The 121,997-nt window shown below is 46.7% G+C and overlaps 14 protein-coding genes across 14 annotated transcripts; 5 read left to right on the top strand and 9 right to left on the bottom strand.

The window, feature by feature from the left end:
- Positions 1-6,876: 6,876 nt before the first annotated feature.
- On the top strand, positions 6,877-9,933 carry LOC6596704 (ATP-dependent DNA helicase DDX11). Its single transcript, XM_002021937.2, has 3 exons — positions 6,877-8,684; positions 8,747-8,944; positions 8,999-9,933. The coding sequence occupies exons 1-3, from the start codon at positions 6,921-6,923 to the stop codon at positions 9,620-9,622; spliced, it is 2,586 nt and encodes an 861-aa protein (XP_002021973.1). The 5' UTR covers positions 6,877-6,920; the 3' UTR covers positions 9,623-9,933.
- A 2,280-nt stretch (positions 9,934-12,213) lies between these two features.
- On the top strand, positions 12,214-34,170 carry LOC6596671 (AF4/FMR2 family member 4). Its single transcript, XM_026990093.1, is given in 12 exon segments — positions 12,214-12,341; positions 12,971-13,274; positions 22,297-22,474; positions 24,478-24,572; positions 26,087-26,314; positions 26,380-26,631; positions 26,695-26,813; positions 26,874-27,146; positions 27,239-27,772; positions 27,821-27,880; positions 29,800-31,445; positions 31,491-34,170. Coding segments are annotated over 11 exon segments (4,758 nt in total). The 5' UTR covers positions 12,214-12,341; positions 12,971-13,163; the 3' UTR covers positions 32,753-34,170.
- Positions 34,171-36,638: 2,468 nt separating this feature from the next.
- On the top strand, positions 36,639-37,877 carry LOC6596672 (gastrula zinc finger protein XlCGF8.2DB). The gene has a single exon (XM_002021939.2). The coding sequence runs from the start codon at positions 36,657-36,659 to the stop codon at positions 37,650-37,652; it is 996 nt and encodes a 331-aa protein (XP_002021975.1). The 5' UTR covers positions 36,639-36,656; the 3' UTR covers positions 37,653-37,877.
- Positions 37,878-48,736: 10,859 nt separating this feature from the next.
- LOC6596673 (hornerin) lies at positions 48,737-50,389 on the bottom strand. The gene has a single exon (XM_002021940.2). The coding sequence runs from the start codon at positions 50,335-50,337 to the stop codon at positions 48,766-48,768; it is 1,572 nt and encodes a 523-aa protein (XP_002021976.1). The 5' UTR covers positions 50,338-50,389; the 3' UTR covers positions 48,737-48,765.
- A 2,452-nt stretch (positions 50,390-52,841) lies between these two features.
- On the bottom strand, positions 52,842-53,324 carry LOC113566102. Its single transcript, XM_026990155.1, has one exon. The coding sequence runs from the start codon at positions 53,322-53,324 to the stop codon at positions 52,842-52,844; it is 483 nt and encodes a 160-aa protein (XP_026845956.1).
- Positions 53,325-54,991: 1,667 nt separating this feature from the next.
- Positions 54,992-56,601, bottom strand: LOC6596674 (sex-determining region Y protein). The gene is made up of 2 exons (XM_002021941.2): positions 56,575-56,601; positions 54,992-56,505 (listed from the first exon to the last, which is right to left on the bottom strand). The coding sequence occupies exons 1-2, from the start codon at positions 56,587-56,589 to the stop codon at positions 55,186-55,188; spliced, it is 1,335 nt and encodes a 444-aa protein (XP_002021977.2). The 5' UTR covers positions 56,590-56,601; the 3' UTR covers positions 54,992-55,185.
- Positions 56,602-58,561: 1,960 nt separating this feature from the next.
- LOC6596675 (bromodomain-containing protein 4B) lies at positions 58,562-61,289 on the bottom strand. Its single transcript, XM_026990123.1, has 2 exons — positions 61,079-61,289; positions 58,562-60,982 (listed from the first exon to the last, which is right to left on the bottom strand). Exons 1-2 carry the CDS (start codon positions 61,287-61,289, stop codon positions 58,761-58,763), a joined length of 2,433 nt encoding a protein of 810 aa, XP_026845924.1. The 3' UTR covers positions 58,562-58,760.
- A 4,714-nt stretch (positions 61,290-66,003) lies between these two features.
- On the bottom strand, positions 66,004-71,345 carry LOC6596676 (putative uncharacterized protein DDB_G0271606). Its single transcript, XM_026990098.1, has 3 exons — positions 71,078-71,345; positions 68,013-68,455; positions 66,004-67,946 (listed from the first exon to the last, which is right to left on the bottom strand). Exons 1-3 carry the CDS (start codon positions 71,096-71,098, stop codon positions 66,509-66,511), a joined length of 1,902 nt encoding a protein of 633 aa, XP_026845899.1. The 5' UTR covers positions 71,099-71,345; the 3' UTR covers positions 66,004-66,508.
- A 4,166-nt stretch (positions 71,346-75,511) lies between these two features.
- Positions 75,512-78,494, bottom strand: LOC6596677. The gene is made up of 3 exons (XM_026990154.1): positions 78,438-78,494; positions 76,762-77,144; positions 75,512-76,169 (listed from the first exon to the last, which is right to left on the bottom strand). The coding sequence occupies exons 1-3, from the start codon at positions 78,492-78,494 to the stop codon at positions 75,512-75,514; spliced, it is 1,098 nt and encodes a 365-aa protein (XP_026845955.1).
- Positions 78,495-81,461: 2,967 nt separating this feature from the next.
- LOC6596678 (putative uncharacterized protein DDB_G0271606) lies at positions 81,462-82,328 on the bottom strand. The gene has a single exon (XM_002021945.1). The coding sequence runs from the start codon at positions 82,326-82,328 to the stop codon at positions 81,462-81,464; it is 867 nt and encodes a 288-aa protein (XP_002021981.1).
- Positions 82,329-83,082: 754 nt separating this feature from the next.
- LOC6596679 lies at positions 83,083-83,913 on the bottom strand. Its single transcript, XM_002021946.2, has one exon. It carries the CDS (start codon positions 83,841-83,843, stop codon positions 83,292-83,294), a length of 552 nt encoding a protein of 183 aa, XP_002021982.1. The 5' UTR covers positions 83,844-83,913; the 3' UTR covers positions 83,083-83,291.
- Positions 83,914-88,311: 4,398 nt separating this feature from the next.
- LOC113566107 lies at positions 88,312-90,242 on the top strand. Its single transcript, XM_026990177.1, has one exon. The coding sequence runs from the start codon at positions 88,343-88,345 to the stop codon at positions 90,101-90,103; it is 1,761 nt and encodes a 586-aa protein (XP_026845978.1). The 5' UTR covers positions 88,312-88,342; the 3' UTR covers positions 90,104-90,242.
- A 2,312-nt stretch (positions 90,243-92,554) lies between these two features.
- LOC6596681 (27 kDa hemolymph protein) lies at positions 92,555-93,698 on the bottom strand. Its single transcript, XM_026990153.1, has 2 exons — positions 93,402-93,698; positions 92,555-93,336 (listed from the first exon to the last, which is right to left on the bottom strand). The coding sequence occupies exons 1-2, from the start codon at positions 93,577-93,579 to the stop codon at positions 92,555-92,557; spliced, it is 960 nt and encodes a 319-aa protein (XP_026845954.1). The 5' UTR covers positions 93,580-93,698.
- A 10,753-nt stretch (positions 93,699-104,451) lies between these two features.
- On the top strand, positions 104,452-106,259 carry LOC6596680. Its single transcript, XM_026990152.1, has 2 exons — positions 104,452-104,644; positions 104,698-106,259. The coding sequence occupies exons 1-2, from the start codon at positions 104,452-104,454 to the stop codon at positions 106,257-106,259; spliced, it is 1,755 nt and encodes a 584-aa protein (XP_026845953.1).
- Positions 106,260-121,997: the final 15,738 nt, after the last annotated feature.

Raw genomic sequence — 121,997 nt, 5'->3', positions numbered from 1 at the left:
CACTCTAGCCTTAGTCAGTGATAAAAAACAACCCCTATATATACAGTCGATATATATATATACATGTACGATATATACATTTTTGTTTTTTTTTTGTGTCCATATTTTGTAAGCTAACTTTAATGATAAAACAAAAAAAAAAAAACAAAAAAAACAAGAAAACAAAAACAAAATGTTGCCTTAATCAAAAAAAAAAGAACAAAATTTTAAATAAAAAAACAAAACTTTCTATTTGACAAAAAACTAAATTACTAATCCAACACTTTGTTAATTCTTTTGCAACAAAAACAACTAATCTACAAACAAAAATGATTATTAAAAACTATATATACATGCAATGAGCGGAAGCGGAAGAGAGAGAGAGAGAGAGAGAGAGAGAGAGAGGAAGATGAAGAGGTATACTTGTAGTCTATAGAACGATCGAATACTTCGATGACCACTAAGTGTTGCTAAATACTGCAAAAATCCTTCAAAACTTGCGCCTTATTACAGTTTAATGAAAGAAAGAAAGAAAAAACAAATGTGAAACTTTTTGTAAATGATATATTATTATATATACTATATATAGGATATACATATAGGAGACCATATGATGCCTGTACCATTTATATATGCATATACCTATGTATATTTGTGTGTGTCTATTGCCTGATCAAAAAAACGTTATACCTTTATACAGATTTAATACATATGCAAGGTTCTACATGTGTATAAAACAAAACAGCTGTGAACACCAAAAAGTGGCCTAAAGGAGCAAGATCATATACCCACACAGATAGAAAAAAGAACGGAACAGAAAAGAAAAGAAAAAGTGCTTTGTTTGTAATTTGTAATTGTAATTGCCTCGATTTGTACTAAAGAATAACCGATAAACAAAAAAGAAACAACTATATCTAATATTTATATATTACTATATATGAAAAAAAAATACCAATATCTATGTCTACAACCATATGTAAATGTTTAACAGAGCTCTGCACACGCCTTTCTCTAGTTGTACCTATACCATAAATGTTATACATACATACATATATCACCATTGAACCTTGAACCTTGAGCCTTGAACCATTAACAATGAACCTTTGTACACCCACACCACCCCTGTGCCCAGCCTATTTGCCTTGAATAGGTTTGATTGTTAGAGCATCCAAAGGAGTCATGACTTTCCCCCAGTTCCCGAAGCGAAGGAGTGTTCGAAAATGGGAAGAGAGTTACCTGAGAACATTTGAAATTAAGCAAAAACTTTACCTCACACACGACACACAAAACCCTATATAGAGGATCAGTGCAGAGACTCCGACCGCTCCACTCGCCCACATACGATATTATGCTTTGATCCAAGCTTCCAACCAAAACAGAAACAGACTCTCAGGTGTAGCGAGTGGAAGGAGCTGCCTACCTCGGCAATGTTAAATTTAACTGTAAAACCACACTGTAAACTTAAACTGTAAACTGTAAATGTAATGCAAAGCTGTAAAATCGTAACTATAAATGGCTATTATGCAATCAAAAACTCCATGATCAGCCCATGATAAACACCCCTCCCAGAAGATGGATGTGGAGGAAAGAGTTCTTCGCTTGTAAATTGTTTTCTTTTTTTTTTGTACCCATTTGTTTATTTTGTTTTTCGATTATTAATCGATATCTAATACATAGAATACATATAATACATATAATATGACATACATATATGGCCTAAAAATATGCTGAGTTTTGTATGCGTTTTGGGGTCTGCCTACAGCTGCGAAATGAGGGGGAGAGGAAGAATAGACATATAGCATCATCAGAAATAGAATCAGAATCATCACCTCATTTCACCTCAACGACTTACCCACAGACCTTTGGATACTGACCTCTGACCTGGAACTGGACCTTGACTTCATTCTCTAACTTTTAGTTTGTAGGCTACACACAAGAACGATTTTGTTTGCTGTTTGTTGTAACAAAAGAAAGCGCTACAAAAGTACCTGGACATAACAAATTTAACGATCCACGATAAATATCGATATGCGATAGCGATCAGTGTTGGTTAAGTGTTTAAACATAGAGCCCCTCCCCCATAGAGTACCAGCTGCAGGCAGAACCGCAGAACACCGAACACCCAAAAGAACTTCCCATTGATTGTATAGATTATAGAGCCATATGTATATTGCTTAAAGATATTTAAAAGATATATAAAGTTAAAGATCCAATGTAATATATGTGTCTGTCTTTCCACCACCAGCCCCACAAGAGAAAAAACAAGCAAAAAAAAACAAAAAGAAAACTCCCACAAACTGTGCTAAAAAAAAGAGAACCCCTAAGAAAGAAAGAAAGAAAGGACGATAAAGAGAGAGTGTTGTTATTTGAAAAGAGAGTCCCAGATGTTATTTGTGTGGTTTTGACCAGAGCAAAACCGTACGGGAAATAGATCTAGCCGACTACTACTACATATAAGAAGAGAGCAAAAAGAGGAACAATCCAATCCAAACCAATCAAGCAAAAAACAGAAACCCATGTGTAACTGATAAACTATAATGCAAACCCTGACAAAACGCAGCTCCAATGTGTATCCTGTATCCGTATCTCTAACTGTCGCTGTAACTGTAACTGTAACTCTTACTTAACTGTAACTGTAACTGTATCTTGTATATCTCTAACTGTCTCTGTAATCCATCTCCGAACCGATCCGATCCGATCCGACCAGAACCGAAATCACACACAGAAACCACATAAAAGAACTACAATAAAAACTCAAATTTAATATCCAAAAAACTCAGTCTTTCCTCTGGGATGAAACTCTATGGTTTCCATCGGACGATCGATCTGTCGGCTACTGTCCGAACAACGTCATCTGGCCCCTGGGGGCCTGCACCAGGCGGGGGACCCAACCTCCAACCTGACCTGCCTCTGCCTCTGCCTCTGATTATTTACCCGAGATTATTTTCGTTCTTGGCGCGTGGCTCGGCGTGGGCGTGGGACAATCGTTTGGTTCTGCCACGAACCACGATCCGCTCCGCTCCGATCGCCCGATCACCGATCGTACCTGATCTGCATCGCTGACGCGGCTGACTTATAAACAGACGATGACATCATGTCTCTTTTTCTCTCTCTCTCTCTCTCTCTCTCTCTCTCTCTCTCGGCTACGCTGTGTCTCTCTTGCAAGCCTGGGATCTCTCTTTCTGTCTACCCGAGGGTGTGCGATCAGTGACTGTTCAGTTGGAGGCAGCAGGCCCCACCATCCCTCTGGCTGCTGGCTTTCTGTTCTGCTGCTCTGCTGCTCATATGCATAAGTTGAAGGCTCGATCGTTTCTGCGGCGCTTGAGATTGAGGCTGGGACTGGAGGCTGCTGCTGCTTGGGTGATTAATGCTCCCCCCGGCCATGATTAATGCCTAATTGCTTATTGAATGTCATAACAGTAATAACAAAAAGAACAAAACAACAGAACATGCCTCCAAATCCTTCTCAATGCAAAATGTGTCATAGATTGGGTCACCAATTCGATGGGCGATGATTCGATGGGAGCCTCTTGCTAGCCCTTACTATACAGCATCCGGCTCTGCAGTTAGTCATCCTACTAAAAATACTTCAGCCCCTTAACGGTTGCAGGCTCAGTCTTTGTAGGCTTAAGGGTTCGATAAGGCTTAGGGTTCCATTAATCCTGAGTTCCGATGCCCTCAAGCGAAGACAGAAACTCTAATCAACCGCGGGGGTCTGCCGGCAGCACCTGCAGGACCTACACGTAAGAAACAGATTGTAGACTTTCTTTAAGTAGAATATGATTGAAGAACCAATGGAGGAGATATCGCGCTAAGCGTCATCAGGGTGAACCGTTTCAATGTCCAAGAAATCTGTGATATACGAAAACTGAAATACGAGCCAAAGAACCGATCCGAGCGAGCACTGCTCTGATAAATTATGGCATTTAATCGCATAAAATATCGGCAATAAATAAAAACAAAAACGCATTATCATTGAGTTAACTATTAGCAATCACAGTACAGAAACACACCGTACAGTCACAGGTACTGGTACGTTCACAGGCACAGGCACAGGCACAGGCACAATCGTGTTTGTATTTGAATTTAGATAGAGTCTTACATGTGTTGCAGCATGGGGTATTTATAGTCGTGCGTTAAGTGAAAAATTATGCCACCAAAGCCACAAAAACAACGACAAGTGCGATTGTGATAAATGGGAAAAGTCTTTCGGGGGCCGAAAGGCTCAAGATTAGCGACAGTCAGTGCCCCACACCACAGCGCGGCACACCGCCTCTGACCATCAACGTCGACCTGCTGTCTGCCAAGGTTCTCCTGCTCCGAGGCTCTTGGTGCTCTTGGTCGGTCGGTCGGTCGGTCAGTCGGTCGGTGACTCAGTCAATAAGACAGTCGCTGACTGAAGGTCGTGTCGAGATTGAAAGGCATGGCCAGGTCGGGCACTGGACAGCAGGATGGAAATTTCACCATCATTAGGTGGAGTGCAGTATCTGCAAAATATTTGAAATTGAATCAGGAAAGCGTTTCGGAAAACTTCTAAATTAATGGACCTGGTGCATATTATCAAACACACATAAGGAATCTTTATTAAAACTAAGGCAAAAAATTATACATAAAATAAACCTTTTCTATTCGAGAAAGCAATCGAGTTTTGAAAAATGCACAATGCAGAAGTTTGCATGATACAGGCATGATTTCTTTTGTCATTAAACATCAACTATTTTCATTGGAGATCATTCAATTAACGTCTTCCAAACTTGGTTTCTCCCCTTTTTAGCGTGTTTAAACATAAATTCTTTTCATTGGAGATCATTAAAGGAACTTCTCATCAACGTTGTGTCTGCCGCTTCTTCGGGCATTAAAAATAAACCATTTATTTATTCAAAAAACCTTTTGCAACTTCTTAAAACTATTTTCTTTGAAAAAACATAGATTCGCAAATATTTTCCAAATTCACAAGGGAAACTCCTATAAAAATCTTTTAGGGACTCTCAGGTCATTTAAATAATCACTTAAACTTCTTATATACTATTTGTGCGCCTAATCTTTGGACTGGCGAAATGTCCCGATGCTCGACTCAAGTCTGTCCCACTCATGCATGGAGATTTGGCCCGGATTGGCAACTTTAAATTGACATGGAAAAATTCAATGGAAACTGCTATGCATCTGCGGCAGTGTTCCTGTGGGGTCTTCCAATATGTGTGTATGAGCAGCGAAAGGAAACGTAATCTGAAGGCCGAATCCAAAAAAACCTATACGAATCTTGGGATTATTGCAATTCTAAAGAGTATTCTATCCTGAAATGATGATCTTTATATTTTCCTAGAAATTCTCTAGTTTTCAACAGATAACCACGAAAATAATTTCAGACATTATTTCAGGGTCACAAAATATATCAGAATGGGCGCGCGCATGGGCAGCAGCTGTCTGCTGTCCCCCCCCTATCTCCCTCCTGCGTGTGCAACCGTTGCACGCGTGTGATTAATGTGTCTGCACTTGACGCACATTCTTGACGCACACATGTACAATTTACATACTTACAACATGCCTCACGTTGATGGCAGAGCGTTTTGTCTCACCAAATGGTCCGTAACAAACACCAGCGGGAGGCGTGGGGCAGGACGCACAGGTAACACGTTGTACGTTGAGGAGAGAGATGAGTTGTAGTGGCACGATCGCGGGCATTATGCAGGCCCGTCAATCAGAGTTTGCCTCAGTTAATCTGTCAGTCAGTCACTGGGTCAATGGAGGTGCAGCAGAAGGTCAGGCTGCTGGTGGCGGCCCGTGAGCAAAGCTCGACCTTTTGTTTGTGCAACGCCCACGTGAACGGGAGAACGGGACAACACGAGGGTAATATATTAATTCCAATGGATATGGATCCACGTAACACCTGAAATTTCTCGAAACTCGCGCATACCCTTTCGCAGCCGTGGCCGCCATCTTGAAATGGCGTTTAATGTGCCTCTGCGGCGGCGTCGGCTGAGATTTTAGGCATCTACAAAAAACCAATTAACGCCAATTAATAAATTAATGCACATTAATTCGCAATCAATAAATTTGTTTATGTTCTTTTTTTGAATATTACCAAGCCCAACAGATTAACATAACAATTACTCATACGGATAATCTCCGGTTTTTTTACTTTTATTCGATACTTTTAACCAGAAAAATAGTTGGCGCCAAAAAAAAGAGTGCTCGAACTGGAGAAAAATAAACTTTATTATGAATCGCCTGTGTATGTCGTTTTTTTAATTTACTTGTTGTTTCACTACCAAAATGAAAATCAAGTGAGAATAATAAATAAATAATAAATATAATTAATAATATATTAGTTAATTTAAATTTATAGACAATTTTCCATAGCTTCTGAATAGAGATTAAAAAAATACTATAACTTTCGATTTGATGTTTTGAAAAAAAGCCCTAAGGCATTGCTATGGATGAACGCCGCATCCTATGGCTGTTCGATTTTTAAAAAAAACTATAAATTTATTCATATATCAATATATGAATATATATATATTGAACAACCGCCTGGGTGACCGCTCACGGTATTTTTTTGTTTTTAGTGTTTAAGCCAAAATAAAATACATGCAAGAACTTAAAAGTAGTTAACCTTGTAAAAATGTATTTGTCAATGGGATAACTTTAAGTGGGCAAAGCTGAGATATCTATATAGCTTGTAATATTCGACGGAAGATCTCAATGGCTAGTAATTTTCTACGGAATATCAAAATCGATGAATACGTATAATAGAACTTGAATTCGTCAGTATATTTACGGTATATTTTTAAAATCAAACGGAATTTTTCTGAGGGTTGGACGATATATTTTAACGATAAATCCGTGGTCACACTGCCTACCGCACCCGCATCCGCATTGTTGCTGTTTTGGTCTTGGCGCGACATTTTGTTTTTCACCTTAGGGAAAATGTAAGTCCGGACATGGCCCAATACTCGCCGCGCCAGTGCCTGGCCACGCCCGGAGCCTCCGACTTTGGCTTCCCATTCGCCCCGTACGCCATCCAGGAGCAGCTGATGCAGGAGCTCTTCTCGGTGCTGGAGCGCCGACAGGTGGGCATCTTCGAGAGCCCCACGGGCACTGGTAAATCCCTGACCCTAACATGCGGGGCCCTCACCTGGCTGCGCCAGCATGAGGAGTTGGTTCGCTCTGAGCTGCTACAGCGCATCGTCGAAGTGGAAAAGAAGCTGGACCGCCTGCAGGCAGCCAGTGCCCAGGAGGAGGACTGGATCAGTGCCCAGAGTGAGTCCCGTGAGCAGCAGGTGGAACTTCAGCAACTGAATCACCTCTGCTCGTTGCTGGACAAGCGAGAACAACAGCTGGTGGTGATCAGGGAGAGAACCAAGGAAAGGAAAAAGCATCAGAAGTTCAGGACAAGACCTAAGCCCGAAGAGGAACAGCAGGTAGACAACGAGCATCCCTCCGATGCGGATACGGACTCCGACTCGGACCACGAGCTGGGCGACGGCCCCGAGGAGCAGTCCGAGGATCGCTACCGCCCCGTGCAGATCTTCTTCTGCAGCCGCACCCACTCGCAGCTTGCGCAGATCGTGGCTGAGCTGCGGAAGACCCCACACGGGGCGTGGGTGCGTTGCGTCTCACTGGGCTCCCGACAGCAGCTGTGCATCAATCCGCAGGTGCGAAAGCTCCGAAACGTGGGCCTGATTAACGAGCGCTGCCTGGACATGGCCCGGAGCAAGGCACCGGCCAATCCCAGCAAGAAATCCCGTCTCGCTGCTGGATCCGCCGCCTCGCTCAGTCGTTGCCCCTTCAAGGCGCCCGCGAAGGTGGAGAGCCTCCGGGATGTGGCTCTGTGCGAGCCCCTGGACATCGAGGAACTGGCTGTCGAAGGCACCGCATGCGGTGGCTGCTCCTACTACGCCTCCCGATCAGCCCAGGACGACGCCCAGCTGGTGCTGCTGCCCTACCAGCTTCTCCTCCAGCGCTCAGCCCGTCAGCAGCTGGGCATCGACCTGCGCGGCTCCGTTGTGATCGTGGACGAAGCTCATAACCTTCTCGACTCGATTGCCCAGCTGCACGGCTCGGAGCTGACCCGCTCCCAGCTGGAACTGGCCCGCGACCAGGTCTCCGGCTACAAGTTGCAGTATGCGCGCCGCCTTAGCACCCGCAATCTCCTGAGCATCAACCAGCTGCTGTTTGTGCTGCGCCGTCTGCTGAAGCTGCTCGAGCCCAAGGCCGGAGCCACGTCCGTGCGGATGCTGCGCACCTACGAGCTCTCGTCCGAGGGCGACTTCGACAACATCGATCTGCGCGCTCTGCTGGAGTTCTGCGGCCGAACGCGCTTTGCCCAGAAGGTGCAGGGCCATGCGACCCGGGCCCAGAGGGAGCCGCGTCCCAGCGAGAACCAGCCGCCCGGCTCCAGTCGCCAGACACTACTGCAGCACCTGGTCACGCAGCATAAGACGCTAGGAAAGCAGCCCCATGGAAAGCGCAAGCTGGCCGAGACCCATGCAGAGGCAGAAGAGGAGCTGCAGATGGAGAAAAAGAGCAGCAGCTCCGATCAGGTTGCACCTTCCCCCATTCGGCCTTTGTTGGCCTTCATCGAAACGCTCACCAGCAATGCGGCAGATGGAAGGGTACTGCTCAATCCCCAGGCGGGAATGGTCAAGTATCTGCTGCTTGATCCAGCCGAGCACTTTGCCGACATCCTCTCGGAGGCCAGAGCGGTGAGTAGTCTTCGTTTGCGTTTATTTTATCAACTAAATAACCTTCTTACTGTCTTGTGCAGATTGTCATTGCTGGCGGAACGATGCAGCCCACGCAGGAGCTGAAGGAGCAGCTGTTCGCCCGCTGCCCAGAGCGGCTGGTGGAGCGCTTCTATAGCCATGTGGTGCCGCCGGATGCTGTGCTGCCGTTTGTCGTGGCAAAGGGACCGACTGGGGCCAGCCTCTGCTTCAGCTATGCTCAGCGTGGGACTCCCGCCATGGTGGGTGGCAACTCTTATTCCTCACTCCAGACCCACTATAATCCACTCTTACAGCTCAAGGAACTGTCGATGGTGCTGCAGAACCTTTGCAATGTCTTGCCCGGGGGCGTTGTCTGCTTCCTACCCTCGTACGAGTACCTGGACACGGTCCACACCCACCTGGAGCAGAGCGGTGGCCTGCAGAACATTGCCCGAAAGAAGCGCATCTTCCGGGAATCCTCTGGTGCTGCAGATCAGCTACTGCAGCAGTATGCAGAGGCTATTGCTGTCCCCAAAGGAGGGGCACTTCTGCTGGCCGTCGTTGGTGGAAAACTGTCCGAGGGACTGAACTTTGCCGACGACCTGGGACGGGCCGTGCTCGTTGTGGGCCTGCCCTATCCGAATCGAAATGCGCCAGAGCTGCAGCAGCGGATGCGTTATCTGGATGAGCGTCTGGGCTCCGGCGCCGGCAACGAGTATTACGAGAACATCTGCATGAAAGCGGTCAACCAGTGCATCGGCCGCTCTGTTCGCCACATCCGGGACTACGCATGTGTCTTTCTACTCGACGAGCGCTATGCCAGCGCCCGGATCCGGGAGAAGCTACCGGAATGGATAGCCCGACACATTTTCGAGCCCAACGGCGTTGCATTTGGTGCTGTCCAAGCACGCACCGCCCGCTTCTTCAAAAACAGATGAAGCGCATTTTTATTTATTTCTTAAATCGGAGATCTAATTTAAGAATTTAATTTATTTAAATATATACACATCGATTAATGGCGGAAAGTGTTTCTACCAATCGAATGCGATTAGTTCTTAGAGATGTGCAGATGTGACTCCATGTTTCCAAAAGAGGGAGCCCAGAGTTGTCCCTACCTAACATCGAATGTACCGTGTATTTACAAGACTTTTCGCTCTAGTGGTGGGTTCCCATAATTTTCGTGATGATATCCGCAAATTATATTTTTACTCTTTAGACTTATATTTTGTTACTTTATTGAATAAAGGAAACGGTTTGAATTTACTTCTGTGTTTTCAGACAAAACGTTCCATTTTTAGGTGCTCCCGTTTTCGCAAAATTATTTCACATATTATCATGTCTTGTTAAACGCACAATTAGTGTATTGCGAGCGCAAAATCCTCTTTTATGTGTAACATCTGAATCATTGATAGCTAAATCGGGCTGCGTCAGCTGTTTGCCCGAAAACTCAAAGTATTGTTGCATTAACCAATTATTTCAAAAAACAAATTTCAGGTTTGGTAAAACAAAAACTTTTTATAAAATAGGCAACAGCTAAATTGCGCTGACACTGGTGTCCATTATATGAGGATGCAACGCTTAGTTATCAATTTTTTTCTAATGCACTTACATATGTAGAAATCATGTAGAGCTTCCAATTCAAGCGATGTCTTAGGCCACATCGAATACCAATTCCTGATCAGCATCAATCCTGCCATCAATATCTCAATTGTTTGAAAAATGTCGGAAAAAAGCATGCCAAAAAGTAAACAACGGAGGTTTTTCAAACTGGCACTTCCATGGGGCTGATATGAAAAAAACACCTTCAGGTGTCGCTTTTGGTAATTACACCAAAATGTAGTTAATATGTGGAAAATGTGTAGCTTACATGTCGTTACCGTGTCAAGAAATAAATTTAGTGGAAATTGTTTTTGCTTAAATCTTATTTTATAAGCAGTGCAATAAAGATGAAAACTTAAATTAAACCAGTCTTGTAGGAAATCGATTTGAGAATCGGATAAAATTATAAGTTCCGACATGAGGGTCTTAACTAGCTAGTAATATTCCACAGAATATCCAAAACGAGGAATATGTACAATTGAACTTGAATTCGTCCGTATAATTACGGTATATTTTTAAATGAGACAGACGGTATATTTTGGTAGATTTCTGAGTGCCGGACAGTATATTTTATCGATAGATCCGATAAACTTACAACGTAAACCCGTCGTGAAAATAAATAAAATAAAAAGATACAAATGATTCAATGAAGATGAATATGTAAAACATCAAGGTGCTGTGCTGTGCAAATCAAATACAGATTGAACTGATCTGCAGGTGTGTGGAGTGCTCTAAAAGTTACATTTCCTCTTGATTTCGGCCGCCTAGCCTCCGCGTGTACGTGCCTTTTTATTGTGTAGTGTGTGTGTGTGTGTGTCACTCCTTGTTTGCCTTTTATCATCATCGATTACCGTCGCCTCGAATATGGTCGTCGTGGGGTCGGGTCCCGCCACTGCACAAATATTTATGAACAATAATCATATTTCCTCGACTTCTACCGGCCGATAAAAGAGTCGCCCCATGAGTTTTAGTGGGGGGAAGACAGAGCGAGAAAGAGAGAATGACGCCAGTCAAAGAATTTCGTTGTGTGTTGGTCGGTGGGGAGCAAGTTCCTAAGGGTTCTTCGAATTACATGGATCTGGCAGGGGGACAGCGGCAGCGTTGCAGCAATAAGTGTCATTGGAGCTGCTCGCCTTCACATTCCGTCTCGCTCTTTCTTTCGTACTTAGTCAGCGAAACTAACTTAGTAGAGTATTTAAAGCGGTTATTCTTGTTATTTGCTTCGAACAAACCCGTTTTTGGCTGACTTTTGATAAAGAAAGAAGAAGATGAAGTGGCACACATAAAGCGGAGAACTCTTTAGTCAGCATATCAGAGTGGGTGAGCGAGAGTAGTGATCGCGTCTTAGATAGAGAGGGGAACGGGACGGGACATCACATTTAGTTGCATTTTGATTTCCGCCCTGCAGGAATAATTTTTGTTGAGCATTATGCCTTCTTGTTTACTTCTCGTTCTACACGCTGGCCAGGCCCTCTACACCGTCCTCAACCCCGTCCCCGCCCCCGCTCCATTGAATGGACCAGTCAGTCCAGTCCCCGTGCGATGGCTCTCCGAGTCAAAAGAAGCCGAAAAGAGAGAAATGAGGGATAGAGAGCCAGAACACATAAAAACTGAACCAGCCACAGCGACAGATAAATGCCCTTCGATTTGCATGTGCTGTGCATGTGAGAGGTGATTTTAATTATCTGAGACAGACAAATTCCAATAGCGGTGTATTTACATCGCCCTCGATATATTATATGAATATCATGTAAATCCTTGTCGGATATCTGCTCTCTTGGTAGGGCAATCATAGGTCGGCTCTCACGAGTGTGTTTACGCTCTCTTTTTTTTCTCTCTCTCTCTCTCTCTCTCTATGTTTGGCTCGGTGGCTTTGCAGCGCGTTCTTGGGTCTCTGCTCATTCGCAAACGGACCTCGGCAGCAATAGTAACAGTAAACGGTAAACGGAGTGATAGTAGGAAAAGAAGAAGAAGACTACTTGCGAAACGGAATAAAACGGTACGCGAAACGGGTCGGTGTTTGAGGCGTTTGAGTACGAATCGGGACGGTACGAGACGGTAAATGAAACAACGCCCCTGGGAAGCCGAGAACAAAAAAAAATCATCCTTTAAAACGTGGCGGCGATAACCCTGGGAATAATTGCATAATTTAATCAGTGTATAAATTATATAGCATATATATTTTGATATTTGTCTACAGTTGTATGGAACATGTGCCGGTCCGGATTTCGCTTATCATTATTATATTTTTTTGCGAAGCGGATGCTGCGGTGCAATCAAAACAAAACGTAGATAAAGGGGCGAAAGCAGGGACCCCTGTGTGAATCGGTCCGGCTATAAACGCCGCTATCTATCTGTATCTGTGTTTGAGTGTGTTCAATGAGAGAGATCCATGTGTGTGTGTGGTCAATTCTTTTCGTACGAATTTTTTTGTTGTGGGTGTGTGTGGAAAAGTGAAAGTGAAAACAGGACGCGTGCCACAGCGAGAGACAAAGAGAAAGAGAGAGAGAGGGAGAACGGCTTGGTGCGGAGAGAGCATGCGTTGTTGTTGCTGTTTCCATTCCTTGGATTCCTAAAACGCACGCCAGTCAGCCAGCACTCCCTCTCTCTCCCACACTCCTCCCTGGCTGCTGTTCCTCCCGAGAGAGAGAGGGAGACTTCGTTCTTAACGGTTCTTTTGCTTGCAGCCGCCGTTTTTTGGAATGCGCTAAAAAACACTCTAAATTTGCGCAGCAGCAGAGGCCGTCGCTTGTGACGTCAAAAGGAGTCGCGTCGCCCCCCCGTATTGTGACAGAGAGAGAGAGAGAGAGAGAGTATTAGCGTTAACAGTTATTCCTTTTGGACCTCCCTCTCTCTGTGTGTGCCGCCACCGCCGCGAAAATGGAACAGCCGAGCATACTCGTAAAAATCCTTCACTCGGTGCCGCACGTGAACTACACGTTTCGGCGGGTGAACGACACCTTCAATCCGGACAGCGATATATATCTCGAGGTGAGTAGATACCCTGTAATACCCTTTAAATATTAGATCTGACGATGCCTTGGGGAGGGGAGCGGCACGGCACTTATTCTCACACCCTCATCCTCTTTGATTCTCAAGTGGCCCTCTCTCTCCTCCTTTCTCTCTGTGTTTCTTGAGTGGAACTCTTGAGTATCCAATCCGTGTACTTGTGGAATAGAAGGAGGAGGGGAAATATGGCATATATTTCCTCAAAATGTTGTTTTCTATTTCTTTTATCCATTTTCCCACCCTCGTCTGCTGCTGCTTCCTCTTTCCGCTCCCGCTCTCTCTTTCACTAGCTCTTTACCTGCGAGTGAGAGAGCGGTCCCGTTTTGCAATTGCAAGGAAAAAGAAGAAAACGTGTGGGAAAAACTAGCATGAAGTTCCATTTTGTTGACGGCCTGCTCTTCGACTCTCTCCCTCTCCTTCGCTCGCGCTCTCGCTGTCGCTCTCTTCTGTCTGCTAGCCCGCCCGTCCATTGCCATTCCGTTTCAGCCATGTGCCATGTGCCTGCCTGCTCCCTGTACGATGATTTTGTCCGTTCCATTTCCCAAATTGTTTCAGGCCTCCTCTGCCATGTGCTCTACATGTGCGTCCGCGTCCTCTCTTTCGAACGAGCGAGAGGAGATGTTTAAGGGGGGAGTCGGATGGATGGTTGGGGGCGCTGCAGCAGCTGCAAACTTCCGGCTTCCTTTTATGGATTCTCCACTTCTAATTCTTATTCCTTTTTCTCTTTCCGTCCTTTGCTAAACGATCTTCCACATTTTCTCTCTCTCTATCTCTGTGCAGGGGTTTCTCCCACATATGATATGCAGATTTTGCCTATTAAGAAATCCCCGAGGGAAAATTTGATTAAAATTATCAGAGCTCTTCCTTCCTCCTCCCTCTGGGAATGACGGTTTCCAGCGACTCTCGAATCCAAATCCAAAAATCCAGGTCATCGCTTGGCATGGCCTCGGCTCTCCCTCTCCTCTGCCTCTCTCTCTCTTTGTCGCTTGGCGTGGATGTAGGTCATGCTGCTGCTGCTGCTGCTGCACTGGAGAGCCATGCACCGGTGGCCGGGTACGAGTACGGGTACGGATTTGGGGCTCGGGTTGGGGCGTAGTTTTTACGCGCGTCAGCAAAATGTTGAACCGCTCTATGGAAGGGAACGAGGCGGACACCACGATGGCTAATTGGTGGGGTTTTTTCCGGCAACCTAAATGGAAGGGAGCACGAGAAGGATGAGATGTCATCTCCAAGGGTATTCCTCCCTTTATTTCATATCTACGCATGGGAATCTCTACTGACACCCACCACAGCCACTCATCCATTGATTGTGTGATGCGATGCGATGCGGTGGCGGATGATGATCATCAATTCAACCTTCAATGGCTTCAACGGACGGACGGACGGACGGACGTGCCGCCAATGAACGGGAGAGGAAGCGCTAGCCTTCTCCCTTGCTGTCTCTGTCTCTGGAGGTGCGGGTAGGGGTTCCCTGTAAAAGAGGAACCCGCATTCATGGGACAGATTGGACCAGACACGAGCTAGAATTAAACGCGAAAAAGGGGATGCTTGGTTGAGGAAGTGGCATCTGCCGCTTCTGAGCCCGAGAATTGAGAGATGGCTTCCACACTGATTGGAGGTCTCTCTATATATAGAAAACTCTGCACAATCCATGATTCATGGATATTACGAGTCGCTCTCTTCTGCGTATCTGTTGACACTTTCCACAGTCGTCGGAGATATCTCTGGGGTGTACTTTCATTTCTGGTTTCGGTCTTTGTTTCTGTTGCTGCAACTGCTGCTGCTATTGCTTGCAGCACAAAGGCAGGCAGCAGCAGAACAAATGGGGCAGGACGACCGACCAGGCAGCAGGCGTAAAAGACGGAGGGCACACAGCTGCTATCACATTGTGGCAGAACAAACAGATGCCCCTGCCACATGCCCCTGGCTCTGTGGCGTGCCCCGCCTCTCGACCACTCGACAGATTGCTTTGTATCTGTGACTGTCCGTCCCGTCCGACCCGTCCGCCTGTCCATCACTCCGTTTTGTTGTTGCCTTCTGTGATTCGTCGTCCAAAAAGGAAACACCACAATGGAAACGGAAAGCAGGAAGGAACAAAAGGAAGCGAAACGAAACGAAACAGAATGGAATGGAATGAAACTTTGGATCCCTCGCCATTGTTTACAAACTCTTCTAAAGCGCTTTTTTCTGACCCAAAGATCTCGACCACCCCAGAGATCAGAAATTTATAAACAAAAATGAGATGAAAGCACAGCCAGACCCTGTCCCAGCCCCAGCCCCAGCCCCAGCCCCACGCTCTCTTCTCATCCGCTGTTCGGTTGATCTTCTGATCAAAACCCCCCAGCAGCGGGGGCTCTCTGCATTCCCATAAATAAAGCAGCGGCTCCCAATGAAGATCAGGGGCATCATCGAACAACTGCAGATACCCTGTAAATGATATTATTCAAAACAGAATCCCCCAGACCGTCCATTTCGGGTTTCTTTGGAGAATAGAATAAATAATTACGAAAAGAAATATGATACGAGATCTCAGGGCTTTCATCTAAAGAGAGCTCCCCGAAGATTACTTTTATTGAACATTTTCAAATAAAATCGCCAGGGATAGTGATCGCAATGGCGTTAATGGTATTCCATTCAACATATGTATTGAAACTAAGGATTCAGATCCCACTCGAATGATACTTTTCACAAAAACTTTTAGCTTATCCACCCACTGGATTCCATTGAACTTCCACTCCTTCCCTTTGGGTGAAGCAGGGTATCCAAAGCTCAAGTTCAAACGGAATATGTCTTGTGGTTTTTGTTTCAGCTCTTTCCCCATGTTCCCCCTTGCTCTGTCCCTCTCTTTTCCACCAGGTGGTTCTCTCTCGACTGCAGGAAAACATTCAGAGATCCCTCTGTTCCGTCTGGTTTCCTTTGTTTCTTCTTTCGTTTTGTGGCCACAGTTCTTCCTTTGCTTTCCTCTCCGATCCTCACTCTATTTTTCCTTCGCTAGATCTCTCTTTCTCGCTCTCTCTGACGCTCCCTTGCTGTGTGAGAGTTTTGCGGGGGCCCTGCCTGCCGGCGCACCAGTTTTTTCGTTTCCATAATCTCTGAATGAATCACAGAGCCCGAAGCGCAGAAAGAACCACCGCACCAGTGCCCCACAGTGCCAGCGAAGTGCCACAAATCGAAATATCAACACAGAATGGCTTTTGTTTATACGAAAATTCGATTAGGAACGATTGCTGGTGATGTTGATGTTGCTGTTTGCTTGCTTTCAGAGACCCTTTCGAATGGCTGCGGATCGTCAGAGGGGAGGTGTCTGCGGGCTCTCCTTCTCTTCAGTTCTCGCTCTTGATCGGCTAACCTCTCTGTCGGACGATGGAAAAGCTCTCCGCTTGATTAGCATATAGAATTATGCCACGTCCAAGAGCCACAGACGGACGGACAGGCAGACGAATGACGCACCACACCCACCTTCCAAGAGCCCCACCTTTTTTGCTTCTGCTCTTTGCACTCGTCGTCGTTCTATGGCGCACTTCCTTTTTTCTCCTCCCCTTTCTCTCTCTCTCTCTCTCTCTCTCTCTGCTCTTTGCCTTCGTTCTGTTCGGTCTGCGACACTTACTTCCTGGCTTTATTCCATATTTATTCAATTCTTTTTTGCATATGTATTTATTGTTGTATTTATTTGTTTCTTTCCCTTTTGTTGCTGACTCCGTTTCCTGTTGCTCCAACGAGAAGGAGGGCGGAGGGTTCTGTCTGTCTCTCGGACTTTGGAGTAACCTTGACTCCCACTCTCTTCTGTTGCTCCTCCTTAGAATTCTCCTTCTTCCTTCTAAGGTTCCCGTTCGCTGGCTTGGCTTATCTTCGTTTCGCTTCAAGTGGGGAAAGAGTGGGCGATAATGAAGCCAGAAAGAGAGGAAGCCACAAAGAATGCCGCCTACAGAGACACTGATATAAGCACCGGGAAAGAGAGACAAAGATAAAAGGAAGGGAAGAGAAGAGAAGGGAAGGGAAGAGAAGGAAGAGACGGGGAAAGATAGAGAGCAAAGAGCAAGCCCCGGAAGCGCGCTGCCCCGCCGAACCTTTTTCTCGATGCTTAATCGGGAGTCCATTTCCATATTCCATACTTGTTCCATGCATTCCGTTCTAATAACCGTTGTGTCTGCGAACCAGAAGGAGAAAGAGACAGCGGAAAATGAAGAGTGGGGAAAAGAAAACTGGTTTTCCCATGTACATATGTGTGTGTGTGTGTATGGCTGTGTCTGTGGGGATCCGATCATTGAGGTTGCAGCAAAGGAGAGCACAGAGGGGAAATCTGATCAGGGAAAACGCGTCCACCCACGCAGTAGAAGGAAAAACACGATCCCAAGGGGGCGCCCAGCGGGGACGCAGAGAAAAGAAAGGGAGGAGGGGGATAATAACCTCAAAAATGATGACTGAATAAATTTAAAAAGAAAAACAAGGGAAATCAATCGATATTTCATAGTCGTTTATTGAATTCTTTTGCTATTACTATTCGAAAGATCTCTCACAGGAAATTTTACATTTCTAGAGTTCAAGATTCGTTGAAGGTAGAAGATGATCTTTTCTCTATCAGTAAGAGATTATTCTCTTAGGGGTTCTTCCATAGATTGCATAGGAAAAATACTCCATTCGAGGGTTTTCTCAAAGAAAGTTTTTTCTAAAGACTTCCGATACAGACTCTCCATAGATCTTTAAGCGGAACTTTCCAAAATGAGGCACATTTCACAAAGGAAGCATTCACCCAGAGACCATAACAAAAAGCATGCTTCTAAAGAGATTTCTTAACAAATTTCTTTTGGAATAGGCTTTCCCAAAAGAAAAAAAAGAAAAATTCTCCACAGATATACTCATACTTCTATAGAAGTTGATTTAAAAAAAGAAGGAGTCCGCCAGAACCAATCGAATGGAAGGATATTCGATTGGAACGGATTTTGGAAGAATGATGTAAACATACAACAGTTGGTTCTTCATTTAATTTCTTTTAGCATTTCTGATTCTTGTTCCCCCAAATTGTTCCATATCCTCGCCTTTGCGGACACATGCTTGAGCTTGGGAAATTCTTCCTTTCTCATTTTTTGCATTGAAAAGCAAACGAAAAGATATAAGATGTCAGATATAGTGCTTCTTTTGCAAGGGTCTGTCCATCTTGAGGGTGTACAGTCCCATACCGTCCCAAAACCCATTGAGAGTAAAAACATTTCCATATAGTAAATGAGTCGCCATTATATTTCCTAAATTTATTGAATACTCGACATATGTATAATTACAATAACTTTGAAGTGAAAACCTATTAAAAGCAGAACAAGTTTTTTTTTTTATTTTTACTATTTACTATTTTGAAAGTCACGGTTTCCTTGATTATCATATCTTATGCTTGTTGAAAGGTATCTACATAGAATCTCTTACATATTGAACTATCAAATAAACAGAATCCCAGGAAATTAGTCCAAGCTCGGGCAACGAGCCGGATTTACCCCGGAATTTCGTAACGTAACGCCGGCAACGTACGCCAGATGGACGGACGTACGGACTTTGAACAATAAAACAGGAAATATTTGTATATTTAGTAGCCTAGATAACGGCGAATTAATATCTTATATATTAGTAAAAAAAAAAAGAGGTTATTCAGATCGTCCCAATCCAATTCGCAGAGCTTTGCCCTTCGGTTTTTGGTACCGTAACGTCAGGACATGTTCTGGCTTAGAGTTTTCGTAGGTAATACTACGATTATCTGCCTCGGATATTCTTTGATCTTTTCTGATATCATATGTCAGAGAATCTCTTGAGGAATCGCCTGGGAGAATAAATATGGATCCTGGATATAGATTTATTATTTACTTAACGCAAATCTTAAAGCTCGAATCTCGAAATCTTTACTTCTAATCGCCTTCTTTTTTTTTTGCTGGTGTTAATTGTTGGCGAGATGGTGTTTTTTGCAAGGGGGTTGGGGGTTGGGGCTGATTGCATAAATATACAAAAAGATATATATCTTGTGATTTAGTTTCCAATTAGCTGCCGCCACTTTTCACACTTCCCACAGAGAGAAACAGAGAGAGAGAGAGAGAGAGAGAAATATATTCTCAATTGAGGAAAAGAGGCATAGAAGAGCATACGGTGATGGGAGGTGTGAAGAGGGAGGGCGTCAAGGTTATTTGTTTTTGCTGCTGATGTTGCTGGCAATTTGCTTTGATTTAATTCAATTGGAACACACGGAACATCGTTCCATCGTGCAACGCTCATCGGGGGGCATCCATTCTCATCGCCAGCGTCATCGTCATCCAAAACCATCCTCCCCTACCCTCAACCTCCTCTAAATATCCTCATCGACTGTTGGCTGTGGAAGGGCGTAATTTTTCTCACGTTTTAAAGCGCCTTACGGACGGAAGGAGGCGCCCCAAGGACCACCTCATCTGTTGGGAGGATGAGGGCTACGACAGCTTTTCCCCCGATGCATCGCGATGGCTAAAGCTTTTCTACAGAAAAAATCTCATGGAAGAATCACAAGGCACGACTCGAAAAGGATCTCACTCTCTCTCTCTAGTATTCTGTATTTTTCTGTATTCTACATGCATTACGAATATCGCTGATTTGCCCTAAGCGAACAGCATACACCATTCGGTGGCAAGACCGCGAGAGAAAGAGAGAGGGAGAGAGGGAGAGAGACCACGAGCTGGATGTCGATGGAAAGCGAGCGTAGCGCATAGCAGGAGGACTAGGCCCAAGGAGCTTTTGGGCACGAAACATTTTCGCTTCATTTTGCAGATTGCATATGAAAGAGCGAGTGGGGGCGAGTGGGGGGGGCATCAGTCTCGTGGCTCAAGTGTCATTCAACTGCAAGGCGGAGGACACACGACGCGCGCGACACACCGACACACACACACACACACACACACACACACACACGGTGGGGAGACGGACATGGGAGACGACACGCAAAGTGGCGAGGCACAAACAGAGAAAAACACACAGAAACACAGCGATGGGGCAAGGGGAAAGGAGCTTGGTGGAGGGAGAGGGGAAGGGGGGGGGGGGGGAGAACTGTAACTAGTTTTAATGATTATTTACAGTGGAAAAAAGAGTGCAATAAATAATAAATAGAGCTGGGCCCGCCACACCCCACCCGTAGATTCGTTGGGGAAATGGGATCCAATGGATGTGTGGATTGGGGGGAACACCCAATCGTACCCATCCACACATCAGGCAATCGGAGGACTACGGACTACCACTGGGTGGTATCGCTTTCAATTCTGATTGACAGACTGGAAATTGGCTAGAAATCCACTTAAAAACGAAATCCGTTGTGATTTTTTTCCGATAGAAGCTATTGTTCGAATGGATGGGATGTTCTTCAATCTATTGCTTGGAGAAAGAACCATGGAAGAACGAATAGGCGACCAGTAGAAACGTGTTTGTCGAGGCACACGACCGTTTTCACGGGCTCTAGAGGATACTAAAAATATGTCTTTGAATGGAACTTTCCTTCAAGAGCCTAGGGATAGCCCTGCAGAAACCCCAGATACTCATGGCAGAGTTTAGTTCGAATCTTATGAGTCTCCTTTGACCGAAAGCCGAAGCGATGGCGGTAGATCGGGAGTCGATTGAGCCATGTTTTGTGTGTGTGAAGATTGGAAGGAATAGAGAGGTGTTCCTCTAAAGGAACTGCCAGGACTAACTAGTGCCATGTGCTCCGTCAATAAAGTAAAACTTCAGCTACGAATTTTACAAAGAGAACAGAGTAGATCTTTCAATTTAAGACCGACTTAAAGAGTATAACTCTAGCGATTGTCACTGGATTTATGAGGGATATGCCCCTACGAACGGAGGAAGGATCCAGCAGGCTGCCTTTCAGTTTTATTTCTGACTCATTTGCGATTCATTGGAATCAACGTGCGATGTCACAATGCGGCACAGGGTGTTATCTGCCTCCCTGGGAGGGAGGTATCCAATATCCTCGACGACTCTTGTAATTTGACACTCACAACGAAACGCTGGGTGCGGGCGTGGTGTGGAGTGCAGGCGCATCTACAGGACATCTACTGGAGGGGTGTTTCTTTTTTTAATGACAGGCAATGAAATTACCGTTAAGTGAAGAACATTTTTCGGTTGCAGACAGAAAAGCGAGGGGTCCTCCTGTGTGCTATTTTGTGTCCTGCGCCCCCCCACCCCCAAAATTCAATTCAATTTCAGACATGGACTCTGCAAAAAAAAGAGTCAAGAAAAAAAGAAAGAATTAACTTTTCTGCAGACGACATTTCTATACACCCTACAAAAAGCATAAACACGGGGTAGACAACACACGAATGAAGGTGCTTGCCACTGGGAGTGTTTATGTACGGTCACGTTTATGTGTGACTGGGCATTTGACATTCACCAGAAATCGGAGGAAATTATTTGCTTCTTATATTGTACTTTTAATGTTCGATATTTGATCTTTTGTGCCGTGTGTGTCTGCTTGCTTAGGGGAACATTTGTACTGAAAATCAAGGGAAACCTTATTTGCATCATTCCACCTGTCTGTTCGCTTAGGGAAACATTTTCAGCTGGAACTTGATAAGAGATGAATGCTAAAAGATACTCCAGATACAATCCCTTTTGATCTGTCATCTCCAGGGAAGCCAACCGCTTTTCGGGTCATTTTCCAAACTCCTTTCCACTGGCAGAACAGGGTATCCGAACAGGCGCTTCAAAGCACTCGCACTGTCCGCCCTTTCGAGTCCTTGCTGCTCCTGGTCCTGTTCTCGTTCCACTTTTCCATTACCGAAGCCAACTAACAACAAATTGCCACACCAGCAGCAAAAGCAGCAACAGAATGTGGCAAGTTATTCAATTAAAAGTTTTTTCCAATGTCCAGCACAAAAGAGAAACCAAACCAGGAACCAGGAACCAGAAACCAGAAACCCATGGGGAAGGAAATGTCGCCTCCACAGAGATTATAATGCACTTAAAGCCCCCCAAAAACTAATCCTGTATGTGTTTTTTTTTTGTTGTTTTGCAGAGTTTGGGCATCCTTGCCTCGATACCCGCCGGCCTGCTCATCGTCTCATTGGTGGGACTGCTGCTGTATTTACTCACCCGCTGCTGTGATCGACGCCAGCGGAAGCCGAGCGCCCAGCGATGCCAGAGCTGCACTTTGGTGATCATCACCCTGATGACATGTGCGGCGATTGGATTAGGTGAGTGTCCCTCCATCCCTCCATCCCTTTTACCCTCTGTTCTTGTGGTCCTCTGGAATATACCTAAATTGGATGCCCAGAGCACGTACGGAGCAGCCACCGCCGCCGAACCGCATGGTTTGACTTCTGGCAATCGGCCAGAACTGCTGGACTGCTCTGCTGATGGAACGTGGCTTGCACTCGAAATAAAAGCGGTCGCCCTGCAGTCCAGAGATTTTGGTTTAGGATTATGAAACATTTGAGGGACTTTGGAAGGAGTCTGAACGGAGAACATTGAACATTTCTTGGAAAAATAGTGATGTACTGGCACTCGTGTATGAGTGGTTTTCCACGAGAACCGAGAGGCGCTCGTGCATGTCGCGCAATAAGAAACCCTGTACTTGGCCAGCAATAGCTGAGTCGCCTAAACTATTGTCTTATTTAGGCTAAAAAACGCCTTTTGCAATGTTTAATTTTCAATTAACTTTCTATTAAACATTCCCTTAGCGGGAATTTCGGTTCCAACTTTCAGCGTTTGGCAGCTTTTGAAAAGACATGGACAAATGAATCCGGATATCGGATATGGTTCACAAAACCATAACAGATAACCAGCAGATATTGATCTCAATTGCTTTCTTATTAGCTTAAGAGTTTACCCAGCTTTTCGCATACAACCAATGGTTTTCTAATCATATTCTGATCTGTGGCTAACTCTGCAGCAGGAACAGCTCCATGTCGCTGTCAGTTTGAACATTTATGATGTATCCCTCCTACTATGTGGGATATTTCAAGTCTTCTAGTTACCTTGAACCTTCAGAGAGCTACATTGCATACTTCCTAATTCCTAATTTCCTTGAAAATGCAAATTCCGAACAAAGCCCAGTTGTGCTTTCATCGCTTAAATGCTTTCAATATCGACGGATCGATGTGTGAATTACGTGATCGTGGGAATGTGAATTCGAAACGGCTGCAAGTTTGACAAATTTTGGATTTTGTACAGGATCGCTTTAAGGAAATGCGACAGCTATTGGGGGCCACCCTGTAGTCTTAGGTTTACACTGGAATATAAACATGTTGTAGACATGCATTAAAAGAAAATATTTGGCAGGAAAAAATGAAAAACGATGGAATCTTTTGCATGACGCGTGTGGCAGAGTTTTGCTATTTTAGGATATGGACAAGCAGAGATCAAAACAGAGAACGGAGCCCAGTCCAGACAACAGTACCTAAACGAGAGAGATATCCTTGGATGACACTAAAAACTAACCTTATGCGGAGACTGGAAAGAGTAGAAGAAGAAGAAAAGGTACAAAAGAGAAAGAAACGATGGAATCTGTTGCATGACCGGAGGTGCTGCAATTGGTGGCCCAAGGGAAGATTCAAGGAGGAGCGAGCCGAGGAGCGCTGCTGCATGACACGTCCACCATAACCTACCAGAGTAGGAAGAGTAGGAAGGAATGAAAATAAGATTAAAGACAGAAGGAAAGAATGGAGAAAGTATGCGTCTCCAGATACTAGTGTATACTCTATTCTAGAGGAATTGGAAAAGACAGCCAGAAAAGACTTTCGTTGAGTGTAGCAGCTGGGTGACCGCTTGCTCTGTGGTCACGTAAGGCCCTCCAAGCGTAGGGCTACCTAACCCTAACCCTGCCACTGCCGTCTGCCCGTCTGAGCTCTGTGATGCCGCCGTGCGGCAAATGCGTCATCGGTTAACCGGCGATAGCGTAGAGACGGGAAATGAGAGCAGAGAAGAGGCCTGGAGTGGAGTGGAGTGGGCCATGTGGATGGGAATATGATGGAATAATAATTTAATTATCGCTCTTAATTGAATCATTCATAAATGTGATGAGTGTGTGTGAGTGTGTGTGTTTGTGGCACGGGTCTCTTACATCACTGACCTTTCCCCTGTTCATGTGGAATGTGGAATTGCGAATGCTGCTGCTGGTGCTCCGATGATCCCTGATCTTTGACTCCGATCTAAACCGAAGTGCGTGTGTGGATTAATTTTGTTCTTTCTCTTGCAGGATTATATGGCAACGATGACTTCCACAATGGACTGCTGCAGGCATTTAGCTCTGGGAAGAATGTTGAGGGTCTCGTTCTCACCCTGAAACGACAGGTGAGTCTCCACGAGGAGGGAGGGGAAACTAGCGGAACGCCCCGCCATGCTGCTCTTCGAGAGCTCTAACATTCCACCAACCCAATCCCCTCTTTACGGGGCGTTCTACGCCTAATGCCTCTTGCTGCTGTGCTTCTCCTACTCCTTCCTTCTTCAATCCGGCTTCATTATAATCAACCTAAAAGCTGCTCCTGCTGCTGCTCCAGTGTTGACAGTTAGGTCGTAACGACAGCGAGGGGACTCCAAAAGCTTTTGCTATTCATAAACTTTGTCAGGAGCCAAAGGACAGGAGACAGCAGTCAGGAACAGGACAAAGGCAGGGAAAGAGATTCTGCAAAAAGAGAGAGGCAAACGAGCGGGGCCCGATATGGCAAAAAGGTTAAGGGGGTAAGGGGGTTAAGGAGAAAAGAAGGAGGAGTGGGAGCACGAAGGAGGACTCTTAGGAGTGGGAGTGGGGGTGCCGCCGTCAGCATCAAAGGTAGGGATGCAGCCAGCCCGCGGTCGGCAGGGGGGGGAAGGTACGAGCAATGGGGGCCAGGAGTCTGAGAGGCCGGGAGTCATCGCCGTCGCGCCCAAACAGATGGCTGGCATTGCCCGACTCTTGAGTAAAACGCTATTAATTATCCCAGAGGTAGAGAACCAGAGCCAGGCCCAGACCCAGAGCGAGAGCGAGAGCCCGAAAAGTAAGGAGGGAGGAGTGAAAGGGCTAGGGACCAAGAAGCAAGGAGAAATGGGGAGTGGAAGTCGTGCTTCAGACGTTTGCGTGTGTGCAAAGCGATTCCTTCTAAGCCGAAACCCCAACACCCGCCCGTCCCCCATCAGTGCGGAAGCAAAAGTATTACGATGGAAACTAGTTTTCCTTTTTGTTTCTGTGTGGCACACAGTCCTTTGTTTCCCCATCGTGTGCGTGTGTGTGTGTGGAAGAAAGTAAGGAACTCTCTAAGGGATGCAAATGTTGGGATAGGTTCCGGAGGTTACCCTTACCTTACCCCCTTCTCTTCTCAAACGATAGAGAGCTTTTACAGAGGATGTACTTATGTATTCCTTCATTTTAAAGATATATCCGAAGATATATACATAAATATATGTCCATTTAAACATATATATCGAAGAACCGGTCTTGATATGACAAAAAGAATACACGAACAGGAAAAACTACCTTGGGGCGTTGCTAGAACGTGGAATTATGGGTATTTCCACAGTGAATCTGTGGGAAACCCTTCCATAAACAATGAACGTTCTAGTCGAGGGACAACTACCCCTTACAGGTGTTTGCTCTGGCTTGAGGCCCCCTACCGTGCAGAATATATCCTGCAATAATTATTAAGGGTATTCAGAACTTGCAGTTTTTACGACTTTCCGTCCCGACCCTCCTTTCGTTTTGGTCGTTAACTTTTGAACTCGGGTCTCGTCCCCTTTTTGGGGGTTGCTAAACACTTTTTGGTTCTTTTCGACTCCGTTTTCACTGAATTTAGCTCCTTTTCTCACAATATATATTCGCTATTTCCTTGCAGACTGAAAGCATCAAGCATGACCTGGAGTCAAAGATGGCCGGCCACAAGGTGGAGCAAATGGTGGAGAAGCCGCAATACAATCAGACGGTGGTGATGCTGCTCATTGAGACGTCGCGCCTGGTGCGAGAGAACACGTCGCGAGCGGTGGCCTCCCTGGACAGCATGGTACACTACTTCATGAAGGCCAAGGGCGGCGAGAATGACACCTCGTTGATGGGGCTGCTGCACGTGAGTGTCCAGAAGGGAGCGGGGACTCGGCTGCATTCACATTCGGTCTGTCTGTCTTTTTGCAGATGGGGGAACTCTACGAGTCGATACGATGGCCCGCCACCTTGGCCTTTCTCACCGTCCTGCTGCTGCTGTGCACGGTTCTGGTGATTGGAGTTGCACGCAGGTCGCGTTGCACCCTGATCTTCTTCAGTGTTTCGGGCTTGTTCTGCATCATCATCTGTTGGCTGCTGGCGGGCATCTACCTAGCCTCCAGTGTGGCTGCTGGCGACTTTTGTATGCGACCCCATGACTATATGTGCCGGCAGGTTGGAATGGTGAGTGTTTGCTGGTCATGGAAAATCCCACTCCAACTAATGATTCCTTTGTTCTTGCTGCAGAGGAGTCCGTATGTGGATTTCTTGAATTGTGGAACGCCCAGGAATCGTTTCATTTTGCGCCTGAACGAAAGCAGGGATCTGGTGGATCGGGCCAGAGAGAGTGTGGAAACCATGCAGCGGTAAGACTCCCCTTCCCTCCTCCTCTATCGAAGCACTTTTTAACGAATGACTCCCCTTAGAATGAGCCAAGAGACCTATCCGCGCATCGATGTCCAGCGCACTTTGACGGCCATGGACAATGATCTGGAGGAGACGCGTCGCAATCTGACGACTCTTTCCGCTACACTGGACCGCAGGGCCATCGATCGTCATTATGCGGAGGCGCTGCGAGGGCTCTGCGGAGGCGGATTGCTGGGCCTTAGTCTCATGATGGTGGCAGGCCTGCTCACCTCCTTCCTGCTGACGATTCTCGTGTATGCGGATTCGCATGCCTGGATATACTTGAGCAAGCGGTATGGGATCCACACCCTTCCCCCCGCCCCCAATCAATCGTCAGAGCTTAGAAGTAATCCCTTTTCTCTCTCTCTCTCTCTCTTTTTGGCAGACCCACGCTGGATGCAGACAAATCGGAGACGGCTCCCTTGTTCCCTGCCTCGAATGCGCCCAGTGCCAGCATCTCGCCAACGGCACCTCTGGGCACCGGAACGATCAATCGCACACTGCTGCATCATCAGCAGACGCAGGGAGGCAGTGCAGGCGTCGGCGGCGGTGTGGCAAGCGGCGGAACACTACCAGGATCAGGAGGCGGAGGCGGAATGAACGGGAACAATGGCGTTGGACCGTACAGGAACGGAACGGCGGGACTGAGACAAGGGTTGGCATCACCATCATCTCAATCTCAATCAAGCCACAGCTCATCCACGGCCATTTATGGCCACCACCACCACAACAACAGCAATCAGAACCACTACAACAACAACCTCCACAACAATCACTACAGCAACCACTACAGCAACAACTATAACAACACCACCACACAACAGCAACAACAACAACAACAACTGCAACTGCAACAACAGCATAATAGAACTAACCAGACGACAGCGGCGGCGATGGCCACGATGGTAGCTCCAATGACGTTGGCCAACCCCCACCACACACGCACCTCGGTGTCGGGGGCCGCCAGAGGAGGGGGTCGTGGATCGCCGTCGCCGCCGCCCGGCTATGATATGGTGCATGGCACAAGGCATGAACTTTGATTTCATTTTTTGATTTGTGATCCCCATTCCCCTCCCCATTCCCCCTAGATTCCTTCTTCTTCTTCTTTTCATTCTTTTACGTTTTTCCCTTTCCCTTCCTTTATTTTCATTTCTGTTTTTTCGTTTTTTGAGTTTTATTTTTGTATTTGCTAGAGTGATCCTTAAAGTTCTTTGTTCTCCATTTTTTGTTGTTTATTTTCTTGTGCTGCTTGCACCCTCTGCACCCCTTTGCATGTGAGAACCACCGAACAATAGATCATCCACCACAACGGGGGGCTTACTCCATACCCTAACGTTACGCCACGCCCCCTACACATACATAAACACATACAACTGAAACCGGAACTGAAACAAACACTAATGATGCCCCACCCCACTAATACCCCCTAATCAGTAAAGTCTATTTCTCGTCCATTTTCCATGTTTCCTGCGAACGAGGCAGGTTTCTTATCTAGCGTAACACTCACGAAAGACAGATGGGACCTAATCCAAGTCTCTAGGCGTATTTTAGATGATGCATAGCAGTACCTATGTATATGGCTTCATATTTGCAGGGTATAAATGCCTAGTAAATGTCCTAAAAGAGTGCCAAAACCTTGAATAAGGACACACCACCATCTACGTGGGGATCACATGCACATGAGCATCCTAAAAGTGAGAGAGAGAACTGAGTAGAAGATTATCAAGGACTGCCATAAGGAGCTACGTTTTAGCACTCACAAAACAGGAAAAGGATACAATAGATCTACACTCTCTTAAATATTAGTAATAGTGTTCCTATCCGATAGATATGATTATATGATAGGACGAAATAGAGCACTGCATGACATGCACACAGTAGCATTGTGCGACTTTTTACTATTTTTGTTTGCCAAACACACATTTTAATATGGATCATGGATCATGTATCCATCTTTGCGCATCCATGTCCATTCCTCTGTGGCAAATTAGGCTCTCATTTGATTGAAACTGATTGATCGAGCCTGTGTACTGCTTGTACAAGTGTGCTCTCTCCCGAAATTCCGTGTCATTTGGAATTTGGAAGTTAAGCGAAAAGCGCAAAGAACTTTCTGTGGAAGATTTCTTGAAAGATGCTTGAAAGTTATCACCTCTTTTAGTAATCCAAAACTAAAAAAAAAAACGCAAGTATACTGTGAGTGTGAATGTGGTTTCATGTAGGGCTCTTGATGGAAATGGTTTCATAGTTATGCCATAGATATGCATATGTGCCATGGATTCCATAGGTAGAAACATGGTCGTTTGATAAAACGTTCGGTTTTGAGGGAGTATCGGCGAATCAAAATCTGAAGTATCCAATATTTCAGGCTATTCCAAATGCTTTGAGGACGTTAAAAATACCTACTTTAGGGCTTCTCGTTCCCCTACTATCTTCTCTATCTGCTTATTCCCATCTCTAGATCCTCGAAACCGAATAGCTTTTAATTTTAGGTTATATTATACTCTTAATTTCGGGTTTAGCTCTAGTTTCTATGGCTATACTCTTTTTTTTTTTTTTAAATAAACAATAATCCAATCCCACATTGGTTTCAATACATTAAATGGAAGAGGAAGAAGCTTCGTATGGGGAAGGGTTATCAAATGCAAATAAAGATTAAAGATAGGTCAGAGACTATGTAGAATATGTGAGAGTGTACTGTACACTGTGTATACTGTTATTCCGTGCATCTTGCTCCAGAAGTGTCGAGTTAGTTCCCAATTGTAGAATAGTTCCAATAGATAATCCGTAGGATCATACATAGTCCTGGGCCACCCATGCAATATAATTAGAGATGGCGGCCATAGCCGGGGAAAGGGGGAATCGATGGAAGAGAAATGAGGAATATTTTAAGAAGAGTTCCCTTAGCCCAATACTTACATGGATTCTCCCTCCCTCCCTTTGTTGCAGGTCCGGCCATCACACATTGGGACGCCTGCCGTCGCATCATCAGCAGAGCGCCTCGTATATGCAGGGGCCGAACAATGGAAAGTACGCGACGCTCAGCAAGCAGTGTAAGACGCTCGAATCGAACGACTTTTACTGAGATTCGCTTGCCTGCAGCACCTATGCAGGCAATAGCAACAACACAGCCCAGCAGCAACAGCAGCAGCTCCAACTGCAGCTCCAGCAGCTTCAGCAGGCGCCGTCGCAGCCTCCACTCCAGCAGCAGCAGCATCCCCATCAGCAGCAGAGCAGCAACATCATCAATCAGCAGCACCAGCACCAACATCAGCATCAGAACAGCAGCAGCACCTTGAAGAACATATTCGCTTCGGCGACCCTGCCCCGCTCCACGGGCAGCTCCATCCGCTCCGTGCTCTCCGCACAGACGGCCAACGCCATGTGCAGGTCCACAGGCAATGGCCTGGATGTCGGCAGCGAGGGGGGGCTGGTCGACGACCGGGATCCCCGCGATGTCACAAACAACAGCTTCAATCGCTTCGATCCCAAGTACATAAGCATCGGTCCCAAGGCGGTGCGTGGCAACAATAATCTGAATATTGTGGCTGCGGCGACGGCCAACAAATGTGCCACATTGCGGCACGTGGGTCGCTATGGGGGCTCGCTCAAGGGTGTCTCCTCATCGATGGCCATGGGCGCCTCACCGTCGCCGAATTTGCGCAGCGCCAAGACGCCATCGATAGCCACCGTTTCGAAGGACTATTGCCAGCAGCCGGACTGCATACCGCAGGTCTGTGGCTCCACGGAGTTCCTTGTCCAACAGCAGCAGCAGCAGCAACAACAGCAACAACAGCAGCAACAACAACAACAGCAACAGTTGCAGCAACAGCAGCAGCTGCAAATGCAGATCCAGCTGCAAATACAGCAAAAGCAACAGCAGCAGCAACAGCAGCAGCAGCAACAACAGCAACAGATGGTGCCACCACCAGCACCGCCTCCGCAACAGCAACAGCAACAGCCACAGCCACAGCCGCCGCCACAGATGCAGATCCAACCCGCACCACCGCCGCCGCCACCAAAGCCAAAGAATACCTTCACAGAGATACCCGGCACCACGGGCGTTGGGAGCTCCTATGCCAAGGAGCAGCAACAGCAACAGCAGCTCCTGGCCCTCCAGCAGCAGCAACAGCAGCAGCTTTTGGCACTCCAGCAGCAGCAACAGCAACAGCAGCAGCTGATTCATCCACCGACGACCCACATACTGCCGCCCTCGGCCGTCTACAGCATCGAGAGCAGCGAAGTGCCGACGGCAGCGCCTCGGGTGGTACAGCGTAGCCTCAATCCGGCCTCGATTGTGAACCAGCCGCTGCCGGAGATACCAACGCAGTCGCCCACCCAGTCGAAGATATCCGCCCAGCCGCTGTGCGCCGCCAGTCTGGGCCAGTACCGCTCGTTGCAGCGGCCCCAGAACCACAAGATATCGGCCGCTGCCTCCCAGCCACAACAGCAACAGCAGCAGCCGCCTTCCCTGCCGCCGAAGAACAGGCACAAGACGTCAAGGGCCGGAGGCGGTGGAGACTCCAGCAATGCCAACCACATGCAGACCCTGCCACCAAAGTCCGCCAGCCTACGGCAGCAGCAGCAACAGACAGGCGGCTACGAGAGGGAGCGAGAGAGGGACCGCGACCGCGACAGAGAGCGTGAGCGTGAGCGGGAGAAAGAGCGTGAGCGTGACAGAGAGCGGCCGCGTCGTGCAGAGACGCTGGACAATGCCCGCAGCTATGTGGAGCAGCAGCAATACGGAGGCCAGGTGCTCGTCGGAATGAAGAAGCAGCATTCGTACGACAGCAGCAGTACGTACCATCACCACCAGCAGCAGCAGCAGCTTCAACAGCAGGCTCAGCAGCAGGCGGCCTTCTACCAGCGCCAGCACAACAACAACTATCAGGGAGGAGGGGGACCTGGTGGAGGAAGCTCCTCTAAACAGCAGCAACAGCAGCAGCAGCAGCTGCTCATCGAACAGCAGCAGGCGCTCTTCTATCGCTCTCTGAAACGCGGCGAACGAGGAGTAGGTGGAGGAGGGGCAGGAGCCGGCGGCGGCACTGGTCCGGCCACCCATGGGACACACTCCAGCCATGCACACGCGCACGCCCATGCCGCGCATGCCGCCCATGCCAGCAGCGACCTCTACTCCGTGACGGAGTTGTAGGAGTGCGCCTGCTGCGGCGGCGGCGTTGATGTTGTGCGACGGGGCACATCATCAACGTCGCTGCACGCAGCGGCGGCGGTAGCCAGCACTCAGACCCAGACGCAGCAGTCGGCGCAGGCGCCCATTCCCCTGCCCCCCAAGAAGCACCGCTCGAGCCATGCCCAACAGCAGCAGCAGCCACCCTCCCAAACCGCCTGTAATGCAAACCTATGCGAGGAGCACGAGTACGACGAGTACTTCCCGCAGCCATATGAACAACAGGCGCCTCCAGGCCCCGTCCCTGCAGCAGCCACCACCTCCTCCTCGTCAAAGCACTCGAAGCAGCAGCAGAGGGCGGCCACCTTCGACGTGGCCGATGCCCGGGACTACGAGCTGAAGCGTCTGGGCAACCGGCGCTCCCAGCAGCAGGCGGCGCCCAGCAAGCGCAACGGTGGAGCAGGCCTTGCCGCTGCAGCAGTGGCAGCGGCGGCGGCTGCAGCGGAGCACCATCACAGCCATCGCAGCCATGACAGGGAGCGATCGCGCAGCGATCATCGTATAGCCAGCTATGCCTGCGAGGAGGCGGCGGCAGCAGCGGCGGTGGCCATGTGTGGCGCTGGCTCCATGAGTGTGCTCCCCGCCAATGGTTCCCAGCACCAGCACCAACAGCAGCAGCCAACATCCCATCGTGGCCACCACCACCAGCAGCAGCAGCAACAACAACAGCAGCAGCAACAGCAGCAGCGGCGGGAGAAAACCTTTAAAGTATGATTTTTAGAGACGTCATAAAAATTGTCCACTCCGCGCCCGCCAGACGGTGGCAGGGGCGGCTCCAGGCGACGAACGCGTTGAGGCGGAGGGCGGTCCAGGAAGCGTTGCGGATTCTTTCGATTAGAGAGCCCCCAAGGAGGAACGCCTGAAATCAGTGGAAAAACGATTCCGATTCTGCTGCTCCCAATAGCCATTCCAAAGCAAAAATTTGTTTAACTTAAGTCTGTCTCTGTCTAACACCCCCTGTCATTCCCACTACGACTCTATCTCTGTCTCTCTCTTTCTCTCTCTCTCTCTCTGTGTGTGTCTCTGAACACCTGAGAGACAGATGCATGCATCCATGTAGGAACACCTGAGAGACATACAGTGGCGTCCACAAAATACAGACCTATGCATACAGACTCATCCCATTGATGCAACACTGTAGCTGTAACTGTAACTGTAAAACACAAACACATACACACCCAAGACACAAAAAACACACATACATACATCAGTTCTCTGCTCTGTGTTGTTGCCTATTGTTATTATTATTATTAACCGTACTGTACTATAATTAACCGACTATGTAATGTCCCCTAATTTTTTTATAACACCCCTCCCCCCTATTATGTACGATATACGTAGTATGTATGCCTATGTTTAGCGCGAGTCCTTAGTGTGTAAGAGCCAAATTATTTATTTACGAGGATATTGTAGTGACCCTTGACCCCTGACATACCCTCTAGAAGAAGAGCTGTGGAGGAGAGGTGGGGAAGAGGCTTGACATTTAGGAACTGTCTCTGGTATTTTGAGACTTTGCAGCAGAGGTAGGCAGCGTCCTATGTACAAATATCGTGTGGCCTCGGGCTATCCATTGCTCGGCTTCATTTTTCTGATTTGTTCTGCGCAAATTTAAATCTGTACAAAAAAAAGTGCTCAACAGACTGAGAAGATGTTTATTTCTTTTTTCTTTTTTTTTTAATAAGGAAGGTGCAATGCTAGATTGTTTTTTTTTTATTGAGAGGCATCATGAAAATTCTGCGTGTGACCTCTGCTGTATAATCTGATGAACTAATTTTTCAAATGTAATTTTAAACTAAATTATATGGAAGAGCCCCAGTGTTCTTTCCAACAACCACAGCCGAGGCTCGGCCCATTGGGAAGCCCTCAAAGAAAATAAGAAGAACTCCAATGATCGAGCCTCTCAGCTCCTCCTCCCCCCCTCTCAGCTCGTTCCCTTCCGACTATTCCTTCCCAACCGACGACAGAACTTTTAATTTTTGGTTTGTTTTGTGGATTATCACTTATATTATTTGAGAATCCGTTGCGAGAACCACCACCACCAACAACAACAACACCAACAGCGACACGTACGTAGAAATTTTTGTGACGTCAGAAATCTAAAGCAAAAAAAAAAAAAACAAAAGGAAACCAAATGCAAAAACAAAAAAACAAGCGAACACCAAACAAAAAACGAAAAACAAAAAACCGTGAATAAGGAAAGTCAAAACCAGAAAACATTTCACAAAATAAAATTATAATACATATTAATATTTAAAACTTGATAAAACTCAACGCAACATAGGAAAAGTTTTAAATTTTAACAAAAGAAAATAACAGTAACAGTTAACTTCTGAAAAAACGGAGCAATACGAATACGAATATACGACAGAAATAGCAGGAGGAAAAAGAATGTTCAACTATTTTAACGAGAATTCCAAAATGAAATAATAATAAACAAAAAGAATACATAGAAATATATACATACATACTACATACATAAAACTCATGCATACACACAGAAATACTTACATACAGATACGTATATACATACATACATATGTATACACACATATAGTATAGTACTATATAAAAAAATCATTAACTAATTAATCAATCAACAAAGAAAACCATACACAAAAGATAAACCAATTGTTCAGGTCAATAACTGCATTTAAGCCGGAAAGAGAAGGATAAGGGAGAAGAAGAAGGAGCACGAACGAAACGAAATGAAATCAAACGAATAGAAGCGAGAGAGAGGAAATTAAATGAAATGGAAAATCCCTGCTAGGCGTTAAACTAAATGAAAAATGCTCTTTTTTATATACGAAAAATATATGTATTGAATGTATGGAATATTAAAAATATACACATTTTACAGAAATTGCAATTAAAGAACAAAACACACAAATGCATACACACTCGCACAAAATCCATATACATACACACAAGTACATACATATATAGCGAATTGAAGAGCAAAAGTGAAGAAAAGGGAAAGAAAAATGTGCACACACATGCCAGCCAGCGAGCGGGCTAGCGTCCAACTGTTATCCTCTCTCACTATCTTATGTCTCATGCGCCATCCAACCAACGGCCATTCTCTCCTCCCTTCTCCTCCACCTAATCACTATCTCTCTGTCGCTCCCTCGCCCTGCGGATCCATCCTCCCACGAACCATGCGTGTGTGTGAGCGTTTTTCGCTTCCCGTTTTTCCATTGCAAAATGTTTCAGAAAGTATGTAGTGTAGTGTAGTATAGTCTAGTGTAGTGTACGAGTAGTGTATTGACTCCTAGCGGATAAGGCCAAAGTATGTAGATTTAAAATGGAGGAACAGACGGAGGAAATACCAAATAATTTGCAGGCAGGCAGGCATTTACTTGTAGCATTTAAAAACTTACATTCTACACACACAAAATAATCGAAAGCGCGGAATGTGGGATTAATTCTTAAATACAAACTAAATAAAATGCAATTATACACGGATCGTATATAATACAGGACGGGATGGATATATATTATAGGATATAAGCAGTGTGTAAACAAAAAACGGGTGCTTTGACGATGTTTAAGCCATACCAAAACGGGAAACTAGTGCACTTTTTTTTTCTTACTTTAACGAAAGAAGAGGAGAATCTTAATAAATGATATTGCAATGATGTGTGGGATAAGGATAGCATAGTCCCAAATCGTATCTAAAGTAAACGAGAAAGTAAGACAAATTTTAGAGAAATCGGTTTTTACACACCCCCAACTCACACACAGAAGTGTTATCCTATCATTATTATCCCTTCACGTCCCATCCATCATCCACCATTCCTCCCCCCTACAGAGCGATTTGTGAAAAAGAACAACCCAGCAGATCCTGTTGAATCATTTCAGTGCATATTATATAATGCATCTATACATATATAAATAATATATAGTATATATATATACACATATAAATACATGATTACGGTAATCCAAATATAAGTCTGTAAATTTGTTAACATTTCTAAAAGCAAAAAAAGACCTTGACGCAACAAGATACACGAATGGATAGATCTCGTGTATATGTCTGTTTTCGAGGCATCTCTGTAGTTGTAGTTAACGGAATTACAATTTTACACACACACACATACGAATACAAGCCTCTCTCGAATCATCTAAGAAGAAAAACCAAGAAACCAAAATGTGTGAATTATACAGTAATGATGTATTCATTGATTGATTTATTGAAAACGAATCGAAAAAAAAACAAAACCAAACAATTGTTGAAAGCAGCCGCTTTAAAATCAAAAAAAGAAAAAACCAACAAATGAAAGTAATTATATAACAGTTGTGAACAAATTATATTTACATAGCGTATGAATAAATTGCATAACAATTGATTAAAATACAAAACGTTTAACGTCTTCTGTTCTTTCTAGCACACATTGGGGCACTTTTTAGCATAACAATCAATTTAAATAAAGCAGTAACGTTTTTTGTAGTTTTGCGCATTTTTGAGCAAAGCGCTAGTGCGTTTTACTCCACTAACGCTATCTGGCAGCCCTTTTGCGTGAAGCGTTAGTGCATTGGCCAAATCCTTATGTGGCAACGCTTTTGGCGACGCGAAAAAACTATTTTTATATTTGTTGGATCTCATTACTAAACAAAAATGGCTATGGAAACGCTGGAGGATGTCAGTTTTGACTGGGACTCAGTGATAGAAGAGTGTGAGGAGTCCAAAGACTCTGAGCAGGAGTGGGTCAACTCAATAATAATAGAAGAACCCGAAGAAGAGTTGGCAGATATGACGGTGCATCAGGACGAAGCAGAGCAGGCTGTGGATGACCCTGAAGACTGGATGATAGAGCAAGAAGTGGAAGAATTAGAGCCTGGAGAGTGTAGACCAGAACCTTCCGTTACACCATGCCACCTGCCCTGGGTATGCACACGTTGTCCTCTGCGGTTCACCAGTCACGAGAAGCTCATCGCTCACCGACGCATTCATCAGCGAACGCGAAGGGATATTCGTCCGCCGCAGTCCATTTTCCCGTGCGAGGAGTGTGGCAAAGAGTTCAAGCGACGCCGCTGGCTCGATGATCATCTGCACACCCACACCGGCGACCGGCCGTACGAGTGCTCCGATTGCGGGGCTCGTTTCGCTCAGAACAGCAACCTTAGCGCCCACATTCGGACCAAGCACCTTAAAGAGGCCCTGCACCAGTGCCCTAATTGTCCCGACAGACGTTTCACCCGCCGGCGGCTGCTCCAACAGCATCTCAAGACTGTGCACCAGAAGCTGCGCGACCTTGTCTGCGAGCAGTGCGGTGCCAGCTTCTCGCACCCGACCTACCTCAAAAAGCACATGCTGGACCATAGCAGCATCAAAGCCTACTGCTGCCACATCTGTGGGAAACAGTTTGGCCGGCTTGAGAACCGAAACTCTCACCTCTATGTCCACAGTACCCGTAAGCCCTACATCTGCAGTGTCTGCGGCATAGGCTTCTCGAGAAAATCTCATCTGGTGCAGCACATAGATTTCAAGAAGCACCCCAACGAGGTGATCCAACGACAGAAGCCACACTTCAGTGACTTGCTCTCCCAGTTCACCCGCAAGAAAGATACCGAAGCGAAGAATGGATTAGAATTTCAATTGAATTGCAATTAAATCATATACCATCCAGCATGTTCGAGATATCGGATATATACGATTATTCTAGGGTACTGTGCGTATCCTTTCTGGTCATTGTCTTTAAATTATCACTAAAATTAGCCTAGCCCCTAAGATAGAGCTTAAAAGAGAACATTTTAAATGAATTTTAACACAAGAACAAAATAACAACTAGAATAATCCACATTGCACGTTACACTCACAGTATTATTATTGAAATACATATGTACATAAATCGAATGCTTAAACACAAAGACCGGTTCTTCCTCTAAGAAATCATTGAGACAGGCAAATGGCACATGGGTATGGAACCTTTCTGCTTGGCAGATGTGGATCGGAGAATCCTATAAGTACATAATGTACATGTACATCACTTTTAGGCCTTAACGCCTTTAAAAACTTCAAAATTACCGTGAGGTCGGCTGGTAACAAGGTCGTGGTAGCACAAGTAAGCGACAACGCTCAGCCAGCAAGTCTGCAAGGCCGGAGAAGATCCTTAGGATACTGCAGGTCTGCAATCCCCACCTTCCTACAACCGATTGGAAGGTGGCCAGGGTGGAGGATGTCATCCTCATCGTAAATGAGGAGTCTGACGGAGCAGTGGATTGCGGCTGCAAGAAAGTGACCACATCCCCTTACAAGTTCCACAGGCAGGCAACCGGAGGTCGAGATAGATCCGAAGCTGCCGGAAATTCGAAAGGGGAGGCCCCAAGAGCGTAGGTCAAAATGGCGTCGGATGTATCGTTCGTGATGTCGGACGACATCCTGCTGATAAACCTCCACCATCATGCGCTGCTCTCCTGCTCCACCTAGCCAAAGGTGGAGCCGACATAGTCCTCATTCAGGAACCCTGTATTCTCGGAAACCGAGGTGTAGGGTGCGACGTCAATGCAAAGCACTGTCACTCCCACTGGGGAAGCCCTGACACAAATTAACGAATACAAAATGTATAGAAATTATGTAGCTATTAGAGTCCCTGTATCTAAAGTCTATTAAAGTATAAAATATCATTACAATAGAAATGTCACAAGTGCGTCCTACAAAAACACCATCTGCACATCGTTCAGATGGCTGCTGCAAGATGTTGTAATTGTTATTCTTATAAATTGAGTGCGTTTATTTTAATGTTTGGGTAAATCTTTATCTTCTTTCTTTAACTTTTCTTTTATTACCGTGCCACTTTCCACTCTCCTATTCTTTTGATCATAGCTTCATTTTTCAAATATACTCGTATGTAAAACTGTTTGTTCTTCTGGTATTTTCTCCTTTCATATTCGTGATACCATAGGATCACTCTTCTTCTTCACTCTTTGGCTCTTCTTTCACAGACTTAAACGACCTCTCTCTCCTTCGTAGACTCTATCTCTGTTTTTCGTGATGGTCTTTGGCTCCACTAGTCTTTGCCTCTGCCTTCTTGGAGCATTGCACTTGCACTTTCATCGGGCCGAAATTCCACAGGCACAATTTGAACATATGACAATGCTCCTAATTGGAACGCACGACACTCGAAATTTTCTACCCTTTCAGCACACTTTTACAGTTATGGCGAGGCACAGAGGTCAAAATGAGGCAATTTTAATTTTTAAGAACTCCTCGAAAAAAAAATAGTACAAATTGAGCCGTCCTTTGGAAATTAAATTTTCGCTTTTCGCTTAGGCTTCACAAGTCTTTGTTGAAGACGACGTCGATCCGACTGCACTCGAAGGTCTAAACTCTAGACTAATGGAACTCTCTTGATTTTTGTGTGCGTCGAACCAGCTGTTCTTCCAATAGTCGCAAAAATACTTTGGGTCTTAAACAAAAAGATTTTGTCACCATCCTGCTGCTGTAACCCATTTTAATTTTAAAATTTCATTTTGACTCCAGCTGATAGGACCCTGTCGGATCAGCCAAGTGACGTTCAAATATCAACGCTTTATCCTTTTTTCTCCCCCAACGCAACCAGGCCTAGACCACCCACAGAGGGAGCTAATGTTTAAATTTGCCGCGATTACAGTTTTAAAGCACCTTACTCTAAACCCGCTGTAACAGAGACTTTAAATGCCAATACCTTACAGTTTAAGAATCACTTCTTTTTCGTTTTAAATCAGCTACAAGCCGCTTACAATCGTCGTGCTGCCCTTTTGCAGTTTCGAGTCGCTGCAAAGCCAGACCCTACTGTGGAAATTGCCATTGCAAGGAAGGGGGACCGTTGCGAGTTGCTGCTGCGACCGCAAGTCTACATTTATACCCTATACTTAGTCAGTATGGTTCTCCTCCGGCAGACGGCGCTAGCCGCCTCGACACCCCTCGACGTTCCCCCCGCTAAGACCACACGATTGGGCTTGTATGTAGCACATTGTCGCATGGAATTACACTTGCATAAACACAGGCGTCAGCACTAGGGAGGATGTGATTGCGGCAGTCAAGAGCTCATCGTCCAAGAATGGTACATAAACAATTCTCGGAAATACAGAGGCAGCGACGTCGACAGAGGAAGACCAGCAACAATAACAAGAACGGCAAGACAAAGGTCTTGCAGTCAGTCTTAATTGAGAAGTCAAACCAAAGAGATTGAGTTTGAAATAAATTTGTTTGCACTTAACATTTATACAAAGCTTATTTATTGGTAATCCTGGAACATCCTGCTCCTACACAGGAACTCCCAACTATAACTGGCGTAGTCGAACGGAGTCAAAAATAATTTTGACAGAACCAATGGATATAAAATTATGGTTACATTTGTAAGTTAGAAACAAAAAGAAAAGAAAACAAAGTGAAAGAATGCAAAGAAAACTTAAATGTATGAAAAACAAAAAAATTAAAAAGAATCCCAAAAATATTGTATGTTCAAGAGAAGAGTGAATGAAAATATGAAAGACCCTTAGAAGCAGTAAAATATACAAAGAGTACAAGAGGGGTAATAAATATTAAGAAATGCATAAAATAAATTAATTAAATCTGCTGAATTTAAGTGTTGTTGGTGTTGTGTTAGTGAGATAGCCCAAAGTGTGCTCAAACACGTCAGCCAGGGTAACGTTCGTTCGGTACGCCCATAACGCAGTCCAACGCGACCGGCTGAGCAAACACGATGGATACGAACAAGTCATTCGAACCAATTTGTTGGCATATCCATTCAATCATTCGTCAACTAAATTCATTGTCCGAACTGAACACGAAAAATGAGTTTAAGAATAAAAAAAGGAAACTAAATTCATTGCCCGATCTTAAGAAAAAAAATACAAAATGAGTCAAATAAATTAAAAGTGGGAGACTAAATTCATTGCCCTATCCCTCGACAACAGAGTAAAAAATTAAACAAAAAAAAAGGGGGGACATTTAATTCAAAGCCCCATTTCAAAGAAACACAGAAATAAGAAATAGAAGAAATAATAAAAGTAATTCTTTACAGATACAATTGGGATCCTTAGGACTTCCAGTACACAGGCAATCAAGGCAACACAGATTGAATATCGACTTACACAGCAACGCCGCACTCTTCGAGCACAACACCTACGCAAGGTACACATATCAAATATCACCATACACAGCGATCAGCATAATAGTTTTGCCACACACACATACAATTAAATAGTTTTTAAGGCACTTGAAATTTGAATAGACCTCTTAAAGTATACACTTTCAAAACTACATTTACAAAATATACATAAGATACAACACACACTCACACAATATTACACTACAGTCACTTACTCATCCCAAAGACCAGAAGATAGAATCAAACTAATCAAAAACTAACAATACCTGAGAGATAGTAGAGCAGACAGGGCAGGAAATCTCTTGGTTAGAACATCCACTCAGCATGACTTCAACATCAAGTTCCCCCCCACCAAATCAAAACGCCAATATGATTAGCCCAATAGATTTTTTTGCATCCATGAGGATCCCCGATGCAATCAGATTTCTTCCGTCTTACGATGGAAATTCAAAAACTCTGTCAGATTTTATAAGCAACGTCGAAGAAATTCTCCTCCTTATTAGAGGCACCGACCAAACACCGTATGGTAAAGTGCTTCTTAGAGCGATTAGAAACAAGATCGAAGGTAAAGCAAATGATGCAGTTAATGCTGCAGGTGCTACCTTGAGTTGGGACGAGATTAAAGAAGTTCTTATATGGCATTTCTCTGATAAAAGAGACGAACCAACTCTCATGTACGAATTACATAGGCTATCGACGAAAGGGCTATCAATTCAAAGATTGTACGAACAGATCACCGAACTAAAACTGACATTATTTCGACTCACCGAAGCCAAAGAAACTGAACCGACACGTATTAAAACAAAAAAGGAGCTAGTTAAAGACTTATGTCTCAATGAATTCCTAAGAGGGATCAGAGGACCACTAGGGCCAACTATTAAGGCTATGAACCCCAAAACACTACAAGAAGCGTACGAAGCAGCTATCAAAAAAAGGGAAATATATTACCTAGAAAATAGGAAGAAACAGGAAAGAGGACTATTCACTGACAAACCACGAACGTCAAATTATAACCAAAGGAACGATTTTAACCGCCCTGACAACAACACAATGATAAATAATACACGAAGCCCTGACCAACGATATTACAACCAATACAGGGAACCAAGAAGGAATATGCCGGCTATTATGCCAAAAGAAGAAAGACAGCAATACAAAAGATGCTACAACGACAAGAACAAAAAAGACCTACAAAATTTTGAAGAAGTCCAAGACAGTGACCAGCAAATAGAATTACATAACATTAACGATGATGCAATTTTTCGGCAGAAAGCCTCGAAGAACCGACGGTCTACTTAAATAAAGCTTATGGGACAATTTTCCCTTGTATCGCTATTAACGTAGGAAGAAAGAGCGCATTAAAATTTTTGACAGACATGGGAGCCGAACGTTCCTTTATAAGACCACTAGTAATTTACAATAGAGATCAAATAAAATTACCCTACCCAATTTCCATCAAAACAGCACTGAACGTACAACCAAAAAAATGCAAAACCCATATTCCCCTATCGCGGAGTTCAACGACAACACTATATTTTCACCATTACTGTAAATTTCCATTCACTATTCGATGGATTAATTGGTATGGATATTCTTAAACATATCAAAGCTGTTGTAAACAGAAAAAAACTGTATTCCTACAACAATCTTCCAAACAGACTTGTGTACTAAATACAACAAATCTTCGGGTACACATTCGATGGAGGAAAATTCTAAAACTATTTTAAAGATCAAAGAACCGGATTTTTTCATTCCGAACAAAGACAGATCAAAACAGATCTAATTAAAGTATAACGAACAGAAAAATCGATCCTTTACCAACGTTTTTAAACAAATACTCAAGACAATAAACGACATTCCGGTATATAAAATACCATTTGATACAGCCAACCAGAAATTCAGGAAATCCAAAAAAAACTTTCTAAAATGCAGAAAGCACACCAGTTTTCCTATTATCAAAGAAATTTTACGCAACAAAAACCAAGAAATGGGGACTAGTAATATATTACAGGAAGCTTAACGAAAAAACTATTAAAGAAAAACATCCTATGCCTGTAATTAATGAAGTTTCTTGATAGCACAGCCAGAGCTCGACACGAATCAGAATTTTTAAAGAAAGAAATCGAATACTTAGGGCACATAGTTCCAGATAAAAGAATTAAACCAAACCGAAATTAACTTTCTGCCATCAGGGTATTCCCAATTCCAAAGAACAAAAAGGAAGTAAAATCCTTCTTAGGCCTGTTAGGATATTACAGAAGATTTATTAACGATTTTGTAAAGATTACCAAACCTAATAATAATAATATAAAGAATATTCTTAAGATTCGAAAATATGTTTCATATAATAATAAGAATAATATTAAGCATACAAATGTAAAATGTTCAAGACTAGGAGAAGAGTTCATATGCGAAAGCCCAAAGAATAATGAAATAACCCAATACAAATGTCTACAAGGATTATTTCAAGGAGTAAAGACGTCATGCGAAGCAACAAACATAACCGAAAGCGAATCAATTATGGAAGAAGAACAAGGCACAGTGGTACTAATCAACGCAGTCAACACCAAGGTCACACCATCATGGGATCAAGAAGCCATAATCAATGGGACAGAAACTATAAAATTCGAAAACTACACAATTAAGATCAACGATATCACCTATGGAGACAACACACTCGAATTGACCGAAGACATCAAAATTCAACTACCACTCGAAACTAACATAACAACAAACAGACCTATGGAATAGTTAAATCTACAAACGTTACACCTAAATTTCACGCAGGATAACGCCCCTATCATCGAAATAAGAGCAATAGCCAAAAACCATCTCATCTCTACATATAACATATTTGGCTGGGAGCCTAACCTGCACGGGCATTTTATTCATCAAAAGAAGAAAAGTAACCATCGACCTCCAATTTCATTCGGATTCCAGCTCCGTTCCGACCATACCTCCATTATGGCCCTCTCTTCAGTCTAGGTGGGGAGGAATAATCCCCTCGAAACCCATCGACGCTCCCCCGCCAAGCCCACACGTTTGGACTTAGCCTAACCCACAATATGTAGAACATTATCGCATCGAATGACACTGGTATAAACACAGGCGTCAGCACTAGGCAGGATGTGATTGCGACAGCCAAGAGCTCATCGTTCAAGAATGGTAAATAAGCTATTTTTGGAAATACAGAGTCAGCGACGTCCACAGAGGAAGACCAGCAACAATCATAAGAACGGCAAGACAAAGGTCATGCAGTCAGTCTTAATTGAGAATTAAAATCCAAGATATTGAGTTTGAAATAAAACATTTTGGATTTAACATTTAAACAAAGCTTATTTATTGGTAATCCGGAAACATCCTCCTCCTTCGAGAGAAAGAAAATCAGTCAGAACGTGTCGTCGGGCGCTGAGTAGCGACCAAAAATTGATTTGTTCGTTTTGGCTATAATAATGATCCGATCTGATCCAGATTGAGCAATCTGGTTGATATAATCATTCTCTATGATTTTGCACAGATTATTTTCACAGATTCTCACAGATTTTGACATATCACAGAAGTCTGGATACAAAATGTCGTTGCTCTAGCTTTTATAGTCTCTGAGCGCTCATATGGACGGACAGATGGACAGACACACTTGGCTGTATCAACTTGGCTATTGATGCTGATCGAGAATATATATACTTTATGGGATCGGAAACGCTTCCTTCTGGACGTTACACACATTCATTTTCCCCACAAATCTGAAACAAATCTAAATCTAAAATCTAAACTATACTCATCGGGTATAAGAACTCCCTCCCCTTGCAGTATTTGATGACAACTTTTCTCAAATTCGTGACTATTTTTGGCGGTGCACTTGCAAATAAACTTGATATCTGCAAAAACCAACTGACCAACTGTTACCAAAAGGCCCATTTCCCAAGCGAAAGAGAAGCACCAAGAGGCCAAAAAAACCATCGAGAACGTTTTGAGCCGCGGCAAAGGCCGGCACTCAGTCAGTATATACATATGTATGCGAGCTAATGATAAATGTAATTTGTACAATATATTATATATTAAGTTTAGTATTACTGATCATCAAAATATTTGCTGTGGAATGTGGAAGCGTATTCAAAATTCATAATTCATAGATTGGAATATCGTTGGAACAGGTGTTCAGGGAGACTATACTGAATAATAAAGTGTATTTCAAATTGTGTTTTTCTTATCGAACCGAAAAACTTACTGAACAACCTAGAAAAAGTGAGCCGTCACCGCCCTTTACTACTGATTTTCGATTTTGTATATGTTTGTATACATTTCACCACCTCTGAAATTGTGATCCATGCATTGAGTGTGGAATGGAGAACAGGCCATAGAATTTTTGCGTCATGAGTTGTCTGTGAAAGTGCTTGCTGGAAGAACAGAATTAAGAGTTTCATGCATACGGAATAGTCGAGATAGAATCAATATAGTAATATATTTAACTGCCATAGGAACGATGAAGTGTTGATGTGAAAAAATCAATAGCCTCTAAAATAATTTTGGATTGCGAATGAAAATGGTTACAAAGGTGTATCTGAAAAAAAAAACCTGTAAAATTCCTGTAAACAATATTCAGAAATCATTGGCTATAGCTGATTCGAATGCTGACTTACTAGGATCTAAAGAGCCGAAACCGAAGGAAAGACTTTTTAGTTTTTATCTGCACCAAAAGATTATACATTTTGCTCCCTGGTGTTATAAATATACTGAGTATATTATATCCTGGAGATGCTTCTGGCACTCTGATAGTCCTAAAGTATAATAGGCGATTTTCCGATGGAAAATTCCTTGAGTTGAACACCTTGTTGTTGTTCCTTCTTTTCTCTCTCTAGGGGAAATAGGGATCCTCTTTCTCTTCCTGGCTATATTTGAACTTTGCTGATCCCTCTGGTGATCCCTTCCATCCGTTGTGGTACTTGCCCACAAGAAGAAATGGTGGAAAAGAGAAAAAGCAAGAAATGATTTAACAACACAAAATGTTACCACATTCGAAATAACAACATGAACGATATGAAATGAAAAGTGAATGGTCGTTGTCGTCCGCTGCTGCTGCACTTTAATACCGATACCGAAGAAACCTCAACCTGCCACAACCTCACAGCCATTTCATTTTATTTCTGCCAGTTCCCGATCCCTACCTTATGGAGTGTGGAGTGTGAAGTGTGGGTAAAAATTAACAAAAATCAGGCGTAAAAGTCATAAATAACAAAAGCGATAATAAAACCCATGGCATGGTGGAACAACAATAACGATGAAATGGTATAATATTTAACGCTTTTTAATACACTTTGTCAGATGGTATTATTATTTTCCACACATGTTTGGGAACACATGGCTTTCGTATGCATTTAAAAATATGTTATGTATTCAAAAATTCTGATATTTACTGCTCTGTACGTGGTATGATATGGTTTCTGCTTGATTTCCCATATATGTATGTGCATACATACGTATGTATATATGTATGTAGATTCATCCAGTTAGAAAGGTTTTAAATTATATTTAATGGCTTTGGAAATTGGTATACTCCGTGATGGACTCATTTGATCTATTTAGATCCCTTTATCTATTAGCAAGGGTATTGAAGCCTTCGATAAATCAAGCTACTTTTTTCTCTGCCAATGTGTAAGACCCCCCTCTTGGCATCCAACCCTGGTGAACTTTTGTCCAAAGTTCGCACATAATTTGGCCAGCAGCAATCTACATTGATCGATGGAGATATCGATCAGTTATCGATAGCTAATGAGCAGAGCCATAAAGCACGCTCCATCTCTCTCTGCACCTGTCACAGCCATCCCCAGCGGAGGGAGGGAGGGCCTTCAAAAACTTATCTAATTTATTGTGCCAGAGATCTCCCTCCCTGCCCTTTTACCTTTCTTTTGTTTTGTGCTTGAATGAATTTGTCGACACATAAACATATAGAAAACACAGCAAAGATTCCAATGAAAGAAAAACGAGAATGACAAAAGAGAAATACATAGTGGGAAAGAGGGGCAGAGGGCTGGAGTTCAGAGTTGCGTAACTTTCACGCAGCTTTGACCCTGACGAAATCTCTATGAGATCTTGAGCATTTGGTTTAAGTCACAGTCACAGTCCAAGTCACGTCTCAGTGAGCGAATTCTGGCCGCTTCCGGATCTGGCCGGATGTGGCGGCTCAATTATGCTAATGAACGTGGGAGAACCCCCCACCCCCTCCATCCCGATAGCAGAAAAAGCCAGACAGACAGAATCATGGCTCTATCCCAAGCCTCAAGTTCATCTCAAGACCAGCGCAGTGGGGGCCCTATGCCTATGCCCATACCCATGCCCATGCACATGCACAGGCACATGCCCATCATTCCCAACATGTCCATCACTCCAGCTGTCATCCTTTCACTTTCCGAACTCCAGCTCCGACTCTGAACTGGGTCAGCGATAATGCCATAAGGATCAAATGCCACAACTGGTTGGCCGAATTATGCAACAGAGTTTGGCGGCAAGAGAGAGGATGATTAAGTGCGTTTTGACCATCCATCATGATCAGAGACAACCAATGGAGAGAGGATTACAGTGGAATGAGAAATCTCTGTGGAAAGATCTGCACTTGGAGTATCTAACTAGTGGATAATCTTTAAGTAGACCCATGAATGTTCTCTCCCTTTTTTCTGACACACTAATCGAATTATTCCGGAGGGAGAGTATGGTCTGGCATACTGATTAATGAATCCAAATTCACCAAAAAAACTCTCAGACTACGAATGGTATGTGGATATATCGCTTGGAATTTAGATTAGGTCAGTTTTTGGGGGTAAAACTTTCATCTTCTTTGGATCATGTTCCTAATTTTTGCTTTATTCGTTTAAACGAATATATGAAATCATAATCTTATGGAGGTCGTCTCTTCTCTCTATGTTGACGATATAAGGTTCATCATTTGGAATCGTGGGGAAAGATTTCGTCTTCTGTCTCATCTTTTAATTGAATAGAAGTCTATTCTCAGAAGTATTATCTCGATTTCTTTGCAGATTAGATTGGTAGATCCCTCGAACTGTGTGAAGGATCCCTTTTTAGGGGTATCAAACCAACAATCATCAAATCTCACCTAGATGGGGACCACTCAATTTCTCTTCTGCTGGTTGGTAAATGCAACACCAGCAGAAGTTCCACAAGCAATCGCTGGGATCGTTGGCTTCCAAGCTAATTGGCCATGCCACAGGCGTTGCAGAGCCATGGCACTCCACTCCCACAAAACACCACTATGCTGTCTGCTCTCCTCTCCTTTCTTTCCTTTCTCTCTATAGTTTTTATTATTGCTTTTTTTCTTGATATAGTTTCTCGCATCAATTCAAATCACAATTCAAAAAATTTCGAGCAAGCGAAATCCGTAATCAGAAAACGAGCTACGAGAAATCGTGAACCGTTGGATGTGCCCTGCATTTTAAGCATCTGGAATCTGTCCAGCTTTCCAGCTGCCGTCCTGAAAGGGCACTTCCACTTCTCATCCAAGAGAGAGTGGAAGGGGGCGTGGCAGCATTTACGTTTTCCATTTCGTTTTTTTATTATTTCGATATAAAAAAAATTACAATAGATTGTTGCGCTTAAAGCTCTTAAAAGTAGTTTAATAATTTAATGATATCCGTGGGTGGGCACGGGCGGCAGGTAGGTGGCCTCTGGCTCGAATATGGGCGTGGCCGAGTCCCCCGAGTGCCCTGGTGCACCGTACAGCACCTGGGGCGGGGGGGCCTGGTAGTCGTATCCTGACGAGGTTGGGGGCTGCAGATACTGATTGCTGGGCGTGGCATAGTCATAGCCAGACCCGGAGCTGGGCTCGTGCTTAGCCCCCAGGAAGGCGCTTGGCTTGAAGGGCGCCTTGGACAGCTCGTTCAAGGAAATATCATTGGAATGATGGTGGCCACCGCTGTTGGACAGGACATCGGTGTGCAGGGCCTGTGGCTTGTTGGCTGTGTAGCTAAAGTGGCCCAGACCCTTGTGGCCCAACGCATAAACGGGCGTCTGGTGCTCCTCCGCTGCCTGCTCTGCCTTGTGCTCCTGCTCTTCTAGCACCTGGACCTGCACTTGATCGGGCAGCGGGTGCTGTGGGTGTTGCTGATGCTCATAGCCGGGCAGCAGCGGAACTCCGTAGCTGCTCAGAGGCGGGGATTTGCCAAAGCCAATGCTGGGCGCATCGTAGCTGTAGCCGGAGGTCTCCTCTCCGCCCAGATGATGCTCCAGTGCGGGATGGGCTGATGGGGCGTGATGGGGATAGCCACCAAGCTGCGCCCCTCCATGGCTAAGGCTCAGGGCGTGGCTCAGACCCTGCTCCAAGGCGTGCTCCAGGGCGTGCCCGTGGTTGGATACGTGCTCCAGAGAATGCCCGTGGCTGGGTCCATGGCTCAGTCCATGACCGAATCCGTGATTGAAGCCGTGACCAGCCGAAGAGTGCTGGGAGGAGATTGCGTAGCTTGGACGGGCTCCTGCTCCTGATCCTCCGTGATGACTGCTGTGAGAGTACTCTGGACCGGCTACCAGATAGGTGCTGCTGGGCTTGTGGCCTCCCAGAAGATTCAGGTAGCCTCCTCCAACGCCTCCACCAGTGGATCCGTGGGAGGAGTACTTGTAGCCCAGTCCGGAGCCGGAGCCAGATCCTGATCCAGACCCGTGCCCCTGTCCGTATCCATGACTGTATCCGTAGCCGTGACCGTGACTTGGGCCGTGTCCGTGGTAGCTATGGCCATGTCCGGATGCAGATCCACCGCTCGTCTGCACAATGTAAGTCTCTACCTTGGGCCCCTGATGGTGGTGTCCACTGCCGCTGCTGCTGCTGATGTAGTGCGGCCTTCCATGGGAGGAGTGTCCTCCATAATGGTGTCCTCCGTAGCTCTCCAGAGTGGTATCCGCATGCCCGAAGTCGTAGCCGCTGTTGGACGAAAGCCCATTTCCGTGCAGAGTCGAAGCGTACCCGAAGCCCGAGTCGTAGGAGGAGGAGTGGGATGGACCGGGAGGCAGGTACTTGTGCGAGGGGCCGTGGTAGAGGCCACTGCCGAAGCTTAAGCCGGCATCTCGCTTCAGTTTGGTAGGCGTGGCGGATGGGGCAGAGGCCTGCTTAGCGATGGCATCGGTGGGGACGTCGGCATTGACGAGCAATGCGCAGCAGCAGCTGAACAGAGCCACAGCTAACGGGATTCTTCCAAACTGCATTCTCACGGGCACAATACAAAAAACAGCAGCAAATAAATTGCAAAAAAAATTAACAGTTATCCTTGGATTGGCTTGACTTGGCTCTCTATCTCTTTCTCGCGTATTCCACAAGTGTCGCGCGCAGCAGTAGCTAGCGCAATGTTGACGACCTCTGCGACGGCCAACCCTTTTATACGCGCTCTGCCTCGGCCGCTGCCAAAGCCCCAGCCACAGCCACGACTCCAACTTGGACAGCGGCTCAGCGCCAACTGCGACGCCAACTGCGCCGACGCGCAGCGATGCGAAAACAGTTTCTTCTCTCCTCTCATTCGCACTCTCTGTCGGCTGCGACTGCTTTGCATACGCAGACGCAGACGTACATATGTTTTCGGTTTCGAATTCGGCTTTGGTTTCTTCTGCGCTCTGCTTTGTGTCAGCCGCTGGCAGAGGGCGGACCGGAGGGGCACATCTACTCTCACTCTCGACGCACGCACTGTGGGATAGATATTGATTTGAATGTCTTATAGTATTCATAATGAGTGCTTACTGTAGTAGGAAGATGTAGTGGGGGTGCTGCTACTGTTCTATGGGTGTACTACACTACTCATTTTCGCTTATCCTCTTGAAATATGTGTTCCACTATTTTCAGTGATTTGTACCACTGTGCGGATTGGCGGAGACCCGACAGCGCCACTCAAGTTCAAGTGACACTTTTTCATATCACATGTCACGGGCTGCCCTTTGGCTCGCTCCCCTATACCCCACTGCACCCCTCCCTGCACGGGCAAGGTGTGTGTTTTCCCAAGTTCCCAGTGAGCCGCTCTGGTCCCTCCTCTCCCACAGCTGTCACACCCTTGCCAGAAAGGCAGCTCGGCTTATGCGCAAATTGCATTTAATTTACAGTTACTCGTACTACCTGTGCCGCAAAACGCCACTCTCCTCTCTCCACACTCCCTCTTCTCAATCCACACTCCATAATCCACTCTTCTCTCTTATCTCTCCACTCTTGTCTCCCGTTGTAATTGTTGGTGTTTTCAGCGAAGCAAATTTTAAAAGAGATTTGTTTTCGATTTTGCAATACGATGTACAGTATGCGGAACGGAAGGGGATCTTTGCGATTACGCCTCTATCGGAAGGAAGTTATAGATCTTATTAATTTCAAATTAAAATCTTTATTGTACAGACATATGTACATACATACATACATATGTATCTTTGAATACCAAAACATTTTGAATGAATATGATAAATTAATTATATCAATGATAAACAAAACAAACTGATCAGAGAATGTACATACATATCTCTTAAGCTCTTATGAGGCACTTCCTTATCCATCTGAAACTCCGATCCCGCTTCTGGAACCACTCTTCCGTGTGGCACACTCCAGGGTCCAAATTGATTGGCTGCCCTATACCTTACATATATCCCCCATGCTGAAAGATCATATTCGCTCTGCCCAGGTCGAACCTCGTGTACGAGGTTACAAATACCCTTTGCTTAGTACTCGTAGAAGTCCTCCCGAGAACGGAAACACTATACCGGATGCATATTTGTCCCTCTACGAATTCAGTGGCGCTCATCACTGAATCTGGGTGCATCATTAAACGGTCCTTAGATAAAAATTATTGAAGATATGAGAAATTACATTTCTGTGGCTACACAACCTCCTTTAACGTGCTTATTCATTCACCGTCTCTCTTTCTCACACACTCTTCATCGTGCGGTGTGCGCCCACTGGCGGAGGTGAGCAGCGGCCCTTGCCGCGGCTAACAGCGTTCCCGCTTCTTTCAAATATTATTTAACTGAGATCAGAAAAGCCATATTTAATATCTTTATACGGAAAAACTTGCTTGGATCAACGTACGAAAAGTAAATGTGCCTTAAATAGACCCATAAAATAATTTCCAAAGAGTATTCAGCACCTCGATCTCCCGCAGACTCTCCTATGGTTTTTGTGTGATTCTTCTGGTAGCTTCTCTGCCTCTTAGGCGGCGCTTTTGTCTCTTTTTGTGTGCCGTTTCTTTCGTTTCATCGTGGCGGGTCGTGTGCCACTGCGCGGCGCTTTTAGTTGATGTAATTGCCTGGCACCCGCTGCCCTTGCCACTGTCTCTGTCTCTGCCCCATCCGCCCCACCACCAGTTGGGTTACCACTTCTGTTGCGCGTTGCGCAATCGCACCACCAAGGTCACACCTGCCGCCATGTCGATCGAGATATAATTTCGCCGATTTGCGACTTGTGCGTCTTGTGCGTCTGGGCCCTCGTCGTCGTCGTAATTGAGGCATTTGAAAGCGGCAACAAATTGCCATAGATCCGACCAGATCCGCCCATGGTAAAAGTCGGCCACCAGACGCCTCTCCATCTTCCCCCTGCCATCTTCCCATCGCCCCTTCGGTGGGCGAGTCATCGCCAGAGATTACATGGCCAGAGATTGGATTGTGTGGGAAGACCTTTCGAATCGATTGTCTAACAGTGGCTTTTGGGTGGCTTCTACTTCTTTATTCGTGATTAATGATGGGGAACTCTATGATCTAAATATGTTGTACAGACGGCCAGGGGACAGGTAGACGAATGGTCCAACTCTTTCTATTTCTCTGGCTGGCTCCTCCAGAGATCCTCCTCCCGGATCCTCGTCATCGTCATCCGTGTAGCCCGAAAAGGGAGAGGGCCTGAAGGGCAGGCTGAACCTTCCCTGAACAGGCGGTCCTGTGTGGCCCAGGAACTGTATTTGTGGCGTGAACAGACCCTGCTTCAGCTCCTGTTCAGGCTCCAGTAGCTGCTCCTGCCTCTGCTCCCGCTCCCTCTCCCGCTGCACAGAAGGAAAGGTCTGAGGACCCGTGTAGCCGGGACTCAACTGCGAGAGTGGGGATTGCTGTGGAGTGGACGGCACCAGCGGACGCCAAGGCATGGAGTACAGCCAGGCAGGGTAGACGGCATGCAGCTGCTGCTGCCCCTGCAAGAGAGGTAGGCATCCGAGCAGAGCCAGGATGAGGGATGACAATGACATGCTGGCCATCGATCTCCCGGGCGAATGGTGGCCCTGGCCCTGACACCCAGGGGATATATATGGGCGGAATGACCGTTATCCGATAGCCATGGATCCGCTGAAAAGTGATATCTTTCTGGCACCGCTTCTTCCTCAGTGTTGCGCAACTTGGAATCCAATTCCCATTCCCATTCCCTTTCCCTTTTCATCTGTTTCCAGAGGTTCCCCCGCATCGATCCCCCCATCGATTTCCAGTTAATGACGCTCTCTCTCTCTCTCTCTCTCATCGTGCAGAAACATAATTCTTGTTAAATGATTTTTCGGCTCTTTGAGTTTGCGCAAATGATGTTGCAACATCCAAATTTGTTGCCTTCAGAGTGGCTTGATCAACAATCCATGTAACTGAGATCCACCGCCTTGCCCTGCCCTTCGAATGCCAAATTTTCCACATGAGGGCCTACAACTGTGGCACTGTTGTGACTCTGTTGCTGCCGGTGTGGCAGATGGGATCTATGCCATAGAAAATGGTATCACAAATACAGGCAGAAGTGCTTCCCTTTATCGTACAACAGTTGCAGTTGCAACCTAAAAGAAAGTCATCCGGTATTGCACTCCACTGGCACTGACAGTCCACTGTCCACTGTCCACTGTCCAGTGCCGCTGTCGCCCCTCAGCGACCGCTTTCGCACCACGGACAGCAACATTTCAATTTTTGATGACTCGACTTGATCGAAATCGAAGCATGAACATAACGAATAATGTGCCAAAAAGATTAACAGCACCAGGTAGCAGCAGTAGCAGTAAAAAAGATGGTAACGAAGGACGCCGAAGCTGTAGATACACTGTTTTTGGTTGTTGCTATAAGATATCGTCACTGTCATCCGATGTTTGAACAGATAAACCATTAAGACCATTAAGAGTATAAAGGGTACAACACATGGCAGCTACATATGTGAATCTGAAGCCTCTGATTGATTTAGCCTTTTATTGCTTCCCTTAAAAGTTATCCTTCGGAACCACATTTGTATTCATGTTCCTTGAAGATCGTTTCTATGATGATCTTGCAGCCAAAAGAAGCTTGTGTTATACATGGAAAACACATGAAATAGCCTTTTAATCTAAGTACGTATATGTACATATATCATGCCCTTTGCGTGACAAGTCTCTGGAAAGGTATAGCAGCGTCTCTTCGAGTTGTGAATGCATTATTTTTTCTTTACTGGCGGCCGGCGTTTGGCGGCTTCCTACTGCAGCTGCAAAGAAAGTTGACGCCGTGCCACAAAAATGCTGCTGTTTTTGTTATGATTTCTGCTGCAACGGTGCAACGAAACTATGGGACAGTGTGGGCGTCTGCCGGTCTGTCTGGTGTCTTGGTGTTTTGTTTGCTTTACCTTCACTTTTCCGCCTCTTTGCACACTCTTTTACCACACGTACCACAGCGGAAGCCCCCGAGAACCGAATCATCTCTAATTTGGATCTCTAATCGCCACATAATTCGCCACAGCAGCTGCCGCAAACAGCAGGCACTGGCATTAATGTGGGCAAATTACAAAATTCTGGCAATTAGTTTGCCAGAATCCGGATTGACGGTGGGAATCCGCGTAATCAAATTAGCCATGCTCGCATTTTGGCCAACAGACTCCAAGGTCCAGAGCCCCCCATTTGGTGACGCCATCATTCTGCTCATGACATAATTTATTGAATTAAATAGTACAAAAAAAAAGGTAGTTAAAAGGTAAATTCCTGTTCAAACTAAATGCATTTCAGGTCTAAGAAAGGCAGAAGTAGAAGTCCAGGGAAGTTATGGAACAAGATGCTCAGACTAGGGATCTTATGGCATGCGATGGATCCCAGTGAGTCGTCAGGGGATGAAGGATGAGGACTATCTATAGTAGGGCGGCTGGAACTCGCGGCTGGGATGGCTCAAGGAGTTCTGGAAGGAGTAGGACGGATTCGAAGAGTGAATGGATGGGTTCGAGGGGTGAACGGCTGGGTTAGACGAGTGGCTGCTGGAACCTGGGGATTGGTTGGAGGAGAAAGCAAAGGCACTTTCCGAGTACTGACGATTTCCTGAGCTATGAGACTGCTGTTGCTGCTGCAGCTGCTGGGGCCACTCCCGCTGCATGGTATGGGACGAAGGCAGCTCGTAGGAGTGCGATTGCATCTGAACATAGCCCTGACTCTCCTGTTGCCGGGGAGAGCCCCCCAACAGCTCCTCATGCCGCTGACCTTGGACCTGGCCAAGTGGCTGGTGGCTGGAGGGCTGGACAGTGTTGAAAGGAACCCGCTGGTAGGCCTCTGGCAGGGATTGGCTCAGTAGGCGAGTGTCGAGAGCATCCAATCCAATGAAGCGATCTTGGTCCGAATAACTAGAAAGAGTATAAGCTGGAACAAGCTTGATATCGCGGGCAGGAGCAGCAACAGTTTTATGGCTGGTGGCATGTGCGAGAGCCGAAGGAAATCTATCAGAATTTTGGGCCAAATCGGATGGCTGCCAATGGACGCCCTGCTGTTGCTCCTGTTGATCGTGGTGCTCTTGCTGATGGTGTGGCTGCTGCTGATGTTGCCCTTCACGATGTTGCTCATGCTGAAAGCCTTGCTCATGAGATGGTTGCCAGGATTCAGCTCTCTGATCATGTGGCTCCTGCTGGAGAAGGCCTTGTTGATGATGTTGTCCCGGCCTGCCATGCTGCTCGGGAGCGTATTCCACTTCTTGGTGGCCTTGGTGATGATGTGATTGGGACTGCTGCTGGTGGTACTGCTGCTCCTGGTGCTGCTGGAAGCCTTGATCCTGTCCAAGTCCCTGAGATGACTGCCAGGGCTCACCTATCTGTTGGTGATTTTGCTGTTGTCCAAACTGTTGCTTCTGCTTCCAGGAGTGCTCTTCTTGTCGATGCTGCTCGTGTCCCCCGTAGTACTGGTTGTTGTAGGGACCGTTGTAGCCATGCTGCTGTTGATGATTGGCCCCATGAGAGTGCTCCAGGGATTGTGGAATTTGATTGCCGTGAGATCCATGAGATTGCCAGGGCCCAGTGATGATGCCCGCTTCAGTGCTGGGCGGCCCCTGGGCGGGCAGGTACTTGTGGGCGGGTCCGTTGTAGCGGTATCCGTTCCGGTTGTGGTTGAACAGCTGCTGATTCCTGCCCGGCTGGACGACGGCCTGGACAGTGGTCGCTGCAAGTGCGGCGCTGAGAAGGAGGAACTGCAACAAGACCACAAGAGAAGCTGTAGGAGGAGCCAAAACGATGCAGGATCAAAGCGTTGCACTTACCACGCGGAGCTTCATCTTTGGGGCGGCTGGTCGAGTGGCGAGCGAGCAATGGCAAAGCCGAGTCACGCCAAATACGTTTTATAGCATTACTACGAGTAGGTCTAGGTCCGACATCAATTCAAACGATCTCTTGTCAAATCAGCGCGTGAGCGTTGGCCAAAATTCGAGTACACCAAAAAAAAGAGTACAATTGTGGGATGATGAATGCTGTTTGTGCCGATAGCTGCCAGTTTCTCACGTAATATCTAAAGCTAGCAACAGCTTACTTACAGATGTGCCAATTAGTTATTCCATCTTTATCTAGAAGTGCATTCTGATACGGAAATGTGGCGTAGATATGAAATTGAGTACAAATTCGGGAATGGTTGAGGGGCCTGGACTTTTACTTTTCGACGAGGCTGAAGCTGGAATCTGCGGTGGTCGTAGGCGGTCATCTCATAATTGTACGCAAAAATATTTTACTATTCCACACACAAACACATACGCACAGATATGATATGAGCGCGAAACACCGAGCAAAACAAAACGCGAATCATGAAGCAAAAGGGAAATCAGATTCAATGCCGATTGATGGGCCCACTGGGCCACTGGGCGCATGGGCAGCACTGGCAGAAAGTGGGCAAGGCGGTATTTTTATGGATATTTCCGCGCAAGGCCATCGATGGCACTATCGATAATATCGATGGAATTGATCGACCGTCCATACATCGTGTTGGGAGTAAAAATATGAATTCAAAGTCTCTAAAATTATCTAAGTACAAAAGGGTAAAAAGACTGGAAATCAATCTCTTACGAAAACCTCCTATAACAAAATCAAAGACAAAAAAAATTATTTGTTAAAACTGAAAAAGTCTCTGGAGGGAAAGACTTATAAGAGGAAATCACGAGCCGAAATTATGATAAATCAATTTTTACTGGAAGCGGAAAAGCATTGAGTTTATTTTATTTATTTATAATTACTTATGAGGCTTTTGATGGAAATGTCTATATAAGTAAAGTTGTTGCATCTATATTACTCGCATTATTTTTGCGTTAGTTTTAGCGATTGTTCTCGTAATTGATGATGAGTAATGGTCGTATTCCCTTATGCTTCCAGACCAATCTAATCTGAAAGGCAATGATGGTTGGTTGGCACACGAACACGCACAGCTGATTCAAAGTATGAAATCTCTGTCGGTGTCTCTGCCGCTGCGCCGCTGCGATCTGGTAAAAGATCGACTACGAATCCAGTGGAAGTTTTTGCCACCAGGAAAGTTCAGGAGGTTGCTCATCTAACGAATCGAGCACACGATGAGACTAACTTATTCGTTGACAGATCGTCCACGGTAAGTTCCAGAAGTGTCTTGGCGAGCAGGGAAGCAATAGACACCCTAAGCACGACAAAGTCAGTGCGGATCAATTGGGTTCCCAGCCACCAAAGCATCGAACGGAACGATGCAGTGGACGTTCTGCACGAACATAAGATCTGAGAACGAGAATCAAACCATACCATTGGAAGAGTGGAGGTTTATTTGCATTTCGTCCAAAAATTGTTGTTTTTTGTGACCGCGACGGACGGATCGATCATTCGATCTCAATCCAATAGTTATTACTGTGCGACAGTGCATGGATAGTTCACATCCTCATTCTTCGATTAGGCAAATATACGTACTCACAAAATTGAGTACTGAGCACTTTCATAATATTCAATCGGCACTTGCAGCTCTGATATCTCAAACATTTGATGGGTTGCAAAGAGAATTGTATAGCCTTTTATAAGATTTTGTATTTGTGTCGATACAATGGCTATATTGTCCTAATAATCCAGTCCCGTTTGAACGCGTCATAAATGATCTGCTAGAGAAACTTTGGTTTTGCATTCATCGTTGAACAGAGCTGACAATCCGAAGTTGAAGCGTACATTGGAGCCCCTTAAATTCGAAAATCTGCTGATTTTTCCGGCTAACCTTCCTTACTGTGCAGGGAAAACACTTTCCAATTTCGCATTTAGTATTTGTTTATTACTGGGTAATTTGTTTGCGCTTTTCTAGTATGCTGACAAGCACCGGTTTTGGGTCCCGGGTCTGGGCAGCTGGCCGTAAAATAAATAATCATAAAATACTTAGAGTAACTAACAAAAAAAATACATTCAACAATCAACAAAATGTTGCATAAAATCAGCTATGAGAGGGGGGACTGGGGGCGAACTACTTTTTGGGTGGGGGCCTCAGGGCGAGGCTGGCCTCCAGATCGCCACCCGCACTGGCGGCGCTCGTCCGCAGCTGCTTCTTGCCCGGAATCGGGTGGACATTGCCACCGCCGCCGCTGGAGCCGGCTCCGCTGCCGCCCCGCTTGCCACGCTTGCCACCGGCGGGCAGCGTCCCTCCAGAGGAGCCCTTGTACGTGTGCTGGTAGCCGTAGCCCTCGGGATTATTGTTGAACTTAGGGCTGTAGCTGTCGTACTCAAGGCTGGTGTTGATCCCACCAACCTGACCCTGACCCTGGCCCTGCCCTTTGTGCTGGCCCTTGCCATGTGCATGGGCATGGGCGTGGGCGTGGCTGTGGCCGAGTGGGTGGCCGTGTGTGTGGACCAGTCGGAGCGGCTGCTCTGGCCAGGGTTCATGCTCCTCCTCGTACTTGGACCCCAGCGGCTCCTTCTTAAGCAGATAGGGATAGGGATTGACTATGGGGTAACCGTCCTCCTGGGACTGAAGCTGCAGCTGGAGCTTGGCCTGCTCCCGTTCCTCGCGCTCTGACTCCGGATCCGGCTCAGCAAAGTAGCCCGTGTAGCCCTTGTAGTCCGGATGGAGGTCTCCGGCGGCCGACTTTAGCTTTTGACGGTACTCGTGGATCGCCCGCTCCGCTTCTGGGTCGTGTCGCACTTTTTCGCCTTTAAACGGCAGCGAGTTAATGTCGTGGTAGATCTCAGAGTTGAAATACAGCTTGTGGGGCTTCCCGCCGGATCCCCGGGTATGCTGATGGTGGTGTTGCAGCTGTTGGTCTTCCCCCGTCTCACGCTCCCGCTCACGTTCCCGCTCCCTTTCCCGCTCGGACCCACTGACCACATGGGACAGATCGAACTCTTCGATATTCTTGAGGGCAGCGCCATGGTCAAAGTGCTCCGTGCTCTTCAGGGGCAGCGTGTACGGCTTGGAGACCGTTTTCACGGTGGCCGTCTGAAGCGGTGCCCGCGTCTTGATCTTGTAGATGAACTCGACATTGGGACTGAGCTCGTCTACGGGTAGATCGGGCGCTTGGTAGGCGGTCTCCGTCTCGGACTGGAAGTGCTGCACTTGGGGCTTTGACTGGGCGTGGGAGTGCGACTGTGGCTGCGAGTGCGACGGGGAGTGGGACTGAGACTGGGACTGGGGCTGGGAGTGCGACTGGGAGTGGGAGCTCGAGTGGAGATGGGGATGAGCCTTGGTCTGGTGCTGTTGCTGATGATGGTGGTGCGCCGCCACCTGACCGCCAGAGGGATGATGTTGGTGGTAAGACGACGATTGCTGGCGACCCTGTCCCGGCGGCGGAGTGTACTTCGGTCTCACCGTGCTGCTGCTGTAGCGCTTCTCATCGGAAATCGAGGAGATCGACGAGGACGCAGAGGTTGCTGAGGAGGAGGATGGAGCCGCCGAGGACACAGAAATGGAGGCGGATGCCGGCTTGTAGTAAGTTTTGATGAGCGGCGGTGGCATCGACTGCGGCTGCTCCTGGGGCGTGCTCAGAATCTTGCCCTCTGCCTCCAGCTCTTTCATGTACTTGATCACCGACTTCTCGATTTGCTTCATGATCTCCGACTTGGGTATCTCCGTGGAGGCGGACACCCGCACCTTCTCCTCGGCTTCCGCTTCGAGGTTGCGGTACAGCTGCGGCGGCGGATACGGAACATAGTTGTAGTATTTTGTGCGATACTGCCGCTCGATCTCCCCCGTTTGGGGCTGGGACTGGATCGACGGATCTCCCTGTTCGTAGAGCTCGTAGCTGCGGGTCACGGGCTCCTTCTCGTACACTGGAGCGGGAGCCTGCTGCGCCTGAAGCTCCTTCTGCAAGTGCAGCTCCAGGAGTTCTCGTTCCCGTTCCACATCCCTCTGCGGCTGCTCTGATGAAGCCTTGGGCTCCTTTGGGGCCGCCTGCGATTGCGTTAGGATCTGTGGCTGTGGCTGCTGGATCTGTATCTGTGGCTGTTTGTAGGCCAGCTTAATAGCATTGGCCACATACTCGGCGGCACTCTGCGAATCCTCCAGCGTGATCGTATCCTGATGGTTCATCGAAGCTGCTGCTGCTGCTGCTGCTGCGGATGCTGCTGCTGATGGCCCAGAACCCACCCGAATTCCACTTGCAACTGCCGCTGTGGTCGTGCTCAGACTGCTGGGATACAGAGTCTCAGGTTCGGGTCGCACCAGATTCAGTTCCACCTGTCCGTAGGCATAATCTGGGAAAGGGGGAGAGGGTTTCAGGTGTTTTTGGTTTCAGTGCTGCAGCGGCCTTTAATTGAAATCTGTTTTTCGCGCCTCTCTCTGGCACTCACCTTTGTTGGGCGTCTCTTTGGATCTGCTGTGGAGCACTGAATGGCTGGACCCTCGCCTGGTGTGGGTGCGTCCTGCGAGGGCCAGCTGATCCGGCACAGAGTCCTCCACCAGGGTCAGACCCCCTCCACCTCCTCCTCCGGAGCGGCGGCGGCTGTGGCTGTGCCCCGAAGTTCCTGTGGTGACGGACACAGCGCTACACAGTGTTGACATCTGCAAGGGAGAGGTGCAAAAGGGGCTGATCAATTTCACGGCAAATTGTCATCGAAATGCATCGGAAAAGTGCTCCAATTTGTTGTGTATACACTCATTTTCCAATTAAACTAATTAAGTCTACTATATTTTTAGCGTATTTACTTTCGCTTTTGTCGATCATGGAGGGGTAGGGAGGGAAAGACGGAAAGGAGGCAAAGAGACAAAGAGGGGGGGTGGTGTAACAACAGGGTGATTGCAATTTCTAAATGATTGCTCTCGCTCTCTTAGGTTCAATGGCCCAAAGATCGTTGGTCGATTCAATGGAGGATGGTGGATGGAAAATGGAGATGTTGTGGCAGAGGGGCGGGCAGAGGGGTGAGTGAAACATTTTGTGGCATGAAGTGATTGCGGCACGCAATTGTTTATAGTATGTGCTGTGGATCGTTGTGGATCGCTGTGTGAATTAATATCAATATCCAAATATGGGTACACTGATAAATAGAAAACATAAAACCATACACAAAAATAAGATCATCGATCCAATGTCTGAGTTAATTTCATTTAATGTCTGTCGGACCCATAGAACCAGATCAAAATCCTCTATGCAAATGGTTTCAAATCAAGCTCTGAATCGATTTGTGGGTTGAATGGAGAATCTGCTAACCATTTGGGAGTAAATATCCTTCAACCAATGTTTTCCGGTCTCCTTTGTGTGTCCAATGGTTACTTTAGAGATCTTATTGGGTCTTGAAAATATAGTACAGTTATCCACTTTGAAGGAACAGTATCTGTTTATGATGATAGAACCACTCGAAACACTTTATTTAACAGGACTTTCTGCAGGATTTCTTGGAGACAAACCGAACGAAATGTTGCATGTTCCCGGCAGGGCACTATATAACGGCCAAAATACATTTCACATTTTCATTTATCCGTTCTAGGAATCACGTTTCACAAGAACAAAAAGCACTCCTTGCGCCGGATTTCGGGGATGGGTCTGCCTTGAGGATTACTTACGAGTAACAGCAGATAGAGGCACAGCAGGCCGCGGCTGCGATTGAATGGAGCACTGTCCATTCTGATTGTGGAGCACTTCTGGATGAGGATGAGCTGAGGACTAGTCCGTGGATGACGATGCTGACGCGCTCTAATCGCAGACGTTTGGTGCGAACGCGGTTGGGTCTGTGGTGCAAGTGTTTGCGGCACGCTGGCGCAGTGCGGCTTTTATAATGATGCAGACCGTTGCAGCGGAAAATTTATGCGAATGTGCAGGCCAAAGAAAAAAGCACAAACATACGGAGAGAGAAAAGGAGAGAGAGAGCGAGAGAGACAAAGAGAGAGAAAAGTGCACAGAGATTAACTTTCGATGACAATTCAAATTGTAAAAATTGTAACGAGGCAATCGACGAAAACGCACTGGCGTATGCGTGATATGTACACCCATAATGACCCTCCCGATCCCCGATCCCCGATTCCCGAACCTCGACTCTGAGATCATGGACTACTCTTTGCTCTTCCACACAACGGGAAAACGGTAGAACTGGTTTCTCGGCTTCAGTTGCGACTTTGATGGCCAATTAAGCCATAAGCCAAATAGACAGACAAACAGTTCAATGAAATGTTTGGGGCTCGAAACGGTTTTAATACCTGTAATTGACTTGTAAAATCCTCGCCAGCAAAGGCATTTATTGGTCTAAGCGACAGCTAATCGATCAGGGAGCGGCTTACCCACTCCACTCCAGAGGATGATATCTTTGGATATCGGTTATCTGTCAAGCAATGTCATGGCTCCACTTGATGTAGCCCTTCATCAGGATGCTTGGTCCTCAATTAGTTTGGTCTCGTACAAGTGAAATATTCCTGGGTTTTCCCCTCAAGCTGTTTCCGAGAGACTGTATTCCAAAAGAGGTGCCTCAACCGCATGAAACCGCATGCGCAGCAGCCGCATGGCAGGCGCATGGGATAGATGGGTGGATGGGTGGCTGGCCAAGTGTTTGTCTTCATGGTCACTGATTCAGTGCATAATAATTAACAAGGAGTGAGGCAGAGAGTGGCTGCAAGATTTATGATGATTTTCCATCAAATGTTGCAGTTGCAGCCATAGAAAATACCAGGCAACAATGTTGATTCCAATTTCAAGATTACGAGACCTTAGACATAAGCCAGAAGGATCGAAAGCGATCGCTGGGAATAGAGGGTGGTGCTGCCGATTGATTGGTTTTTGAGAGCTTGGCTCTGGGCTTTTTGGCTCACGAATTGCCATGAAATTCATTTTACGTGCCCCACAGGGCGTATGATTTATATTTTAATATTCTGGTGGGAGAAGCATGCAAACAAAAAGCGAAACGAACACCGAAACACTTGCCACACTTAACGCCAGCGATAATGGCCGTAATAATCAAAAGCGAAACAAAGCGAAAAGCTGGCGGCGGTCTCCCTCCCCCCCGTCCACATGTGTGTGTGTTTGTTTGTGTTTGTGTTTGTGTTTGTGAAGATCAACAACCTGGCCAACAACCGAATGCGAATGCGATTGCGATCCATGCCCCGTTATGTGGCCAAAAGCTGCAGCCACCACAAATCCAATGGCAACGCCAGCAACAGAGGCAGCGACAGCGACAGCGGCAGCGGCAGCGGCAGAAAAAGTGCAAGACAGACGTCCAACAGACAACAGCTAGCGCAATCGATAAACGGCCAGCAAACGATGACGTAGGCCACCTGAACAGTGGGGCCAGAGATCCACAGGTTAAGTCTAAAAACGGAGACTGCTCTTTCATTCATTCGATTCATGTCTGGTTGGGTCGGGCAGCTGCTAAAGAAAGCGTCTGGATGGGACAAGTTTAAGGCCAAAGGCCATGTCAGTGATGGTTTGGCTGGCTTGGATGACTATTATGATGAGGTGGAAAATATGTATATATTGAAAGAAAAAGTTTCTTCCATATCTAAGATCAAGAAAGGTGTTTTTTCTTCTTAGAGAATGAATGCTGCACAGCTCTTGGAACACACAAATACATATGTATATACTATTGGAAAATTTTCAAATTCATAAAGATTTCTCCAATACTCGTACCACTGTGGCGGTAGCTACAACGCTTTGGAAAATGTTTGAAATATTACGTTTTGTGGCTGAGAGGAGACACCGGCTCTCCGACACCATCTCTGGCAACTCTTAAGCTTATTAATTTCTTGCAGTTGCTTGGTTGGTTTATGGGTCCATTGTTGGGGGAGGTCGTTCAGATCATAACGAGAGTTTTTCATTTCGGTTGCGGTTTTTTCTGGATCTCTGGAAGTCGAGCGGAAATGTCAGTGATTCATTAGAAGGAAGCACCGCTCCAGCTGGGAAGCGGCAGTCGATCCCAATTGAAAGTTTTTCATCACTTGAATCAGATTGAATAAGATGGGGCTGTGGTGCCAGAGGTGGGGTCTTGGCAGACTTCCCGGCCCCCGGCAATCCGTGACAGCAATGACAACCAGAAACTTTCGATTTCCACCATCCAGGGCGGGGCCCGGCCTGGGCAGAGCTCCAAGAAGCGGACAACCAGCTGTCCGGGAAGCCGCAGATCAGACATCAGCCCATCAGTCGATGGGCAGGAAGACCAGAGTATGCAAATGGGGAATGCGATAGGGGAATCTCTCGACCAAAGATTACGGAAGTGGCATAGTATTTTGTGGCTCTCCACTACCCATACCCTTCTCCACTCTTCAGCCTCTTTTTTAATTTGAGTGGAAAGTGGAAAGAGACGCTGCCGCATTTCAAAATTATAGAAATTGGCACAATTTACCATCCATAGCGGCAGCTGATTATGCTAATTGTTCGCGGCCATACCTGCTGCTGCTGTCGATGGGGATCTTTACGTAAACAGCGTTTGGCCGCAATTTTGCAACCCGATGTGGCAAGGAAAAAACGCCACCAATTTGTCGGAAACTATGTGAAAGTCATTGGGAGTTGTAGTTATTTCTGGAACTGCAATTGCAATATATTAGATCACTAGATCACTGGAGGATAAAGAGAGGAGTTAGGGAGAGGAGTTAGAGGAGCGGAACAGACACTTTGAAGAGTGATCAAGGGAAGATGTAGGATAGCGATCAGAATGTTTCTCTTATGAAGAAGGAATGAAAGTTTAGCCTCAGAGGCTTATTGAACATTGACGATTGACAGATTTTCCGGAAGTAAGAGTACAACTAACTCGGCCAGAAATATCAGTAAATAGATAGTTTTTTTTTAGTTCTGAACCAGTTTCTTAATCGTAATAGATCAACGTGACCATGTAAGACCAGAGACTGGAAGATAAGATCATCAGTAGATCAGAAAAAGGACCTTTCCAAGTTCAGATCTTTGATCACAGGCTTCCCTTACTTCAATCAGTTTGATATACAACAACTACCTTCCCATTAAACCCACTCTTAAAGTGCATGATGGATCTGTGTTGATCCTCAAGATCTATTTTAAAACCGTCTTCCCCACCCATTCCGAATGGTTCAGCAGTACATTTCCTATTGTATATTTTGATCGTGATTTAGGTGTTTTGCGTGTTTTCGATTACGAGTGCAACCAAATACTCGTAATGATTGGCATTTAGCACTCGAGTTATTTGGAGTTTCATTTCGCCAGCTGCAATCGATGCTAGCTGGCTATTTTTATGGGTTTCGTGCGTGACTTCCGTGACTACTTGCAGCACTCCCCCTCCCATCGGTGGAAGCAGCCCCCAGCGCCCTGTTTGGTGTTGCTCGCAAATTGATTTTTGTTTCGTTTAATTATGTAAAAATATAAGTACAGATATGTAAATTCAAGAACTACGTTTCGTTACAAACTAATTATTGCACACGTTTTCAGCACATTTTTGTGGTTAACAAAAAAAAAAACCAAACAAATAACACATAATAAATGAGAATGAAAGCGCAGGCGGAGATGAGGTGAGCCCCTCCCCTCCGGGATCCCTCGGGTCGTCGAGAAACCACAGCATACGTCTGGGCGGAATATGCAACCGGTAGTAATTCGATCTTAGAAAAACCACTGCATACTTCTGGGCTGCTCCCTTAGCTGCCGCCGATAAGTATGCAATGGATTGATGGATGGCCAATCACCAATGTGGATTGGTAGTAATCCGATATCTGGAGAAACTCCAATCCCACAGGAGGTTGGGCAGAATAAATACTAATGAACGGATTTCAGGCACGAGAAGCAACTTCAACAGCATTACGACTACGATTACGAGATACTACTAAGAATGGATGAGCCCTTAGCCCTCCAGCAGCTGCGTCGTCTTGTACTCCACCGCCGAGCCCATCTCTGCACCGAGCTTCTCCCGCACGTACTCCCGGATCTGTTGGAGCCGCTGGTCGCCGGCTGCTGCCGCCGCGGCCTCGGGGTGCGCCTTCGCCGAACGCTTGCCCTGGCGCATCTTGAGGCCGTGGGCATGGTAGTTGTACGGCCGCTGAGACGGAGCACTTTCCTCGGAGGCGCCCTCCTGCTGTTCCTCCTGCTGTTCCTGGTGGTGGTGCTGCTGCTGCTGCTGCTGCTGTTGGGAGTACTGGCGCAGGGTAGGGTACGTGTGGCTGGGGTGCGAATTGAATATGACCTTGGTGTGGGTGGGCCGCGGATTGTTCTCCGTGATGGGGAGACCGTGCTCCTGCTCCTGCTCGTGCTCCGCCTCGGGGGCAGTGGGTGGCTCTGACTCGGGCACATAGATCGGTTGCTGTTGTGCCTGATGTTGCTGTTGCGGCGGATGTGGCAGCGGTTCGCCGTAGTCCGCCTGCGGGGCTGCATCGACATATTCCGGCTGTGGGGCCATGGCTATCAGGTAGAGCTGCGGCTGTGCCTGGCCCTGACCATGGCCATGGGACTGCGGCTGGGCGTAGTAGAACTGTGTCTGCTGCTGGTAGCCTGTTGGCGCATAGTAGGCCTCGGGCGGTGGCTGTTCGTACTGCTGCACCTGCTGCTGATGCTGTTGCTGCTGCTGGTGGCGCCCCTTGTAGCTCTGGTAGACATCGTCGATGGCCGCATACTGTACTGGCTGGGGCGTTGGCGCCAGTTGGTGGGAATAGCTCACATCGGGATGGTAGGGCCCCTGATCGGGGGCACCATATTGCTGCGAGAGATCCAAAGATTGCTGCTGCTGCTGGTGTTGATGGTGTTGCTGCTGCTGCTGCTGGTGCTGCTCGGCCTCTTGGAGCAGGCTCAAGTACTGGGCTGCTCGGATCTCCAGGTACTGCTGCAACAGGGTCTGGAGATGGGCTGCGTACTTTGCGGGGCCTGGGATGCGCAGGACGATGACGGGCTCCTGGTAGCCGCCCTGATCCGCATGCTCCTCCTCCTGAGGCAGATCGATCTGCGGCTGCTCCAGGCCATGGCTTGGATGCGCCTGATGCGGTTGGTGCTCCTGGGGCTGTGTCGGATGTGGGGGCTGTGTCTCGTAGGTAGTCTGTGGCTTCAGCTCGTAGGAATACGAGGGCTCGATGGTCACGCTTGTCACGTGCTGCTGCTGTTGCTGCTGCGGTGGCTGTTGGTGCTCCTGCGGTTCTTCTGGCTCCTGCGGCTGGGGATGGGCAAAGCCGGAGGGAGCATAGCTCCCATAGGTATCTAGTGGCGCCTCTGTGGCCGGAATGTCGTGCTGGGAGTACGGATAGAACATGAACTTGGGCGGCGTGTAGTCGTACCCCTGATGGGCATAGCCATATCTACAATAGATTGCCATGATTAGAGTTTGGTTAGAGTTGCATTGGTTGGTTGATTAGATGACTCACCCCAGATCTCCTTCGATCGTCCGCTTGCTGTTCTTGCCGCCACTACCCGTGGAATTGTCCCGCTCCACCTTGATCTTGATCTTGTCCCCATGCAGCTTGAACTGCTTGTCCAGCTCCTTGATGAACTCCAGATCATCAGCGGGCAGGTTGCTAAAGCTCGCGGCCAAGGCGGGTGCCTTGGTGCTGCCTCTAGTGACGGTGCTCGGTCTGGTGGTCTTCCCGATCTTCACGCGTGGCTTGCTCGGCTTGGTGGTCGTCCCACTGCTGCTTGTTCCCCCCCTGCCGGATGTGGTGCTGCCCGATGTGGAAGTGGTCGCCGCGGTCGGCGTCTTGGTCGGTCGCTTCTTCAGCGTCGTCACCTTCTTGGGGTAGCTGGATGCCTTGGTGGGCGCCTCCGGCTGACCCAAGCCACTGGCCAGGCACACGGCCGCACTCAGAGTGCACTGTAAGATCAGAAAAGAAGAGCATTGGAGCATCAGCATTAGTTTGGACACGGGTACGAGTGGCTTTTGTCTAGCCATCGCTTTGTTTCTTCCCAAGGTGAGAGACAGGGACAGAGACGGAGACGGAGGCGATCGACAATGATCTCAATCTCAACATCTCGATCTCCATATCGATGTCGATGCCGATGTCGTTCGTTAAATTATCAATGCGCTGCCGCGATCAAACTCAAATCTGGGGGCATATTAAAGGTTTCACTTTTGACATTTCGTCAAGTGAATGCTTGCGGTGCTTTTTAGGAGCGGTAGGGAGGGAGCTGCGGCAAAGACGCGGCTAGTCATGTAGTGTTGTAATCGAATCTGAATCGATCGCATCTCAGCAGGTTCGTCGTGTCTTTAGTATTTTGTGTGTGTGTATTTTGTGCCGGCCAGATGGTGACAGATAGGTTAATGGCTTAGGTTATCGATGAGTTATGGATAAGCTGCCAACTAATGAGGAATCGATTATGATCGATAGCTATCGATAAATGGTGATTATGGTTAAAAAAGTTGATTTATTGATGATGATGCTTGTAGAATCTTCTGATATGTTGCTTATGTGGAATGCAAAGCGATATATTGTACGACTATCATATCAAAAATAATCGAATTGGTCATGGAATTCTTTTGATATGTTGCAAATATCGAAATATGAATCGAATGCTATCGAAATAAGTCTTCAAATTGATGGGGAAATTTCATTTTCCATTTACACCCACAATCCCACCAGCCTATAATTGATAAGCCCATTGAAAAATCGAACTGCATTTGTAATCGATATTTTAATCCCTTTTTAATTGCTGCAAACCCACTCCCAGTCTATATATCTGCATACGTATGGAATTTCACAAGCAATGCCTGACCAGCAACGAGGAGCTGTCGGATAGCTTAGTTTTAATTGCATTTTGTCACTCAATAACCGCTTGGTAGAGTACCACATAGAGCGCTCACTCGAGTGTCTGATGTGTGCGATGTGTGTGCAAAAGCCCGAAAACTGGGGCAGTGTGTCAAGTCATTTTAATAGCTCTCTTCTTGTTTTCGTTGGGTTCTGCTTATGTTGCGGTGACTGTCGTTGCCTCGTTTCGTTGTTGTTTCGTAGCTTGTTAAGCAGGAAGAGTTTTTCGGCAGACTTGCCACACAACAAGCGCCGCCACAAAGGCAGCAAATTTCTTGTCAAATGTTAGCATGTGAGCTGTGGGAGCCCGAACAGAAGAGCTGCCTGCCTACCGTACGGGGGATCGGCGATGGAGGAGGAGGTCTAAAGTTGCTCATGCTGCTGTTGCTGCTGCTGGTGCAGTTGTTTATATAATCTATGGTCCGGCAGCAGCAACTACTCGGATCTGTCTCTCCAGCATTGATTTATCTTTGCCAACTATTTTCTGTAATAATTTAATTTAATTGCATTCGGCTCTTTGGGGTTGCCTTTCACTTTACAACAGAATGGATCCGCTGAGAAGATACTATGCATTGCCATGGATAATGCTCTTGCAGGTATGGCAATCGGTTAGTCCTAAAATCTGCCCCACACTCTACTCTACAGATGACATGTGTGCTTCTGCTGTTTCTGGTGCTTTCTCGCCCACTCGGGGGATGAGTCGCTTGTACATCATCAAAAATCAACAGCTGCAACATCAAAGAAACCACACCAGCTCGACGCAAAGGCAGAGGCAAACGATCGTCACGCAACGCGTGCAAATTAGTCGGACTCGAATTTTTGCTCAGTTTGGTGGGTTTGTGTTTAGTTTTTGTTACTGTTTCTGCTTGGCTTTCGTTGTTGCATCATCGACATCATCTGCAACATAACTTGTGGCAACATTACTTGTGGCAACAGCAGCAGCATTAAAGCCAGGCACAAAACAATAAAATGTACATTAGACAAGCCCAGATTATCCTGCCAGAGCCAAAGCCAAAGCAAGAGCCAGCCCCCAGCGGTACAATCCCCCACTTCAGATGGTAATAACTTTATGTAACCACATGAGAGAGAGAGAGAGAGAGAGAAAGAGGCAGCAGCTGGCGGGGGGAAACGAGTTCTGGTTGCGCCACAATCCCCACAGAGTGGCGATTCTCTGGGGTGATCAGACCAGACTGAGGTCTCGTCCAATTATCAGCCAATCTCTGATGCCATGTGATGGCCGGCCCTTCGCTGTGGTCCGAGATTGATGGACAAGGGCAAGGGCAGTGCCAGTGCCAGTGGCAGCGACAGCGACAGCGACAGTGAAGGTGCAGCCAAGCGAGGAGGTCGATATCTAAAAGGAATCGCCACTGCCACTCTATTCCGTCTGAGAGCCAGAGACCGGAGTTCATTGCATCCTGATACCAGATCAGTGAACTGCCTGGGGCGGGGCGCCGTGGTTGTGGCTGTGGCTTGGTTTTCCCGGTTTCCCGCAGAGCTGCAGCTGTCCAAGCCAAGCCGGCTGAGCAACTGGAAACTGCAACTGGAATGCAAATTAATTTGTCAGGCTTGAAGAGGGGGAGGCAGCCTGAGCCAGTAGAGTTGAAGGGGGTTGGGGCAATGGTTGGGGCACTGGGAGCGGCTGTAGATCTCTTCCGGGAGATTGTGCAATCCACCCCATCACGGAATCTTACCAGTATCAATGCCAATCGCATGGCTGTCTCGGGCAGTTCCTCCTACGCCAATGAGCGAACAATGCACATTCAAAGCGACTTCTCACGCACTTGTACTTTTGTCTAGAGATCGTATGTATCCAATTTGGCGGCACTTTCTTCTCCCGAATTTCGTGGCACAAAAAAAACAAACAGCTATATTTAGTAGGGGCGGAGGAGGCACAACCGAATGGGGCAGATACTCGTCGCTGGTGGGTGCCGTGCCCGATATCGATAAAGTGGAGTCTGTGCGGATGGAGCTGCGATGCCAGCGTTCAAAAGTCGCGCCTTGTACTGTGGATGGCGCTGGCGATGCTCGCGGGTTTTATATCGCACACTTTGCCAACCGCAGCAGCACCACCAGCTCCACCAATACCATCAACAACATCACCACTAATACAGCCACAACCACAGCTAAAACTTTTGGTCTTCGTCTTCGTCTGGGTTGCATCAAGCCACTTGGCCAGTCAGTCAGCGGAGTCACTCGCCGGATTCGGATTCGGTCTCGGATTTGGACTCGGATTTGGATTCAGAGCTGGTGCTGGTGCTGGTGCTGGTGCTGGCGCTGGCGCTGGTAGCTGATGGCTGGTGGCTGGAGTCGAGGGCAGAGCGTGCGGAACGATCCGATCTCCGATCTCTGTGGACGAGTTCACCAGCAATGACACCGCACGTCCACATGAGTATCTCTGTGTGTGTGTGTGTGTGTGTGAATGGGGTGTCTGTGTGTCTGTGTCTGTGTCTGAAGGTGTAGGTTGCCTGGGATATTGCCTCAGCTGTAAGCAAACTGCTGCAGATACTTACTACAAGAGCAGATAGAAAGATCTTCGCATTTGTTGTTCAACTGTAAAGTGTGTGTGTGTGTTTCTGTGGGGAAGTGGCAGATGGGTTGTTTTTTTCGAATGTTCGTGGAAAGTTCGAATCATCTAATAACACGAGGGGTGCTTAAAAGCATAGTATTACACGCTAATGAGGATCTTACCTGAGGTTGTCACCCAACCGCTCTATACTCTGCCAGATTTTGTTCGTACTCTTTGTACTCTTCAAGGCATTATATGTAAACATTCTATGTATACTTTATCCCTTCTTATGCTTCAACTGCATTAGTAGGACTTTCACATTTGTAGAATTATCTTATTTACCTGAAGCCCGAATGAAGAAAGCCCTTTCCGCCTCGTGAGCTCTGCCTTTCTCCCAAGGTGGCTTAGCAATTAAGGGTGGGGTTTACGTCTGGCATGTAATCAAAGAGAGCGCATCACCTCCCTTTCTACCTTTCTCTCCCTCTACGCATTCATCGCCAGTTCTCTTCTAGTGAAAATCGTACGTTCTCCTTGCTGCCATCTTACCATGGACTAGCTTGCATTGAATATTTTATAGATATATAAGTACATAAATATACGTGCATAAATATAAACTGAGGCCAGGGTATCTAAGTGCACCACAGAAGTTTACATACAGTTTCATACAATCTTGTTTTTCTCATTCTGGTTGTAATGATTATCCACCTTATTTTCCCAAGAAAATATGTATTTCATCTTCTGGATGTATTTATTGTCTATTGTAAGAAATTCCCATATATGTATGTATGTATAATTGTATTCATAGTCTTTGAAACCCGAAAAAATTCCTTAATTTTCAACAAATTTCAAATTTTTTCAAGCTGTAAGAACTTCGTTTTGTAATTTTTAAGCAATATCGATAATGTTTTAGTATTTCAGACTCTTTTTCATTTAATTAGCAGCGAATGATGTCTGTTTTGTTATGGTTACCAGTGTAATTGAATTACACTACTCGTACTTGGCACTATTTCAATATATTTCCGCGTTATTCCTCCATAGAGTATTATATTTCCATTGTAGTGTAATCTACAGCTTCAAACTATCTTTACGCATCATTCAACTCCGTGAGAACCCGACGACTGACCTTGCCTCGCCATGGGAGATCGCACCTTTCACAAAGGGCTCCCCAATCCACAGACACAGACCTTTCGCTTGCAGCTTGTTGGCCTTTCTTTGGAGACAAGAGACTTGACTCTTCCATGCCTCTGGCATTCTTCTGTCTTCTGTCCGATTTCCAGTTCAAGTTCAAAGTCATAAAAAATTGGCGCAACTTTTGGCCGCTGCCAGAGATGATGATGGTCCCATCCACTCCATTCGATTCCAGTCCAGTCCGGTCCGGTCCAGGCCAGAGCTAGGTCCATTCCAGAGGCCTTTCATTTTGAGTGAATAAGTTTTATGGCGTTTATTGTGGGGCATCGTGTCTGGCTTTTGTATGAGTATTATAATGATTTCTATGCCCTGCACAAAGGCACGAACCGATCGAAACATAAAATTTGCATAGAAACAATTGCAGATCGAGGGCTGGCTAGCCGAGAGATACGGAGGAGAAAGATACGCCAAGGGGTCCGCGAGTAGTGGCAATTTAATTGGCGCATTAACTTGTCTTCGCTCGGGTCTGGGTTGGGGCTTGGGTCTGGGTTGGGACTGGGACTGGGACTTTGACTGGGCTGGGGCTGGGGCTGGTGCCAGCGCGAAAAGAGAAATGGCATAACAAGAGTTTGTGTTTTTAGGTGGGATTTTGTAATCCGCTTTGTCAAAAACACACAAAACAGAGCACAGAGGCAGCAGAGGCAGCAGAGATAACGATAAAACAGCAAACAGATAGCTGAATGCTCAAAAACTTCATTCGCAATCATTGTTGCATTGTCGAAAGTTGTTTTCGGTTGCTTCGATAGATACCCTTGGATGGAGAGAGGAGTCTGATTGTGGTACGTATCCATTCGGGAACTACAGCCATGATCGCTTGGGAGCTTAGAAGGCTCTTTAGGAATAAGAAGTCGTACGATGGTGTTACTCTTTTAGTTAGCGGATGCTCATTGCCACTGTGATTTTTCTCATCATCTGTCCACATATTTTCAAATGGTTGGTAAAGAAAAGACTGTCAGTTCTCAAGGATTTCGCTGGTTTCGATTCCTCTAAAATCTTTTGGTATCGACAGCAATTGAAATATTGGTCACAGCACAAGTTCGATGCTCTTTTGTGCCGCTGTCAATGACTATGGCGAATCGAAACGATAGACTCCGATCCATGGCTCTGCAAACATTGCACAATGGCACAGCATCAACGTTCAGCCACAACCTTAGCTCAATTTCAACTAGCGAAGAGCTCATTGTCTGATCTTTCTTAAGCTGCAACAATGTCACTTAGTCAGCGACTATTATGCGGCATTACTAGTATTCATTGTGAAGATGCGACTTGAGCATACGGGCCTACGGAAAAGCCATTGAGTCAGCCATTGGGCGTGAGGTAGAAGCGCACATAAATCCACCATCGAGAAGGTTGGCCGTGGGTAGGCTTCAGAGGGCCTACAAAAGACCCTTCTTCAATGGAAACTATTCATATTTTTTCAGCCAGATTTACGAGCCACAAACTGGAGCATGATTTGACCCCCAAAGTGAGGTCAAGCTTGTGCCTCCAACGGGGTATCGCGGTACCCCATCTACGGAATCATCCGAAGCTGCAGTCAGGAAGTGGCCCATCCACATGTCTCACTTTAAGCCAGAGGGCAGGGCCCCACTCAGCCTCATTTGCTGTCTGCATATTTAATGGGTGACAAACAAGAGGAGGCCGCAATGCAGACAATGCAACAGTTTTAATGTGGATGCAGCAGTGCCCCATCCAGTGGCAGCTTCATTAACAACCATGAGGTGGCCAAAACTCATACGAGTATGAGTACGAGTACGAGTACGAGTACGAGTAGTGGAAAATCGCATCTTGGCAGCAGCAGCAGCAGCAGCAGCATCTTTGGAGCATCTTCGCTTCCTACTTGCATAAATTTCCACCTGTCCGTCTGTCTATCAGCGGACTTTCAGACTGCCACATGGGGCACACTGCCATACAAATCATAATCTTGCCGCGACTCGTTGCTCCTCTCCCCGTAATTGTTTGTTATTGCTGACTGTTGGCTTTATAGCCGCGATTACGTGAGCAGCAGCAGCAACAGCAGCAGCCCAGAAGCAGAGTGGAGAGGAGCCCCACTGGCTCATTGACAAAGTCACATATTGCACATTTGATTCGATTGGAGTGGCTTCGGTCTCGGCTTTAGCTCTGTCTCTGGCTCCAGCTTTAAATGGCCCGAAAACCGAAACACAAGTCGAAGCTGAAGATGAAGATGCGGCTGCATGTTGAATGTTGGCGGATGGCGGATGGATGCTGCACCCGGTCCAGTGGCTGTTATGTGATAGTCACTCGTTCCAGAGGAGTCTTTTGGGGCAACTGAGAATGCAGGAAGAAGGCGAACGGAGCCTGAATGAGGCTCGATCTACTCCATCTACAGCTAATCATTCATCATTTATTGATAGGCTTTAATAAATAGTCGTATTTGTATAATTAGACACAGAAAATATACACAATATTTAAGCTAAACATTCGCTTGAAGCGACTTCTTCACGGTCTCCCCCTCGGAGCCCCGCTTGACCAACCTCAAGTGACGGGAGACGGGGTAGGCCAGGGTATGGCGCTGCACTGGACCATGACTGCTGTACGGATGTGGCTGTGGCTGGCTCTGCTGTAGGAGGCGCAACACCTCCCAGCTGGGTATGTACGAGTCCAGGAGCGACTTGGACGCGCGTCCGGCGAAGAGATCCGGCGTGGGGTCCGGCTGAGAGGGGCGGAAGGGCTTCTGGTGGCCCCCGTAGCCGCCCGACGGCCGTCGCGTCGTGATGCTGATGAAGCTGGGCGGATAGGGCAGGGGTATGCGGTGGCCAGTGGCATAGCTGCGCTGCGGGGGTGGGGCATAGGCGAACTGCTTCGATTGTTGCAATCCTAGTCCTGCTCCTGGCGGCGGTCGGGAACCGTACAATCTGGGCGGCGACGGCGTATAGCCATAGACAAAGGTCGGCCGCTGGGGTCGTGGCAGTGGCAGGGGCAGGGGCAGGGCATTGCCCCCTAGATACTGGATGCCATTCAGCTGGAGATCGAGATCATAGGGCACAATGGGCTTCAAGAGTCTCGCGGAGGTTGCATCTGTTGTTGCTGCAGTTGTGGGCGTGTGTGTGGGCGTGGCTGCTGTTGGTCCGCTGTGGATGGAGCAGAATTGGTACATTAACGAGGTGCTATAACACCCAGAGGAGCCGCCTCTGATCGGGGCATTAATTCCTGCAATCAACCGTCATTTGTCGGAAGCCAACGGCGGCCAGTAATCGTAAGTGAAACTGCCATTTCAACACCCACCCAATACACCACAAAATGCCCGAAGTATCCCACAAATTAGCCTGGGATTAGGCGATAGACCGCTTTCCAGGCACAAATGAAAGTCTCCAGCAATTTATGCGTCAATCAGCCCTCCATCAGCAACCGAACGGAGGTTCAATCAGCCCTCCAATCAGTACTGACATTAAAGACTTCGTTGCCTGTAGGTATGCATATCGTTCCCTCTTGGAAGCTTCCCTTCAATAAATTATTCCACAGTTTGTGCCGTCAGTCTTTTGTTTCACGCCAGAGCTTAAAAGCTCTGCGCTAAAGCACACTCTCTCTGCCAAAGATCAAATCATTTGCGATAGATGGAGCTGGGTGTAAGGTGTCGTGTCTCAGCTAAAAGCTTCATAAGTGGAGGCAAAGCTCCACTCCTAGCGAGCTTTAAAGCTCTCCCTTAAGCCCATCCATACTCACACATAGAAAACGCTCGCCGGCAAGTGGGCGGGAAACGCATATCCCGCACTCAGCTGCTGATGCTGCCTCTGCAGTTGCCGCAGCTCCTCCAGGTCCCGCTCCCGCTGGGCAGCTTCTTGCACATAGCTGGGCGGCAGGCTCGCCGCCACACCTGGCCGCCACTCGTAGTGATTGGGCAGCAGGGGCGGCCGATTCACATCCAAATGCTGCTCCAGATCCTGTTCCGATTCTCGTTCCCGTTCCCGTTCGCGCTGTCGTTCCCGTTCCAGATCCTCCAGGCGCAGCTGCAGCGGGGAGCTGTCGTCATCATAGCCAGGCGGGGGCGAGAGGACGGCCTGCACGGCCGACAAAGTGACGATCATTAGGAGCAGGTGATGCAATGCCTGTGGGAGAGGAGGTACAGGTGGATTAGCGACAGGAGGCAATTGGGTGATTAGAAGGGCCCCATGGATTACAGACGACAGGTGGCAAACATTTTGGTGAAAGGTTTTTCTGCCACTGCCACTGCCACTGCACCTGCTGTTGCTGCCTTTCGCCGCTGCCACGCCCACTGCAACCAGCCACCAGTGACCATTGATGCGTTTAATTGAGTTTTGACCATTTTTAATTTGGCTCGAAATGGGAGAGGGATAGTGGAGGGACTCCCCCTTTTTTGCAGTCAAGTGGAAAGATCAACAGATTGTGAACTGAGACAAATTTGCCGTGAAATTTGCTCAGGCCAAGCCTTTTCTCTTTTGTAGATTTTCGATTGCGGGCTGTAAACTGTAAACTGTAAACTGTGGGTGGGTGCTGCACCTTATCTGTGCTCCACCTGTTTTGTGCAACACGACCAGGACAAGGCCACACTCCGCCACTGATAAGCCACTCGCCAATCGGCCTTTCTAAAATACAAGCACATAGACTTACGGAGCCACTTATGACCATTTGTCACGCAAGAAGTCGAAGCCGAAGTCTAAGTCGAAGCTCTGGCTCCACAGCCGCCGATGAAGATGAAGATGAAGAAGGAGGAGAAGAAGCATTCCATGCTGATGTTGCAACATTGCGAAACGAAATCGAAACCTGCGAAACTGCCTCTGGCATCGCGCTGCCAAACTACGACTGAGTTGCAACTTCATGCGTGCCCCAGTTTCCAGGGGGCTTTTGGGGGGCCTGTAATTATTTTTGGCGGCCCTGGCTAATGATCGGAGCAGGTCACATCGGTCAGGTCGGCAAATGCAGCGCTGATTGATGGCCCAGAGCGTGGCTAATGGAGGCGCATCGTTAACATGCGTAATTTGCGTCTTTGTCCCATTCAAAAACATGCACACAAAAAAAAGCAAACAAAAGAATCAAGACACAAACTTGGTGGCCGCGCCGCTCATCTCTGATGAGGTTCTAGGGCAATGTCAATCACTCATATGACAGAGAGTCTGAAACATAATAGAACCCATTGAACAGTGTCACATTGAGAGGGCCTCGGGGTTGGACTTGTCTTAACATTCCATGCCAATGAACTCTTATATCCATTTCTGGCGGCTACCTCACTACCATACAAAACTTTCCCTTTCATTGTGTAGACCATAATACCATAATACCCTTGGACAGATCCAGCTTCCAGCTTCAAGCTCCGCTGACATATGATCAATCAATCCATGAAGCATGAAATTGTCGTAGATTGGCTCATTAGAGCCACTCACTCTCTCCCTCTCCCGAAGTCTCTTGTTATCTATATCTATAGGTATCTGCGGTGGCATTATTTTAAATCAGATTTAAAAGTGATGTAAGAGTTCGATGTAAGCCGAACAGTTTCGTTTGTCGGGGAGTTCTTTAGATTCGTTTGACATCTTCCAACATTATCCATAGTCCATAGTGGACAAGCATATTTTCTTTTTAGAACAATCTCTTCATCTACTGCAAAGTATTCTATCTTTCCATCTTTTGCCCACATGAATTAATTTATGAAATGCGCTTGTTTCTTATCTATCTATATAATTTTTTTTGTATTTGTTCTTTCTGCTAAGATATCGATTGTGTCATTTATCGTTCTGTCTGCATGAACTATATTCCATCTGGTTCCAAATATACCTATATTCCATGTCTTTAAACACATTCAGCATACGCACCATAATTCTGGTATCTCCTTATGGTGTTCCCTGGTAATGATTCCGCTTCTGCTGCAGACGATGGTAATGACGCTGGATTGATGCGTGGTAAGCGCTCCTTGGTGTGAGCCACAACCAGCACAGACAACATTCACCAAGTCACACAACAAAAATTAACAAAATATTTGAGCACACAAAACAGAAAAAATGAACACAAAACTAAAGCCGAAATAGAGGCCAAGACCCGAAGAGGCTGAAACTGAAGCTAAAACCGACCATGTGACGACCACTGAAGCGACTGCGACAGAGCCGAGCTGTGGAAGTCATTTTATACCGCCCGGCCTCTGGTCAGGGCTCTGATCAGAGTCCGCTCGGAGTTCTCTCCCAAATGGAAGGCATTGGTGCAGATGAGTGAAGAAAGGACTGAAGTGAGCTCGGATTGGATTGGATTGGATTGGATTGGTGGATTGTTGGATTGTTGGATCGGCTTGGTGTGGTGTGGAGTGGATCCGTTTAAAGCTCGGGCAATTAATTGAAAAGGAAAGTAAATAGCTAAAAATTCAAATTGAAATCATTTCAAACTCCGGTCCGGGCAACAACAACAGGCACCATGCAACAAGCTACAAGCAAGCGAGCACCGCCCCAAAACCACCGACAACAAAGACCAGGCCACAGAGCTAATTTACGCGTTTTAAAGTGTTATAACAACGTCGGACAAGTGAAGCGCGCCCCGGGCCCCAGCCCCAGCCCCAGCCACAGCTTCAGCTCCAGCTCCAGCTTAAGCCCCGGCTCCACCTTACTTAACTGCCTGTCTCAGATCAGACCAGACCAGACAGCTCTGTAAGTCATCCAGAAGAAGAAAACTTTGGCTATTAATCGAACCATTCGAACAACTAGAGCTGGAGTGAGGTGAGTGTGAGAAGCATTTCTTTGTTGGGCTGAGAGCATCGATAACCGCTCACTTCCGCTCCCAAAAAGCGTGGAGTCGCGAGACAAGTGCGCCCAATCATCCAAGCCCTGAACCCTACCCTGGCCGACTGACCATCCAAATCTCATTACAAGGGATCCATCTAGAGACCAGAGACCAGAGACCAGAGACGGACGCCACGGGGCGTCTTCATCATCATCAGAGCCTCATCGGCAACATTGGCCATAACATCAATGCAACGACGACGCAATGACTGCGACGACATGTGGAACATTTCGGTGATTGAAAGTGAATTGTGGCACTGAATGTGGCATGTAATGCCCCTCGAATTGCCAGCCAATACCCTAACAGAAGGGGAGAAGCATTCATGTGATAGACTCTTCGATTTGGAGTGTAACAAATAAAGACATTTTTTGCTTAAAACTCCACTCATTGCTTGTATCAATGAACATCCCTTTATCTTCCATTTTGTATCATTCAAACTTATTAATATTAGAAGATATTCCAGAAGAGAGAAATAGAAAGTGATGTCTTCTTTGCTTCCTCAAAACGCTAATACATCATTTACAATAATCTGGCAGCCATCCAGATTTCAGGCAGTTCAAGAGTATCCCCACTTCGTGGTCTGTCAAAGACAGAGAAACAGAGGGAGAGGGAGAGCCCTCGGCCATTTGCTCTACATAAGTGCGGCAAGTGAAAGATGTTTTGGGCTTAGCCCTCCCCCCTACCAACCACACCCGCTGAGGACTGCCGCATGCCCTCTGGCACTCGCTGTGGCGCTGAAGGGGAGCCAATGAAAGCTCCATTCCGATTTGAGGGCAGTTAATGCCAAATGAATTTGTCAAATTGTGACAATTAGGAGTAGACAGATGAAAGGGAGACACGACACAGACTCACAGACTCACAGACGCACAGACTCTGATGCAACTTCAAGGTTGCCTATGGGTATGTCTGCTCCCTGTCCATGTGTCAGCGTAATACGCGCTGCGCTCTCTGGAAGACACACGACTCTGACTATTACTCGACTCTGTTCCGGTCGGGCGTGAAATTGTTGCTCACTTTCACACACAGAAAGAAACAAACAAACAAGCTCCGGGGCACAAAAACAATGGTGCTGCATTCTGTCCGCGTCCAAAGACGACCTTGTTGGGGGCACCGGCACCCCCAACCTTTGTGTGTCTTTGGGTTTGTCTTTTAGCTTTTGAGTGCCTGCCCCGTCCCTCGTCTGGCGGCTGTGCAAACAAACAGTCTAGATTCGGTAACCGTTGGCGAGCTCCGAGGTTCCGTCTTGGGTCATCCCTGGGTCCGCGTGTGGTATCTGTAGGTGCGAAAACGAAAGGCGGAAACCCCATGCCAGACTCTCAGTTCTTCCACTTTCCGATCTACTTTAAGGGGGCTTCCATTTGGTATGCAAGTGAAAGGTGTGGATTGCCCCTAAGTCTAAACGGAACCCATTACCACACATTCTTTGGGTTTAGTTTTTGGTGTTGGGAAATTTTGAAGAGCTGGCCTAAATTTGGCTCCAGTAAAGTGGTATTAGATATTTTTCCTTGCTCCATTTAAGGGTGTTCTTCTTGTTCTTACGGCCGTATCTTCTTCGTTTTTCCATCAGCTTTAATTGGGGTTTGATACAAAAAAAAAAGAAAGAGTCTTAAGTGTTAGAGCAATCTGTGACTTTGGCTGGATCTCTCCTACGATCGTGCCCTGAGGTACAAATGAGAGCTGGCATCATGACCCCCAGAGGAGGCGGGCAGATACTCGTTGAGGTTCAGCGAAAACGTGGGCGGATAGTTCTTGTCCTTGGCCTCGCGATTGATGCGGTAGGTGCTGCGGAATGCTGCCGCAGGGTTGATTCCAGTGGCATATCCCTGCAAAGCCCCATAGTTGGGGGGCAGGGCGCTCAGCACGGTGGCTGCCCGGCCGGAAAAGTCAGGCTGTGGGGCTGCCACCACACTGGGCGCTGGCGGGGAGGGCATGTTGCCCGAAGCGGCTGCAGCCGCCTGCAGATAGGGGCTGATGGGCACGATGATGGGTCGCGTGGGAATTAGCTGGAGGTACTGCACGGTGCCGGTGCCATCTTGCAGGGTCTGGGCGGGCAGGTACTGCATCAGCATGGGTGTGGATGGCAGGCTGGCCACGCTGGGCGTCCCCGCAGTCTGCATGGGCGTGAAGTTGGTCTCCATTTCGGGCATCTTGTAGGAGGGCTTGAAGGAGGAGGGATCTGCCTCGGAATGGGACTGTCCCTGGCCCTGGTTCTGTGCTTGGATCTGGCTTTGGATCTGCCCCTGCATCTGGAGCTGCGCCAGGCTGTCGTATCCACTGGCATATGCGCTGAGAGAGTTGAGGTGCGCTTCCTGCTGTTGCTGCTGTTGTTGCTGCTGCTGTTGCTGCTGCTGTTGTTGTTGCTGCTGCTGCTGCACCTGGAGGCTGTTGGGCGACTGGGCGGCCTTGTTGGCTATCTCGGGGCTGGACACAGGCGAGGATTGCATGAGTGGCAATAGCACCAGTAGTTGTCCTGCCAGCAGCAGGCGGCAATGGATGTGTCGATGGCACAGCATCTGGAGGATCGATCAGAGAAGAAGAGTCAGAAAAGAATCCAAAGAAATGCAGGGGGTTCCCCTTAAAAGCTTCACACAAACAAGCAAAATAAAGCAGACACTTTGGATGTTCACCTCAAGGGATTTTCAATTGCAATTTGGGATACTCGGATGCACTGCACGATGGGAGCGTGGAAAGCACTTGCACTTTTCCAGCGACGCGCTTCGATTAACGCGGCTCAGTCGATTGCAGCTGCTTTTATACTCCGTCTGTCGGCCACTTGCCAATTTTCCTCAATTTTCCTCAATTGCCAAATGCGCCAAGGCATAGCGGGGTGGCTCGGTGGCAGCTACAGCTACAGCTTCCAGTTGCCTTTGCGTGTTGGCAGTTCTTTGGAAGCGGCAGCGGCATGTTGCATGTTGTTGCGTGTTGCATTTTGGCCATGCTTCAAGTTCAAGTTTAGCCTTCGATCACACATCACAAACAGCAGCAGCAGCAACAGCAGCAACAGCAGCAGATTTGGCTGTGTCTCTGTGCCTGGCTCCTGGCTCTGGAGGCTCCGCCGGTTCCGTCTTCCGAAGCCCACAATTAGACAGAGGCCTCTTCCGCATTGCCGCATGGCCATGATACGGTTAAACGGGTTTTCGATCGCCATGGAAATGAAAATGGAAGTGCTTTTCCAGTTTGATTTACTTGTTCGCTGCGACATCACCGCACAGTGGAACCAATTGGGAGCCAGGTAAGGATAAAGTGTACCCCAATCTTCTCTTTTTTTTTCAAAGTCTATTTATTTTTGTACAATCTTTGGCTTGGATCTGGTTCGAAATTGAGGCTTTTTTCGTGATATCAGGACCCACTGTGCCAGAGTCGATGCTATTGAAAATGCTCTTAGCATTACTTAACCCATAAATTTTGCTATTTTCTCGATTTGAACAGATAATTTTGAGTAGTAGTAGGAGTAGGAGTTAGAGTGGGTAGTCCGATCAGGCGGCAAAGCTTAAGGAGCTCTCCTGGCGTAGCGGCGGCCGTGTCTCCATGCTGGAGAAGAGCATACGGGAGAGCTGTCGATGGCAGCTACGGCGCCAGCACTGGAGCCCATGCTGCAGCCGCCGGGGCAAAGCCATGGCCCAGGCAGTCACCCAGAGCAGACAGGCTCCAATGACTGTGGTGAGGATCGCCTGCGTCCAGTACTCGTACGTCAGGAAGGTATCATCGCCGACGGGGCATATCTGCAGGACCCCAACGATGGCGCAATGGACCAGGCTCTCGATGCGGCACCACAGCTTGGTCAGCATCAGGTCGAGGACGAAGCAGCACATGATCGTCTCCAGGACCAGGGCCGTGAAATCGGGGACCTCGCTGGGTATCAGGCGCACCGCCTGCAGCACGGAAACGACGGAGACCGTGAAGAGCCAGTTGCCCAAGATGGGCGAGGGCTGCGAGGAGCAACGCCCCATCTTGAAGAAGTAGTAGTAGGAGATCCCAATCACCGAATGTAGCAGCAAGGCCACACCCAAAGCCGACAGTCGAGCCATCTTTCGTTCACTGTATCTGTATTGTTTTTAGCTACACCCTCAGTCCTGAATGCCTCAACTGATGTTTGAATCTCCCATTTTGAGGCTTAAGGCAGAGTCTACCCCAGTCACAGTCACAGTGAAAACCACAGTGACGGGCATTTATCGGTATAAACTCCAAAACTAGCTCCAAAATCAAGTGGGGTCCAGTCGAGGCCTTGTTTTCCTCATTTCCATTGGGCCCATTACGTGAGGAGGAGGCAAGTGGAAATGGGATATGCGGGAAGTGTTGCTCAAAAGTTGTCCGCTTACTTTCATTTTTCATTGGCGTTGAGCGTTTCCATTGGAGCAGCAGAGCAGCATCAGAGTGGAGTAGAGCTTCAGCTTAAAAGCTTGTCACCGATCGCAAGCAAAGTCCAAGTGAAAGCTCTTTGAACAACGATCCGATCGTAGGAGAGCTTCATACATATCTAACATTTCAGCTTTTGCCGAAAGCTAATTGTGGGGCAAACTTTCAAAAATAAGCTGTTGCGATAGCCGTCAGTCTTTTAAAGCTCTCTCAAATCTTCAAAACTTCAAAGCAGTATGTACGGTCGCTTCATGCCGCATCTTTAGGCTTTAACTTAAGCCCGACTTCGCCCCCTTTTGCTCCTCCTTCTGCACACCATTTGACATCACAATCTGTTGGTGTCCCTGTCCTTCGCTTGTTCCTGTCAGCAAGTCATAAATCTTCTACTCCGACTGAACTTGATACATCAAAATGTTGGTCAAATTAAATTTCTTGCGCCCTGCATCGTTCTGCAGTGTCTTCTCCCCGCCCCCGTGTCTCCAGAAGCGGCTGCCAAGTAATTCGTCAAGCTGCTTTGTCCTGCTGGAGCTCCTCCATATTTTCATGGCTCCCTCTCTCGCTCTCTTTCTGTGGATGGGCGAACATTGTCTGCCTGCCTCCCCCTTTCTTTTCAACTGTCTGTCTGCCTCTTCTGGAGCTTTTGCCCGTCTCGTCTGCTCTGCCGTGGCTGCTGCTGCCTTTCATGTCAACTGCATTTTTCCTTTTGCCTTGTTGCTGTGTTGTGTGCGCTTTTTCACTGCTTTAAACCACTTAATGGGTTTTTTTATGCGGACCTGGCTTAGACGCTGATGGGACAGGGGTTGGGGAGGGGCTGTGGTGCTGTGGGGCTATGGGGAGCGCCTGGGGGCTATTCATGCTGCAGCTTTCTTGTAGCTTCATTCACAAAGACTTGCAATTCATCAAATCTCGTTAGCCTCGGCTTTTATAGAAAATCTGCAGCTGCTTTTCCTCAGCTTTTCCTCCGGCATTGGTTTGCTTTTATTTTCGGGTTTTTGCCTCCTCAGCCACGATGGTGCCCCGCCCATGGACACTGAGTGGGAGGAACTCATCCTTGGAATTCCGACTATCATCATCATCGCCATTGACTGGCAGCGGGGGCTTTAAGGCAACTTTTGTCCTATTCTCAGGCGCTTAACTTTAAGGGGTTTCCTTCCTTATCCCTTACCTTGAACAATCCTTATACCCACAACCAATTTGGGCTAATGAAAACCGTGTGTGTGTGTCTCTGAGATTGGAATGGAATCCTTGCAACTGCTGCAACTGCTGCAACAGGCTGAGAGTCCGAGAGATACTCTGCTCAAACAAAAGCAAGCCAGCCAGTGTAGAAACCATTGTTCTGGGTGATGGGCCAGGCCATGCATCTTTAATGACACCAACAAGGTGGGCCATCGGCATACCGCCAAGGGGGACACATCCTGGACACATCCGGAGTGGGCCACGAAGCAGTGGAGTGGTAAGAGTGTTCCTCGTAAATGTTGCAAGCCCAAGAGTCCGAGTGCTCGCCCTTTTTGCTTAACTCATCAGCAGTTGGAACAGTTAGCAGAGGAGTTACCAACACTGAAAGTTTCTAGTACTCGAAAGGATGGAAAATCTTTATATTTTTACCAACATTGAACGTTTCAAAGCTTATTTCCGAAAAAAAAACTACTATAAATAGATTCTAATATTTGTTGACCAACACTGTCCGTTCAAAACCGGCTCGCTGTGCTTGTGTTGGGCAGTTATTTTTCAGGCTAAAGTGTTGGGCAGAGCTCTGGCAAGCATTGTGACTGAATGGGCTTGGCTATTCCCCTTCTTTCTGCTGCTTCGGGGCTGCCTACTAGCCTCCTGGCAAAGTGCCCCATATCACGCATAGGCAAACATTGCAGGGACCCCAAAATGCATTCAATTAACAATTTCTCTCTGGCTCTGGCTCTGGCATAAAACTTTGCTGGCAGAAGCAGGCGACGCCACTGGGGGGGTATGCTAGGTGGAGGCTTTTAATCAAAAACTTGCATTTACCAAGTGGCAGGGTAACTTTTTGGGCCAAGTTTTGTGGCGGCGGCGCCAGAAGTGGGTAAACTTCTCCAAATTGTGACGTCGACAAAAGTCAAATCGTGCCGACGACTCCATAGCCCTCGAGGTCTCTCACATGCGCTCCTCAATGCTGTGGCAATCAACGGGAGAACAGCGGCAAAAGCAGAAAGACTTTGGAAATACCCTTTAGTCGGAAAAAGAACGATTATTCAATCAATGTTTCTCCTCTAAGAAATATGTTTCTTTCATGGAAATCTTAGGGATCAGTGCTTGTAGAGCTATTCTCATGTGAAATGTCTTTCGAAAGTACCCCGCGGGAGTAGAGTACCCCTATTTTAGCAATGTCAGTGGGAAAGCGAGTGCCGTAAATTGCCAGGCACTGGAAAGGAAAACTCAGAGCGTTAGCCAGAATGAAGCCGAAACCAAAGCCAAACACCCGCATGCCAAATGTAGTTCTGCCTTCTCCTACTGCAGTGCCTCACCCACTCCTCATTCCCCATTCCCCCACACCGCCAGTCTGCTTCTCAGGACTCTGTTTACCTAACACAGTCAGGGGCTCCAGCTCCAGCTCCAGCTCCAGCTCCAGCTTTGGCTCTGGGCCTCGTGCCATTTAGCAAAAGTAATTAAGCGTCGATGCGTTTCATTTGTGTTACTTTTCTGGGCAATTACGGAGGAAAGTTTGAAGTTTTTCCCCAGTTTTTCCGAGTTTTCCAGTGCGGCGTAAAATGTTCATTGTTAATTGTAGACGGGCCGGCGACTGCTGCTGCTGGGCGTGGCCCCGCTCTGAGCCCTGATGGCGTCGATAGTCTGGTGGCACAAAAGTTTTTTCCGCTTGCTGCCAAGTGTCCCGCGAAATGGTGTCCTGGTGTATCGATTGCGTGGGGCTAGAGGGACGCAACAAGTGAAAGTCCAGCAGCAGCTATGCGGAGCCGTAGGTATAAACTCATTCCATTCCCATCATCAGGCTCATCATCATCAGGGTTCAACAATTTACCAACTACTGACTCATCTCCAGATTCAGATCCAGAGCCATCGCCATCGCTAGTGCCATTGCCATCCGCATCCTCATGCTGATGGGCAGTGCAATGTGCAAAAAGTGTTTCTCATTAAAAAGTTGTTTCACAATTTTATTATCCTGTCGTTGTCGGTGATGTTGTCGTTTCTGTGCAGCTCATCCTCTTCCGTCAGGTGCGCTCTTTCATTGTCACGAGCCGGGGTGACAATGTCAATAAAGCAAACTTCGCCCCAAGGCAGCAGCCACCCCACCAACCAACCACCCAGCCACACCATTCAGAGAGTCAGGGAGTGAGGAAGGAGACCAGCCCCATCATCCAACCAGCCACCAGAGCAACATCAAATTATTTTTAAATTACTTGCAAAAATGGCCAGCGCAAGGAAACACGCAAAAAGTTATAATCGTAAAAAATATACAAAAAATAATAAGGCGAGCAGCAGCAGAGAGAAACAAAACAAAACCGTTTACGATCCCCTTGGGAGGAAGGAGGAAGGGGAGAGGAAAGGGGAAAGGGAGACCAGGGTCTAGTTTTGTGTAGTTTTTGAGGAAACAATTTTCACAAAAATTAAGTTTTCCAAACTCCTACTCCGACTAAGCCATGTGTGTGTGTGTGTCCGGCTCATGCATATTTGATCGTTTCATTAGCAAAATCCCTGACAAGGGATTAGCCTTTTGCCTGCCAGGACTCACAGGTTCAAAGGACTACCAGACTTCCAAATATATTGGTGACCCCAAACTCTGCTATTCCTCTTAATTTTCCCTTAATTTCCCATTATTATTCCATCAGAGAAATACACACAGCTCTGCTTGGCGTGCAGCCTTATAGAAAAATTCTCTCAGGGAACGCATTTTGAATGGGAACAAATGTCGGACTGGACAGCCCCTTGGATTTGGGGATAACGATGGATCGGATTGGGCTGCACTAATAACTGCTAATTGAGAATTCTGTTGAAGGTAGTGGCCATGTTGTGGCCGTTGTTTTTGGTCATGCTCGTTGATAAAACATATTGTTCGTAGAGCACTGTAGTTATCGCCCCATTTGCGTGATTAGATTGTCGCCTAACTCGGTCTCTCTCCGAGGTGCTCGTCATTGTGCCGTTGTGCCGCATGGGGCGGGTGTCTCTGTAGGCATTTGTCAGTATGCTCTCGAGCATAATGTCAACAAGAAGTGGATTTCTCAGACTCACGCTGCTGGTGTCGGCGGCCCTGTTTGCCCTGCTGCTGCTCCTGAACACGCTGCAACGCTCGGACCAGCTCCTGGTACCGACCCGGGCCGCCGACGTTGCCCGGAAGGAACCAAAGGCCACACCGCCGCAAGTGCAGGACGTGGAGGAACCCATCGATGAGGCCCTGGTGCGGCAGCTGGAGCAGGAGCTGCCCGAGGTGGACTACGGCCTGTGGTATCGCACCGCCAAGCCATTGGGCTACAAGGTGAACGCCACATGTGCCCCCTACCCGGATCCGCTCGACCTGCATCTGCACAACATTTACTGGCAGACCTTCCTCAACGGGAACGTGACCTTCCGCCTATATGCCGCATACCTGGACCAGCGGGCGGCCGTGAAGAGCCGCATAGTGCGAGTACTGGCCACGGCCAATCAGATCGGAAGCGACTTTCCGCCCACCCACTGCCAGCTGTGGTACAAGGGCCGCCGGGAGCCTATCTTCGTGAAGGTCAGCGAGTTCGTCAGCGTATGGGTCAAGAACTGGGGCCACACGCCGCAGCTTAGCTATCCGCATCTGCTGAGCTGTCCGGTACCCAAAGAACTGCCCCCAAATATCCTGGACTCCCTGCCCAGCACCGTGTCCCTGGTGGTCGAGCCTTGCGACAAGGCCAGCAACTCCCTGAGGGTGCACTTTGAGCTGCCCAAGCAGCGACCGAGCAGCAGCTCTACTTCCATTTCTAACAGCACGGCGACCAACGCCAAAGGTCTGCTGAGCTTCGGGGTATGCCTCAAGGGCTTCGACTTTCCGTATGTGGACCTCTCGGAGCGCCTGATCGAGTGGTTTGAGCTGCAGCGACTGCTGGGCGCCTCGCGGGTTTATGCATACATGTACGACGTTCATCCGGCAGTGCAGCGGGTCCTGGACTACTACCAGCGGACGGGATACCTCGAGCTGCGGCCCCTGACCCTGGCCAACGGAATGCCCCGGCTGCGCCACTACCAGCACATGCTGCTGCAGCAGCGCCGGCTGGTGAAGCGACTGAACGAGCTGATACCCTACAACGACTGCTTCTACCGCAACATGTACCGGCACGACTACCTACTCAATGTGGACGTCGACGAGGTGATCATGCCGCTGGGCGAGCAGCGCACATGGCAGGATGTGGTGGAGCGAGCCCACCAGATAGAGAAGGCCAAGGGGGGGAAATGCGCCGGCAGCTTTACCTCGTTGTGTATGATCAATGCCTACTTCACGCGAGTGGTGCCCGAGGCGCACAACCACGAGGAGCAGGAGGCCGGCGAGCTGTACGTGCTGCAGCACACGCTGCGGCATCGCAACCACTCGCTGCCCGGACGTGCCACAAAGTGCTTCCACAACACTCGCTACTCCCTGACCCTGCACAACCACTTCACGCTCAAGTGGCTCTCGGGAGCCTGCAATCCGCGCACCGTCGACATCTCGGTGGCCCAGATGCAGCACTACCGGGAGCCGGATAAAAAATACGAGCTCTCCGAGCTGGTCGAGGATCGCAGTGCCTGGAGGTATGCCGAGGCCCTGCGCGCAGCCGTGGAGCAGGTGTGGCTGCACCTGGACGACGTCCAGGGCCAGAGCAACGATGCAGAGGAGCAGTCGGCGCTAGAAGCGGCCCTGGTCGAGGAGCAGGAATCGGACCTGGAGCAGCAGCAGCAGCAACAGATGATGCTGCATCCCCCAGTGCCCGTCGCTAAGAAATAGTCCTAACACACCAGAAATAGTTTTAGCATTATTGTGTATTTTTTTTCGTAGTTATAGTTCTTGCTCAAACACCTATACTCAGTAGCTCAGTAGCTCAGAAGTCTGAAGCCCCTCAGCCAAATAATAAAGTGATTTTCCAAGCGATGTCTCGCCCTCAAAAAACGTGAAAGAATGCACTTTCTTGGGGGCCTAATCGTGGTGCTATGTCTGGTTATTCCATTGACACCTCATTCATCACACTCAACCTACCACAGTTTTTTGGGTGCTGTGATAATGATTAGCGATTGATTATACTACGAATGTGTTGGGGAGTTCCGGCTCGAAGAACTTAAATTAGAAGCTGCCGTAGGCCTTTATCTAATCGAGTCGAGGTGCGAGATCTGCGGCACTCTCACTCCGAGCACATATGTATCACATCGCTTTAGTAGGGAATGCCATGGCTATGTCAATCGAATGAAGTCGGAAATATGTTCAAACATATTACACATCTATTTTCTATACTACTATCAAGTACAGACCCAATAATCAATCATTGCATTCTATTTTTACTCTCGCGTTCTTTATCTAAATTGTGATTTGATTGATTGGTGAGATTTCTGTGAGCACTCCATGAGGACTTTATCTGCACGCAATTTGGCAAGCTTTCCATACATTCTATTCGCGCAGAAGAAGAAGCTATGTACTATTTTCTATCTATATCTCTCCATTTTTATACCCGATGCGCAAAAAGAGTATAGGGGTATATTAGATTTGTAAAAGGAAGCGTTTCTGAGCTCGCAAAGTATATATATTCCTGACCAGCATCAATAGCCGAGTCGATTGAGCCATGTCTGTTTGTCCGTCTGTTCGTCCTTATGTGCGCCTAGTATTCAGAGAGAGTGCTCAACGTTCTCCCTTGTTTGTTTTGGATAAGATGTGGCAAAATTAAACACTTCAGTGTGCTTTAAACATTGATTAATTTATGATTCTCATTTACAATTTTGATACCAAAAATTACAGTCATTGAAACATTTTTTTATGGCTGAAATGCCGAAATTTCCACACAAGCCAATACGATGACTGACTCATAATTGCTACCCAAAAAATGTTATGGGAAGCAACAATTTAACCTCCGGACAGCCACTCTTTCTCTCTCGCCCACTTAAAACAATCTGATAACTCTTTTCTGCAGGAGTGATTAGAGCACATGGTATTATACTCGTACTTGGCCACAGATTCCCCTTAATTACTCAAGTCTAAGCCCGCTCATTAGCACACATTTATGACAACGATAAGCACCTCATTTACGATTATGTTGTGTGGCTATTATTGTGGCACACCACGCGTTATCACCTGATACCACGTTCTGTCGAACGGAGAGCCGAGACAGACACCCACTGTGCCAAAGCTCAGCCCGTGAGTATGCCTTGGATCTATGGCTTCGTCCACCATATGGGGCTGCTCGTGAAAGCTTTTTTCCCATGATAAGCTCGAGGGGGAGGCGCACGCACCATCGATCAGCGAAAGTAGGCTCTTGGGATTCGTACAAGAGTAGGGGCTGTACGGGTGTACGGGTATCTTATCAGAGAAGTAAACTAAAAAGAGGGTGACCGCTCGCGTGATTCATACATACATATGTACATATGTACACATGGACAGATATGCGTCAGTCCAAGTCGGAAATCGGAAGCGGTGAGCAAATTTAAATGCACTTTTTCATTAATGTTAAATGGTAACAAAATGTTATGGAACGCACCAAAATAGTTCATGGAATGTTTTTTTACAGAGATTGTTTCAGCATAACGCTGCCTTTCGCCCCAAATGCCTTTCACTTTCGCTCATCTTTCCGTCAATGAAATTTCAGAAGAATTCATTCAGAATCAGTCGTGAGGTATGATCCCTGTTCGTTTCATTCGCCCAGAATGATGTCCGTTCGCTTATGGACTCTTTTACAGCTGATAATCTTTTAGTTTTCCAGCCTCCAAGGAAAGAACGATTGCAGGGCTGAGCATTCTCTTGGAGAAGAGTAAACTTTCAAAAACCATTCTCAAATTCCACCGATCATTCGATATGCGTCCGACGCCACAACAACCTTGGACAGTCCTTCGATTGAGAGCCAAGCGTGCCTGTTTTCAGTAATCTCTCGTTTATTATGAGCAATTCCTTAAGAGACATTAAATTATATGGTACCAATACTCTCAATACTCACTACGGTAGAAAAAAAAAGTAATACATAATAAAGTGGTAGCACATATGCATGGGAACCATTATCCGGCCACCCGTTATCGCTATCGTTATCGCAATCGCTGACTGACCAAACAGAAAGAAATAAAAAAAAATACAAAATATAACCACTAAGGAGGGGCTGACGTTGAAGTTCGCCGAAATACTATAAAAGATTTCTTTATCGGTCCGCGGATATGTACTTCTAGCGGGAGGGGAATGGGGTGCTAATGGTGGCATTCTGGCTCCTCAGTGGCGGATAAGAAGGGATGTGAGGCCTAGAACCAGGGAACCCAGCAGGGTGGTGGAGGTGGAGAGGTCGCTGGCACCGCCACCAGTGCTGTTGCTGCGGGCGGCAAGGAGGACGGGCCGCTCGTTAGCGCGCGCCTCCATATAGGCCTGGCAGTCCGTCTCGTTCTTCACGAAGCGGAAGATGGACTGGACGACATTGGCGGGGGTGATCTCGGAGCACTGCTCCAGGTGGTGGAGGACGCAGGCCTCGAAGCTCTGCAGATCGACGCAGTGGGTGGGCGAGAAGAGCAGCTCGGGGCGACTCATGAGGTCGGCTACTTGGCCGTCCTTGGGGATGTACTGGTGGAAGGAGCGGTTCAGGCAGTTGCTGATTGCATCCTTGTTGGCCTCCAGGCACTCCGGTCCTTGTTCGGCCACGAACAGAGCGATCTGGTCGCCACCCCTCGAGCAGGCAAAGCCCAGGAGGGATGCTCCAATTCTCGCTATTGTCTCCTGCTGGCGCTTCTCCTCGCTGGTAAGGCACACCTGCATCTTCTCGTTGAACTCCTTGACGCAAGCCTCAGCCTCGGGCGCCCGCAGGCAGTACTTGTGGAAGACGGTATCCAGCTCGCCCAAAGGCTTGGCCTCTTCCATCTCCGCCTGGAGGGCAGTCAGATTGGCGACGCCGCTGATGCAGGCGCTCATTTTGGCCGCCGCCTTCTCGATCTCCTGGTAGAAGGTCGCATTCTCCGCTCCCGTCACCTTCTTGCACTTCTCCCGGTACATCCGCTTAAGGTCCTCTGTGAAAATACAGTTTCTGATTAACAACACGATCCGCATGCCTCTGGTCCGTCATATAACTCACCCACGCTGATGTTTGTGTTGCGGTATTCCGGTGGCAGGAACTGGGCCGAGAGTCCGCCCAGCTGACTGGGACTCAGCTGGGGAGTCGCTACAGCGGGGCTGGGGTTGGCCTGGACCTCGAGCAGGATGGCCCCCAGGGCGGCCATCAGGCACACGGCCATCAGTGCGTACTGGTTCATGCTGGCAGTGGATCGTGGATCGGTGATCGCGGATTGGGACTGGGGCTGCGTTCTGGTTCTGGGTTCGAGATTGGAGCCCGTCTGTGCCCGTTTCGAGTGCGCTTCGGCGAGTGAATGAATCCGACTTGTCGCCACGAAATGAAGCCCCACAGCGAAACGATTGCTGGCGGGACCAGAGTACAGTGGTTTGAGCCCATTCGAAGTGTAGATCATTAATTGGATCAGTCCCAGGATTCAGTAACGATTAGGGAGCTACATCAATTGTCTTATCGATTCAATGATTTCCATTTCAATGATTGGTTTATCAATTACGAATGGACTGATATGTGAAAGTTAGATCAATGAGAGAAGGATTTAGTTGACCAGAAAATAGACATCAACCAATAGAAAATCTTAAATTAAATCCTCTCTCTCCTTTCCCTGCATTTCATATCTCTAAAAATGTTCTTATATGTATTTTTCCATTTTTGAACCCACTGTGCGATCGCGGCTCGTGCTTTGTTCAATCAGCCGACAGTGACATCATTCACACTTCGGGGGCACGGAACAGATTTCGCCACTGCCACTGCCTCAATATGTGTCCGCATGTGTGTGAGTGTGTGTGTGTGAGGCAAAGTACAAAGTTTCCCATGCATCCGCTTCTGCCGCGTACTTACGTTCAGGTGTGAGTGAATGATTCACGATAAAATGTCCAGCCGAATGTTAAAGCCACGAATCGAAGGGATAGTCACACGGATAGCCACAGGGATAGTCATGGCTATAGATAGAGTCGACTATACATTATAAATTTGCCTTAAACATTCTGTTCTACTCATTTCCGATTGCTCGGGGCTCCGCTATCTTATCGGAGACCCTGCTTTATATGGCCATAACCAATATTGTATGTGTAAATATCATATCGCCAAAACGCACGTCGGGTTCTGTTGCTGTTTTCTCTGTTTAGCAACCGACCGGGGCACCGACTGGCAACCCAGAGAAACAACAAGTACAAATACTAGATGAAAAATTAAGAACAAAGCCGCAGCGTCAGCGATCAGCACTCAAGCTTCCCGATCGATTGCTGCGTTTGCGGAATAAGCAATTCTGTTTTTCTTTTTCGTCTCGTCTCGGATTGCTTTCTGCTGCTTTACTGAATTTCAATTCATTTTCGCAACGGATTTCTTCATAAGTGTACATTGACGAAGAATCATAGGTGCAGTGCTCATGGAAATGGGAGCATTTCTGAGAAAAACAAATAAAAACCCAACCTGAGAGACATCAGAGAGGGAGAGTCATTGGAGAGCTACGTATTTCCCGTCCACTGTAGATCTTGGACTCGGCTTGGTCTTGGACTAATTACTTGTCTGATCTTGTGCTTACCCGAAACCGGTTCACATAACGATCCGATCCACAGCCCCACAGCCCCACCATAGCCCCCACACAACCAAGCCCCCTGCCCTCCACTTAGTAGCACCGGACAAAGGTCGCTGGCAGTCAGCTGTCGGCGGACCGGCTGTCGACGTAACATTTGCCAGATAAGCTTTTATCATTTACAGCTTTTCGCTCGTCGCCGCATGAATGGGACAGAATGGAGCTGAGTGGGCGGTGGTTTCTAGAACGAAGAACGGAGGAACAGAGGAACGGAGGACGGAATAACATTTATGAGAAGAGCAGTCGTCATGTCCAATAGAACTCTGCTCGGATGGGGGATCGTTTGTTGAACATTTGCTGCAAGAAATTTAGTTATCCAGCTGGAAATCAAAAAAATATTCATGTATTACTCGTTATTTGAAAGACATTTCAACCTCTAAGTATCGATTCAGCATAGACATCACATGAAATATGTACTAATTCACAATATACCATACATATGCTCTTATACGAGACTGACAGAATCTTTCTATTGCTTTAAGAGATTTTCTTTCAGATCATTTTATGAGTATACATACAAACCAACATATTTACATTTCCTTTGATTGTCAAGGTACCTTCTATAGCTTCTGTAGCGGTTGGAAAACTATGAAATAGTTATGCGAAATGTTAAAAATCTTTAGCGAACTTTTGGGCGGATCTTTGACTTATTTTGTAAAATTGAAAACCGAAACCCTCTTGAATATATTGTTTGAAAGTATTTGGTTTTAAAAATATCTCGGCATTAAAGTTCGCTGAATTTCCGCATCTTACCCTTGCGATACTGATCCACGAATAATGCAGGATACCCCAAAGATCTTTATTGTTCTTTAGTTTCTTCACCCCAAATATTCTTTGGGCCAACTTCAGTGCTTTTTTGCATAATGAATTTGCTTTGCCTCATACCTTGCAGTCAAGCAAGATGTAACTCTGCTGGTATTTGTCGTTTTTTTAGGATCCCTTTTTGGCTCTATACCCGGCTTAAAAGGGTCTTTCTTTCTCACATGAACCAGTATTTTTGCCAGCAATGGGGATCTCGCGGCCTTTCCAGGAACCATAAGACACAACTGACACAAATTGAAAGATTTTTGTATGATTTAAAACCGGTTGCTTATGAGCTAATAAATTACTAATAAATTGCACATAGAACATATGTAAGTATACATTTTTATGAGCGGAAAAAATAAACATATTTGCTGATGTTTTGATTTTATATTATTCGAAAATGTAAACTTTTAGATCTTAATATATGTATTCAAAATATGTATTTCTAATGACACCTCAAATTTTACTTCAGCCAAATAAAGCAAAACAACAGCAAATTGCGAATTTCCCTTGAAAATTATCAATAGTTCCCTCGATATCAATAGTTAGTTAGTTATTTGACCTGTGTTACAGATGTTGTTTGTTCTTTCACAAATTTTCCATATTCTTTTGATTTTATATACTGCGATTGCCACAACGAAGGCAATTCAATTTCAATTTCAAAAAGAAAAACACATTTCTTTATTAAGTGAAATATCAAACAACAATTTGGGAATGAAACACTATCGATTGCGAAATATTGCAAGACAGGAGCACATGGGTTACAATTCGTACGCGTTTTGCGAAATCGTAATTGCAAAAATTTGCGAAAACCGTAGCATGACTGAGAGGAAATATATTTTTTTAGATATACATTTTTATTTTAAAGTTTTCTAGTAGTTTGACCAGTCGAAATACAAAATTTAGTTTAAATAAGTTATTTTGCCTTCTATAAACTAATGAAAAAGCCATATATTTAATGGAGATTTTTTGTATTAAGTTAAGCTAAGGTGGAGCTAGTGTAAGGAAGATCGTGTTATTATAAGAACGAGCCTCAGGATCGTTGTAAAAATTGTACTATGATATAACCCGAAGTGCAGACACGTTTTGCAAATTAAATTTCGTCTCCAACAGTGATATGTACATTAAAGAGGACTTGCAGCAGGGGGATTTTCTTCATAAGAGTCTTCCAAGCCAAGAACTCTACTCTACTATTAAATAGCTTTATGATTCGTAAGAAACTGACAGGTGATAGCGAGCATCGGGAACGATTTTTGAAACTAAGCTTCATGAAAAGGATCAAAAATCTGGAAAGCTGAAGAAGGAAGAGGCTTCTTTTGGATAAAAATCACTGTTGAGCGGTGCAGGTCGCCTGATTATATAAAACACATAAATATAACAGATAAAAGGTTGCTTGTGGGACTCACGGAAATTGATGAATGTTAATGAAAAACCAAAAGTGGAGTCAAGTATTGCATTTGCAAAATGTTGCAAATTTTCTGCTTACTTATAAGATGTGACCCCACTTGTTTTGCTCTCTGCTGGTTGGGTTGCCTTTCTATATCCTTTTAAAGGAGGCAATCTGGTTAGCAATTTGCGCAAAATGAACACACACACACACACACATGCACACGTATGGATCCGCAGTGTGAGTGTGAATTCCTGCTCATTTGCCACATTTCGCCGGCTATGGCTTTTCCTTCCTTCCGACTTGCTTAATCAGACCTCGTCAAGGACTCGCCGCTGTTGCCGCTGTTGCCGCTGTTGCCGTTGCCGTTGCTGTTGCTGTTGCTGTTTGCCTTGCTGGCTCTGCTTTATGAGCTTAGTCCGTGTGCTTTACTACCCAATTAAGCTCGGAAATATATTTAGCAAACTAATGAATTATAAACACACAGACACAGACACATACACAGACACAGACATAGAGACCTGGAACAGGAAGTGCGGGGGAAAAAGTGCCAGTGTGGCAGTGTCTGATGACTATCTGATGCCCTCTTCCTCCGTCCCGGCATGTGTGCCCCACATTCCATCAGCCATTCATTGTCAAAGGCCAAGCACGAGGGGTTGCATCGTCTGGCTCAGATAGCATTTTCTCGGCTTTTTCCGGTTTCCCTCATATCAAACATGCCCAGCCATACCCTTGCCCTCTCATTTCGCCATTTCTCTCTTTCTCTCTTTTGCTGCAACGCTGTATCCTTTTAAATGAAATTAAGCTAATTTGGAAAGCAGGCAACGCGTCAGCGCCGTCCTGGCCCGTGGAATGGATACGGCAACGGATGCCGCCGCCTCCGCCGTAGAGCTTAATTCCGTGTATAGAGAGAGCCACAGAAAGACAGACAGACAGACAGAGAGCAGAGCAGCACACTTTCATGCATATGCATGCTGCGTGCCAAATCAAAGCTTGCCCCATATGCCGCCTCTTCCTGTCGGCTATTTGCGGCACATGCTGCACGTCCGCCCCGTTCTGCCGCACCTGTGTCCAACCGTGTCCGTCCGCGTCCGTGTACGTCCATGTATTGTAATTTATTATCCTGCATGGCAAAAGGGATTTTCATCAATTAATCATGCTGATGATGGTGCTTGCTGCTGCTGCAGTTAGACAACACCGTAGACCAGTAACCAGTAGCCAGTAACCAGTAGCCAGTAACCAGTAGAAGTTCCTCCTCCCAGCTCTCCGCTCTCCGCTGTCCGGTGTCCGCTGTCTGTCTGCCTTAGGCCCTTGTCCCCTGCCTGAGTTCATTCTTATTTAAACAAAAGATTGAGACTTGAGTTATGGACCACAAAACGGATAAATTAGTGCCAAATAAGCTGGGGCGATGAGGCGAATGGGCATAGGAGACCCGACCCCGATTCCCAGAGCTCATTCCTAGAAGATCTAGTTCTCATCTTAAAGTGACTTTCCCTGCAGGTGGCCTTGGCCCTACTGACTCCTTCCACAACTGATTTACATATGTGCGTGCGAAGTCCTCCCAGGACCCAGGACCCAGGTACTCCGGGACCCAGGACACAAGACTCTCGACATGCACAGTGTACGTGTGGTGTGTGCATCAGCTTAAAGTGCATGACTGGCCAATTCATGGACGATTTCATCAATTATTCAAAGCCTTTCGACGGCTCTAAGTAAAAGTAAATTCTTGCCTGGCAGGCGGACACCATCAGCATTAGCATCAGCAGCAAAAACAAAGGCCAAGCCAATTTTTCGTTTGGTTTATTATGCAAAATTTAATTTTAATAAACAAATAGGGCAAATGAAGGTGCACCCATTCAACCAGTCGGGAAATCCATCCATTAAACCAGTCCAGGCCAGTGTCCAGGACAGTCAGGGGTCAAGCTGCAACGAAATGAAATTTGTTTTGGGTCTTGCCTTTCCGAACGAATGATTGATTGATTGACTGATGGCTGAATGGGCTGGCTGTTTGATGTGGTATTGTGTTTGCGCCAGGGCAAGAAATCGCCCTACTATTTGAATTTAGCATTTTAAATTAAATGAAAATTAGTCGCCACCGGCTTCACCTTCATTGCGCAACAAATGGGGTAATGGTAGAAGGGGAATCCCATAAGAAGCTTACATTTAGTGGGCTCTAATCAGGAGAATGGCATGGGAAACCCTTGCAGATGCACATCAAGGGAATCAAAATGCATATGTGCCTGTGCTGTTGAAAGTCTTCTTTGGGATTAGGCATTTGAGAGCGCATTGACATGGAGACATGGTGAGTAGTACCTTTCTTTGGCAGTACTTTGAGCTATTGAGCAGAGCCTCCTTCTTTGTTCACTCATCTGAGTGGAGCTCTTCTTTTAAAGGCATTCCAGATCACAGAGCTCCCTCTTAAGGAGTCAGTCATATACATATGTATCCCCCTTCTTCAAGAGTCACGGAGCGGCTTCTTCACCTTCTCCCCCAGCCAGACGGTGAAATAATTCAACTCATTAGAGGAGACTCCTCTTCAGTGGAGCAGCAACTCATCATCTCTAGAATGGGGATGGGCATGGGGATGGGGATGGGGATGGGGGATAGCGATAGGGTTGGAAGTTTTGGCTTGGGTTAATTCAGGCCATAAATTTCCAGTCTTGTTCCTGTTGCTCTTTGCTGACTCCGGGGCTAACTAAGCCTTGCCTCTGCATCAGCTACTCTGCCACTGCCTCGTCTTGCTCCTGATATAATGTGACACCAGCTGCTTAATGTTTTGGTTAAAAGCATTTTAAGTGAAATGCAACAGGGCGGCAACCAAGTAACCAAGCAGCAGCCTGCAAGCGACATTCACTGGCCGCAAGGAGGAAACTAGAGCCAGAAACAGGAACAGAGCCTGGACAAGAAGGAGCATCAGGAGGAGTAGCAACAGAAGGAGCAGCAGGAGTAGGATTGCGCAAGAACCCTGGCAATTTGCTTAAGCGAAAGGTTGTGCCATATATGTGGCAGTAGCCGTGGAAAAACCTGTGCAACAAACACAACTTCTGACAATGTGCCGAGAGACCCACAGTGGGTGCAACTGTAGAAGTTACACAAAAGAGCGCAAACTTTCTGCCACGAGACATTTTTGATTGGTGGAACTCCTTTTTGTGGCACTGTCCCAGACTCTAGCGCACAGTGGGTAAAACAGCCAAACTAGCGGAGTGAAAGTCGAATTTTTAATTCGAAAAAGCTTCAAACTTGTGTATGAATTTGATTACCAATACACTCTTTAGGCTATCGACAATTTCTTTAAAAATATTTGATTGATATTCGGTGAGCTGTAAAGCATTCTACACTCAACCGATTTGGCTTGAAAGTTACCAAAAATGTTCCAATCCTTATAGTTTTTTGCTTTTTATAAACATTAAGGTATATATGTATAAATTTAAAAAAATATAGTCTGTGTATTTGCTTTGTGTGAAAACCGTGATATAATCTTGCAATCGTAAGTAACACAGTCAACAAACTCCTGGTAGACTTTCGTGGAGTGAAACTTTTGAAATTCACCTGGATTCAACTTTTTTTTTTTTTTACATTTTTTGGTTAAGATTGGAACTAACGGGATCTTTTTACAGCAGCTAATTTTCAAGTTCAGACTCGGAATAATTATTGTTTTAACTATTCATATTTTAAATTAAAATACCTTTTTTAAATGTTTACTGTCATCAAAGAATAAATAAAAAAATATATATATGCGTCATTAATTTTTAACTGAAAAATAAAAATTAAAAAAAAATATATTCTCCCAAAAATTGTCTACATTAGTAGCATTAAACGAAAAAAAAAATGTTAAAGTACATATTTATTATTTAAGAAGCTATGACTTTAATTCCGATAGTTTAGCTCTTTTCCCACTGTGCAGCGGCGGCACTATGGGTATGTGGCTGCGGCTGCGGCAACATCATCATCATTCATTTGCGCTCAGGTGCGTTTTCGTGTGCACTCAGACCTCACCTCAGGACCGGCCCACTCCCCGCTCGCCGTTGCTTGTATTTTGGTTTTTCTTTTGGTGTCTGTTGCACACCTTGCGGCGCCTTTTGTGTTTGTGTGTGTGTGGGATCCTTGCATCAGCCACAGCGACCACGACAGCGACAAGGACAACAGCCTCAGATGGAGCCGGAGCCTCATGTTGGGGCACATCTACACATCCAGTGGAATGGCATTGGGAATGGGAATGGGTCTGTATCTTGTTTTTGTTATTCTAAGAACTTATGCCATGTTCTGCTTGGATGGTTCTCTAGCCCGAACTGTTTCTGTTGCTGGCTCCATTTCTGTCACAGTTTCTGGCTCTAACTGTGTTTCTTTCACTGGCTCTGACTCTATTTTTGTTTGCTTCTCGCTTTATCTGTTCCGTTTTCCCGCAAGTTGAACAAATACTGGATCTGATCTTGCCATGGATACCATTGAGATACTAACGAACCCATTTCTGTAAGATCTGCTCCATTATAGTAGATCAGCCTTCGGTCTCAGGTATCCAACGAAATCGAAAGTCATAATGGAAAACACCTTTATCAAATAATGTAAAGACTTTTTGACAGTCGTGCTTGACTTCGCTCTTCATACAAACTTTGAAAAGTAATTGAAAGTAAGTGTGTTCTTTACGCAAACACAGGGGTTTGAACCGATCGATCGGCTGAATACAGCAAAACGATTTGGCAAGATTCAAGTTGAATGTTTTTAGCAAATTAATATATCAAATCAAATGGTATAAATGCTTTTTTCCCCCTTACCGGAAAAAAACTACATAACGCAGGAGATTATGAGTTTACTCTTGCAGCACTGCTTGAGATTTGGAGCAAAGACACACGCGAAGCAGGCGATATTTTGAAAATATCGAAGAAAACTGTCTGACTGAAGACCAAACGATTGCAAAGTCAAAGAAATTTAGCCACATTATTGTTGGATCGCATGTTCGAGCGATTCAAATCAAATCACTCACGGTGGTTGCATATAACATGGTTGTTGCTATTTAGAAGCAAGAAATTATAAAGGTCGGAAGCAGCTAAAATATGTATGTAGAGGTAGGATATTAGGATATTAGCATCTGAGCTGGCTTCAGGACAAGGGCAGTCAACGTCACACCTTTCAGCAAAAAAGTCGAGTGCTGATCATACATTAGCATTCTTTATTGAAAATTATATTTATTATGTATATATATGTATATTATATAACTAAATTATATTAATAGTTTGTGAAGTTTTCCCTTCGTATCTTCAAGTTGCCGAATCAAAACATATATGAAGACCAGCCGTAATTAGAATTAGATAGAAGCTCTAGATATTTGCTTAGACGCAACAAATTGGATTGATCTTCTTGAAAATAAATCCAGAGATCAGTATTATAATGAAGAAGAAGAGGATCACGAATTTATTTCTTTAGATGACGAAAATTAAGAATGTTGCGGAAAACTAACTGCATATTAATAAATTTATAAATATACAATACATGTACATATGTATATGCTAAACAAATAGCATCAAAATATATATTTTTTGTAAGTTTAGTAATTGTTTAAAGCTTTTTTAACATAAATTTGTTAAACATTTGAGTCCATTTTGTATTATAAATTCGACATTAATTTATTTTTTGTGGTACGGGGCGGGAGGAAGGCGTGGTTCAATAGACTTTTCGAAATTCAACTGTAATCCAACTATCATTTGTACAACATTTCTAGACGTCTAGCCCTGTTTTTAGAATGAAATTGTTGGCTTTTACCCCACAGTGCGATGGCGCATTTTTCCGCTATCACGCCGTACGCCGTAAGCTTGTTTTTGTGTATTTACATATTTCTAATTTCAATTCTTGTGTGCGTTCTTGCCATCTCCGAACATTCTTCTTTGCAGCGGGCATGTCGTTGCTATATGTGTCGTTGCTTGTGCGCTGCACTCTCTCTGAGCCGCTCTCTGGTTTTATTTACCCTCTACCTTTTCTCTAACACACACGCACCGCGCTTGACACCTCCGCCTTTTATCTCTTATTTTTTTCATATTTATTATTCTTATTTTTGTACAACGAGTTCCGGCTGTTACAGGATAAGTTTCTCTCAATTTTAAAAACTTTAACGCTTAAACTGAGTCTTCAAAGAGATAGAAGGTTGACAATAGTTTGCCCAATAATAATAACGTTGACTCTCCCGCTGCCTCTTCAGCAAAAACGGTACCATCGTCAGACAGTGGTTTCATATGTGTAGACAACGTCGATGCCGTTGCTGGCGTTTCTGTGGCCATTATCGAATCCGCCGACGCATCGACTCTTACTGCTGTCGCCCCTCATTGATCTATATTCGAATACGGATGTTCTGGTTGAAGATTGCCCCTTTTCTAAACTTAAAATTGACAACTCCTCTGGCCTTGTAGTTGCTACATTTAATTTTAAGGTAAACGTAAAATTCTAGTACCCTTCTTTCTGGCCTGTACATGCGATTTATCTCATTTTTCATAATCGGCCCACCAACGCTGAACTTCGAGTGGGTGGAAGGATACCCATCTCCATTTCCGTCCGCTTTACCTTCTATCTCAAAAAAATAAACTCTCACCTCCCTCTTAAGATAACCTATCAGAATGTGCGTGGTTTGTGCGGCGAGATAATTGGGTTAATTAAAGTGAATTTTTTGAGGCAGACATAATTGCTTATTCTAACTCTGAAAATCTTATTGATAAATATTGGTGGTGTCTTTGTTGCGGTTCGTTATGACTTACCATCAAAATTCTTTTCTGTAATAGTCGTTAAATGTATATCTTGCTCGTACATCGACCGTCCTCAGGATTTTCAACCAAAAATCCCATCTTTAGTCTCTTTCGTCGGATCGATATTTATTATACCAATTTATTGGTGAGCAAAAGCATAAGAATTTAAGTTCAAGAACATTTCGATTTACCGAATCGCCCGTGCAATTATATTATATAATAGTAACATATAATAGTAATAGTACGAATTTAGTTTAATAATAATATGTAATTATAATATTTATGCTGCTCGACCCGCCCCCCTTAGTCAGTTCGAATACAATACTTATTTAACATTTATCGTTTTCCCGAAGTTAAACCGAACATTGTTAAACTTTAAACAAGAATAAACATAAATAGAAACAGACAAAGGGACAGATGTTGAGGCTGAGGCTGAAGCTGGAGCTAAAGCAAAAGTGCCACCCTGTGGGCAACACGCTTTCACAGTTTGGTCGGAGGTTGAGGCAGTATAACGTTCCAGGGTAGAACATTCCGTCAGCCGAAATGTCTTCGACATATACGCGTCTTTTTCGAGTGCTTTTCGTGATCATTCTGCTGAAGCTGATCTTCCTGGTGGTCCTCTACTGGCGCAGCTATGAGGGTGTCTCCAAGCTAACGGCAGGACTATCCCAGTCCCAGTCACAGTCCCGCCGTATGGTCGACATCTTCGACCAGCTGCTGGTGGATCGAAGGGAGAGTAAGTAGCGGTAGCTTCTCTCCATCTATAAGTCTATAAATCCCAGTCTGTAGTGCCCAGCATGGAGCAGCGTCTGCGCTGGATACGCCAGGAGATGCCCTCTTTCCCCCTGGAGGAGCTCCTGCAGCGACAGAGGCGACCAGCAGGCCGCGTAGATTGTGGCCCGGCGCCGGATCTGATGAACATCGATTTCCACAACACCTACTGGCAGCGGGCACAGGCCGAGAATCTCACGTACTACATCTACGGGGCCTACTACGACGACCGTGAGGCGGTGCCCGAGGCTCCACTCGTCCGCCTGCTGACGATGATCAACCAGCACGACGACAAAAGCTTCAAGTACCCCGCGACCTACTGCCAGTTCTGGATGGAGGACCGGGACAGGCCGGTGATTGTGCCCGTCACAGAACACAAGGTGATGTGGCCCTTTGGCCATGCGCCGCGCCGCTACTATCCCACCTTCATGGGCTGCCGTCTGCCCGAGGGCAGGCATCGCTGGGAGGTGCCACAGATGGTGTCCCTGGTGGCCGATCACTGCGATCGGGCCAGGAACCTGCTGCGCGTGGTCTATGAGGTGGACGCGGTGGAGCAGCTACCCGCATCCGAATCACAGCCTGGAAACGGATCTAAAGTATCAACTCCCACTGGGCGGGAGGAGGACATCGAGGAGCCCCCACTTCGCTTTGCGGTGTGCGTCAAGGCCATGGACTTTCCCTACGAAGACAAGTCCTGGCGGCTGATTGAGTGGCTGGAGTTGATGCGCTCCCTGGGTGTCCACAAAGTGGTTCTCTACGATGCCCAGATGCACCCAAATATGACGCGTGTGGTGCGTGACTACGTGAAGAACAGCCCGGGATTCGTTGAGCTGCGGCCCATGTCCCTCGGCCGCGGGGAACCACATGCTCCGCCCCACTTCCATCACTACGCCATGGAGGCGGACGGCTTCAATCGCATCCTCAACGAAATGATACCCTACAACGACTGCTTCTACCGGAACATGTACAAGTACGACTACATAGGTGTCTTTGACATCGATGAGGTGATCATGCCCCTGGGGAACAGGACCACCTGGCCGGAGCTCATCGAGATCTCGCGTGCCGCCCCGGACTACGGGAACACCACGCCGGCGAGCTGCAAGGAGTGGGTGAGCTTCTGCTATCGGAATGTCTACTATCCGCGGTATCCCGAGCGGCCCAAGGTATACCGTAACCTCTCGAGCTCCTTCTACATGCTGCAGCATGTGGAGCGGGTGCGGGAGCACTGCAATCGCGCGGCGGCCACCAAGTGCCTGCACGACACGCGCTTTGCGGTAGGGCTGCATAACCACTTTGCCTTTTACCACACGGAGGCCGCCAGCTGTGCAGCCAAGTCGGTGCCCATAGAGTTTGCCCAGATGCAGCACTACCGCGAGCCGGACACCAAGACCCTGCTGATCGATCCTATCATAGATGCCAGCATCTGGCGCTTCCAGCCGCAGCTGCAGGCTCAAATCGAGGAGCGGTACCGAAGGCTCGGCTTCCTGCCCGACGAGCGGCAATTGGCCGAAACTCTGGAGCGGCGACGCCTCGAGGACGAGTTGATTCTTCGGGAGGCCGTGGGACAGAATCCGGAATGAGATCCGGAATGAGAGATTCATTTGTGTACATACATTCAGTGCTGGATGCGCTTTTGTGCCTTGAAAAGGCGATTTTCAAAGACCAACAGAAATTTCAGGAAAATTTAGGGATCTATTTTTTTACAAGGAAATCAAAGTTCAAAAAAGGCCAAAAATTAGATGGTTAGATAGATTACAGTAAATAAAAGTGGAATGTAATTTTGCACTCTCAAACAAATTTCAACTTTGAGGGCTCATATCTGCTCAGCTAAAGGTGCGATTATTATTTTAAAAAGCTTTGGGAGTTCTCTATTAGATGAGTAATAAAATGAATCATTTTATCCAAAATTTGTTGACTTTTGCCACCTCTTTGCGGCTGAGGCCCCACTGTGCGCAGCTTTGTCATAGAACAATCGGGGGAGCTGATGACGCAAGTTCTCCAACGTCAGTGCGCACAGTTGGGCAAACAACTGGAAGTGGAAGTGGAGCACTATTTATGTAGTAACTATTTGCATACTTAGCAATAAATGTTCATATCTGCCGCTGGCTGTCATACGATAAGTCCCTTTTCCGTCGATCAGCTATCTGAACACCCTTCTTTGAGACAAAATAAGAGCTTCAATCGGGCCCTGGATACTTGAGAACTTCTACAGAATTCTCCCCAAAATAGTCACTATTAAATTCAATGGAAATAGATATGTACGTATGGGCATTAGATTCTGCGGATACATTACGTTGGTACCACAACAGGTTAATAAAAAGAATGAATATGTCAAATTTGTACAAGTTTTGCTCCTATTTGCATAGCAATTAGGACCTTTTTCAGCAAGAAACGTACGGTTTTAAAGATATTACCAAAATATGACCTGACATTACGTTTCCAACAGAAGTAGTTCTTGAGCTTGGATCACAAGACTAAACAACTTTGCGAACTATACTAATATGTTAAATATTGACTGTTTATTTTTAAAGTTATTAAATGTAAACCCTTTTCTTTTGCTTGTTTCATAATAATAATAATTTTTTAATAATTGTTAAAAAATATATCGTTAGAGGAGATTGGAAAAATTTTCTGGGATTGTATTTTAGATATTTGAATTTGTTTGAGGGACTTTGTGGAAGAGCTTTTATCAAGACTCATCTTTCCTACATAAGATAATAAATAATGTTATAAAATTAGCAAGAAATACCAAAGAAATTAATTTTGCTGATTTTAAAAGTATTTCAAATCAAAGTTAACGAGATAACATGCCAATCGGTTCAATTATTTCATTTTAAAAATATAGAAAATATAATGGGAACCGAACTATGTCGAAAAGTTTTTTTTTTTTTTAACATTGTGGACAATTTGGCGGAAATCCAGTATCAAAACCATTGCCGTCCCACAGTAAGCAGCCAAAAACAGCCTTTCCTTCCAAGGCTTCCATTTCCACTGTTAGACCTTCTAACAGCATTTCGAGTCGTGGTTGCGCCTCTGTTGTATGAGAGCGAACAAGTTGCACGATTCCTGGCTCCTGCCTCAGATGTTGCAACAGATGGGGCAGCACCTTCGTTGGGCGCGGATGTTGGCCATTCTCCGTCTCTTCCGATTGGCATGTTTCCCCCACTCACGTCGTATCAATTACACATATTTCCCGTGTTTCTGGTGCTCTCCTTCTTTGTATTCTGTCCATAAAAAATGTGTGCGTTAAACCGTTAACAGCTCTTAAAATATTTGACATGATTTAGCAATTTTAATTGATGCTCCGTCCGTGCACTGTCCGCCCATCTGTCCGTTTGTCCGTTCTGCCAGTCCCCGTTAATGCGCTTTCATAATGCTCGCTCGATGAATGCCCGGATGAATGGATTTTGTATGTTTTTGGTATTCGAGTTCTCGAATACTCGTTACTTTTTGTGGCATTCCAGAGCTCGTTAAAAATGCACATAGAATTTAATTTAATTTAATTTTCATGCAGGGAAAAGCACACACACACACACAAACGCACACATTATCCACTTCTAATTAATTGCATTTCATACTAAAAATAAAAACAAAAACTATATACCATGGAATATACTCGGTCCACTGGCACCATAGTCCAAATGCAAATATGATACAAAACACAAATACATACGTGTACGAATATATGGATAAAGGCAAACGACCATTACCCACCGCGGGGGAAAAAACTGGCAAAAAAGAAGGAGAAATATTCATTATTATTTGACCAAATGGCAAATTAATGATATGAGCAAACAAGCTAAAGTGTTGTTGTCATTCAATTTATGCGAAGCGTACAGGAATATTAGTTTCGGGCACCGAAATACCGAGCACCCTTTTACGCCGATGATCGAGTGCTCTGATTTGCCTGAGAACTTCAAACAGGAACGCTAACGCGTGACTGTCTATCTGGCTTTCACTTCAAATGGAACAACACAATCGCTCGCGTAGAGTGAAGTCTGTTCGCTTATGGGAACATTGTTTTCACTAGCATCGTTCCACTGCTCACGCGTGACTGTAAAACTTGCCATTCCCTTCAAGCTGGAGGCATTGGTGGTACTTTTTCCTATAAATGTTCAAAGCTAAACAAAATACCGACCAAATTATATGTTTGCAGTGAAGAAACCTCGATAAAGTTTTGAAATTTCCCTGTTAAAATACCAAAATACGTACGCTTATGGAAAATTTGTACACTAATGCATTACAATGTAAGAAACATTCGCATCATTTGGAGTGAATGTGTGTACAGTATGAACAAACAATAGTGTAATAAGGTATTCGTGACACCCTCTATAGTGTCAAACAAAAAGCAACAAAAAGCAGATGAAACACCAGGAGCGAAGAGTAGCACAATTTTATAATTAAATGTTTTAACACTAATCCAGCGGGTGGCGGTGAGAGGATTGAATAGCGGATGGGGCGTTGTTTGGATTAAGGAAAATATTTGAATAGCTGAACAGCAGTTGAGCGGCAAACAAAGAAAAGAGATAAAAGCGAAAGCCAGAAATGCAAAATGCAAAAAGAAAAAACGCGAAAGGCAAACAGCAAACGGCAAAAAGTGATGCTGCGTACGAAAACGGACTCAAACGCGGAAGCGGAAACGACAGCCAGAACTACAATGGCGCCGCGTCAGAGAGAACTGTCACCAAATGCATTCGCAGTGGCAAGCAAGTCCCCCCAGAGAGAGAGAGAGATGGAGCAGTGGGACGGGAGGAAAGGAGTCGACTGATGAGTGACCTGTAAGGAGATAACCTTGGCATTCAGTAAAGTACATTTTACAGCTCCTGACAATGATGAGCAATTTAGAATATGTTCTCTTGATCGATCAGCTCGATCTTGGGGCTCTTTTTCGGGGATCCCCGAAAGTATGCAGCGGTTTTCCCACACTGTATTTGAATGGATCGAAACAAGCAGCTACTGCGGCAGAATCCACCATCACTCTACTCTGCGCTCTACCTCCTCCTGGTTCATCCACCAAAAATTCAAGAGAAAAGAAGCAAAGTTCAAACTAACAAAACAAAACTACCTAAACTAAACAAAACAGAACAGAACCTGGACACAGACACACACAGTGCAGAAGGCAACACGGAGTTGGCCATGTTTTTTGTTAATTAAAATTGGCATGGCTGCCGAAACGGAGGATGGTCGGGTAAAGAGAGGAGGCAGGGTCTGGGCAACAACATTTTTGCATTTTCATCATATATTTTTTTGGATTTTTTTACTGATTTTGGTCACGGGAAGTGAAGCCCCAAAATGAAAACTTTGAATTGAAATGCCACTGAAGCAGCAACGATTCATACGGAATAGTACCTGAGAAATGCCACCTCCTTCCGGCATACATTTACCTTTCAAGTGCTTAATTTTTCATTCACAATCCCAAGGAAGCCGAACAGCAGAATCTAGTACCCAGAGAGGCCAGAGAAAACCCCAGAGAGGGCGAAAGAGAGAGCGATTTATGGGCTGCCAATAAATTTACTCAACACTTTGGCCCCGACTAATACAATATTTACATCAAATGGCTGTACTACCAAAGGGGGGGTTGGCACTTCCCACTTGGCTGGCAGAGGGTGGGTGTAAAAAATTGCAATGCGTTTTTCTCAGTGGCAGCCAAGATGCCAGAAGCAGGAGAACCAGAATCATGGCCAAGAGGGGGAGCTCTGGCTTCTGTTTCTGTTTCAGCTTTGGACCCCCTTGTTTGCCCCCGTCCCGCCTGCTGTCTTGTTTCCCCTTGGACTGTCATTTAAGTTAAAAGCGCATTTGTAAATGTGCCGAGAGTATAAGTATAGGGGGGCAGAGTGGGAATGGGCTGGGAGTGCCCCTGAGCGCTTTTTAAAAAGGCAAATCTGGCACAAGCTGTTCCTTTTCGTCGCGTCGCGTCCCGTTCCGTCCCGTCCAGTCCGCTGTGCAATGTTTTAGCATTTGTTATACTCGTCCTGGTTCAAGCGTCTCCGACCCTTTCTTTCTGTGCTGTTTATGGCCACGTTAAGTGTTAAGTGTGTGGATCGGCTGGAAGAGACATAGATGCCCAGGTCAAAGGGGATATGGCCAAGAGATGCCACACAGACCTGGTCAAATATTTGCTACGCTTCGCCAACCACGCTATGGCTATAGCTATGGCTCCGACTCTGAATTTGATATTTTTCATTCATTCCGGGGACTCCAATTTGAACACCGAACCACCCATCACCCATCCGGCGGACCCGGACCCCATTTAAACTTATGACAGCCGGAGCCAAATGAAAGTTTGCTCCTTAGCTTTGGCGGGGCTTCGGTTCTGGCTCAATGACATTCGACTCGAACAAACAAAAAATGTTGCCATTAGTTAAAGTTTTGGGCTCTCAATGCACTCCCGCAGGTAGAGGTACACGGGAAAAAGACAGACCGTTTGTTTCGCAATAGTTTTTCAAATATTGAAGATTGAAGGATGTCAAAGCCTCTGTCGAGTCGAACCTACTATGTTCTCTATCTCTTAAACTTGTAATGTTTATCCTTTTGTGTATGTAAGCAGCCATTAAACGCGTCGCGCGTCCTGCAGCAGCTCCCCACTGTCGATCGGCTGGGAAGTTGTCTGCGCTTCTTCGGCTTGAGGCAATCTTTAGTTTTGGGGTGACATTCTTACTTCCTTGAAGATGACTCTCCTGTTCCCTTAGAAAGAGTATCTCCAGTATCGGTTTGTAGGCGTTTACTTCCCTCTTATGCCCGATATTCGGTTCCGTTTCATTCGAACCGTAATAAGTTTCGAGCACAACTTCGTTCAGGCGTTCCCAAAGGGCAGGCTAATAAGAAATGCGTGATGTGTTGCCCTGTTCCTCCATCAACTGCTGATGCGGGTACGGGGGTACGGGGGTACGGGGGTACGGGAGTGTTTGTTTGTGTGTGTGTGTGTGTGTGTGTGTGTTTGTGTGGTGTGGTGTCGCCTCCACTCGAGTCCGAGTGTGTGTAAATATTTGTTCCCGTAGTTCTGGCAAGTTGCTTGGCACACGTTCCTTGGGTCGAGGTCTGGTCAGCTTGCAGCTCGAGTGGAACTTGTTCGTGCGGAGGGGTCTCGTCTTCCTTCTTCTCTAAGGCGAACTTAAAGAAAATTTCACACACATTCCGTTTCGTTCCAGGCGTAAGAGCGGGTAAGGAACTTATGTCGGTGCCCATCCATGTCCAGCAGAGAGAGCTGGATGTAGTAACCAGTAAAGAGTAACGAGAGATCAGCGGTATCGATACATATTGACATGTACATAGTATGTACGATCAATATCTCTGAGGCTATTAGTTTCCCATTTAGCGAGCAATGAGCTATTACGTCTTATTAGTAACTAGCAAAGAGTTACTTGTATCGAGTAACGAGTGTCCATAGTTAAAGATCATACGTTCTCTGAAAAATACATCTATCAATATTTTACCGAATTTCCACGAATTGAAAATAAACATCGGTTTTTTGATATCAGTATATCCTCAGACTTTGATGTTGGTAACGTCATGTCGGTTTTCGTATATTTTATTCAGTACAAAAGTGGAGCTTCACTTTGAAACATCGATAGAAACGAAACCAGTACCAGTGCTCGATTTTAATGTTTAGTTTAAATATAAAATAAAACGGAAAAACTGTAACGCGTGTGAAATATAGAAATTCCTTAAACGAATTATTTCATTCTTCGTATCAACAGTAATTTGAGTAGTGCTATTCACTAAAGGTAAGAGCCATTGTCAGGGCTTGTCCTGCTTCTCTGAAACCGCACCTCTTCTCGCAAAACATTTTCGAAATCGTTCTTTCCTCGTCTCTCTCTTTCTCTGTTCCGGCCAGAGCACACTCGCGCCATTCCGTGCGCAATGTATTCAAACCGACCCGATATGCAAATCTATCGACACACAATTATACGGAAGCGATTAACAACAACAGACACAGAAGCAACCGTGGATCAAGGGCACCAGAACGAGGCAGCTGCCGCCATCCAATCATCGGATGTAGCCTCCACCCAGGATAATTTCGCACAAGGATCCGCTGGCGATTCCACCCGGAAATTTACTCATGAAAAAAAATCCGATAAATTTGACAACAATGACAGTAAGCCCCAGGGTATATCCACAATGGGGTCCGGAGGCGATAGTCAGGGTACCACAGCAAAGAAGCAACACACAAAGATGCCTAAAACTACGGCCCCATTGAAGGGTATCCTCGTTAGGAGTGTCAACCAGAACACATATCCACTAAAGATTTTAAATGCCGGTCCAACTGACTCACAGAGTTCCTCCAACATACCAACTTTAAAAAGATGTCAAGACTCTGATGGAAATAGTTCGTCTGTTCTGACGAGGTTGAATAATTCTTCCCCACCAAACGATAATCCAGATGTCGGTCCACAGCTAAGGACGATTTTAAAAAGATGTGGCAGCTCAAATAAGAAACGATCACCGAAAAAGCCTCCAGAAGCCAGTCCGAGTCCAAGTCTGTCAAAGAAATCTTCCGAGCTGCTAAAGACGCCAATTTTAACAAGATGTGGTGTCTCTGATAAGACTAAAACTGAGCGCAGTCCTTTGACGAAGACGAATCTATCGAAGGGGAATTTATCTGGAACGTCGCACACACAGAACAGCTCTATCACCGCAAATACAGCTCCAAGAAGCGTCATCAAGACCTCTGTACCATCAACTCAGCCACAGTTGATCTTCCCAACCATCCCTTTGCACAGGCGTTCCTTGGAAGTGGTCAAGCCAAAGACCCCCGCTCAGCGGGATGGTGTGGATCGGCCGCGCGTGCCGCCACAAGATGACTGGAATGTTCATGTGAAGTTTACGAACAATCGGGGCCGGGGTCGCAAGTCTTCCACAAAGGAGAATACATTGAAGGTTTCTGCCAAAAAGAGTCACCGCAAAGGCGTACCCCAGCTTATGACCCCAATCCAGAGTGCGCCTTGGAACGTGGTTGCGGGTGGCTCTTGGAACTGTCCCCCTCCGACCCCAGAGGCGCCGCTGCAGCGTACCATTGTCTCAGCAATGCCCCAAATGACGACTGCAGCGCCGACACAGCCCCAGATTATTCTCCGTGAGGATACAAGATCTTCGTCACCGGCGGCACAACCCGCAACTCGGACGCCTGATGTGTCCTCGTCCCAGTGTCCATCCTGGAACGTGGTTGCCAGGCAATGCAACCAGAATGCAGAACCCATTATCAGTAAGGAGAGTCTAAAGTGTGGCTCGAAGAATCCCCCTTGTGCACAGAACCCACTGCCAGCTCAACTCAAAGGAGTCTCAATGCCGACGGCTGCCTGGACGACAGTCGCCGGTTCTCCTTGGATTGCAGACTCGGGAGAGCCACAGCTCGAGTTGAAAAGCCCTGTACAGCCGTCTGCTCCCCAACAAAACGGAAGGACCCCACCGCGATCGTCTTGGAATTTGATCGAAAGTCCGGCTTGGAATGAGGCCGTCGCAATGGTTCAGCGTACAGGCTCAATGGATCCCACTTCAAGGAACTCCAAGGAGAAAAAGGGTAGAGGGAGCATCAGCATTAATCAGAGCCCGAAGCTGCAGTGTTCCCCAGTTGCGTCACCAGTTGCATCACCAGTTGCATCACCAGTTGCATCACCAGTTGCATCACCAGTTGCATCACCAGTTGCATCACCAGTTGCATCACCAGTTGCATCACCAGTTGCATCACTAGTTGCATCACCAGTTGCATCACCAGTTGCATCACCAGTTGCATCACCAGTTGCATCACCAGTTGCATCACCAGTTGTTTCACCAGTTACATTCCCAGTTTCACCACCATTTGCATCTCTAGTTGCATTCCCAGTTGCATACCCAGTTGCATTCCCAGTTGCATTCTCAGTTGGATCTCAAATTGCATTCCCAGTTGCATTCCCAGTTGGATCCCCAGTTGCATTCCCAGTTGCATCCCCAGTTGCATCCCCAGTTGCATCCCCAGTTGCACCCCCAGTTGCATCCCCAGTTGCATCCCCAGTTGCATCCCCAGTTGCACCCCCAGTTGCATCCCCAGTTGCATCCCCAGTGACCGCCAAGGGCAAACCCAAGACGTTAATTCAGATGAGAACCCCTGTGCTGAAACGCATTAGCACCTCCACTTCAGAGCACGGGGAAACAGATTCCGAGACTGAGCCTCAAGTTGATCCCAGCGAAGGCGACCAGGAGGGGGCTGGTGGCTGTCCAGAAGACGAGCACCCAGTGGAGGAGGTGTCGCTACCTCAGCACCCCTTGAACCACGAATGGACCATGTGGTATGTGGAGCCCGATCGCGCCAAGACCTGGGAGGAGACGCTGCACCAGATAACGAGCTTTAGTACCGTGGAGAACTTTTGGAGTCTCTACCATCACATCAAGACGCCATCGCAAATTAAGGTCGGGAGTGATTATTGTCTGTTCAAGGACGGCATTCGCCCCATTTGGGAGGACGAGGCGAACGTTAACGGGGGCCGATGGATTGTCAGCTTTCCCAAGAGTGCCACCGCTGAAATGAACTTCTTCTGGGAGTACTGCCTGCTTTCCCTGATAGGCGAGAACTGCGAGCACAGCATCGACCTCTGTGGCGCTGTGGTCAACATCCGCCTGAAGAACAACAAGATTGCGCTCTGGACCGCTGACTGCACCAAAGAAAAGAGGATCCTTCAAATAGGAAAGCAACTGCGCAATGGCCTGCCCACCAATGCCGGCTTCGTCCTGCAATATCTGCAGCACCGGGACAACATGGCCCAGCAGGACTCCCCCCTAACAGCCACTTATACTTTGTAAGAAGAATCCTACTGGAACAGGGGAGAGCGGGAGCAGCAGCAGCCTCCCTTCTGCCCTTACAAAATTTATAAATCTTCTCTGTGCAACTTTCTGTTGATTGTTTCGTGAAAAAGTAACCCAAAATTGATCGAGTTTGAAGTACGGCACTTTCACTTACATCCTCACATTTCGGCTTTCATCAGTAAAAAAATGTTTAAATTCCAAATTAAATCATTTGTTCAATTACATCAATCAAACAGTCCCAACACTAATTAAAAAAAAAAGAAATAAAAATAAAAATTTGTGTGTGATCTGCCTGTTTCATTTATTTAAAGATGTCTAAGATCGACACAGAGACGAGCGACAGCTGGACCTACCACATGAGATCCCTGGAGTCACGAGATGCACCCGTAGGCAATGCTTCCAGCGGTGCAGCACGAGCTGGATATCCGCTTGCGCCTTCTTCAGCTGCTCGAGCTTTATGGACTGATACATGACCTCGCCAGTATAAATACAAGCCCTGGGCAGCACAAAGGGTACATCTGCAGAACTATCTTTAGCGTCAGTTGGCGACGAGTTTTCTGGCGGTACAGGATGTGATATGTGACTTCTGTGATATGTCACTGCTACAAGAATATTTCAAAACTTTGCCCCGCCCACTTCCGCCCCACAAAGGGCGAAAATCTGTGGCATCCACAAATTCAAAGATACGAGAAAACTAAAAACGCAGAATCGTAGAAGATGACTATATCTTCTAGAGTGTAAAATCTGAACCAGATCGTATAATTATTATAGCCAGAATCAAGAAAACAATTTCATTCTTTCTCGCTCTGTCTCTCTCTAACACACAGGTTTCATGGTCGGTTTTGCCAATTTCAAATATGAGTTCAAGGATCTCAGAACCTATAAGAGCCAGAGCAACCAAATTTAATATCCACACTCCTGTGATATCGGACCTTGACCGTTTCGTGTCCAAATTTCGCCACACCCCCTTCCGCCCCCGCAAAGGATGCAAATCTGGGGATATTCACAAATCTCAGAGACTATTAAGGCTAGAGTAACCAAATTTGGTACACACACTCCTTTAAGATGTCACTATAAAACCCCCATCCGCCCCCACAAACGACGAAAATCTGTTGCATCCACAATATTGCAGATTCGAGAAAACTAAAAACGCAGAATCATAGAGAATGACCATATATATCCGGTTGCGGAATCTGGATCAGATCGGATAATTTGCAACAAATCAATTTGCACTGCCCACGCAGCGCTCGACGTCACGCTCAGACTGATTTTCTGTCTCTCTCGCACGCACTCTTTGTTGTGTCGTTTAATATTGGCGGCGTCTGCCGGAGGAGAGCCATACTGACTTAGTATCGGGTATAGCTGTAGAGTTGCGGTGTCCGCAGCAACTCACAACGTTCCTCCTTGTTGTATTTGTATTTGTATACTTTTAGAATGTCTATACCTCTGACACTGCTTAAAGCGGCCCACTAGAAGGGAGAAGTACTACAAATGTACTACCGATTATCCATCTCCAAGCTGGGTAGCAGCAACATGCTATATTGTGTGTCTCCCCAGTCTCCAATTGCTGATACCACCCCCCTCCCCCACCCTGTTCATGCCGCGAATGTCCATGCTGTTGGTTCTCTTTTTTTGCTTCAATGATTGCTCCAATGCTCCAAAGCTCCACTGAGGGGACTTGCTTTTGTTCGCCTGCTCTGGGGAGCACTATTGGGACAGGTGGGACATGGGACAGTGGACGGTAGTCAGTGGACATTGGACTTATTTGGCGCACGCCGTCAGAAAAGTTGGCCGCGCGCTCAATTGTTTGATTTATTGACGTTTATTGGCAGTTGGCATTTTATTGTGACTATTTTTGGGTGACTGCCGAGCAGAGCCGAGTCGGAGCCGGGGCAGGTGGTCTCGGTTGCCACAGCAGCGCTTTTCTCTCTTCCATTTGATTGGTTTTTATGTGCTTAATGTTCAGACCATTCTCCTTAAGCTTAACCACAGTGTATGCCTGGGAGGTCCATTTGGCGGCAGTGGAAGGGAGCCAATCCGCCGATCCCCACCCATCCGATAGCGGCTCACGAAAAAAGGTCAAGGCTCTGACCGCAGCTGGTCCAGGCCATAAATACGAGAGCCCCGCCACCTAAGTAGGAGCTCGACATATTCGGGCTCTGATTTATGGCAGTCAATTCCATTTCACTGAGCGATGGACCACAGACCACAACCCACAGCCAGAGGGATGGTTGGCCACGGGGTTTGGGTTGATTAAACACTTTGGCCATTTTTATGGCCGCGACTAGTTGGGGCAGGGACTCATTAGAGCGAGGCGATGCCAGGGTCAGGGACAGCCCCCACTTCTTGAGGGGAAGCAATCGATTTGGCACACGGTTCTCTCGGCTCTGAATTGCCAATAAAATGAAACGAAAAAATCTGTAAATATGCAAAAGGGAGTGGGACACACACTTTATGGACAACAATTGCCAAAAGACTCCCCTTCTATGAACTGAACGATACCCTTTTCCCTGAATAACTATCCACGGAAACGTCTCGTTTGCCGAGTGCCTGTTATACCCTTACACTCGTACGACAGGGCTGGCAAAAAGGAAAAGATAGAAAGGCAAATTTACCTTTAAGCTTTCTAACTACCCCCCAGACAGGGCCCCCCAGACAGCCACACAGTTCCACACTTCCACAGTTCCACAGTCCTCACAGGTGGCATTTTTGTTGTAAGACGGCGATTTACATGCGTGTTGTGTGCACAGAGCTGAAGAGTGTTTTGGAGCTGGAGCGAGCTGGAGAGAGCTGGAAGGCAAGGCGCTGACGAATTTCAATTTATTTACTTGTATTTGCGTATGCAAAATAGTCAGTCAGGCTGCGGCTTGATTTTGGCAAGCACACATGGAAATACGGGGGAAAATTGGTAGAGAAACGAATGAGAAACGAGTCTGGATGAGCTGCCGGATAATGGATATGCCCTCGAAGAGCTTTAACTTGCGCCACTAGCCACTTAAAGCTGCTGGAAAGATATGTATATGAAAATACACCCAGTCCAGAGGAATCAATACTCGGAAGATTATAAGGGGCATCCGAAAGACCAGCCAGCCCCGGTCTGACACTTGTCCCAAATGATATGCCATAAAGAGAGCGGACTCTGCCAGCATGTATGGCATATTGAAATTCCTGGCAGTGGCCCCAAGCCAGACATTGAATGAGGGTCTCTCCAGTCTCCGGTCTTCATTCCACTTCCCGCTCTAAGCCGGAATCGAGCTAATTATACGGCCCTGCCCAAAACACACAGCTGGTTAATGCCAGAACACTGCCCCGATGTCGACGTCGATGTCCATGTCCATGTCCATGTCCATGTCGATGTCGATGTCGGGGCGGAGCTGAGCCTTGAATAAGTCATGCCATGTGGCTGTCAGTCATGCGTTGTGGCCTGGTGTGATTACCTTTGGCCAGCAGAACCAGCCCTAGTCCCGGTCCCGAGCCTTGCTCGTCTCCGTTTCGGTTCAGAGTTCAATGGCCATTCGCACGATATGTCAATCGCCTTGGCGACAACATTCTGTGCCGAACATGAAGCGGAAAATGTTTGCCAAAATTGTTGCAACTAATTCTCGAGCTGCATTAATTAAATGTGTGCTGCAAGAGAAGAGTCAGGCCCTCTGAGAAATGTAAATCAAAGCAAATTTTGAATTGATTTCACCTTCGGGCCGCTTGGGTCTTCTCGATTTTTTTTGTTTGGCTGCCATCCAATCTGCTGCCAATAAATCGGACAAACTCTGAGGGGCCAAAGGCTAGGCCACGTCCACGTCCACGTCCAGGACTTCATTAAGGACAAATTGAATCGATTGTTTAGCTGTGATCAAGATAACTGCGACTAAGCCGACAGCCAAGTCCCAGTCCCAGGACAGTCTGCCTGCTGCTCCTCCATCTGCTCCGACATCTGACCCTCTTTTGGCCAAGTGCACTTGGCTGGCAAATGTTGACATTCCTTCTTGGGGATTTGGTCCGCCAAGGAGGCGCATTTGTGCCTGGATTTTGTTTTTGAATACCCTCGGAATGAGGTGGGAGTGACTCTCCGATTCTAGATCACCATTAGCCATGTACATATGCTACAAATGTGGGTCTGCATCTTGAAAAGTCTTATGTATTTTGATTTGTAGACATTTTCTCTTTATTTTGCAGCCAAATAGTGGTAAACAAGTTCCCAGTAAGCCTGATTCTCTATCGAATCTCTTTCATTCCTTGTATCTCCCAAAGAAATACCGATCAGATGCTCTGAAGCACGTGCCTTTCCATTATTATCCACCAACATGAACAGGTTCTATACTATTATGTAGGAACGGTCTGTCCCTGTAGATCCTGGGTATCTGCTAGTCGGAGTCTCGCGTTTAGCTTTCGCACTTCTTTTATTATGATTATTTTAACTGCTGAGGAAAAGACAAACAGAAAGAGAGAATACTGAGAGAGGGATCGGATGGTGGGATGGGCGTTCTTGGGTTCTTAGGGATTGGAGGCGAAGGAGCATAAAATGCAATTTTCACATGCTACAATCCGAGGGGCCGGGGTATGGGGATGAGGATGAGGATGAGGATGAGAATGAAATGGGTTTGGCGTCAGAGCCCGAGACAGACAAAGTGAAATGCAATAAAACAAAAGGGGAGCATAAAAAGAGAAGCTCCCGAGCCAGAGACTGCAACTGTCTTGTCTTGTCGCTGCCGCTTGAATGCCTGCAGCTGCGACCCTGCCACTGCCACTGCTACCCTGCTACCCTGCCACACTGCCACACTGCCACACTGCCACTGAACCCTGCCACTGCTGGATCCCTGGCACTGGCACTGCCACTGCCACTGCCCTCCCACAAACGCAACGCATTTACAGCGCCATGATTCAAATTGTCGCCTCGGATTATGGATTTATTACGCGACTCGTTCTCGCTCCTCGCTGCAATTGTGCATGCTGCTTGCAATTACTATCAATGCCTCCCATTCCCTTTCCTCCCCCCCTGCCCATTCTTGCATCCTCTGCCCCATGCCCCATCGCTTACGAAAATGTGCCAGTAATTCGCGTTGACAATTTTTCGGGGTTAGCTTTCACACCGAACTCCCTGGCACACATTGGTCCCGGACCGCCAGCCCCAGCCCGGCTCTGGCCCCCAAACTTATTGTCTTTAAGCCGAAACTTCGGGGATTCCACTGCCGCGGATGCCACGGAGATGGAATGGTTGATATATGTATGAGCAACGGAGTGCCAGTACCATTGCCAGAGTATCCTAGTTCCAAGTTGTTTTAAAGCAGCTTTAAAGACGAGTCTGCATGTCGGCTTAAGGCTTGAATTTGTGGCAAAAGTTCAGGAGGAAGTCTATCTGAAGGAAGTGTCTCTGTAAAGTGTGTACAAAATATACAGAATTCTAGGAGTTCCATTCATTTCATTAGAAAATGGATTGTTATAGCAGTTCTTGGTCACCCCAGGAGGAGTTCTTTTCAAAATAAGATGCTTACTGGAACCTAAAATTCAAACTCTATTTTTTCCCTTATAACGTAATCGGATCATCGAACACATTTTGAAGCTGCAGATGCTCTCAGAAGAACTCTCATTGCTGTCCCGTCGGAGTGGGTCAAGGTCCGCAGCATTGCACACCCGCTGCCCTTTTGGGGCGGTGCCATTTAAGCCTACTCATGTTCATGGCCTGACCCCGCGGTGATCCCAAAAAGCGGCAGCGGCAGCGGCAAAAGAGGCTGTGTTTGAAAGCTTTTGCGTAATTATTATTATGTATTATTTGTGTAAAACTCTAATTGTCGTCAAACAGCAGTAGCGGCAGAGGCACAAGCGGCAGCAGCAGCAGCAGCCATTGTCGTTGTCATCGTAGTCATTGTTGTCATTGTTGTCATTGTTGTCGCCGTCGGTGCAGTGTCGTTGCCGCTGACAGCGCTGACAACGCTGACAACTCTGACATTTCGAATTTAGACATTGCCCCCGACTGTTGACCGCACATTAAAATGGGCTTTTTGTGTGCCACGGCTAGTTAGGATTATGGCCACAGACCACAGACGGCGGCTAGCCATCAGGGGATGTCATACGCGATGCCGCCAAATGTACGTACGTACGCGCTTAGGCTTTCCGCACTTGCAAAAGGCCAGCGGTACACTCGCATGCAACAGGCAGAAGCCTATTCAGTGCATTCTCAATCAGCACTAGAGGTTTGCCTGAATACATTCCATATGGCAGATGCGGCGTACAGTGCCATACAAGGCAAGATCGAATGAATTTGAATGAATTGTTCCAGGAGACTCGTGTGGGGCTCCGACGACATTTGGCCACTGCAGAATTTGAGAGAATTTCTTGTTTTGTGGTTTTATTTTATTCTTATGCCGCTCTAGGTACAAGCTTTGCGCCTCCTGAAAACATCTCCTTGATCAGTTTGGCCTTGCGGTGCTTCTACGCCGTGGCCTTGAAGTGATCGGGATCTAGCTCCAGGGTGCGCTTCAGTTCCAAGATGGCCCTTGGCAGATGTCTCTAACCAGCACCCAAGGAATTTATAGAGCTCCCATTTG

Source organism: Drosophila persimilis, unplaced genomic scaffold (genome assembly GCF_003286085.1).
Source record: "Drosophila persimilis strain 14011-0111.01,24,50 unplaced genomic scaffold, DperRS2 tig00000520-arrow-pilon, whole genome shotgun sequence".
Lineage (NCBI taxonomy): Eukaryota > Metazoa > Arthropoda > Insecta > Diptera > Drosophilidae > Drosophila > Drosophila persimilis.
Note: the sequence above shows the minus strand (reverse complement) of the source record. Positions and strands in the feature narration are given on the sequence as shown.

Excerpts from the sequence above, each read along its gene's own strand:
- LOC6596675 (XM_026990123.1), bottom strand. The coding sequence starts at position 61,289 with ATGTCAACACTGTGTAGCGCTGTGTCCGTCACCACAGGAACTTCGGGG. Across the intron at positions 60,983-61,078 it reads CAAAGAGACGCCCAACAAAG|ATTATGCCTACGGACAGGTG; the intron begins GTGAGTGCCAGA and ends CCCCTTTCCCAG.
- LOC6596672 (XM_002021939.2), top strand. The coding sequence starts at position 36,657 with ATGGCTATGGAAACGCTGGAGGATGTCAGTTTTGACTGGGACTCAGTG.
- LOC6596677 (XM_026990154.1), bottom strand. The coding sequence starts at position 78,494 with ATGCCACCGCAGATACCTATAGATATAGATAACAAGAGACTTCGGGAG. Across the intron at positions 77,145-78,437 it reads GACTTCGGGAGAGGGAGAGA|GCATTGCATCACCTGCTCCT; the intron begins GTGAGTGGCTCT and ends CCTCTCCCACAG. Across the intron at positions 76,170-76,761 it reads CCGGCGAGCGTTTTCTATGT|CGGACCAACAGCAGCCACGC; the intron begins GTGAGTATGGAT and ends CTCCATCCACAG.
- LOC6596678 (XM_002021945.1), bottom strand. The coding sequence starts at position 82,328 with ATGCTGTGCCATCGACACATCCATTGCCGCCTGCTGCTGGCAGGACAA.
- LOC6596704 (XM_002021937.2), top strand. The coding sequence starts at position 6,921 with ATGGCCCAATACTCGCCGCGCCAGTGCCTGGCCACGCCCGGAGCCTCC. Across the intron at positions 8,685-8,746 it reads TCCTCTCGGAGGCCAGAGCG|ATTGTCATTGCTGGCGGAAC; the intron begins GTGAGTAGTCTT and ends TGTCTTGTGCAG. Across the intron at positions 8,945-8,998 it reads AGCGTGGGACTCCCGCCATG|CTCAAGGAACTGTCGATGGT; the intron begins GTGGGTGGCAAC and ends CCACTCTTACAG.
- LOC6596673 (XM_002021940.2), bottom strand. The coding sequence starts at position 50,337 with ATGCAGTTTGGAAGAATCCCGTTAGCTGTGGCTCTGTTCAGCTGCTGC.
- LOC6596680 (XM_026990152.1), top strand. The coding sequence starts at position 104,452 with ATGTCTTCGACATATACGCGTCTTTTTCGAGTGCTTTTCGTGATCATT. Across the intron at positions 104,645-104,697 it reads GCTGGTGGATCGAAGGGAGA|TGCCCAGCATGGAGCAGCGT; the intron begins GTAAGTAGCGGT and ends CCCAGTCTGTAG.
- LOC113566107 (XM_026990177.1), top strand. The coding sequence starts at position 88,343 with ATGCTCTCGAGCATAATGTCAACAAGAAGTGGATTTCTCAGACTCACG.
- LOC6596676 (XM_026990098.1), bottom strand. The coding sequence starts at position 71,098 with ATGCGATTGGCATTGATACTG. Across the intron at positions 68,456-71,077 it reads TGCGATTGGCATTGATACTG|TGCACTCTGAGTGCGGCCGT; the intron begins GTAAGATTCCGT and ends CTGATCTTACAG. Across the intron at positions 67,947-68,012 it reads ACGATCGAAGGAGATCTGGG|ATATGGCTATGCCCATCAGG; the intron begins GTGAGTCATCTA and ends AATCTATTGTAG.
- LOC6596681 (XM_026990153.1), bottom strand. The coding sequence starts at position 93,579 with ATGAACCAGTACGCACTGATGGCCGTGTGCCTGATGGCCGCCCTGGGG. Across the intron at positions 93,337-93,401 it reads CAACACAAACATCAGCGTGG|AGGACCTTAAGCGGATGTAC; the intron begins GTGAGTTATATG and ends GTATTTTCACAG.
- LOC6596679 (XM_002021946.2), bottom strand. The coding sequence starts at position 83,843 with ATGGCTCGACTGTCGGCTTTGGGTGTGGCCTTGCTGCTACATTCGGTG.
- LOC113566102 (XM_026990155.1), bottom strand. The coding sequence starts at position 53,324 with ATGTCATTGTCATCCCTCATCCTGGCTCTGCTCGGATGCCTACCTCTC.